Source organism: Protomyctophum parallelum (genome assembly GCF_964188405.1).
Source record: "Protomyctophum parallelum genome assembly, chromosome: 6".
In the NCBI taxonomy this organism is placed as follows: Eukaryota; Metazoa; Chordata; class Actinopteri; order Myctophiformes; family Myctophidae; genus Protomyctophum; species Protomyctophum parallelum.
In genome coordinates this window covers 39768660-39893832 of record NC_139701.1, presented here as the reverse complement: position 1 = coordinate 39893832, position 125173 = coordinate 39768660, and the positions used below count along the sequence as shown (strand labels likewise).

The window sequence follows — 125173 nt, the reverse complement described above, 5'->3', positions numbered from 1 at the left end:
TACACAATGTTCTAAGATTCTGGGGATTTCACTTTCCAATACTGTCACACCTTTTCATTCACATACATTATAAGCAGGAGCACCTATCAGCAACCAATCAGACACTTTCAATCTGTTCTACAAATATCACTGCCTCTGTGAATCTCTCTTTGAACTTTATATCTGGTCTAGTGGCTGTGAGATGTTTGTCCTGAATTTGAGAGACAGTCCCGAGCCTTGGGTGTTCAGGGTCACTGGCCCGCCCCAAAAGGTCACATGGAATATCTCTCAACACTGTGCACACATCAGAATAAATTCAACAGCCTGCTGCCAATGTCAGGGACACTCGGGGGCACATACTGCAAACACTCGGGCAGCGATAGCAGAGAAAGGGAAGGAAGGAATTGGGAGAACAGACGAAAGATTAATGGAAGAGAAAGCTGGGGTTGAATCCTGATATGAAAAATGTATAAAGTCGCTGTCGATGGAAAACTTGTATGTCCAAAACTGTTACTTTTCAGGAAATGGAAAAAAGAACCTACAATGGATCCAATGTAGCTTTTACTTAGTCACAATCTCATTAATACTTTTCATTGGTGAAATATAATTTGTATAAAACCCACAGCAAGACTTTCGACCTGGTGTCCATATTGTCATATGCCATATGTCTGAAAAATCTGAAATATGGACATACAAGTTGTCTGGCCGACAGCGATGACGTCCTTTCCCTGTATACGTGCATTAGTTTACAACAGAACTGTGCGCTGACGTGGACAGGTCCAGAGCTGTGTACTGAGAGAAGATTAATGCCACCAAAACAAGCAAGGAGCTCAAATGAAACGTTAAATTATAAATGATTGAATATAGAGGGTATGTACGTGACATCATCATACCCAGAAGTTATGCGGGAACGCCTACTGAGAGTGGCCATACATCCAAACAGAAAAGTCCTATTTGATTGCATTAAACTATGTTAAAACAACGTTAAACTCACGTTGCCACTCGATTTGACACTCACTTTATGCATGGGTATACCCTCTATTGTCAGGGGATGTCACTTTGTGCTGCGCCTGCAAGCTTTTACATCTGCTTTTTAATGCAAATAATCTTTTTAAAGCGAACATTAACTCAAATCTTTGCTTCTGTTGGAACAAAATATTTTAGATGGGGGTCTGCGGGAATCCTTGACATGAAAAAGTTTGAGAACCACTGATATAGATAGGGTCTTCAGAAAACTGCAGGATTTAGAATGGGATAATATACAATATTCCGGTTACCCAGAAGTAGGACATATTGTCCTACTTCTGTCCTGCAGGCCAGGGATGGGAGAGACCTCCCTGTGGTGCGCTCAGCCAACCTCACCACCTTCTGCAAGAGCTCTGCATGTCCATACTAAACAGAATGGCCTCTGACTGGGTGCTCTGAGTAGAAAGCTTCCAGGACCTCCTCTGAGACCTTGAATTGACCTTGAACCAGCTGCCTGAGGCACTACAGACCGTGCCTCTCCTTCTTTGCCAGTTTGCCACTGTCTGTGTCTCTGAATATGTCCTCCCTCTCCACTGGTTCCCCGCTGAGCGGGAGGGGCGTGTATTATGTCACAGAAATTATTTTAAAACCATACTTGGTTTAGTGTGTCTGAGCATAATGTGAGCATAATGTGATAGTGTTTGTGTATAAAGTAAGAAAATGGGGGGGGGGGGGGGGGGGGGACCACAATCGAAAGTCTCCAGGACTATTTTTGTGCTGTTTTCATTTTTGACTAATGAAGTATTTAATCAATCAGAGACAGAGAGAGAGAGAGAGAGAGAGAGAGAGAGAGAGAGAGAGAGAGCAGAGGAAGGGGGAGATGTGAGATTGTATTGAATATTCACTTTCATCATATATTGGAGAACAAAAAGAATCATGTGAGCCTCAGCCAAGACATTGTCTGGCTCTCTAAGACAGGAACATAGGTAAAACGAAACAACACATTATGACATGACTGCAGCTGAGGTAATCCATCAAATGAAAGCTTGTAGCTGTGAACTAGCTGAGGCAGCAAATTAAGATGCGGCTGAAAATCAGTCATGGACATGCGCGCCAATAAGGCTGAGGTTGGCAGAAAGGAGAAAAGAGCCGGGGTGGGGGGGTTGTAGGGCATGTGAGATGAAACAAATGAAGACACGGAAAGGTTAAGACCGTGGATGCTCAACTACAAACAGCCTCTCTGCTGCTCTGTGCCAAATCACTGTGTAGCCTGGGTTGGCTTGATTATGCAGTGCAATAACAGATCGTTCAACACAGATTCAGACTAGCCTCTTTAGTGAGTTGTCATCGCCATCATCGCCCCTCTGCTGCTGTCATCCTTTCATCTCAAGGCTTAACCACACATGAACTTGGCTAGACCAGCCAACCAGTAAAGCCCCTATTAATAGGGACAGAACCCAAGAGGGATTCTCCACTCTGTCTGTTCCTCAAATTCCCATTTCCCATAACGAACGCACGCGTGCGTGAGCGCGCACGCACACACACACACACACACACACACACACACACACACACACACACACACACACACACACACACACACACACACACACACACACACACACACACACACACACACACACACACGTAGTGACTGTCTGAGAGGACAGTGATGGCTGTCTGCATAACATCTGCACAGTGCTATGTAAACTTCAGCTTGTAGATCTGCGATAGAGAAAGAGATTTTAAATTAAAAAACTGATTTTGAATATGACGCCAGGTTGCAAGTGGTTAAATACTTAAAATGCACAGTAGACAGATTTTTGCCAGCCGTGAATAAAGGTGCACTGGGAACAATTTGAAATGAACAACACATTCAATGAAAGAGACAGAACATTTGAATCCCTGTAATCTAATGGGAACACAAAGGTATGTGGCTGCTTGGTACAAAACAAAGTATGACACATATAGGATTGTGTGCAGCAGAAATAATTCAAAATGCAGATTAGATTAAAATGAGCAACAGTCTCCAGAAATCACCTATAATTACTTGTTTCTCCATTTGATATGCAAATTAGGCAACAAATGTATGACAGAATGATTATTTGGCCCGCAGCAGTACAAAGGATGTTATTAAAGCAAACAAGCTTGACATTCAAGGCAATGAGACTGGCTGCAATTCAGCCTCAGTCTCTCACCACCCACAGTTCCACAACAATAGTTCATTAACACTTCTATGGAGGCCTGATAGGAATGTGTCCACATATTGTTTGTGTGTGTGTGTGTGTGTGTGTGTGTGTGTGTGTGTGTGTGTGTGTGTGTGTGTGTGTGTGTGTGTGTGTGTGTGTGTGTGTGTGTGTGTGTGTGTGTGCGTGCGTGCGTGCGTGCGTGCGTGCACCTACAGTAGCTGGTAGCGGAAGCAGGCATGCCAATCGACACAAATTATTCCATTAAAAAGTTGGCAAGTGCTGCGAGTGTATGAGAGCTGTGTTTCAAACCCACAACCCACCATGACACGATTTAATTAAGGACTGCAGATTTATTGTCACCTACTTAGCGGCGTTGCCTTTTCACCAAGACACCAACATATAAATCCGACTTGATATGTTCCACCCATAACGATTGAGAAACTTGGCCAATCCTTTCATGTCTGTGCAACGTTTGAGAATCTCGAGCCGTGTCGTTTCCTCCATCTGCTCTGCATCCAACCAAACAGCGTGAACGGTCCAGTCACAGAGCTTTAACAATGACGCTGGAACACCTGCGCCCTCTGACACAGTATCGAGACAAATTCATTCTGTGTAGTCGCATGTGGATCTACACGCTTGTTCGCTTGTTACATCTGTTTGTTTTTGGGACGCAAAATGTAATTAAAAAAATCACACCTGTGTGAACCGAGTGGTGCAACTCCCCTCTCTCCCCCCCCTTCTCTCTCTCTCTCTCTATTATGGATATCAATCCGCGTCGCTGACAACAATTTTTTCATTATTATTTTGGGTCGGCCTTTCCTTCTTTAACATACCTCCTAGACCGGATCGCGCATGCGAGCTGCCATCCACGGGGGTCGGCCTTTCCTTCTTTAGCATACCTCCTAGACCGGACCGCGCATGCGAGCTGCCGTCCACCTCCCATTATACAGGCAGACTAAAAGCTTCAATAACTCCTAATCTACGGAGCTCTCCGTGGTTTGGTCAATTAGCGCGATGTTCGGAGGTCTTTGCTGATTATCCGGTGGTCTAGATGGAAACATTGGTGCTTTCTAGAGCAAGGATGGCTATATTTTAGCTCGCTAGCATTGACGCTATTTATTTAGCACAAGATGTGAGGCGCGCATTGTACACACACGCACGGATATTGCTGGCCATTGCTGGTTTCACGCATGCGCACACCACTCGTGCTCATGATGACTGATACATGATACAAGATACAAGATACAATATACATGATACATGATACATGTGGACATTCCTGGTTATAGGAGTGGTTGCACCACTCAAAAATGAAATAGAGAATGCTTTAAGCCCAACTCTCCATTCCTACCACAGACAGATGCTGCTGAGCTTCTCGCCTCGACGAGGGCAGGGAAAAGGAGACAACCCTCCGGGTGGCTGAGTTTTCCTTCTTGCCACACTAATGAGGAGTGTGAAGCCTTTCCAAGGGCTCTGCTGCACACAACATCATGGAACAGGCCTGGATGTCCCAGTGCCCATGTACAGACTAGTGCATGGAACAGTGTGTGTGTGTGTGTGTGTGTGTGTGTGTGTGTGTGTGTGTGTGTGTGTGTGTGTGTGTGTGTGTGTGTGTGTGTGTGTGCGTGCGTGCGTGTGCATGTGTGATGCAGGGAGGAGAGGAGCAGGAATGTGTCTAAATGTGCAATGGGTCGCAAAAAGATCATTTGCAAAACGTCCATGCATCACCTCATGTACTTAAATCAGCAGCACATTCCTTCCTCAGTCTCCTACTGCAGAATATCTACACCTTTATTCACTGCAAACACTTATTCAAACCTGAACAAAGAGAGGAGACAGAAAAAGAGAGAGAGAGAGAGAGAGAGAGGTGTCCAAACAAACAGCACATATTCAATCACCAGGCAGACGGTAGTGGCTGCCCCCTCTCCTTATCTGTCTGTAATGACAGAAGTGCCTGTAGCCGTCACCCAGAGAAATACACTGGAGGTGATTAATCCACCTCCGCTCCACTGTGTTCATCTAATCCAATCTCAAATCCACCAACTCTGTAGTCTTCAATCTTAACAAATGGACTGCTCCATACACACACACACACACACAGAGAGAGAGAGAGAGAGAGAGAGCGAGAGCGAGAGAGAAATTTCTCAAAAAAACAAGGAGCTATCAGGGTCAACTATTGATAAAGCCCTCAAGGCAGCTGGCAAGGCTTGGTGAGAGAGGAAGAGAGAGAAAGATAAATTTAAACCTTTGTGTGTGTGTGTGTGTGTGTGTGTGTGTGTGTGTGTGTGTGTGTGTGTGTGTGTGTGTGCGTGCGCGCATGTGTGTGTGTGCGTGCGTGCGTTTGAGGCAGGGGGGCAGTCAGCCAGATATTTCGTGAAGCCTCTTTTGAAATCGGGACTTCCTGAAAGTTCATATAATGGCCTGTTGTGGCGCTGGACTGGGCCCAAAAAGCCCCATAGCTCCATAGAGGCCCATGTATTTCGGCCCAACTTCACCTAGACTGTATTACCTTAATAAACATGGTCATGAATACTTTCTGCTTCCAGTCACTAGTTTAAAGTCTCATTTCATTTCTTTTTGGAAAATTATGGTCCCATTTATTTAAAAAATGACCATAAAGTCAAGTATGTTCTGAGGGGCGTGGCTACCTTGGGATGATTTTGATTGACGTGCGAGCTTCACTGGAGGTAGGCGTGTCTCGACTCGGAGTGTCACTTTCTCACTCGTAACCAGATTTCAGGGCAGGTGGACTGTACACTACATTTGTCTCAGAAACTTTTATTTCTCACTTAAATTCGACGAGGACCAAGCCAACATGCCGTCGTGTTCTGCCTTTGGATGTACAAACCGCTCTGGCAGCCGGGGCATCCAACTGTTCCGGTAAGTTTCATGTATTTTTTTATAACATTCCATTTGTTATCGATCACAATATGCAATACGTAATTTACTCGCTCTCCGTTTCCACAACGGGTTCATAGCGTGTAAGCGTGGCATGGTGGTGTAAGTTTGTCGCACTCGCACTGTTGCGATAAAACATATTCGATGCTATTACACTTTTCACGTGAATATGAGCAGCACGGACATTTAGAGCCTTTTATTTAGGTGCTGAGTATACAAAACGACTAACGTTTCGACCTGTGTGTATATATATCTGTTGCAATGATCAGACGGTCGTGGACGTCATGCATTGACAGCTTTTTTACAGTCTATGATTGAGAGCTTGTATAGATAGCCTTTTTTATAGCATAATGGTCCCCCCCTTTTCCCCTCACTGTATATGTATCTTTTCCCTTTTTGCTTCCTTTATGATGAATTCCTCTTCTGTTCATTAACTATATAGAAGTGTCTAATTGTATGTCTCTAAATGTTTTGATGAATTGAACAATGTGGACCCTGTTGTAAACAAGTGTAATGCTTAATTGGGTCGTCCACTCACAGTTAACAGTCTCTGTATTGAGTTTGTGATTGAAATGTAGGCTACTGTAATTCTACAAACTGTTAATAAATATTTCAATCAATCAATCAATCAAAACCATAGACTGTAGGTCAAACCAGTATCTCGGTCGGATATGACATTACAGCAAAGGTTAGCCCCAGTCTCTGATTGTGTGTGTGTGTGTGTGTGTGTCTCTCTCTCTCTCTCTCTCTCTCTCTCTCTCACTCAGTTTTGGAACCGACAAAGACAGGCAGAAGTTATGGGTGTCAAAGATGAGGAGAGCGAATTGGGAGCCTACAAACTGTGCCCGTCTTTGCAGTGAGCATTTCGAGGATGATCAGTTCTTCACAGACAGTAAGGTACAATCTCCCTGAATTGATTAATGGTAAAACACCATTAGGTCCAGTACCACTACCATCTGACATTGAGGAGGGTGTCTGTCTGTGGCTCAGACACCATATTCCCTATTCAACTGTGTTAAGAATAATGAAATTGTTTAATATTGATCTGGCCAGTAATGTGGTAAAGTCAAGTGATGTTTCAGATGCTATTTTCTTGATAATAACAGCATGTGGTTTGGATCATATTACCGCAGAGCATTAATGTATACAAGGCTGTTTTAAGATGGTTATTGAGGATATGTTCACATGGCAAATAACATGACATTATATAATGCCAAAATATATAACATCATTGTTGGATGTAGAGAGTACAGGAATTCATTTCCCACATTTCATCATGCTTTAAGTAGCATGTGACAATTGTGACATGTCAAACTAGGGTGTTTTCATGATTCTGAATCCAGTCCAAGCATTAGTTTTGCACGAAAAACACTCCTTGGCCTAAATTAGGCCATAGCCACAATGTGCTGCTGACCTCATCACATTTGTGATGACGGCTATGGCCATTTTTAGGCCAAGGAGTGTTTTTCGTGCAAAACAAATGCTTTGAATGGATTAAGAATCATGAAAACCCCTGCTGCTTAAAGCATGATTACATTTGTGAAGTTTTGTCATATATTGGTTGTCTATGGTGTGGTATAGCAAAAATGGCCATAACTTATTTTCGCAATGTTTCTGGCAGAGCTGGTCTCTCATTCTGTGGACCTTAATGACCAAGTGAATAGAGAAAAAACAAATAAAAAGTACGGCATGACATCACAGGTTAATCCTTAACCGTTGAGGTTTTGGGCCTGTGGCTCCCCGGCTATTAAACACCTGAACACATCCGATCGCTGTCTTCTGGTCTGTGGAATGTAAAATAAGAGCACTGTTAAAGTGCACTGTTGCTGCACTTTACGCTATACGTTTATGTTCCAGGAAGAAGAAAAAAGATACACACCCTTAACAAGTCTATTTAAATCAATACTACCAACACCCTATATGGTGAGGGTAGGTAAATTAAATCACATGATATGCACCTACTCTTTTGGTCGTGTTTTCTATTTAGGGCCAGAGGAAGCTGAAGGCTGATGCTGTACCTACCATTTTCCAGTTGCCGGCACATTTGACAAAGGAGAAGGCGATCAGGCCCAAACGGACCCGGGCGGTAAGTATGGCTGTGGAGGTAAGTGACATTCCGTCTGCCAGTGCACCTCTGTGCTTCGATAGTGAAGCTTGTTATCGACAAAGACAATGGAGATAGTGGTATTATACAGTCTGTTGATCATAACAATGCCGTTGTGATGCAACACACCGCGAGTGAGACCATGGATGTTGACTGTGTGTATCATGAGGACATTAGTATGATTGACGACGATCCTTTTGTTGAAGAGTGTAGAGCCAATCCAAAAACAATTGCGTGTGATCATGGGTATTTCAAGGATAGTTCAGAGTTACCACCACCACCCATCCCTGTGGTTCCTGAACATCGCTACATTATTGCTGAGTCTCCTAGAAAACTGAAACGTAATAATGCTAAATTACAGGTTAAGCTTGGTATAGTTCGGCAAAAGCTTAGGTTGAGGAATCAGCAGACAAGGAGATTGAAATCAAAAGTAAATTCATTGAAATCAATTACAAAGATTCTTCAGCAAAAATTGATGATCTCAAGTGAATGTGCAGCTCTGCTGGATTCTGTTAGTGATGTTCCTAAACTTATTATTTAGATTGCAACAGAAGAAGAAGTCAGCTTATTGTGAGGAACTCAAACAGTTTGCGACTACATTGCACTTTTACTCTGCAAGGGCATATGATTATGTTAGAAAGGAGTTCCTAAAAGCTTTGCCACACCCTCAAACAATTCGTGATTGGTACAGCAGTGTTGAGGCAGATCCAGGATTTACCCAGGCATCGTTCACAGCTCTGAAAAGTCATGTAGCTAAGAAAAGGGAAGAGGGGAAGGACACCATCTGCTCACTGATGCTTGATGAAATGTACATTCACAAGCAAATTGAGTTTGGTGGAGATGAAATTCATGGCTATGTTGACCTTGGTACCGGTGAAATGGAAAACACAGTAGCCACGCAAGCACTGGTTCTCATGGTTGTATCGGTCAACGATTCATGGAAAATCCCCATTGCATACTTCCTCATTAGCAGCTTGACTGAGCAGACAGGGCCAATATTGTCCGTGAGAGCCTAATTCGCCTTCACAAAATTGGTGTCCAGGTTGTGTCACTGACATGTGATGGACCATCTTGCAACTTTTCTATGCTCCAACATCTTGGTGCCAAAATTAACATCGCAAACATGACACCACATTTTGATTTTCCTGATGAAGGAGCTCTCCAACATGTAGATGAAGGTCCCCCTGCTTCCCCCAAAAAGGTACACGTGCTGTTGGATCCATGTCACATGTTAAAATTACTGCGAAATGCATTTTCTACAGCTGAAGTGATGCAAACCGAAGATGGGCAGGAGATCAAATGGGAGTACATTAAGCAATTAAACACACTTCAAGAAAATGAAGGTCTGCGGCTTGGAAACAATCTGAAAATGCAACACATTGAGTGGCGACAACAAAAGATGAAGGTCAACCTTGCAGCCCAGGTGTTCAGCGACAGTGTTGCAAATGCTCTAGAGTACTGTGACAAAAGCCTGAAAAAAAACCCAGTTCAGTGGATGCGCGGCTACAGTAGAGTTTATAAAAACCATTGATGCCGCTTTTGATGTCCTTAATAGCCGTAATCCATTGGGTAAACTAAAGGATCTAAGGCACCTATCAAGCCAACAACAGTTGTTCGTGCCAGGGCTATTCTACAGAAAGCAGAGACATGTCTCCGTGGGCTCAAGATCAAAGACAAAAAGAACAACTGGGTCTACATGCATGCCACTCAGAAAAATACTCCAATTTTGGGCTTCATTGCATGTGGTCAAAGTGTGCTCAACATTTATGAAGACCTTGTGGTGAAACCAAGTGCACCATGCAGATACCTTCTGACATACAAGTTGAGCCAGGATCATCTGGAGTTGTTCTTCTCTGCGGTAAGAGCACGTGGGGGGTTTAACAACAACAGTTCCGTGCGGCCTACAAACTCCTTTTAAGGCACCAGGTGAAGACGGGCACAGGCAACTGTCTTCTTCTTGACAACACAGACATGACCCGTGACGACCCAGACATCCTGGATTCAACACCAGCAAATGTCAACATTTCACGCCGGATGGATGTGGAGCCTGTGGAAATGGTTTTACCTGAAGATGATGACATTCCTGACAGCCTCTCAGAATTCAAGGAATAAGCCATCAAGTACATTGCAGGCTTCATCTAAAAAAAGCTCAAGGAGAAGCTCACCTGTATGGCTTGTACAGAGGCACTGACACAGGATTTTAAACCCACAGAAGATTCTTTTGTGAAATTAAAGAGCAGAGGTGGCCTACAGAATCCATCAGATGGCATTCTTGCAGTTAGCCGGACCACCGAGCTTCTGTTTCAGAGGATGCTGAAGCGTTCCAAAGGGGAGGTTCCAAAAGGACGAGGAACAACGTCAATAATCGCAAACGAAGTAATGAAAGATTGTTTAGGAAAAAACCTTTTCCCCAAATTACATGACCACATGTTTGATACGTGTGTTGAATCAAACCATGTACATGTTCTGATTAAGATGGCATCTTCCTTGTTCTGCAAAATCAGACTGAAACATTTGGCAAGAAGGAAGACTGAACAAATTAAGCAAGGCAAACTTGTACGCAGGAAATTCACCAAATTAGTTCATTTTTATGGTGATTAATGAGAGTGCTATGTGCTTCATGTTCTGTTTTGTAGCGTGTTCTGTTTTGTAAATTTAAATGTTGCATGTTCTGTTTTGTCATGTTATATGTATGTACATGTTCTGTTCTGTTTTGTCACGTTCATTTATATGTTGCATGTTCTGTGGTTGTTATTTCTGTGCATTTGTGACCATGTCAAGTGCCATATTGTTGTTGCGCATTTATAAATGTAGCATGTCCTGTTTGATGTCTTTGCACCCTCATTTAACATTTGCCATAAATCAGAATATTCATGAACACACGCATCGAACTCTGGTTTCCCATGTTGAATATTTCTTAGAGCCAGCAAAAAAGTGGCCTGAGCAGTCATAATTTCAACATGAAAGCCAAACACTGGCCACCCATCTGAAGTTGACATTAATTTAACACTGCTGTTGAATTTGTTTATTGGACACAAATCAAACCCAGGTTTCCTATGTTGAAATATCTCTTAGAGCCAGCAAAAAAGTGGCCTGAGTAGTCATTATTTCAACATGAAAGCGAAACACTGCCTGCCCATCTGAATTTTCCATTCATTTTATAATCAGCTGTTGAATTTTTTTTAGTCCAATCTGGCGAAAATGCTAACCTCAATATTTTATTTACTTTCTCTCAACAAAATGGTTCAATATCTTTTGGAGTCTGCAACAAAGAAGCACAAGTAGATATTGGAACAATATGTATCATTTGAATTAGTGCCACCTCCATATGTCAAAAGTTACGAATGTTCTATAGTTCCCATGTGTTTCCCATGTGTTTCTAAATGTACCAAATTAATGTCTGTATATAGTTACCGAAATGCAATAAAAGTTATTTTCTTTTCTCTCAAACTTAAGTTTGAATATTGCTGCATTTGTGTACTAGTGGTTTGTTGTATTGTTTTTACTTCCATGATGCACTATATATATTTTTTTTATATATTCTATGTGGTGTTTTTCCCCCCCAGTGAAGCTTGAATCTACCCCTACTGTATATCTCAAAGACACTCCTGTGTTATACCTTTCCTGAGACATTCAACCACACAGGGTCTTGTCATTTAGTTAGTCTGTTCTGTATGTAGTGTATTATTATTTTTGTCAAGTTCATTTATACTTGTATATGTCGCATGTTCTGTGGTCTGTGTGTTGTGCATTTGTCAAGTTCAACCTTTTCGTCAAGTATGTTCATTTGTATTTGTGTATATATATATATATATATGTCGCATGTTATGTTGTATTGTGTATATAAATGTTGCATGTCCTGTTGTGTCTTTTGCACATTTGCACCTACTTGATATGCATGTTTATGTGTGATTAGGGGTAGATTCAAGCAGGTTAATTTAAACTGTCTGCTATATCTTGTGCCAACCCTAAATCCCTAAATGTATTTTCCATTGCTTTAAATATTTTTTAAATAGTTCAAATAGCTGATCTACAAGCTCACGTGTAGATGTAGATTGGCTAGTTTTATAACCATCTTATGTTGCAAATTGCAAATAAGTTTAGGGATAAGGCGTGGTGCAAGATAGAGCCCTGTGTCTCCCAGACAATCAATATGCCAATATACCTGCCACTAAAAACATTTTCTCTCTAGTTTCTCTCTCTTTTCTTCCTCTACATTTCTCTCTAGTAATTCACAGGACAGTAGTAAGGAGACAGTCAACCAGAGACTGAGGCGACATTCCACCATCGCTGTTGCAGGGTTAGTCAAATTTGCTCATTCCATTCCTGTGTGAAATCTTCCCAAGATGATATTGTTAAATGATGCATAGTGCTGTTCTCTGTATTATTTCTAATTGGGTGTTTGTGCTTGTTGCAGTTGAGAATCAACGTGAGATCCTTCCATCAGCGCAGAAGAGGCTTAAGATAAGTCATGCACACATATAATAATCTCCTATGCTATAAATGTTAATTTAAAATATATTTTTTTAAATTATGAATAATACACAATGTGTAATTGTCATCAAACATTGTCATGTTTACTGAACCTCTTGTCTTCTATTTCTATCTTCTATCTATTTCTTCTATTCTTTTCTCTCTCACTTTCTCTGTCTTTCACAGCCTGTCTTATTAAGGGAGACGCAAGAGGTGGCCGGACCGGAGACTGGACCACGATCGGTCGGTGCCATACTTGGAGACGCATGCGGAGACTAGACCGGACACTGGACCTCAATCATCTCTTGAAGGAAAACTGGAGGACAATCAACTTCATATAATAACGAGAAACGCTGCTATATTATTATATATTATATTGCTATATAATACTGTATGTACAATTTCCAGCTACATATAGTGCACACTTACATAAGTTACATATAGTGCACAGTTAGTTTAATGCACACCACTATTTGAGTTAATTGTAGCATTTGTTTTAGCCTAAAGTCAGTGTGTTCCAATTACATGAAGGTGGCTGTAAGTAACATTATTTTGTAAGTTACTTTAGGCCTATATATTTTCAGAATAAGGTCAGATCATACACTGACCTTGTAGCTCCCATTAGCACTATTACATTATCAAGGTTTGCAACGTTTTGACCCAGTGTGGGTATTTGTCAGGTACCCGTCACCTGTCCTATCATACCTGACAGAGCCTCACACTGGATTAAAACTTGATATTTATTAAAGCGCTTCTAAGATCTACAAGATCAGTGTGCGAACTGCCTTCCTCCGATGTACATTGGCCACCTGTACTATGTTTGAGATATGTGTGTGTGTGTGTGTGTGTGTGTGTGTGTGTGTGTGTGTGTGTGTGTGTGTGTGTGTGTGTGTGTGTGTGTGTGTGTGTGTGCACTTCCCATTTGGACTCCATTTATAGTTCAAATCATATCACTTGCACAATGTACATCGTTGCTCTCGGGTAGAAACCTTGTATGTTCAATGGATCCATTGTACTGTAGTTATTCAGTCACTCACAAGCTATTAATAGTTTTCAAAGTGTAATATTATATTAACACCAGCCATTCTTTTTAATTAGTTTTGACAGTAAATGCTGTTAAAGCTTGTAGGTCTGTTTGTTTTTACTATACATTTGCATGACTAAGTTGGGCATTCATTTACAATACAAGGTTTCTGCCAGAAAGCAAGGATTAGGCTCTTTAACATCATTGTGTTTTATTAAACCATTAATATCCCCCCCATCTCAGAATGTTCATTGGACCAGAAGAAGCCAATATTTGAGTTATAAATGTTCTCAATATTGAAATCTGGTGGGAAAAGTGCTCAGATGTTTCTGAGCTCAGATGTGCTCATCATGTGCTCGGATGATTCACCCTTTTGGTGTTTAGCTATTGAAAAATAGCAGATCTAAAAGCTCATAGCGTGGCACTCAGTGCCTCGCTATGAGCTTTTAGATCTGCTATTTTTGGAAAATCTTTGAATATATGTATTCTTTCAGATATTTTAACTCAAATCTTTGCATCTGGAGTGTCCCAGGAACAACGTATTTGTCTGCAATGTAGAACTACCGTACTCTGTTAAAAGGAAGTCTGTTTACTTTACTTGAGACTAAAAAAGTAGTGCAGAATGTCCCACTTCAAGTTGTCAAATGTTTTGAAAATGGCTGATCTACAAGCTCACAATGCGAGCTTTTACTATTTTATGGCTGAAATGTATATAGGGCTGAAGTGGTTAATGTATGTTTTGTAAAATAATAATCACTTAACAAAAAGTTACTTTCCAACACTTAAATAAATGCATTTCGGTTTCAAACTTAAAAACGCCAGTTACCATTATTCATGAGTCCTTGTGTGTGTGTGTGTGTGTGTGTGTGTGTGTGTGTGTGTGTGTGTGTGTGTGTGACACTTTACTCAGCTTGGGGGTAATGTATTCATGTTAAGAGTTTGTTTTACTTGTGTCTCACTAAGTGCAGGTACAAATGTACATTTGTTATGGTTAAAACCACTGAAGAAGTGATGCTTTTGGTAAAATCTGAATAATATTTATTTACAGGAAAAATACACGGTAGGCCTACCTACAATGAAATTAAAACAAAAATTATTCCCAGGAGGCAGGCATTGATCACCCCATGTGCACAGTGCACACGCCCCCCATCACCTCGTACAATTCATCAGTCTCTCAGTATCTCTGCCAGAGACCATGGGGTGGTGAGACTGGGGTGGCATACAGGGAATGAGGGAGGGCAGAATCCTGGGAGTGAGGGACAAGGAAGAGCAGCTTGGAAGAGTGAACAGTGTTATGGACACAAGTGCTGACAAATAAATAGATATGTATTAACAAAAACAACACATCACATACACTGTGAACTATGTTCAGTGCTTCAAATAATACACCATTAAAACTCACCTTCATCAGCAGAAAATTATCAGACTTGAACAATTTACTGTTGATGAATTTGGGCTTTAATGGACTCGGCAAAACTGTTTAAAAAGATGTCATTTCCCCTATTGGTCAAATGAACTCGATCATGCAGAAATAGCCCAGGAGTGTCAAACTTTATGTGAGGGTGATCAACAAAGCTGCCACTTAAACAATGAACATATGTAGCCATAACACTGTTCACAAATCGACGACCCTTGTCGATCTTCCCCGGATTGGCACCAGTCTTCCACCTGCATCTCTGAGTGATGGCAGAGAACATTATCTTCATCTGTGGAAGATGCAGATGGAGCTGGTGCAGGTCCTCCTTCATCACTGCGACAAGTTTGGCACTTGAGATGTAACCACCAAGGTCATTACCACCGCAGTGAATCAGGAGAACATCCGGTACTGCTCTCCCTTGTAGGGCCTGGTAAAAGAAGGGGAGGAGGCTTTTCCACCGTAGACCACCCCAGCCAAACCAATGGATGTAGCTGGTGGAATCCACACCAAGATTGTTCCCCATGGTCTCCAGAGCTCGTTCCTCCCCACGCCGGACATAGCTGTCCCCAATTATCCAATTATTATTTATTGAGAACCATAAACAATAGTTGGTTACTACACATTTTAAAATGAAAGTCAAGGTCAAGGAAATGTATTTATCTATTTGTACTTAAAATTAAATTAAACCCAGACTGGACAACAATAACATTAACAATAACAAAAATAATGAATGAATCAAAACCAATGCAAAACTACATTCTAGAAACATAGTTTAAACCTTAGCATGTAACATTATTGTAGTAGCATGCTTTTACTAGAAGATCATGTAGGTGGGCCTACTGTTAGCAGACCTTCATGATTCATGTACTAAATTATAGCTTTAATGTAACCTAATATTAATGATATGCCATTCATGAAAGAGATAAGTCCTATATAATTGTATAAACTAATATCCAATCCAACTATAAGAAATCAAGACTGCACAGAGATTATTTACAGAAAGTTGCTCAAACCCCGGTGGAAGTCTTGACAGAGAGAAAGCTGTGCAAAATTAGTGATGATGACTATAGCTGCATGTCTAATACAATCAGAGTATATCACGCTGCTTTTATTATTACGGCTAGTCTTTTTAATCATGGTTGAGACTAGTCCTAGAACGGCTCTTGTTGTTATACAGTATGTAACAACAAGAGCCGTTCTAGGGCTAGGTTGAGACTATCTGACGTGACGATAAAAAAGAAGGCAAATAAAATGCATTACGTGAAAACAGTGAAGAGATTCAAAGTTAAAGTTAACGTTACACTACTAGGATTTGAAGAAGAAAGCAAAAGCAAGCACTGCTGGGGGGAACAAAATAAAACAATAATCCAACGTGAGTGCTGGTATTCATTTTTACACACTACTAGGATTAACACGTAGGCCAATTCTAAATATACAATTTACCTTGTATGAAGACAGCAAAAATATCGTCTTGACGGAGCTGAAGTTATTCAGACGGAGCTGAAGTTATTTCTTTGTAGTGTGTTTGTTTGTTTACGCTGCAGACGTGACTAGCTTGTGGGCTTGGGGGCGTGATTTTGGTACTGAGTGACTGCCCCCCTGGTTCCACCCCCGATCCACCCCCCGCTCGAGTCAAAATAAAAACCAACGAAGAAGAAGGGGGGAAGTCCCGCCTCGTTGTCTGGGCCAGCCAATGGCCAGCTGGGCCAAAACGGAGCCAGCCAATGGCCAACTGGGCCCAAACGGATCTAGAAAGATGGCGACTTCCATTGCATTAGACTGCAAGGAATTTCAGGCTTCATTTTACGTTCATGTTAGACCCGGGGAACGCTTTGTCCATATTTTTTACAGTCTATGGTTTGAGGAGGGGTAGGTGGAAAATGTGATCACAGTTTCAATTTTAAGCTGTCAGAAGTAAATAAGCAGTATGTTGGCTGGAGCCTGGAGGGAGATAGAGGGCTGGATTAGTGAACCCCACTTTCTACCACCAGGCAGGCAGCTCGTTGCCACCATCAAAGAGGTACAGAAAAAGAGATAGAATGAGAGCAAAACAGGCTTTAGACTGCTAAAAGGGTTAGAGAGCAGGAAGATGAGCTCCGCAAGAAGCAAACGTGTGGGGAAAAAATACATTTTTCAAGGCAAACATGCAGAGTGATTAAAAACTCATGATCTGTGACTGGATTAAGATCGAGAACACAGTGTCTAGTGAGGGCCGTGAACTTCCTCTTCCTCTACCTCGGCTCTCACAACTACAGAGGAGCTCGCTGATTAATAAAGCATCGCATATAGCACCCAGCTTCTGAGTAGTCACTCCCTAGAGCCTCTCGGCTAAGAAGTCCTAAAAAATATGTGTCACAGAGGATTATATGCGAACTCGGTTACAGTGATTAGGAAGCACTGCAGGAAGGTAAGAAATCATACCAGAGCTTAGTGATGAGTGGAGGTTACAGAGAAAGTATGGAGTGCAGAAGGGAACAGGATTTCTTGGTGAAGACTGGATAACATTTCCTTCCCATTTCTATTTAATTTGTTTGTTTCTTCCTTTTCAAAATGTCACTGCAGGTCAAGCGTAAGTTACCCGTCACACAAATGCACATACTGTACACACGCAGCTGGAGGGAAAGAGAGAGACCATTGCTCATACAGTCCCCTTGCATGCTCTTTAGTCTTTAGCCTTACGGAGATAAGCAATAAACATGCAGAACAACCCCCGCCCACTCTAAAGAAAGAAAGAATTACATCAAACTACTCTACGTTTTAAATCAGCTTCGACCCCTCAGCAAGGTTTTTCTTCACAAAGCAGAACACAAGCATTTTGTATCCATGTGTTATTCAACTCAATTCACACTGGAATACTGTAGACTGCAGGCGATGCCTGCAGGGAGGAGGCAGGATGGCAGCAAACCATTCATTCATTTTAGTAAGACAATCCACACTAGTCACATCACATCCCATACTGTCTCATGTTTGTGAATATTTTAGCCCTCGTCTGTGAACTATCATTGTTGATGAGTGTTCCTAGTGAAATTAAACCCTTATGGGGGTCTGCGGGCTAATTAGTGTCAATTTGGGGGTCCTTGACATGAAAAGGTTTGGGAACCACTGCTTTATGCATTGCAAACTATTTGTTTCTAGGCTATAATAGCTGCTGCTGTGTAGCTCGGAGCTGCGTTGCCCATCAAATCTCTCTCTTTTTCTTTTCTTCATTTTTTTCCCTGTTTTTTTAATCACATGGAGCTCCATACGACAAAAGTCAAAGAACATCACTCCATTCTCGACTCCATACACTGCATAAAAACTAAACAGTAGGCTATGAACAAAGAACAGAGCCTGACTTCCACTTCCAAAATTGCACTACGCAATGATCAGCGTTCAACACACAACACACAACCGGCCCCGGGGGTGACAGACACACAATCCTCCTCGCTTGGATCATGTCACGTCAATAAAACAGTAACAGTTTGCGATACCATAGTAATGTACTAATGTTCTGTATTTTATTCTGACTTTCGTCAAGCAGCAGACAGAAAAGAAAAGTCATGATGACATGTCATCATCATCACACGTAGCCTACTGGCCGACCGTCGCGAATCAGGAGCAGTCTGCAGTGCTGCACGGCGTAAAAGTTTTTCTTTCGCTAACTCTCATTCCATTAAAAATATATAAAACATATATATAGGCTATAGTCTACCTGTCCTGAGTGACAAAGTTGTCACTCATGCTGTGTACTTTCAGATTCTAAAAATGTCTTCTACATTTCTACAATGTACTACTAGACAACTAAAAATAGCAAAAACCAACATGTGGATGTGGAACCTCAATGCCACTCCAATGTTGTCAAAATAACAAACAAACTGCTCCCAGAATGTATTAAATAATGTATGTTTTAGGTTGGTGTCAACCAAACCCATTCATGTTAAAACGTGTTGCAACTTATTTTTTCATGGGCATACAGTATTACAAGACTGATGCTTCAGTGGAGGCAGTCCAGGGCCTGGCATGTCTTCAGTCTTCAGACTGATGCTTCAGTGGAGGCAGTCCAGGGCCTGGCATGTCTTCAGTCTTCAGACTGATGCTTCAGTGGAGGCAGTCCAGGGCCTGGCATGTCTTCAGTCTTCAGACTGATGCTTCAGTGGAGGCAGTCCAGGGCCTGGCATGTCTTCAGTCTTCAGACTGATGCTTCAGTGGAGGCAGTCCAGGGCCTGGCATGTCTTCAGTCTTCAGACTGATGCTTCAGTGGAGGCAGTCCAGGGCCTGGCATGTCTTCAGTCTTCAGACTGATGCTTCAGTGGAGGCAGTCCAGGGCCTGGCATGTCTTCAGTCTTCAGACTGATGCTTCAGTGGAGGCAGTCCAGGGCCTGGCATGTCTTCAGTCTTCAGACTGATGCTTCAGTGGAGGCAGTCCAGGGCCTGGCATGTCTTCAGTCTTCAGACTGATGCTTCAGTGGAGGCAGTCCAGGGCCTGGCATGTCTTCAGACTGATGCTTCAGTGGAGGCAGTCCAGGGCCTGGCATGTCTTCAGACTGATGCTTCAGTGGAGGCAGTCCAGGGCCTGGCATGTCTTCAGACTGATGCTTCAGTGGAGGCAGTCCAGGGCCTGGCATGCCTTCAGACTGATGCTTCAGTGGAGGCAGTCCAGGGCCTGGCATGTCTTCAGACTGATGCTTCAGTGGAGGCAGTCCAGGGCCTGGCATGTCTTCAGACTGATGCTTCAGTGGAGGCAGTCCAGGGCCTGGCATGTCTTCCCTAAAACTAAATAGAAATAAGTGTCCAAAAATAATAATAATAATAATAATAAAATAATATTTAACATGGCTATTCACATTGACAAGATCAGATCAGTGAGTCCACTCCAGTCCACACAATTGCCACCTACGCCATATGCAGATGGAGGCAGAGGAGAGGGCAGTGGGCGGATTAGACGATGCTGGAGTTATCTTTATCTTTTCTCTTCACTGTGGTTTCCACCAGGATTTAACATGGCTAAATCTAAATCATTGTGCATGATACTGCCAGCAGAACCAGAGGGAGACACAATGCAAACCAATTAGATGGACACAAAAGACAACATTCCCCATGATATGCCTTTACTGAATGAAGATTGTTATCATTGGGTGTATATTTCAGCAATTGGATTTTTAAAATTGCTTTAAGGCAAAGTTATGTAGATGAGACTGCCAGTGCGGAGAAGCGATCATGTCATCTCATTGGTCTCCGCCGCTTTGCTGATAACAACCCAGACATCCCATGTGTGTGGTTTTACAGTAGATGAGATGTGTCCTATACAGTAACTGGAGGGCATCCTGGATACATCTTTATATTATGGTAGAGTAGACAGTTTATTTTTATTGCATGTGTTTAACAGGCAGGTTATGTTAAACCCACCGTGCACGGTCGGAGTTGAGGTGCCCTCAGGATCTTTGTATTATTATTATTTTGTCTCTACCACTCATTAACACTATACTTTTGCATGTGTTACGGTGCAACATAATGGACATACCTGCATAGTGACATAGTCACAGGTTTGCGGGGCTTACACTGCGGTTACACACCATTAATGCTGTACATTCAAATGAATTCAAATCATTTGAGATGTCATTGCAAAATCAACAGAAGACACACTGTACCACACAGGGCATTTAGGTCATGGACACACACTATTTAGACCATTGTAATTTTTGTATTTATCAGTGTTGTTGAATGTTGACTAACTAATAACTGTGCAACACGTCTGCAGTCTGCCAGTATAGGCTACAAAGCACAAATTGTTCACAACCGCAACAGTGTCAGTGCCCAATTGGCACACAGACATGTCATCTTGCAATCTGCTTCAAATGAGCAATATCTATTGTCAATAGTTATAGCTGATTTAGCATGATTAGAAAACTTGGCACAGCAGTTTGGTAGTTCGGTACTAAATAAGCTACTCTACTAGCTACTATTTGGCAATTGACGACCCTTATACGCTCTGCCAAGTCATCGACCAACTTCTTCATTATATCATCATTTTACCAAGGCCAATAGATCTATCCATATAATCTAATAATCTATTCATTATTGTCCCATGAGTTTTTAATTAGTTTCAATTTGGAGAATGAGTGCTCGCTCTTGCAATGATGGGATGTAAAATAATATATAGAAACACTGTCCAAACTTTTAAGTAAACAACAAAATATGTCACACTGGCACGTGCATGCAGTGGTGGAAGAAGGAGTACTCTATACTCTATTGGTACTAGTAACCAATAGTCTATTTTTTTCTTTTTTACAGTACTAGTAAATGTACTTAGTTACTTTCCACTACTGCTTGCATTGCAACAAAGCCCATACCCAAAGCCATGGTCAATACACTGTACCGCAATTTGGAAATGCAGCATATCCAAAATAACCCTGACTGGCTGGTTTTGTCTCATTTGGGTGAGTGTGCCACTGCTTCCTTTTGCTTTAAGCTTGTTAAAGCTTTATCCCAAGCAGGAGAGCCGATTAGGATGGCTAGAGGTAAGCTGAGGACTGCCAATTCTCGTAGTTTACTCAAAATCTCTACAAATATCAGAGAGAGTGAGGGCAGGTGAAAGAGATTATAGTGGGGGCAAAGAAATGAAAAATCTAAAGTTGAGTGGTTATGCAATCACCAAAGGTATTAAAGAGGTTAGGTTTCTTTATTGATTATGATTTACCCAATTGAACTTGGTTATTTGAGTTAAAATTGTGCGGGAAGTGCATGCCAATTGTTTCATTTTTGCCGAAAAACTATACATGATTTGGTGGTGTCAGGTAGATGGATTAAGTGGTTACATTTCCGGTGATTTGTTTGACAGCGTGGCGCGGGACCCAAGGTGTGTGTTTGTTAGTTGTATCATTGAATATCTTGAGACAAAGAACTAATTTCCTTTGGTTCGAACGCTGCAGCCAGTGAGGTGTGCTTCATGTATTATTATACAATGTTTAAGGTAAGGAAAACGAGATGCTGCATCTCAAGGGGCTTAAGCCTCTCCAGCTGATCCAAAATGCCGCAGCTCGCTTGGTCTTCAACCAGCCAAAATTCTCACATGTCTCCCCCCTGCTCCGCTCCCTCCACTGGCTCCCGGTCGCTGCCCGCACAGAATACAAAACTCTGATGCTGGCATTCAAGGCAACCAAAGGTATGGCTCCCCCATATCTTGCAAGTATGATTGAACCCTACAAACCCTCCCGCGCACTCAGATCAGCCAACGCAGGGAAGCTGGAAGTACCCTCACTAAAAACGCCGGGACAACGCTCCACACGTCCCAAACTCTTCTCCCTTCTGGCTCCAAAACTGTGGAATGCACTTCCCATTGCAGTCAGAACTGCAGCATCACTCCCAATCTTCCGCCGTAGTCTGAAAACCCACCTTTTTAGACTCCATCATGGCCTATAGCACTTACCCTACCCCCTTAGATAGCATTTCTGTAGACTTAGATAGCATCTGATACAGACTTATAGCATGTTATGTACAGTAGACGGCACTATAATTGCATTGTATATAGTCATAGCACGCCATAGTACATATGTATAGCATAGTAGTATATATATAGTTTATATGTATAGTATGTATAGTCAGTTTATTGCGAACGCAGTGAGCCACTTAGTATGACAGCAAGGGCTGAATGTCTGTGTGTCACGCTGTTACACCAGCCGCCCGCCACCAGAGGGCGCAGCTAGACAGCAAGGGCTGACGCAGCTAGACAGCAAGGGCTGAATGTCTGTGTGTCCCGCTGTTACACCACCCGCCGCTGCTTAACAACGACACTGTCTGTAACTTGCTCGCTGTTACACCACCCGCCGCTGCTTAACAACGACACTGTCTGTAACTTGCTGTACTAGGCCCAACATAAAAATAATACTGTCACAACGACACTGTCTGTAACTAGGCTATGTGTACTAGTGTGTGCATATGGGCTAACGTTAGCTAAGCAGTCACAGTCCTGTTTACTGCTGCTCAACAACGACACACCAGAGGGCGCAGCTAGACAGCAAGGGCTGAATGTCTGTGTGTCCCGCTGTTACACCACCCGCCGCTGCTTAACAACGACACTGAATGTCTGTGTGTCCCGCTGTTACACCACCCGCCGCTGCTTAACAACGACACTGTTTTCACTAATTTCACAGTACCACACACTTCTCACTAATTCGTAATTTATTCTAATTGTTATTGCAATTTACGATCTGCGTTCGCTTCCCGCGTTCTCGCGTCTTACTTGTATGTATAGTTTATATACAGTATATAGTATGTATAGTCTCATAATATAGATATTCCACTGTTACTTTCTTAGCTTACGCATGTTTTATGATAAATGCTTTTTATGTGATGTATTCCCATGCTTTTGTTCTTGATTATTGTAAGTCGCTCTGGATTAAGAGCGTCTGCTAAATGCCTAAATTGTAAATTGTTATCATCTAGTAGTGAATAAAATAAAATAAAAGTGAATAATGTTTGTTTATTTATGCTTATTTATGTTTTTTAACAGTTCACCGTTGGATAGTTTGTGCCAGTAAGTGTGCAAAATAAATCCACCAGTGAGAAGGAACTTTGACAGAAGGGAGTGATATGTACAAAATGACTTTGGTTTAATTGGGTGTAAACTATTTTAGGCGACTACAGCACAACATAAAGGATGACGCTTGGTCTCATAATATATCTCCGAGAGGGAAGAGGGAACAATTGACAGACGCAAAAATAGGTATTCCCATTGTACCCTCACACCCCCTTACAGCAGTGTCATTGTTCCCAGATCTCTTATTTTTAGAGCTATCAAATGGCCTCGGCACATCAAGGTGCCAGAGGACTGTTTGATACCCAACAGTTCATGTGTCTGTCTGTGCTTACATTCTAATGCTGCAAAGCCAGTCTGACGCTAGTGCTCTCCCGCACGCGCGCACGCACACACACACACACAATGTGGACGCACAGGAGAACGCAGGCTAATACTCTTCATAGAATCTCACAGCTTAAATCAATCACATCAATCACTGTGTCGACCGAAAGGCCATAAATTCTGCTTTGAACGACTGGAGGCATAAAGGCTGCGTGTCCAATAAACAGGAGCTGGCCAGACGAGGTGAGAAGAAATGAAAACCTATTGAACGCTGACGTCTCTAGACAGTAAATTAACTAAAGAAATATGTCATCAAGATGCCAAAGCTGTGAGAAAATATGATTTTCTTTGACCGTAAAGCCATTTTAGTTTTCTTCTGCTGGGAGTCATTGGTGTGAAGCGTCATGTTATACTTTCGTCTCAGAGACCCTGGTTTAATTTCCTGTTGGCACACCAATCACAAATTCCATCGACAGGCGGGATCGGCCTGAATGAGTGTTGGAGGAGAAGGTTATTGAAACATTAATATAGCACTCCAGTCGATAACGCACACATGCACGCGCACGCACCCACCAACCACATATACAACAAGACACATACCACCCTATGAAACACACAAACACACACACACACACACACCAACTTGCACACATACCATGTGCTCATTCTTCTCAAAATCATTGCCATTCTTCTCTTCTAAAAAAAATTCATTGTGTAGTCTGGAGCCATGGTGGAAATTCAGATTTCTAATGTACTGAAACATTCATGGGATGGCTTCAAGAGAACAATAGTAGCCAGGGAGCATCCACATTTAAGCTGCAGTGATTCTCTCTGAAAAGATGACAAATATCAATATTGCCAGTGGGTACATCCAAAAGGTATGTGTACCGTATGTGTACTGTATACCGAAGTGTTGTCATATTTGTGACACAAAGGAATGTAAAAAATGTATTTGAATATAACCTGGCACATGCTAAGAAAGTGCTGGCCAACGTGGAAATGCAGGGAGAACATAATGATGTATACAACTGCAGCAGACAAAGAGAACTACAGATCTCTCAAATCATGCTAAGATCCAGGAGATGTTGAGCACAAATCTGTCACATTTTAGTACAGTATACACCCAGCTATCACACAACACAAGTTACACAACAGCCTCTATTCACATAAATAGACAGAAATGCTAGAGCTCCGGTAAAAAAGGAAGCGGCAGTATGTGGCACAGTCTCATTCTACTGAAGCCAGCATCTTAACACACCAAATCCCTCATCCTCTGTGCCCTATATTCTTCCAACCAGCACCATCCAAAACTCCCCCAAAGAAAGATATTTAAGCAATGAGATAAACGGTTGTGTTTATGCTAGTTGTTTTCCTTCTGGTCCCAGTCAGAGATTATCAAACAAAGACTAGTCACACTAGTAGGCCGCGACCGTTCGCGCAAATTCTCGTCTTTGCATTGACTTTGTATGTAATCACGCCGCTCTAACCATCCAAGTCTGAACGCACCTTAACACCTCTTTTGTCCTGGCCAGGGGGCAAGGGGGTGGTGGGGGGTGGACTGCGTTGCCTGTCCACTTGTACACATGCAGATCAGGCATTCAAATGCTAATCTGGTGGCTTGTTTTCACCTGCCAGGTAGGGTATGCATAGTACTGTACTCTGCAATATGCTACTTTTTCACAATGAGGAGTAGCCAAATGACTCAGTGCAATCATGGCATTTAAACATGCTCTTCTGTTTATACAAAAAGTTTTTTTCGCCCCCATGACGATTATAAAAACATTTAGTCTCTGCGTGAAAGACACCTATGATGGAAACAATGGAAATGCAACCCCCGTTATGCATGATGGTATAAGGTGTCTGTAGTACTCTCTCTGAGTTTTAACTTGACTTCAATCCTATAAGCTGTAGAACTATTCACTCTAATTAACCAATACATCATTATTTTGCTATGATTCCATGCTTTCATAGAAAAAAAAAAAAAAACCACAATGACAGTCATTCTAATAAAAGTATAGTCACATTTTGCCTTTCAATAATTGAAAGGCAACACAACAGACTACACTAGAGTGACATACATTAGGGATTAGGATATTTGCTATTGTGATATGGCATAAGTGTTATTTTAAAAATATAAAGATCGGATCGGGAAATATCGGTAGTCACACTCAGAGGCGTGAAAGTGTGACTACCGAATTACCGATGTCTCAAAATCAAAAGAAAGGAGCAAAAAAACGTGATCGGGACATCCCTGGCTACTTTAGTTAACCATAAACACTGAAGGGTTAATAACCCTGCAAGATTATTATAGTCAACTAAAACAAAAATAGTAAAAACCAGAGTTAAAAAACATTTTAATAACATGAAATAAAACAAGGTTTAAAATAAAATAAATTTAATTCAAGCCTAATATTATAATATAGCCTAACATTTTCAAAAATCTTTTTGAATCTGGCCTGTGTTAAACTAAACTAAAACTAGGACTTTTTACAAAATAAAACTTTAACAAAACTAGCAAGCTCACTTTAAAAACGATTTAAAACTTGAAAACAAAAAGTCAAAAATAAATAAATAAAATTAAAAATGCTAAACTATAATAACCTTGTTGCTGCTACAGACACATTCTCTACTATGAAAAAGCAAGTAAAACTACAAGCTAATTGGACAGTTGGCAAATGGAGTGTAATATTCTCTTTGATGCCATTAGGAACAAGAGAGTGAGGGGTTTTGTTGTCTTCTAAAGCTAATGAGGAGTAAAATGAAGCAGAATGCATGGGAAGTGGAATGGAAATAATGAGGTGGGAGTTCATGTCAAATTTTCTGCTTTAATAATGGGAGAATCACAAACAATCAAGAGTAATTTTGATAATGAATCTAGAAGCCATTAAACAAGAAAAAGGTAATTGTCTGCACTGAACTGACTCCAGCATGATTAAGTATGTTCTTTCCAGGTAATCCAAAGGTACCACACTGAACTGACATTTATTAATTACAACGGGTCATGCTTGCAACTATCAATGGTAAAGCTGACAAATCTAATTATAAATTCTCAACTTTTAAATGTGCCCTAGTAGTTCACTTTTCCCCACTCGCAGTGCACATTTTGTGTTACTCATCTGCAGGAGTTCCCGGTGTAAAGGATATTACAGTTTCCCCTCGTATATTTTATCCCAACAAGAAAACATGACAGAACCCCTACACATGTGCAATAAAGTAAGAATGTTAAGAATTATTTAATTTGGCACTTTTGAGAAAGACAAACTCATTATTTTGATGCCATTGGGTTGAAGTTCCAGATGGCATAATTACAGTATATTCAAGATTCAAAGGGGTTTATTTGTCACTCACACATACAGGTAGGTACACACTTTGACATGTAGGCGTGACATGCTCCGCAGATTGTGCCAACATCAACAATAAAAGGTATAACGAGATATAATACTGGGCATAAAATATTAAACATTTTAAGAAAATACATATTTTAGCTGCAATGGAGAGGTTACAGAACATGGAGTAAGAATACATTAGCAGCTGGGATATAGGCCTACACTACAGCAGAGGTTCCCAACCACTGGTATTAGACTAATACCACTGGTGGTACTTAAGCCCCCCCTCTGGTGGTACACAGAGGAGTCGCCAAAAAAGGAGAAAAAAGACAAAAGTGGAATGAAAAATGTACAGGTAGCTGAGGTAGTTCAGGTAGTTCTTCTGACCAAGCAATTGGTTGAAATCGGCTATCCAGGCCCAGGCCGTAGCGTAACGGTCTGGGCACCGGACTGGTGATCCAGTCGCGGTGTGCCGCGGGTTCGACTCCCGGACCCGACACGGCCTTTACCGCATGTCATCCCCCCATCTCTCTCCCGTTTCCTGTCAGCCTACTGTCTGTCCCTTAAAAAATCAATAAAGGCGTAAGCCGCAAAAAAATATCTTAAAAAAAAAAAAAAAATAGGCTATCCAGCTATGCAGAAATGAGCATAACAGAACACCTAGCCGTTAATATAAGATTTGAGAACGGATCAATCACATTCGAAATATCAGTTGTGCTGATTAGTGATTAGACTAGTTTTGTCAGAGCAGCAGCATTATTGGCTTAGGAATGAAACAAAAATGGCAGGTATACGCTTCTGTACTTTAACATCAGTGATTATCGTGGTACTTGGAGAGAGGTGGTACTTCAGTATAAAAAAAGGTTGGGAACGAATGGCCTCGCACCTCAGCCTAAATCCCTCAAACACCTCCCCACGGTTACATTATGCATGCAGGTGTGGTTTGAGGGCGTCAAAATAAAGAAACCAATCACCGTGCCACATTTTCAGAGAAGACTGCGCAATCCATTACTCATTATCCTCAATGATATCTCACCTTACACTATATGGCCCATGGAAGAGCAACACTGCCTTGGAATACATTTATATTTGATACAGAGGGTTGATTTGTGTGTCCAGTAGCTCCTCTATCTATCAATTCTATCATCCACTCATTCCACTCCGCGACCAACACAGTCTCACTCGCAATAAAGCAGGGACTTTGTCCTAACCTGTGTGGGCAAGATTACAATTGTAAGGAAAGCGCATCAACACGCCCACGGGCACACCTCCAGCCGCAAATAAAGGAGTTGGCCGCAATGTTTACGGATAGTGGAAGATTCTAAAGCCAAAAAGAGAATGCTTCTGGTTGCGAACGCAGTGAGCCACTTACTATGACAGCAAGGGCTGAATGTCTGTGTGTGTGTGTGTCACGCTGTTACACCACCCGCCCGCCACCAGAGGGCGCAGCTGTAGCACACACACACACACAGGGCGCAGCTGTAGCACACACACACACACACACACACACAACCACACACACACGAGCTGCGTTCGCTTCCCGCGTTTGCGCGTCTTACTTGTGATAAACCTGCCCTGATTGGTCCTTAACTACTTCAGGGGGAGTGAAATCCAATCACAGCTTAGCGGTGCTACGGCCGCCCCATGATAGCTTGAGAGAAAAAAACTCATCACTATCTCGTATTTGTCTTTCAAATCCTTTTATGTCTGATTAAACAAGGTGCAAGGTTCAAGTTTATTTAATGTCCCAAAGTGCTAATTGGGTTGCAGCATAGACAGTACATCAAACAACAATACAAATAAAAACATAAACAGTACACATAGCAGATACCAAAAGTACAGTAGCCTAAAGTGCACGTCGGCCATAGAAAGTGCGTGTGCAACTGACAACTGTGCATAGATACGAGACCAATAAAGTGCTCATAAGGTTATCTCCTTGACCTACCCACAGCAGCATTCAATGTGCAAAGAGAGACGGGGAGTCGGGAGAAAGGAATATTTGTGCCTGTTTTTTGTGGCACAGGGGGCTCACAAGCAAAGGCCTGCTGGGAGGAGTTTGTACTCTCCATTTAATGGGTGAGCAGCATCAGAGCAAATCAATACACAGAGCTTTGTTGAGCACCTGTTTCTTAAAGATATGTTCTAGGCTATTATAAATCCTATGGGCACTGCAGTGCGCTCGGGCAGCCCACATCACCTTCCACAAGGCTCGCCATTTCTGGGAGAAGCTATTCCCATACCAGGCTACTGTCAGGATGCTCTGAGTGGTAGCAGAGTATAAGGATTTTAAGGGACACTGATGTTTGGGAGTTGATGTTTTTAGACATTTTAGTATTCGTGTCCATGATGTCATGGACACTGGGCTCACTTACTTCCTGGACTACATGTTGTCTCAGTAAGACAGCCCTCCACCTATCCACAAGGAGGAGCAGTGCACCAAAGCATTACAGTGAGACCAGTGTCCATAACATCATTGACACTTTTAAATACTAAAATATTTAAAAACACATATTAGTTATTACCCACATACATCTGTGTAGAGCTAATCTCAGGCACCATTGGCCCAGTCGATGCCACACACACCCCCTGGATGCCCCACATTTTCCAGAACGGCCTGTTATAGCGCCACCATGAGGCAGAGTTTTGCCAAACACATTTCTTTAAATTACTCGTACACATTTTGTCCATACATCACGTAAATTGGTACACACTATCTCTATAGTCATGTGATCAACACGGATCTGTCTGATTTCTCATATTCCATCCCAATTGGCTAATACTGCTTTCAAAGTTTGCAGCATGCTCTGCGTTCAAATCATGAACGCAGAGTGCGATTTCTGTGAAATTTTGCATGTACATTGCTACTATAGGCCGAGGAATAAATCGCACCCTTTTCACATTGGCCTCTTATAGCGCCACCAGCCGGTGGACTTTTGCAAAACACATTTTTGGAACAAAATGCCTCAAATCATGACTTTGAATGTCGAATTGTCATCAAAGGCATAAGAATAAATGGCACCCTTTTCACATAGGCCACACATTTTAGCGCCACCAGGACGCCACGATAATTTAGCGCACACACTACCCTCAGACAGATTTTACATGGCTGTAATGCAGCTTGATTTATCGGTCAGCACATGACTGTGTTGCTCAACAACAAAAATGTAATATAATTTCAACTGAAAAATATTTCAATACATTATCCTTAACTCTATAGGCTCTCTCTGTGTACTTCATATTCCTCCTGCCTGCTATTCCTTCCAAGATGATGGATGGTGTTGAATATCCACTAGGACAGCTGGTCATTAGCCTAGAGGGTGTGTTTATGTGTACTGTATGTGTACAACATGTGTACGAGTCAGTCTGTCTGCCTGCCTTTCTGTCTTTGTAAAGCCATATTTAAACATTGTCGTATGATGGTGTTGCATGCAAAACAACAACCAATTTAAAAGCTCCGTATGACAGAATGTATGATAGAATGTATTTGAGGCATATGCCATATGTTTACCTCACAGACGAGAGGGCAGAACAAAAGACATGCAGAGATCAGTGAGCTTGTTGTGAGGACCTTTGTAGGTTGACATTACAGTGACATTGTAATGCATCAGATAATAGGCCTAGGGAGCAGGCAACACCTGCTGTCATTCACTCAAGATCATTAAACAATATGGCCATGTCCAAATGGCAGTGACAGTATTTGTGAACAATAATTATGAATCTGTCTTAAACTGTGGAAGTACTCGTTTGTACATTGTAGTAGGCACATTATAAAACTCATGGGGCGTAGGGGCCCTTTTTCCTTCATTTGGGGATTTAGTATTGTGTGGGAGGTGTGGCCCCGTAAAACTTGCTATATTGTGCCACAGCCTAAGGGCTCAATTTTCGTCGCCACAGTTAGTTACCCGCAACGAAGGCCATGAAGCAATATAGCACTGGGCATAACGGGCAACGGATAAGGGATCTCTTAAAGGCAATGGTAATTTCAGGGATTTAGACAGGTAACCAAAATACCAACTTTAGTGGGGGAACAAGCCTTCCCCACTGCTAAATCCTCAAATAGTGAATTTAGAATGCCGAAAATGGAGCCCTGTGTCCCTAAAAAAAACCTCCATTACCCCTTACATTATGCATAGGTGTGGTTTGGGCGTTACAATGATTAAAGCAATCACTGTGCCACCTGCCATTGCCTTTAAGAGATCCATTATCCATTTAACATTATGTCCAGATATTTACACTATGGCCATGGAAGAGCTGCCTTGAAATATAGCCTATTTATATTTGATACAGAGGCCGGGTTGTTTTGTGTCCAGTAGCTCCAACACAGCCTCACTCGTGCTGCCGCATGTTTATTACTTGCGGATAAAGCATGGCATAAGATGGAGCCCATGATATCCTAAACCCACTGCTGTCACATAATCACACCGAATGTAAGTTGATTACCTCAACTAATCGCTCTGCATGCCCACCCCCTTACAGAACAATAAGCCCACAACAAAAGCAAAGGATTTACTGCATGAGTCAGGTAGTCTTTGTTCCATTGCACAGCAAGAGCTTTATACGCATGTTATGCCCCTTGCCCCCTTCCTGTTTTCACTTCACAGTTTAAAGGCAAAGGAAAGCTGCCTACAAAGACTGGGCTCTTTATTGTTCCCTAAACCAAGTATACCCTTCAAACGCCAAGGCACAGCCCATGGAACCCCAGGAGTGCATCAATCTCTTTAATATGGAGCTCTCACTCTCTCCCTGCAGACACACACACACATACAGGTACATACAAAATATAGCCAGCTTTTAATTCCTTCCAGTGTGCTCTGAGTCTGCTCCAATACGGTGACACCTGCCTCTGTAACTAGAAGGTGAAATGCACCTGAAAAATGGAAGTAAAAAAAGTCATCACCTTGAATCTTGTTTTTGAGTGGTGCAACCACTCCAAGTAACAGCAATGTCCGTGTTAACCTATGTGACTATGTGGCTATGTGTTAGCCTATGTGACTATGTATGTGTTAACCTATGTGACTATGAGTACCAGTAGGGGTGCTGTTGTGCCAGAAACGGAGAGAGAGAGATAGTGCTGCGCTGTTGCCTGCTAATGAGAGAGAGAGAGAGAGGGGGGAGAGAGAGGAGTTGCACCACTCAGTTCACACGGGTGTGATTATTCTTCTATAAATGGTGCATTTATATAGCGCCTTTATCAAGGCGCTTTACAGAGATTGTGCATTACATTCACCCATTTACACACACATTCATACACCGATGGCGGCACAAACCAGCACATCAGGAGCAATTAGGGGTTCAGTGTCTTGCTCAAGGACACATCGACAGTAACTCTGAGGGAGCCCGGGTTCGAGCCGGCAACCTTGTGGTTACCATCCAGCCACTCTACCCCTGAGCCACCGCCGCCCCCTCTATCTTTGTGCAAATTGTCCTTTTACAGTTGCAGTGCCAGGGGTCACATAAAGAACTTTGTGAACATATAGTCATAGTCCATTTAAATTTGTCCAGCCGGTCACAGGTTCGAGTCCCGATCCCAACAGCCTTTGCTGAGTGTCAGTCCCTATCTCCCTCTCCCCGTCTAACTTCACTTCACTATCAGTAAAGGCATAAAAATACCAAAAATAAATATTTTAAAAATGATGTTGTCTTATTGGGTTCTATATTCATTTCATTTGTCCCATTTGTCAATGAATAGTCTCTTGTAATCTCAAAGCATTGAGTTAGGGCCGATTCACACTCCTATTTTAGAGCCGAATAAAAGTCGGTTCGGCGCTGTAGAGCCTACAATGTGACGTCATTTGAGGTTCGGGGGGGGGGGGGGGGTACCGTCCTAAAGTCGGCTCTTCGGTGCTACTGACGAGCCAAAATCATTTCGGCACTACAGCGCCGAAACAGCGGTAAAATAGGAGCATGAATCGGCCCTTAGTTTCTCCATTACAAATATCTCTTCCACATTGCCCAGCCACTGCTCATGTCTCAGAGGATCCAAGCCAATCTACATCGACATGTTGTGAGCTTGTAGATTGGCTATTTGAACTATTCAAAAAAGTTGTTCAAAAAAGTAAAAATAAATTAAAACAATTTGATGACATAGTCCTAATTACCAGCTGCTGCCTTATACATTTGTCAATTTATGTTATCTTTTAAACATGATACGTTTAAAAAAAACGAATCTTTTCACCATGATCATGTAAGATGACAACTGAATTCATATATACAGTGTATATTAGTGGTGGGCATAAATTCATTATTTTATTAGATTAATCTCACTGCAATCCTGGAGTAAATCTCGATTAATCTCGATTAAAATGGCTCATTTGAACTCTGCCGACGGCATTCAAAATACGTGCGCTACCTAAATAATGGACTTTGGACTAAGATATTGGTGGTCCTTGACATGAAAATGCTTGAGAACCGCTACTCTAAAACAATATTGGACAATGATGTTTGACAGTCCGCACTATAGTTGCTTATTTTAGACTTATTTTATGACTCTTTCGGATTTTCTGACTTGATCTGGCCTATTAACATTTTCATAGACCTGGATGCTTGTTTCTCTCTCAGTCATGAAATGTGGCAACCCTGGTCAAAGCCGTGTATGTTGTGATCATATTGTGATGCAACAGGCTGCTGCCTGGATATGGAATATGGCTCCATCGTTGCCTCTTTCTTTTCTAGTAAGTATACATTTTTGTTGGCGTTGCCTATTAGTTTGCATTGCACATTGGGCTCAGTGGGCTATTTCCGAACGCGCCCAGTCACACACACGCACACACATGTGTGCGCGCACACACACACAGCCCGCCTCCTGGCCGCTGCAGGCCCAGCTCCCAGACCCAATTTTGAGAATAGATTATAATTATTTTATCGCGCAATAAGAGTCTCGCATTAACGCAGCACGTTAACGCCAATAACGGCGCAGCAGTAATATATATATATATATATATAAGCCCCGGGCTGAATTAAAACAGTTGCACTGTGTTTAGAAAAGCCGATTTGCTCGTCTACATATGACGTAAATCCTTCATTCATTGTCAATGGCATTTAATGTTTGTTTCCACAAAAAGCCGATTTATTCAGACACATATGACGTAAATTCTCCTTTCATTGTCAATGGCAAATGTGACAAGAGTTCAGGACAAAAAAGCGCCCCTCAAAAACAGGTGAGAGTAAAGAAAAATCACACTTGAGTAAAGTGAGGGGCACCCACTGTGGCTGCCACATAACATCACTGCTTAACGCAAACAATAAAAGTCCATAGACTTGGCTGCCACATGATATCAGGAGTGAGTCTTGTTTTTTCGTGGGACATTAATAGTCCATAGACTTGTCATTTCTGAAAGCCAGACGTTGGAGGGGCTAGTACTACTCAAAAATGGCTATTTTATTTTGGTTAGAGCAACAGCTCGTCTCTCTGTGTTCTGAAACAAGGCTCGGATCAGGCTCTTCATCTCTGAACTGGAGAACTCCAAAGCTAAAGGCCCTTTGCCTTCTGCCCACCTGTTGACAATCTCCTGGAGGCTGGCCCTCAGCACGATAACCAGCTCCTTGAAGGTAATCCATTTATTGACATAAATGAGCACTTCCTCCTGGTATTTCTTGTTCCTGATCTCCTCAGCCAGGGGTATGAAGACCAGGGGACCTTTCTCAATGATGGTTTGACACAGTGTATGGAGGTGCTTTCCATCTTCGGATGAAATATCCTCTAGCATCGTAATTTTAGCGATGACTTCTGAGATGGCAGTGTTGAGGAGACTACCTATAGCTTTACAGTAGATATTGGGAGGTAGGACATCTTGCCACACTTTGCCCAGTTGTTTCAATTGATGAATAACCTGTCTGAATGCCTTGCTGGCTGCTGTGTAATTGCCCTCGTCATCCACATTGGAGAAGTTACGAGCAGTAGATAGTCTCTCTAGGATCTCGGCCTTTTGGACATTGATCTGGGCTAGGAAGCAGTGAGCACCCAGTTTCCGGAAACTGGGTACCATGTCGACAAAGGTGACAACCCCTTCACTGAGTGGATGCAGATGGGGCCTGAACTGATGGCCCAGTGTGAGCAAGTGGTGGGCTAGGTACATGCAGTTGTTGTACTGGATGGCTGCCAGGTAGGGGAACTTGAGGAAGTTTTCTTTATGATATGTTGGAACAATGTCGTAGAACAGCTGGAATATGTTTCTCACTGTGATAAAGAGTTGTGTGGCACAAGGTGGAGAGCTTTCCACAGCTTCACACAGAGTGGTCAGGGCCAACTCCATTATTTGCTGGACAGATTCGCTGATGTAACAGGCAGGCAGACACATGGTTTGGGCTGCCAGTTGCGTATCATTGTCCAGGCTCATCTCATCATTGGGAGGGATCTTCTCCTTGTTTCTGGTGCCTGAACCTGGATTTGGTAGGTTGGGAAGGGCCAGCTTTGAATCTGGTGTGATTCTGATAGTGTTGTGCATGTTGGAGATCATGAGTTTACGTGCAGCCACAATGACGTCCTTGCACTTCTTGCTGGCATAGTGACAGTTGACATCTCTTGCATAATTAAGCAGTTCTGTGGATTCACCATGCAGGTACTGCATCTCTCTAAGAGACTTCTCAAACTCCTCCGTCTCCTTGATCACCGTATTGTATTTTTCCAACTGGCTGCTGTTGGTAGGGATGGAGTAAAGGAGACACTCGTGGATGATACAGTGGGACACTTCCTCCCAGATCAGATCACCCAAGATTCCTGACAGCTTCTTCTCACTAACTGATACATTTAGCAGGTGTGAGTGCAGTGTTCTGAGCACTATCAGGAGCTTAGTGTAGACTTGCGAAGGACTTGGGTGCTCCATATAGCTTTCCTCTAAACTTTGTACTGCCAAGATAGTGCCTTCACCCTGTTGCTCCATTGCATTCACCAACAGGGTGGGGTACATTATCAGTGGCTTCAGCATGTTCTTCAACAGAATTTGAGTGAAACGTTTCATCTTGTGATGAAGTACTCCCTGGATTGCAAGAGCTTGAACAAGAGAGCAGAGCAGAGCGGGAGGACTCTGCTCTTCATCCTTACTGCATCCCAGAGTCAGATGTAGCTCTGTCCTCACAAAAGACTTAATTTCCATCGACTCCTGTGAGGATGGAAGTTTCCACATGGCTAATCTCTTCCACTCCTCCCCCATCTGGTAGATGAAATTCTCTCTCTGGACATTTAACTCTGAGATAAGTGATCGCAGCAGGGGAAGTTCCGAACTCTTCTCTTCCAGAGAATCCACATTGCCACTTGCCCTTTCTAACTGTTTGGCTGCTTTCACATAGTTCTTCTCCAATAGGGCTTTGGCAAAATCTTCCATTGCATGGTGAAACTCTTTTAGGTGTCCCAGCATTGTGATAATGACAGTGTTTCTCTGCAACTGTTGCTTGAGCTTCTCATACTCAGCCATGTTCACATGGATGTTCTGCAGCACCTCAGTCTCGATGCAATCTTTAAGAACATCAATTTCTTGGGAAACATGATTGACTTGCCCCAAGAGCTCCTCAGCCCCTTGTAGACTAGGAAGGAATTCAGTATATCTCTTGTTTATCATGTCACATATGTCTTCCTTTGTATCCACCACCTTACGAGACAGTTTGGTTATTTTAGTGGATAGGTCTTCTTTCTCTAGTTTCCCAGAGCTAGTCAGAACTTCTGTAATGAATGATGCCATGTCCTGTCCAAACTATTAGAGAACACAGAAGCCCCAAACTGATAGTGTGTCCCCTAACATCTCATTTGTGAAGGTCAATTTATGCTATGCGCGACAAGTGTTGAACGTGTTGCCCGACGATAGTGACGTAAAAATGACGAAATGGGTCTTGGAGGACCTTCGCAAAGGGGGTCACATGCCTCTGGAAACGGCAATAGTCACAACTCCCGCTACAGCTTAGACGGGCACCCCCTGTCGACATCTTTAAAGCACAGCTCAAGACCCACCTCTTCACTCTTGTTTTTAGTTGATCTTTTTTAAAACCTCTGTGTTCTTATGCTGCGTTCACAGGGGAAGATGAAACGATGCAGACTACCAACAACATGACGTTGCAAAGAGAAAGACGGAATGATGTATGTACTCACTGACATCCTTGTCCTTGCACTTCCTTACACTTCTTGCTGGTATAGTGACAGTTGACATCTCTTGCATACTTAAGCAGTTCTGTGGAATCAACTTGCAAAGACAGAATGATCCATGTACAGTAGCTGCTCCAAATCAACTCACAACGCGCCTATGCAGCGTTTCATCTGCCCGTGTGAACGCACCATTATTCATGTACTCACTGTTCTGCCTGATTTCCTGCGGTTTTTATGTTCTTTGCTATTGTTTTATTGTGTTAATGTTACTCTGTTTCTGCTTGTTTTAACGCTGTTTTACATTTTTGTTTCTCTTTTCTGCCCTGTAAAGCATTTTGAGTTGCATTTTTATGTTATGAAAGATGCTATGCTATATAAATAAAGATTATTATGGACATAAAATGTCACATACTCCCAAAAGTATACAACCAACAATATGATAGAAATAGACACTGGATGATGTTACAGTAAAAGCAAACCATACTGCATCTGGCCGTTGACCCCGACTCCTCCCCACCACGGTTGCTAGCCCCATCCTTCCTGCAATCGCTGAGTGTTACAAGTACTTTAGTTTTAAGCTAACAAATTCAGTGGACGTCACAGTGAGCTCAAACATTGGCCTAAATATGGAGATGACCGACATCATAGTGGTAATCATCTATAATAGTCCAACATCCACTTTTAGATTAGATTCCATTATTGCGCCCGCCGATCGCAGTTAACTATGTTAACTGCGATCTAGTTAACGTGCATTTCCTGTCAGTCAGTCATGCCATATATGGTCATGCCTCATGACATCACGTGATGTCATCAATATTAAGCACATATATGGATATCCCTGATGTCATCAATATTGGCCAGCAACTCTACATCTCACCTCAAACCCTTAGATCTCCATATATGGAGATCTGACATTCCATATGTTGATCCTTCCCCATCCAGCCTTCCTCTTCGATGTCTCTCTTTTGACTGACCTCGTCACCTGTCCATTTAAACTCTAGACGGACCTGCCCCAAAGTTATTAGTGCAGCCACGCCCGGCAGCCGGCGAAAACCAGTTCTCAACAGTCCTGAAAATTAAGGCCCGGCCCTACGTGGGCCCTCATCAAACCCTATACAATCAAGACACTGCCCCCACTGCCACCCTTAGATTTCCATACTGTATATGGAGCTGACCTGTTCTGACATTCCATATGTTGATCTGACCTCATCATACTCTGTACGCTCAAGACATGGCCAGTACATAATTAATTCCATTGGCATGGACATTTTTATATGTCCATGCCAAAGCGCCAGCACTCGCCCAGCAGTCTGCTGTCACCCACACAGATACGTGCATGCGACCTCGCCTGGTCACGTTAGAGGGTAATAAAGCAGGTGTGCTTTACTGTAATTAATGCCACGCCTGCGTTGATGCAGGAACGAGCCGATAGGCGGGTTCCGTAGGTAGCGCAGAAGTGTGTAAACAATCGAAATTATCTCGGCCATCATCAATGGCTATCGTTATCAATAACATCATCCATTGACACAAACCTATTGTCCATTGTAGAACATCAGAGGTAGACAAAGCAGAACATATAACAGAGGTAGAGGCAGAGCTACAGTAGACCTCTGTACAGTAGGTAGTACTGTAGGCAGAGATACATGCCTGTATGTACATGAAATGCAGAGAGGATTGCCTGGTTTATATGTAGCTGCGCATAGGTCGCACACCGGAAATAGCAGACCTACAAGTGCTCTTGTTAGGCCGATAGTACAGAGGCTGATGTGGGCAGGGAGCACCAGAGGTAGAATTAGGATCAGGAAATATACCTGTAGTATTTTGCCATTTTTACGTTTTCCCTTTAACTCAAGATTTATATGATTCCAACCTGTTTAATTGTATTTCATCTAAACTGTCATAGTGCTGCCAGATATTATTATACCTTATTTATAGCTTGTATGTGTTTAAACTGCCACAAAATGAAAATTTCAGGATTCAAGTGAAACAAAATATTTTAAAGCAACCAGTAGGTGGCAATGGTGTGCAGTATGCACGTTCTCTCCCTTTCCACAGACGCCATGCCTAGCCACAGTCTTCTCTGGCACTGTCCAGGGTGCTGAACCTCCTCTCCCCACCATTCCACAAAATGTATGCAATTGTATGCAATTTTGCAACAGCAGACAACAGCACTGGGTATCAGCTTCTTTCCCCAGCATTTGCTTAGCTGGAATGTCCCACAGTCCCACCTATATGTCTGTTAACATAGCAATAACCAATGCAACTCATAATGGCCTGTCAGAGACAGAATGTATTTCTGTGCTCACTGCTGAATTCAAAGCAGAATCTTTATTTTATTTCCTGCAGCTTTCTGAGTCAAGGTATGCCTTGGCTCTCTAATCACCCGTCTGGAGATGTGGGTACTGTATATAGCTTTCTATATTTTGCCAAAGTATTTCAAGGTGGACAATGGCCGTAAAGGAACAGCTGCCAATACATATTTCTATTGTATCTCATATTGCCAGACCAATAAGACCTGAGGTCGATTCTACAAATGCTTTCTAAATCAGTAGTTCTCAACTTTTTCGTGTCAAGAACTCCCAAATTGATATATTTGGCCACGGATGAAAATGTTTTGTGCCAGGGACCCCCAGAAGATGAGACTTGTGTTCAAGATTTTGAACGTCACTTTGTGCCGCGCTGCAAGCTTGTACATCTGCTGTTTTTGAGAACCACTGTTCTAATTCCTAGTGTATAACCTACAGTATGTTGCTACTGTATATATAGCTAAAATATTAAATGACACAGATGCTTTCCCGGTTTTTAATGAGTTAAGGTGATACTTTACTGAACAAATGATGGACCAGAACTGTCCAGTGTCCACAGACCTCTGTTGCAGTCACAGTAATCTTGCTTCATAATGGTATAACTGGAGGGACAGAGCGATTTTCTTTCTTTTATTTTTACCCTATAATTCTGAATAACCAACCAAGCAGAAGTAGTTTGGCCACTGTTGACATAATCATAATTATTTTATTGGGCGTTTTTTTATAATGGAACATTAGGCATTCAGGCACATAACCTACGCCACATTATACAGTATATGTGCTCTGCCTTGTGAAATCTACAAAATAAATGTCTAAATTAAATTAAATATTCAATACAATGTTGAATGATACCACTGAGAAAAGCAACATAAATTGGGGGCATAAGAAAATTGGATTTGTGAGGGGCTCCTATGTCCAGCTTTGAGGGTCTGTGTAAACACAAACATTGAAGACAAAAGTGTGTAAACGCAAATATTGATTAAATACAAAAGTGAGGACGCAAATTGTGATTGGCCAGAATGAGATGATTTATGATGACGTATGATAAGAGCGCCCCTCACTTCACACAGGTGTGGCGTAAATTTGTGGCAACAAACATTAAATTCCATTGACAATGAAGGGACATTTTACGTCATACGTAACAGCTAACCAATCACATGAATTCAGTTGCTCATGAGATGATGTATAATGGTAAGAGCGCCCCTCACTTCACACGGGTGTGATTTTTAATACAAATATTAATTTAATTAATTTAATTTAATTTAATAATTACTTACTATGTTTAATATAATCTCTCATGAAAACTGTATATTATAGCTGTCTTGAGGTACAGTATGGTGATTAGGATTAAACTTAAAGCAAAATAAAATCTCACAACAAGGTTTTGCATGACCAAGTCCTAATGTGTTTCAAACACTTTGTTTGAAATAGACACTCATGCTTTCCAAGGTGTGATTCGGGCTGGGAGGAGGAGTAGGACTAAGGCCCTAGGGGGGGGGGGGGGGGGGGGGTACTACCTGTGAGTGGGGAGTGTTGGCTGATGAATGAATATCAACATCCTAATACATCCTGATACTGGGGGGTCAAAATATGACAGGCAATTCCTCCTGTCAAAATATGACCCCCCAGTCAAAAAACACTTTGTTTGAAATAGACACTCATGCTTTCCAAGGTGTGATTTGGGCTGGGAGGAGGAGTAGGACTAAGGCCCTATACGTCCTCTCTCATTTGTGAAACAGTGTGAAAGGAGGCCCATCACAATAGCGCCATTTCCTAAACAATTACACAATGTGTAAAATGACGTTTTAGTTATATTTATATTGTTCCTGCTGTTCTACATATGCCAACCAGGTAAAAAAAGAACAGATTGAGCCTTAATCTTTGCTTTTATGTGAAATATCCAAGACCATTAAGCAAGATGCTTCTGAACATGTTGCTAGTTTGACCACTTCAAAGGTTCAAATACTCGGATATTGAAATAAGAACCGAAAATAGCCTCTGAGAGGCTCTCTGGGAGTTTGTACTGTAGATAGGCTATTTCCGCTGCGCAACATGCTTCCATAGAATACATCAGTCAGGCTTCTATGACTGATGTGATTATCTACTTTGATTCCCAATGGGGTATTCACATCAGCACATCCAAACAGGGTTATAAAAAGAATAGATTAAATAGGCTTCCCTGTTGTTTAATAATGTACAACAATAACACAGCAACAAATGTGCTACATGTTGTTAGAAGCACTAACATATATTGCTACTTGCTAGTGCTCTGTACTAGTATTGCTTTCATACTGTATATGGACTTGTCGGTATCTCCTGCCTTTTTGTGTTCCTTCGCCTAGAATACGACACATTTCCAAATTTTCCACACAGCAGTTCCAAGTGGGCAACACGTGTGTGCGTGTGTGCGTGTGTGTGTATGTGTGTGTGTGTGTGTGCCGTGTGCTGCTGTCGGAATGAGGAAAATGCAGATTGTTTTCTTGACTTTTCCACCAGGCAAAGACAAGATGAGTTATCTGAGAATGTGTAGCTTGTATTGATTGTTTTTCAGTCAGAGGGATTACCAGCACTCACGGAAATGTCCTTCAGACACTTATGTAGTTGGCATGGGCACAGGGATTACAGAACAATTTCATTTCAGAACAAAGCCTTCTTCAGTGTTATACCATTATGTTACAACGTTAAAACCATGTGCTGGGCTGCTGGCAATCCTTCTGGATAAAAGAAGACCTTGCAGCTGTAATTCACCTTCACTTAAATGTTGCTTTTGTTGAGATTGCATCAGTTATGAATCTCTCTGAACATATGCAGTGTTGCTGCCTGTCCCTCTGTCTATCTGTGTTGCAGCCAGGTCACTCGCATGCATGTCATAACATAGGCAATCCTTCATATTGTACTGTGGTAGGTATGTGATAATGCATTCACATAAATAGTAAACAGTCATTGACAGATTGGAAAGATATTCAGGGAGTGTCTTCATTGGCTTAACAGCAGTGTGCACGAAATGGTTGCACCAACCTTCATGGATCCAAGACAATGACCTGTAGTACTGATATTGTTCAGCCAGTGGCATTTCCTCTAGCACCGCCATTAGGTCAAAGCTTCTACTTGCACACATGACTCTAAGGGCTGTATTTTCACAGCTTCACAGTGTAAATAAAGTTAGTTTCTCACAAGAGCGTGTAACAGTACCTCCAGTGACTGCTTCTCCTTGCCATCGACGCCCTCCTGTTGGTCCTTGTTTTTAACCGTCAGGACAGAGTAGCATAGTTAAACGCCTTCTTCAGCTCATTGTGTCCAAAGCTGTGAACACTTCCAACACACCACCTGGAAGAGCAGTGTGAAACAGACAGCTATTAAAGGAATATTTCAATTAATCAATTACTCATCCACGTTTTGTTTTTCTCACGTGCCACACAACATATGGTCATAACATAAACTACTTCTCAGGATTCACATCCATGGTAATGACACTGCTGAAAAATGACGACAGCTTGAAATGTGACGTTTAGCAGTGACTGTGATTGCTTAATTTTAGAAATGCCATAGATGGGTTTTCATTTCTGGAGCAAGAAACTGTTGGATGGCTGATTACAACTGTAATATATACCCTCAAATGTACAGTAGTTACTGCTAAAAAGGCTAAATCTTTTAATAAAAATGTGATCTTGACTTGGAGAATGATTAATTTGCTGACACATCCCTATTGTATCCTATAGTAAAGGAAAAAGCGTTCCTTAGCATTTTGTGACGGCTAGTATCATAGCTGTTAGCTGCTTAGATGTTTGCAGGTCATTTCACTGACTTATGAACCTGCTGTGACACTTATTCTGCAACAAATTTTGGTTCAGATACACTGATAGTAACAAGCATGTGTTGTGGCAATTTCTCCACTAGTTGACTGCAGTAGAGTATGCACTTGCACTTTTCCACTGGGACGCCACCCTCATCTAGACAGTGGCAAAACATTGAGCAGCATGGAAGCACTCATAGGAAATACCAATCGGAAGGTCATAACATGAATATTTTTGTAGTTCGGTGGTCACCCCACCATCGAAAAGCCAGACGATGTATGAGCCTTTGGTCTATAGCCTGTAAGCTACCATAATTTGGTATTTACTTGCAAACATTTAATTCACATCAGTAAACTCAAGAGTAAAGCATAACACCTCAGCTCAGTCTGCACTATTCCACTGTTAACAGTGGTTGTCATCCACATCTAGTGCTGCCAATGGCTAGGGAACAGTTGGTCGAGCTTTTTTCCCTGACAGATGGCAGGTTCACTACATCTAGGAAGTTGCCACTAGTACTGTGAAGTAGGCCATTCTGTGGGTGCATGCCCCCTTTTGAGGTAGTGCCTGGCAAAAGCTGATGAATTTACAGCTGGAATTGAACACGTGATGTACCATGTCATTTCAGCATCAATGTCTAGCCCAGTCATATGCTAGAGTGACTGAGACCAGGTTCACCTGGAAGGCCAAGTAAAGTCTCCACATCATTTCTAGTCTTGTGTAATGGAAACAACCTAGAAATGAGTAGCAAACATGCTTGGGCCATCAGCTTGATTGAATAGCATCATGACCACAACACATTAAAATTGTAGATGGATAAATCTTATGTCTAATCATGGGTCATTAATATCATTGCTGACAGTGTAGCACTGAACTAGCCGTTACAGCCATCTAGTGGCAAGGAAGTACATAGCAAGGCAAAAGAAAGGTAGAAAACTTTATTCTTTATTATTGAAAAATACTAAGTTACATCAATATAAGACATGGCAGAAGCACAACTGTAACAAGACATCAGTTTCATTGGATGGGCCTGACCTCCTGTAAAATACAAAGAAATCCATGTCATTTGAAGTAAATGCATTTGTAAGCCCAAATCGTTCCACCATGCCATGGCTTACCGTTTTGAGGTCTTCAAGCAAGTCGTTTACTTGACTAGTCTCAATGTCACTGTCACTGGTGTTGCCAGTGGTGTTTTTTGTGTCGTACTCCTCGGACTCTGTCTCTGTCTCCTGGGTGGATGGCTAGGAAGTAGACGGTAGAGAAGAAATGCATAGTTTTATAGGCAAGAAAAATAAACTCAACCCTTCAAACCAGGAAAGCATCAAAGTCATTTTAGAATTTTGCGTTGGCCAGTCAACACATTCTTTTTTTAATTCAAAAAGTATTCAAACTACTGATTTAGAAGGCATTTGTAGAATTGGCCTCTGTCTGAAGAGGTTAACCCATTTTGGGCGGGCACCCCTTTTGGCGTTAGCATTACGTTACGCTTTAGCTATTGAAAAATAGCAGATCAGATTTTTCAAAAATATCAGACCTACAAGCTCTGAGCTTGTAGATCTGATATTTTTGAAAAATCGAAGAACTACTGACATAGCTTTTTCAGAAAAATGTCATTTTCAAACAGACATTTTTAGAATCTGATCTCAGGTCAGAATGGGTTAAGCACCAACCTCATAGTTGGGGTCTTCCTCCGTCCCTACATCATCAGCCAGAGGCTTCTGAGAGAGGAACTCTACCCATGTATGGTGCTCATGGTCCTCCTCTTCATCATCCTCCAAGTCATCCTGCTTCCTCTTATTGCCCTTTCCATAAGGTTTGGTAGGAGACACTCCAATTTCTGAAAACAGTTAATTCATTTTCAGCCCATTGGTCCACTTCAGAATATACAAGTTAAAGCTGTTATAAGCAATAATATGTCCACATTTTAAAACACTCCCACAATATATTTAGTCTGTGACACATCTAGGGGCCACAATCTGCATTCAAAGATTTTCCTAGAAGTCATTGGTCGATTTGCCTGTCTTCTTCCTGAAGAGTTAGTAATTTCGACTGGGTTTTTGCGACCAATGACAATGCTTCTAGGAACATCTTTGAATGTAGATTGTGGACCCTAGATGTGAGAGACTAAATTATTTTTGTGTGAGTTTCTCATTGCTGGCTGTCTGAATACCAAAAAATAAATGACATATTGCTAGCAGCTGCTCATGGAACCTCTGCACAGAAAGTTATTCAACTTGGTATGGATGTGCATGACAGGCTCACTCAAAACTCCTATAGGACAAAAGGCAGTTAGGGTTTATTGCTACCTAGTCTAGAACAAGTTTTCCTGGAGTTTTGAAACTTAACTCAATAAATGCATAAGCTGCCCCACAATGTAGGGGCTTTTAGTTTTAGACATGCTTCACTATACAACCAAGAGTGATGTCAGTTCTCACAAGAGTTTAGACAATTTGGGAGAAATCACAGGACCTCAGAGGCATAGACGAAGATTCTTTGGAATTTTGCTAATTATTGCTCAAGCCAAATAAAGGCCTGACATCAATCAATTAAGTTTGCATAAGCTCAAGCTGATAACTACACAGCAGGCCCAATATTTCGATTTAAAAGCTGACGGAACAGCTTGAGACAACATCATCCAGTGACCCATACCTGGAGAAAGGGAGCAGCCGATGCTGCTGGACACCGGGTATCCCAGGGCGCTCTGCATACGGCGGGGCAGAATGGACAGCAGCACGCGGGTGAAGGGGTTCAGACGCTTGCGGCCGGGGAGGCTGTGGCGTCCTGGAGTGCGAGTGTGTTTAGGAGAGAATCCGAACAACCGCCACACGCCGCGAATACCACGCACCTGTTGTGTAATATAATAAATGTTAACTTTTTTTGTTTTTCTTGCGGGGGGGTGGGGCAATTCAAGATGAATAAACTTCTCAATTGTCAATAAACTTACCATTAAACTGTCAATAAACTTACCATTAAACTGAAAGGCCAGTACTGTGAGAGGCGATAAAAAACACCGTAGTTAACTTCGACAGCAACATCTTCCTCCTGCAGAAGAAATAGAGGCCGGTTAAACAGAGGAAAGAAAAGAACCACATGCGTGGTTGTGAAGCAGCCATAAACAAACCAAAATGTTCGGAATGTAGTCCTTAAACAGGGTAAAAACAAAGTGGCAGATCAACGCTCAAATGTAAATTCACCATTTGCCAACAGGCTTTAGCGAGCAAACGTTGTGCATGGCTACTGGCTAGCGGCTAGCCTGCCAGTTTAGCCAAGTTTAGAAGTTTTAGTTTAGTCAGTTTAGTCCTGCTGACTGAGCTAGGCTAGCTTGGAGTTGGAGGAGCAAGCGCCAAGCAACCGCTATTGAAGGTAAACTTAATATGTACATGCCTAGTACGAAAAACAAACAAAACCTCAGCATGTTCAACTTCAACCGTTACCTGGTCCTCGACCTCCTGCACGATGGTGTGACTGCTGCTCTCAGATGAGGCCATGCTGCTGCAGTGAGGGAGCTGGTACTGGTAGGAATGGATGAGACGCAAACAGCTGATGACGACGCAGTGAGTGATGTGTAGCCTACAGGTGGCCGTGGAGCTAATAAGAACACTTTGGAAGCAAACACGTGATCGGTGCTGGCCAATAAACGAGCTCTGCCAATTAACAATACAGGCTGCAGTAAACTAGTAAAAGTTTATTTAGGCCTCAATTTCAAGCATTCAAAGGTAGTATTAGTAGTATTATTATTATTACATTTTCAGAATTCTTCAGAAATAGCAGATGTACAATCGAGAGCTTGTATATATCCACTATTTTCACAAAATAAATGTTAGGGGGTTTTAACATTTTGGTCCCAAGAATCCCTTCCTAGAAATGTAGTGGGGTCTGAGTCAAGTTATATCCTAATAAGTAAAGTTAAGTAATCAGCCAAAACCAAATTTACTTAAGTACAGTAACAGTACTCAAGTAAAGGCTATTCATAGTCTGGATTTTCGGTGGTGAGGTGACCACCGCTCCGGTGGTGAGCTGACCATAGGAGCTGAAATAACGTTGAGCGGTGGTGAGTAAAAACAGAGCCCCTCAAAAATAGCCACAAAGTGACACAATATGAGGTTGTATATCTGCTATTTCTTTAATAGCCAACTAATGTCCTACACCAGGGGTTTTCAACATCTGGTCCGTGGACCACTGGTGGTCCATGGAGGTATTGCATGTGGTCCCTGACTATGCTTTTTGAGTGGTGCAACCATATAATAGGGTGCAGCCACTCCAATGCCCAGCTTTGTCCGTCCCTGTGTCCCTATGTATGTTGAGGGTACCAACAGGGAGCTGTTGCACCACTCACTTCAGACAAGTCTGATTTTCAAGGGGAGCTAGCCCCTTCTATATACAGCTTTTGTTCCCACACGTCTCAAGATTTGCCATTGACCACAGTAAGAGAATTCCGGTCAAATATCCACAAAAGTTTGTCCCCGCCCGTCTCAAGTTTTGCCATTGACGATGAACGGACACATTTACAGCTGATTTATACTTGTAGTTGTGCACCGATGTCTTGCTGACGCCTAGTGAGCTTGTACAGAAGATCGACAATGTTTTGGTGAGAGACACGATGCAAAACAAAGTATAAATCAGACTTTATAAAAGGGCTTGTCCCCCACACACTGTTTTTCAGAGTCATAAATAAAGTGTTTTCTACACAATAAACTGAGTGTTTATTTAACTCTGAGGGTATACACTCTGACTTCAACTAACAAATCAGGATGTGCTATACCAGAGAAGGAGCCATTACATTTTATTTAGGAGAGTTTTTTCATTATTGAGAGGGAAATTCAAGAGGGAGACAGAAGCACAGGAGAGACAGTTGAAGCAGAGGGTTATAAATGCTACACTATCTTTGGGCATGTTAGTACATTTTCTATATTGTCCTGGAGGTTTAAACAAAGCAGAAAAGCCCAGCTAAATCAAAAGAGTGACGCAACTACCAGGGTAACTGAGAGGCGCAGGGACCCAGCACATCTCTCTGCTCCTTAGCATATGAACAGGCTCAAGAGAGAAGCCATAATTATACTTAGGCCTACATACTTCACAGGAGCCCAAATTAGTAAGCACTTCCGCCACATTTACGCATATCTCTGTGTACTGTGGGGCAGAAAAGGAGGGGTTAGGGACACTAAAGAGATATAAAAAGGCCTGTGTTTTTCAAGTCTAATCTAACCCAGATGTACAGAGAGAGGAAAACAGAATGGACATCAACAGTGCAGTCACACGAACATTCAGCGCTGGATTAATTTGTAACAGCACCAAAACCATCCGTTCAGATGATTTCTCAACAGCACGCAGGCACAGTTGCACAGGGATCCGTGCACTGTTATGGGCAGCTAATAGCGCAAGGTCTTTTGGGAGTTCTCTCGGATCAGAGTCTCAAAGAGGTCGGGACATCATTTTCCCAAATATTCTGACACCGGACAGCATTCCACAGTTCACTATACCAAATCTGTCAGTTCAGACTGGCTTGAAATCCTCTGACATTATCAGAAACAGACAGAGAGTAGAGGATAATGCAGAGAATGAACAGCTAGGGAGTTCAGGGATTAATTCGACTACTTCTGCATTATCTTGCCCTGGGCTATCATCATCATCGTCATCACCTGCCAGCTCAGCTTTGAACTCATCTCTCCTAGATTGCAGAGCTCAGCGGAGCATCTCTGACCCCTCAACGCAGCGGTCTCGCCTTTACAGAGACCATTCCTTCCCATGCCCCTACACAGAGGCCCAGCACTGCTTGGATCCGGACAGCAGAGCTGCCCTCTCCCTGCCACACATGGCCAAAGTCACCACCCCATATGGCTTTGTCACATTGAGCCAGAGCCCTCAAATGGCCAGTGAGGAAACACTGCTCTGCCATGCAGAGCGGCTACGGCGCTCAAACAAGAACAAGGACAATCATTGCTTTTACAACAAAACCCCAGTGACAAGAAAAGCAGCCATCAACATCAAAGATAACCTGTCCCAAGCAAGACCGGGGCTGTCTAAAGAAGATGATGCTGAATCCAAAACTGGAATAAGAGCATCCGAGGATGACATACAGACACTCAAAGGCACCACTGTATGGTCTTCTTCTTCAACCAAAGCAGCCACTGATGGCAAGGTTAAACAGCGGCTTCATGGGATTATAAGAAAACACTTCATTAGGAGTGGTTGTGGTTCCCCAGCCCTGTGACTGATCTAATCAATCAGGAAGTTTGTGTGAAAGTGATACAGACAGCAATGCTGAGATCAGCCACTCACTACTACAGTTTGCCATTGTTTTGATTATGCACTCCTAATTATAAGAGGCCTAATTGTCAAAGGATACAATATATGTATACAGTAGAATCAGAATCAGAATCAATCTTTATTGTCACATCAGTAGGGTGGTTGAAACAGTGGTTGTGCAGGCTCATCATTGCCGTTAAAAAGGATAGAGAGAAGAGCATAAAGTGCATAATATACCTAATCTGCATGATACATTGTGGGTGCATATAGGTCATGAATGTACATGTATAAATATAAAAAGGAGTCCCAATTAACAGTAGGCCTACCATTACAGTGTCTTGTGATGTATTTATGCAATGTCTAAACAAATAAAATGGCTTAAAAAGAAAAGTGTTTTACAGAACAGTGTTCATTACTTTTTCTGTCATGTACTGTACCACATTAATTTAATGTAATTTACTTGTATGTCAATATAAATATCAAAAAAAAAAAAATTCAAGACAAGTAAGCAGTAAGCACCTTCAAACACAATGAATAATAACCCCTGTCAAATCATTCATATAATATCTTCAAATCGTTTGTGGGTGTTTGTTTAAGCTCTGATGCAAATGTATCCATTGTCGAGTTATCTATCATATCTACCACACTAACACTTGAATTCAATGGCTGAAAAAGAACCCACTTGTCACAGCAGCAGGCATTCCCAATAATATGCTGAATCCTATTCTCTTGGGTACATGTAAAAGGTTACTCAATTCTGTTGTTTACACCATCTCAACATTTCTCGGTATGGATTCAATAGCAGGGAGACTTAGCATCTTTCCTGGGTCCTTACCATAATGAAGTGGCACACTTGAATGATGTTCGCCCACTGCCACCCTGCATCCTTCATCTCCCTTTGCTCCTGTGTAGATTACCATCATTATTGTGCTTATGTGAAGTGTAATAAAAACAACAAACATCATCCCTGAGTCTAAAATAGATCACACAATTTAGCATGTTCTGCTAGAGGCCAAGGCTGCACGTCAGCACAGTTTTCAAAGTATTTGGAAAACTGTGCTGATGTACTGTATGCCTACATGTGAGGACAGGGAGTGAATTTCAATGATTAATAATAATAATTGCTCAATTTTAAATGAAAGATTATATGCTACAATGGATAGCTTGATTTGTAAGCCTAAGATTTTATTGCACAGCACAACAATAAACATCCCTCAGTAATGCCAAATTGCAGCCTTTTGTGATATGGATAATTGGATAGATATTAGCCATATTGTAATTTTGACATATTCACTTTATGCACTATACTATGGAAATGGGATACCAAGTTCAAAGCAGAAAAGACTCTAATATCTATTATGATAACAAACAGTACAAAAAAAGTAATGTTGTGCTGTTGGACAACTTCGACTGCAACCTCCTGAGAATGATGTGTCATTGTCTCCACCAGGCCGAAGGCATGTGGGGAGAGTATGTTTTGCACTCCGTCCGTCCGTTTGTGTGTCCGTCCGTGTGTCCGTCCGTGTGTCCGTCCGTGTGTCCGTGACCAGCTAATCTCAGCCACCGTTAACCCGGTCGATGCCAAATTTTGCACACACACTCCCTGGATGCCAACCATGAACCTCTGCCCCAAACTTTCCACAACGGCCTGTTATAGCGCCACCAGGAGGCCGCTTTGTGCAAAACAACCCGGTCGATGCCAAATTTTGCACACACACTCCCTGGATGCCAACGATGAACCTCTGCCCCAAACTTTCCAGAACGGCCTGTTATAGCGCCACCAGGAGGCCGCTTTGTGCAAAACAAGTTTTTGCACAGTACACCTACAGATTTTGTCCAAACATCACGCAAATTGGTACACAGTCTCTCTAGAGCCATTCAACCAAACCGGTCTTTCAGATTTCTCAGACTCCATCCTGATTGGTTAAGATTGGCTTCCAAAGTTCACAGGAGTGCTCAGTTTCAAACAAAATGCTGCAAATCATGAACACATCGCGTGATTTCCATGAAATTGTGCACCCACATTCCCACTAGGCCCAGGACAAAATGCCACATGAACAATTTCAACTCAGCCTCAAGGTGGCGCTATAACTGGCCGAAAAGTGTTTTTACCTCTAACTGCACGGATCTGTGGATAACCTGGTGGAGACCTGTGCCCAGAAGGGCACTTTTTCTAGTTTTCACCATGTATTTCAATGAGATAGTGACACCTATGATAAAGAACCACCCATGTGAAGTGAGTACAGTAAGTGAGTACAGTAAGTGAGTTCCGGTCATTTTGTGGGGGGCACTGGGGCCATGCTTTAAAAGTAAATGTATCCACAAAACCAGCGTAATTTGTATTATTGACCTACGGTATTTAAAAAATATTAGCGCAACTTACGTTCAACTTTGACCTCTCTATCACATGGAACTATTTTTTTTAAACGAAAGGTGCACTATATGGTTCTGAAATTAAAATTCAAAAATTACCGATTTCCTCAGACATATACAGTATGATGTAAATTCTCCATTCATTGTCAATGGGAAGTTAACATAGGCCTAAATACTGATTTGCTCGTCTACATCTAACTTTTAATGTAACTATAAATGCATCAAGTCTCTGTTTCAATTCCAATATGATTGTCACTTTGAATTTAATTGAATTATATTGAAAGTGTGTTTACTACGTTTTGCATGCAAAATGTTGAAATGTATCTTTGCTTTCTTTAAAAATGGGTACAACAAAAACACATCACATTTGGACAAACATAATAGAAGCAGGTAGTCGATGATGAGGAATGAATCATGGTCAAATAGATAAATATAACAATAGCAGGCTGGCTGTCCTTATGCATGCGTGCGTGCGTGCGTGCGTGCGTCCGTCCGTCTGTTTGTCTGTATTCCATGTAACTCGAGAACGTGTTACACCCCACGACAGGGGGTGCAGTGCCTGGTGTCGAGTCAGTCGGACCCACGGTTGTCCAGAACCGCCCCAAACCTCTGCCCGGTTTCTGGAGTCTGGACAGGGCCCCTGCCCGGGGTCCATGTAGCTGCACTGTTCTGACATCATTCTGACGTCTGCATAGACTCCATATTTGGGCACGACTGACAAAGAACTCCATATATGGGCTTAAAAGGGCCACAGACATAATATCTGGGTGGGGCATTCATCGTTCCATGTAGGCCAGTGCCCAACAGGCACCGCTGTAGAGGCTCCAACGGGCACCGCTCTAGTATGATGTCAATTCTCCATTCATTGTCAATGGCATTAAATGTTTGTGTCAGGACAAAAATAGATTTGCTCGGACACATATGACGTAAATTCTCCATTCATTGTCAATGGCATTTAATGTTTGTGTCAGAACAAGAATCTATACACTATAGCTGAATATAGGAGGGGCTAGCGCCCCTCAAGAATCACACCCGTGTGAAGTGAGGGGCGCTCATACAATTTTTGTATTTACGCAATGTTTGTGTTTACACAAACACTCAAAACTTGCCATTCATTGTCAATGGCATTTCATGTTTGTGTTAGGACACGCACATTAAACATTACACGCACATTAACATAGGAGTGGCTAGCACCCCTCAAAAATATAACTGGACTGATAGGCCTACTGAAAAGCAGAGAGACAATAGCCCTTTGCTTAGGGGCTGTGACTCATTCTGAGATGGCACTTGCAGTATAAGGGGCACTTACACAGAAATATGCTCTCTAGGCAACACGTCAGCATTCAGAGTGTACATAGAAACAGACAGACCTGCGTAGGAGCCCAATGAGGTTCACTGAAGGTAAAACTCATACATTTTCATTATGCCCATTACAGTCCAAAATTGGTCAAAGATGGAAATTACTCACCCTCAAACCGCATATAAACAATGGTACTGTTACTGCAAAGGATATAGATTGTTGTATGAACTATTGATACATTTGTGATATCTAAACCATATTTAAACAGGAAAATAAGAGATAAAAATAGAAGCTCATTAAGATTATGAAGCAGCTACTTTATATACCTGTATATGAATTAACTTGTACATTTTCCTGCATGATAAGCCCCCAACAACTATCATGCTTCTGAGTGCATGTCACATATATGAAGAGGGGGAGAGGGGGAGACAGTTTGAGGGTCCAATGGAGTTAAGAGGTTTTGTCAGAAGCGCTTTTTAATATGATTCATTGGTTGTTGTTTTTTTAACCAACATACAGATGTAAAGGGTGTTTACTGTTTACTGATTTATGAAAAGAAAATAAAAAACCTAAAAAAAATAAAAAATAGGTAGTTTCAACTACTTCACCCAAGCAAATAGAGCAACAAATTGGGTGTAGTGCTATGGTGGCATATGGAGAATATACTGTAGGTCTACTGTAACCAAAGGAAAAAAGGGAAGAAAAAGAAAAACATAACCATAATGGTAACAGTTTTTACGCAAAACTGCATTTCCTCATTTCGTCAAGTTGAGGTTAGAGCAGAGAGAACATATCTGCCCTCAGATAACCAGACACTACTTTTCCGGTACATGCTTTCAAACTCTGCATTTCAAACCTTGACAGAACAAGACACAGAAGGACAGGGAAGGCACAAAGAAACACAGACAGAGTTGAGAAATTGAGAAAAAGGGAAACAGGGCTGTTTCTTTGGTGGTATCTAGTAAAGACACCAGGTTACCTACCAGCTTGACTGATGCAGAGGGACAGTGTGAGTGGACTAGACTTGTTTGATGGAGCCAGGTGCTACAAGCAGAGCGGATGCATCGACTGGCCCACCGGCACTGCCTGTCAAACAGCGCAGGTAAGATCACACTCTGCATGTGCATGTGCGTGTGCGTGTGTGAACTGAAGCTAATGTATGTAAATAGTACTCTTATTACACTATTTAGATTACTTCGTTTAATATTGATAACATCATTTCAATGGACAAACTTACATGATAAAAAAACACAGGCCATAGAAAAATACCTGCTTTGTTTACAGTTAAAATAAAGCACATGATCACTGTACTATGAGAACTTGTTTTTCAGTTTCAGTTTCACAATGGATGTTTATCGCCCTTCATACTACAATGGGGATTTGAAAGATAAACGGAAAGTCTATACTTGAGATGGTTATGCATTGATGAATACTAGTGTATGTGGCCGTGCCGAATATGAGTATTTGTCTACACAGGAGTCAACACTCCAGGAGCTCCCGGAGCTCAAGTGTAGACCTGGGGTGTGATCGTGGTGTGTTGAGCCCTCTTGGTCCCCATCACCAAAACAATACGTGCAGTGGGGATGTGTTTATTGGGACCACTGACTGCCATGAGGCCCAGTGCCCCATACACTATGGTAAGTTACACTTGTTTTCAACACTGGGGTGATCGAACAAAATGAAGTAAATTAAACCATATTCTGGCCATGGCTTACACATGCAATCTACTTAATGCTTGGTAACCTAGTTCTAAAAAGTACATAAACTGATATTTAATGTTAAGTGTTATGTAACTGTCATTGGTTGTCCATTCAATATATTCACATTTCTCATGAGAACTGAAAGTGAGGAAGTAACACCTACTGAAACCAACTGTTTACTACCTCAGCCGACACAAATTGTGTTTCACATTGGCTATGCTATTTTGTGACAAGAGGACTTTGACCTGTGACGTTCCAATGCAGTGATCATGTGGAAGTGTGAATGTAGATGCATTCTCTCTTCCATTATTCTAAACATTTTGTCCCCAACACATTAGGCATATTGTATATTGTTTATGTTCAGTGTTTTGTGAGTTAATGGTGTGAATCTTGTCTGACACTGAAATGTCCCTGCTGTATTATCCAGACCCTCCTCACCAGGAGAGATATTTCTCTGATGACACCCCACCACCTGTCCCTAGGAAGAGGATGGCTCGCACCCTTTCCCTCCCCTGTGGCAGCATAACCCCACCATCTCCTCTGCTTCCTATGTCTCCCCTGTCCCCCGTATTCTATGGTCACCCTCACAGCTTTGACAATCCCATCTACATGCTTGCAGCCATCCCTGGCCCTCATGTCCATGACAAGAGAGACCAATTAAAACCAGTCATAAACAGTCTGGTACCGGCACCGTTACTGTCCCTTTCCCAACTGTCCTTTGACACACCTGATGAACATTTTCCATACCTCTTCAGCGGTTTCGGTGATCCAGGGGTGGTCGCTCAGGGAATTCAGCATCGCCACCTACTCTTTCTTAGGAGTATGGCACAGAGATTGGAGGCAGGGATTCTCTTGCGGCGAGAGGCAAATTATATGGATGATGGCACATATCAACCCCAGGACTTCCTACTGTGTGAAGGTTACAAGCCCAAGCAGTTAGGAGATTCACTTTACTATAGCCTGTTTAGTCCCAAGTTTCCAAAGAGGGCGCTTAGTGGAAGAGTAAGCTCATCTTCATATTATTATCCATAATTCTTCTACATAGAAGTATTGTACACAGTCAAATATGAACAGTCAAATCAGTCTATGTGCACACATAGAAGCCAACCAGCTTGTGCAACATACAGTACATTGCTTTAACTGTGTGTGTACACTTTTGATTCAGTTTTTTCATTTTGCATGTGTAGTTAATCTAGTTATGTGGTGGGGGTAAACTACTGTAGGCCACCTGCCATCAAGTCTGTGTGCAGTGCACAGCCCTGGCCTGAATATAGCATCATATACAGTGTGCATTCATAATGTAGGATAATGTATTCTGTTGTCATATAAAGCCTGCAGCTACTAGCAAGCAGAAGCAGCTGCTCGTGTACTGATGCACACATAGGCAACAGAATCTGACAAGAGACTATCTTAACTTAACATCTCTTAGAAGCTCTCAGATTACCTCAAACCACCCAAACCAACTTCCCCCAAACTGCCATCAGGTGTTGCAATGACACTGCAACAGCAAGGCAGAAAAATCTGATTAACTGATATACTGTCAATTACAATTTTGTTTTGGAAATCATTGAATATGGCAGAGTAACAATGTTTACTGGATCATAAATGTATTATTTTTGTTTCATGAAGCACCAATTTAATCTCTCTTTCCAGGTGCACCGATGGACTAAATTGGATCTCATGGCACACAGCAGTCTACTGTCACATGTCAATCTCCAGGAGGTCATTGTTCAATTCCCACCTGATGATAGTACCCTGAAGAACAAATCGAACACAATACAAAGTCATGTTCCAGTGGCGACCTTCCCTTCTCAGTCAGACTGCATTGGTGCAAATCCACCATCTGGGGGCAGCATTAAGTGTAGCAAAAACCACCAGTGTGATTTGTCCACAGTTATGTCTTCACTCCAGCAGGGATACTCAGTGAGTATTGAAAGAGACTTGCCACAAGTCACCCTGGAAGACTTTATTCTGGAGAGCTGGATGCTGCAAAGATCTGAACCTTTGCTCTATGAAAGACAGCTGTGTCTTTTGTTGTTACAGCTCGTGATGGCGCTGCAGCATCTGTGCAGCCATGCAGTCACTTATATTGAGCTCAGGCCCCAAGATATTTTTCTGGTGTGGCCAAAAAGAGAGATCAGGGAACAAACTGATAAAGAAGAAAAGGGTGCGAACGTAGAAAATTTCAGCATGACTCAAGCAGAAAAGAGCAGAGTACAAGAAGAAATAGAATGGGAGAAAAGAAAATGGGAAAAACTAAGCGTTCAGATGTTGTGGAGAACATGGGGTTGCCCTCGTGTAGTCTTTGACCATAAGCCTTCTGATCATTTTCAATCTCACCTGCCATATTCCATAAACACCCAGATTGGAGCTTTGCTTCAGCACTGTCTACAGCCCCAAGACAGCTTTACTTCTCTCACACAGGGCTCAGCTGTAACCTTTCCCAACTCTCCGTATAAAGCAGGATTGCTTGATCTAGTCTCTCGGCTCAAGGATGAGACCAGTGAGCTCCATATAGCAGATACTGTAGTTATCCTTCAGGCCCTTCTCTGGGGCCCCCGCACCGAGCTCTTCAAGTTAAACAGCTCCACAATCACCACTGTGCACAACTGGCTGTTGATTAAACGGGCCTTACTGGTGATGAAACTGGCAGAGAGGGGTCTGATCCAGGATCAGCCACCTCTGCATTGGGAGGACAGCCTCTGCCTGCAATACCTAGCATTTTCTGACTCTGAAACACTGATGAAGGCAATTGGATGGATGGGGTTCAATATCAAGATGGAATGAGTCTATTCCCAATCCAAGTAGGCTACTCCTATTATGAGTACCCCCCCCCCCCATACATACATACACAGCAAAAATCTAGTGAAATTAAGTTCAATCAAGCAGGAACATGACAGGGAGCAAATTTTATTACCATTTGTCTATCTCAGTTGTTTGAAAACGTGTCCCTTTTCAGGCTACCCTGTGAATGAACCTAAAGATTTCTCCTTTCATCAGAGGTATTTGATAGGAAAGGTCACCTATAGTATATATATATACACATCTTTATTTATGGCTAAGTCGGGTGTCAACTGTCAAACACCCATTTGCTGGCATTCCACCCATATAATATATAATAAGCATATTATGCTAGGGTGAGATGGTTCCAATTGGTTCCTAGATTTGACTTGATTGTCAGTTAGTCAAGTCCATGATCACATCAAAGTAATGTTACATGTCTGTTTTTGTATGTTTGTAGCGTTATTGTAAGTTATTAAGCATACCTTGTAAATACTCCATTATGCTCGTTTATAATGCCTCTAGCCCGGTGTATTGTCAGCACTGCCCAAACCAAATAAAAAACAAATAAGCCTACCTTAAGATTTCCTTATGTTTTGTACTTTTCAGTAAGCCATCCAATACATCATTTGTCCACGTCTCTACAATAACACACTGCTAAACTTTTTTTTTTAAGGTGAGCACTTTTATTTAGCACAGTTACAACATGCAGATTTCTGTCAAGTGAATCAAAGCAACAAATCAAACTCCATGCACACATCAAAAAAGAAAAGAAAAAAATCAATGAACATGAATCAACTGAAAATGATGATGGAAACACATCTAATTACATGAATAAGATGAATGTACATTTCTTTGAATCATAAATATTACATAGAGATGATCATTGGGGTTTAAGGGAAGGGTGAATAGGAAATCAGCACTATGCATGGAAAGGAATACATTGGTGAGGATGCATTTGCCCAGATTTGATGTGGGTGCTTACATAACATACCTGGCCTATAAAATCTGACACCAGTGCAAATATTGAAACACATAAAATGGTATGCAAAATGAAGCACAAGTAAAAGCAACAATGCTTGTGTAATTGCTCAGGGTAATTTAATCATCATCAGAGGAGTCTCGCTCGATGCTGTAAGCCATGAAGAAAGCATCGGGGCGGGTAGGGACAAGGGGATGTCCCGGTCTCACAATCTCAAAGCCCAGGAAACTGAACGTACGCAGTAGGGATGCTGAGGATGGAAGATATATGGATACATAAATATTAAATATTAACTGCCTACACATACACCTTCATCTGTGTTCAATTTGATTCATGCTGACCCATGTGGCTGTCTATTAGCTTTAGGATCATCCTGTATTGCCAGTTTGACACCCCTACACTAGTGCATTGTGGCAGATGTTCCAGGAGGCACCCCACCGTGTACAGCTGTCAAACTATGATTCAGTTCCATATTTGCATGTTAATTGAGCCGTAAAGGATAAATCACATTAAATTGTGAACATTTACATTTGGCACTTCCAATGTTGAAAACAGGTTGCTACATGAATATATTTTACTTTGTTGACACTGCCATCTATAATTCACAGCGGATTGAAAATAAAATAAATAGAAGGGCAGGCCTATTCTTTCATGTTGCAATAACGCAGAGATCAGAACCCAGCTCGACCACAGAGATTAAAACTAAGGAAATGAAAAAGCCCCATGAAGCTTGCCATCTTCAGGGAGAGGCTTGCACGAAGCGAAGGTGCCGTCTACAGCCCAAGTAGGTAACATTCGGACAATAATTAAACATTTAAATGCGATGTTGACAGACAGAGTGATTTGAGTTGCATGCTGAAGAAACATAACCTGACGCTGCCAGATCCAAGAAGCTTGCTACACAAATTTGTTTCACAGCTTATTGGGATCTGGGATCTCGGGAGCAAATTCGATGAAAGGGCTGTTCCTTTTTTTCAAGATACTTGGTAGATGATGTCTATCACCGTGTGGGCGTGCAAACACAACCAATCATATTGACGTGTCTATATAGCGTCACATCCGGTTTCGCACATATCCCGCCCTTAGCTCACGCTGATTGGTTCGAACCGGAGCTGTTCGGTGTTAGCTCAATCCCCCGAGCGATCTCAGATGGATGCTGTGTTGGTGAACATGGTTACCCAATACCGCCCCCATCTGGCAGAGTCAGGTTAGAAGAAACATAGACCAGGAGAGGGACAGAGCTGGGTTGTTTTGAAACAATAGATCCGATATTGTGATTCCCCTCGTTTATTGGTAGGGGTGACAGAGGGCTTAAATGCAGGACTAGGCTACTTTGAAAAAAGATTGCTGGTAAAAAAAATCATATCATTCTGATATTAACAGGAATGTTCTACTGAAAACATTATCTTCTCTATTCAAAGCAGCTCGATTCTGTATGCATGACATCATGTACTGGATCATTGCATTACATCAAAAAGTGTTGATAACGAGGTCAAAACTGGTTGCAGCTTTGATTTTGTGTCTGTAATGGTTTTGATTGAAGAACAAAAAAAAGAGAAAACCTCACCTCTATCGTCACGGCTCTTGTGGAAACAGATGAACACATGATCCACTTGCAGCTGCTCTTCGGCAAACTCCAATAGGAGAGCAAAACTGAAGACAAAGAAATAATAGAAGACCAGTAAGCATTAAACGTTGACAGAGGACAGATTTGCAAATTATCCACAGCCCTCAATGTTTGTTAGCCTGGGTTCCAGCCTGATTAGCTGCGTTCCACGGGTTTGAAAATGTCACTGCGCTACTCAGTCTGGAAAGTCTCCTATTCTCCACAGGTAGGTGGGACATATGAAGGCTGAGAGCTGAGGCTTCCGATTGGTCTGTGGTGCAGGTTGAGGAAAAACACCAGTTTAACGTATCAATGCGCACTGACTGCCCTTGTCCTTCACTAAACTCACTCCACAGCTGTAATTTTTTTTGTACTACTGAATCTGACAGTGTACTACTGAATCGTTTACTTTTTACAGTAGGTTTTTACTCTCAAGTCTTGAACGGCACTATTTTTGTCAACAGTGAGAAGCATGGACAGAGTGCCGCTGGCTGTTGATGTATCAGCAACAACGCAGCTAAGTAAATGGTGACGTTATGACTGAGTAGCGAAGTGACATTTTCAGATCCGTGGAACACAGTGAATCAGGCTGGAACCCAGGCTAGATTGTTTGTAGTCCTGGGACAAATCAGAGGTTCAAGAAATGCATGCTCGTTTACAAAACAGACAAAAGAAAAGTAGTTTGTTATCACTACCAACCAACCTGTCTTTGCTGCCCTCAGGCAAAGCCCCGGGAGGGATTTCAACATAAAGATTCCCACCCTTCAGAGCTGCCCTCCAGACACAATGCTTGCCCTCCAATCGACGAGGCTCAAAGAGCAGGAAACGCACTCGGCCATTGGGAGGCGGAGGCTCTTCTAGAACCAGTAAATGAGCATCCTACAGGACGGGAGAGTAAACGAACAGAAAAGGTGGTCAGTTTGGTGGTCAGTTTGCAAGAAATTAAGAATAGCTTTGAATATTTGAATGGCTGAACTTACAGAGTAGAATAGCTTAGCTGAAAGATTGCGATCCCGCTGATCATTCCCTCGCCCACCTGGGATCTTCAGGGGTGGGAGAGGGGCATCAGGAGCACCACAGAGGCCCCGAACCCGGGTTACTGCAGCGAAGAGAGGACCTCATGGGACTTGAGGTACTGGAGGGTGAAACAAACACACACACAAATGGAGCCATTGTTACAGAATGATTCAACTCAAACCTAGAGCACTGGAAAGGGTAAATTACAACCTTTCACGTCACACTTAAGATGTTGATTGACTTGCATCTGAAATTAGTAAAATATTGGCCAATGCTGAGTGAGAATATTCTCTAAAGCCAAACAAACTCAAGGTTGAAGTCCAATAATTTAGTAATCGGATTTGCTCATAAAACTACGCAACACCTTGATTAATGATCAAAAGGAATGCTTGGCTTGGGCACAATGAGTAACTGTAACAGACGAGGCTGGGTGCTTTTTTGTTACACAACAAGAGAACACTAACAGACCATGGCTATTGGCTTGTCAGCACTCTCACTAGAAGAAGAAAAAAAAGATGACCTTCATAACTCAGCACACCGTTTACACTTTTTAAATAACCTATTCATCCCTCTGGAGTAGGTAACAAGAATGTGTATATCCAGTGTATAACCACAGGCACAAACACCATCTTACATTACACAACACAACACAATTCACCAAGCTTGCCCAGCCATTTTGATTCAGAGGCCACTGTGTGTTCTAGAGAATTTGCCTGGCTTTCGCGTGTTACTGCACAAGTGCACAAGAACAGGCCTATTCTCAGAGCTCCTATTGGGAACAAATCCCATTAAAACACAGCACCGGAACACACTCTCACAGATGCAGACTTAGGCAAATCCACTGCTGTGCTATATGTGGAGCCAACATGTGAAAACTAGAGGACGGCCATTGTCAAATGTCAATGTCAACCTTATAGTAAAACCCCATCAAGTCTGTATGCAATATCCAAGCTATGGCCCGAGGGTGTCAAGTCAACATAGGTGTGACTGTCATACTCATATTCCATTACATAATTATTGGAATTTAACACTAGCACTACTGTGGGCATGTTCTTCTGAAATCCCATTATCAGATCATTTAACTTGGACTGCCACCCCAATAGCAGCTTTTCAGTGCATTCTGCCAATTCTATTCATGATTTGAATTCATGATTTGAATGCCAATAGAAAAATCTGTGATATATACACAATACATCTCATTTTAACGGGGCAAGTATATAGTATTAGACACCCAGTCCTGATGGTGGCGGTAAATTCCACATTATGCCGATTTTTACTGAATTGACCGAATCTGGCCGTCGTCATTTCCGGTAAAACGGGTGTCAACATCAGCTATCATTCTGCACTGTGTATCACAGTGATCTGTCCCCGGTCCCATGCGATCGTTGTTTATTTTCATATCTAAGTCAAATTAAGCTCCAATCAAGCCCCAAATATCGCATTTTGAGCAGCTATGCACATAAATACCGCGTGCGCGAGCGAGCACGCAAGGATTTCGGCCGGTTTTAGGTGGACGACATCGGCCGTTAGCAAAAAATGCTTAAAACAAAGCCCCCGATTATAGGGAATAAAACGATTACGTCAATCCCGTCAACGGGAGGTCTGGATTAATTAATTCACTACGTCAAAACAGTCAACGGTAGTTCAAGCGTTAAAGCTGCCACGCTTAAAAGAAATCCTGCTCTTTTTCTTCCCATTTCACCTGCAAGGCATTCCAACTAACACACCGCAAGCTTTCAATACACTTCTCTATGCTGATCAGAGCATTCTTCAAATCCCCCATACGCACAGTAGGCAGTGATGCACATTCATGAGTGAGAGTGATCTTGGCTGAGACAGCTGCTCTTGTCACATGGGGCATGAGTCTAAAGCTCCTGCTTGCATAACAGCAGATTTTCCATGTGATTTTCCATAACATATAATGTGAAAATGATAAAAAATTCAACAGATATCAAAGACTAGGCTATATGCTAAGCCAAATGGAACATTAGTGGAGTGCTTGGGGTGGACTATGGGTCATAATATTATCCTATTCTGCTCTCAATGTAGTTGACAAGTTCAGTTCAGTACAAATACAGACAGTAATTGTATATAACCAGTTTTATGGAGGTGAAAAGGAGTGCTTTGGCTTAGTTGAGATTCAACAAACAACTGCAGCAGCCAATGATCCATAACATTAGCCAATTTTACACACACCATGCATGGGCTGCCAGTGCCAGCCTGTCTTTACAGATACAACAATACCATCTCACATCTGCTGTCAATTAATTTATAATAACAAGCAAAGTGGGCACCTGGCTGAGAGACGTCTGTCTACCAAATAGGAAGACCTCAGGTGCCCACTCTGTTTATTTTAATGCAAAGCTTCATTCAGTGTGTTCACTTCACGGCCAATAAATATCAAAAGCAACAACTCAATGAAAAAGATCCTGTCGATTACAGGAACGGGAACCTGTTCAAAATGGCTGTGCTGCAATAGAAATGTTCACACCACTACCTCTTTTGCAATAAGAATGGAAAATTTCCAAAAACATATGCGCATGGTTGTGAAACTACACAATCTCGATCAATACAGTATTGTCTACAGACATAATAATCAGGTCAAATGATTACAATAATGACAGACAAGGGCATGAAGGGGTTTGTCATTCGACCTACATTTGATTTCCTAGGCTGAAACGTTGCTGTTCTCATTAGAGGCTGAACAGCACGTACACAGTGGGCCCTGGGCCAACAAGCTAACTGCCTAGTCATATTTTAACCAAGTAAAGTCCACTGGCTTACAAATGGACTCAGAATAGTTAATATAACACTAAGTCAGATCATGGATCAGCACAATCCGTAGATTATTTTTGTCATCCCACAGATCTCAGCGCTTCATTACCAATGTTACAAACCCAGTATGCAACTTTATCTATTTCACAAGGGTACACCAGAGTTAGCTGGTGCAATAAAATAAATCAAAACCATCAAGAGAACTATATTATCAAGAGAACTAGATTATAAATAGTGTACCACTAGACCAGTCTAGCTTACCAAAATAAATGACAAACCCCAAGTTTGTCCTGTAAATATAATTTTAAGGCTCCTAGTCTTGATGATGTCTTGTATAGTATGTGACTGTCTTTATAATTCTTCATGGTTTATTTTTCTCTTTTTGCATTATTATAAGTGTACAATGTACATCTGTACTTTCTGCAAACTGTAGTAATCAATCAATAAGGCAGTTTAAGATCACAGCAAAAAAAAATAGTTTTGATGCTATGGTTTTCGGCTAATACATCCATAGAGTTATAAGAATCCATCATACATTACGAAATCCAAGGTTTAGGATAAATAAGATCAGGATACACTACTGATGTCACCGTTAATGCGGAAAAGCTGCAATGGAGACCTTGAACTGCAAAACAAGCGCCACATGACTGACAGGACAGTACATGACGTAATTGACTATCCTCGGAATCTTTGTCCTATATATTAGGTACATTGAAAAACAAGGGCTTAAAGGGCCTTGCTTTCAATTGCACACACAAAGCACAACGTCTAGATGGCTGGCACTGCTGGCAGCACCATGATCCAACATCACAGAACCACAACGTCTAGATGGCTGCCTGGCAGCACCATGATCCAACATCACAGAACTAGGTTATGGCGTTGGGGCTAATTTACAGTTATTCATTCTTACGACCAAAATCTAAAATACGGAAAAAGAAGAAGAAAAATCAACGCGACCATTTTCAGTTGAAAATGTGTACCGTATTTTTTTGTGTTTCGTGCAACGACGTATAAAATTAAATATGAATCTATTCTGTAGTCGGTCCACCTTGGCTAGGCGAGATTAGTGTTGTGCTAACGCTATAGCATTAGCTATAATGTGGCTACGCTACATCCTTCACAACAGCAGTTGACTCAAGAAGAGAAGCGCTGCCGTCTAATTGCTGGACACTTAAAGCTCAATGGGGGAAATATAAAACATTATTTATGGCAATTAATTAGGATGGTCAAAGATGTAATCTCGACACTTTATGGCAAACGTAGTCATAAAAACACTCGGGATTGTGTGCAGGTAAATGCTATTATGTAAGCCAGACACTGTAAACAATGTAATATGGAAATTCTTGTACCAATCCAGGAAATATTCCGCATCGCGTATTTAGAGCTAACAAAAACAACTAGGCCGCTGCTTCGAAGAGATGGTCGCTTACGGCAATTTTACATGACGACATACCTCTCACTTGCGGGGATATTACTGGTTTGGTCAATTACTGGCATCTTGGATATTAAGTGTCTCTCTTTTTCTCTTACAAAACAATGGCTATTCAATATTGTTTGAAGGTTGGATTTAACCATCCGGCCAACGTCCACGCCCGCAGACCTCTCTTGCCTCTCCGTCAAGTGATGGCTTGTGGAGCAGAGCGCAGACTACTGCTTTGACAGAGGGGTGTGTCCTAATGGCGGTGACGTAGATATGACGAACATGGTGGTGTCGTCATCAATCAATTAATCAATTTACTATCGTTGCTATTATTTATATCCAGAAGTAGCCTACTACTCACATGTTGTAGTATCAATATTGCAATGTAGAAATATACTCTGTTCACTTACTTACACAACTTCGAGACCTGGGCCCTCATCAAACCCTGTACACTCATGGCACTGCCCTTGCTGCCACCCTTTGGGTGCGTTCACACGGGCAGATGAAACGCCTTTGCATGTCGCTGTCTTTCATTGACAATGAATGGTAGACTGCATCGTTTAATCTGCCCCATGCCATGTGAACACAACATTAGATCTCCATATATGGAGCTGACCTGACATTCCATATGTTGATCTGACCCCCCAAGCCAATTAAAGTGCCAGCCCAGCAGTCTGCCATCACCCAGGCGGGTGCGTGTACGCGACCTCGCCCTTTGGTGCTGAATGTGAATGTCGTAAGACGCCAGAAGCTGGGGCGAGGTCGCGTGCACCCATCCGCCTGGGTGACAGCAGACTGCTGGGCGAGTGCTGGCGCTTTGTCGCTCAGATCGACATATAGAAGGAATTCTGGAGTATATGGAGTGTGTCTTGAGTGTACAGGGTTTGATGAGGTCAGATCAACATATGGAATGTCAGAACAGGTCAGCTCCATATATAGAGATTTAAGGGTGGCAGTGGGGGCAGTGTCTTGAGTGTACAGGGTTTAATGAGGGCCCAGGTAGGGCCGAGCCTTCATTTTCAGGCCTGTTGAAAACTCTAGTTTTCGCCAGCTGCCGGGAGGGGCTGCACTAATAACTTTGGGGCAGGCCCGTCTAGAGTTTAAATGGACAGGTCAGTCTAAAGGGAGACATCGAAGAGGAAGGGTGGATGGGGAAGGATCAACATATAGAATGTATGAACAGGTCAGCTCCATATATGGAGATCTAAGGGTTTGACATCAGATGTAGAGTTGCTGGCCAATATTGATGACATCAGGATCTCCATATATGGGCTTAATATTGATGACATCAGGGATCTCCATACATCAGGGATCTCCCTGATGATGGCACGTGATGGCACGAGGCCTGGGGTGACCAACCAACCAACCAACCAGGCATTCAATTGAGGCATTCAATTTAGTTTGACTCGGTTCCACAGATAACAGATATTTTGAAAATAGCAGATCTACAAGCTCACAACGCTTGTTGGCTATTTTTTGGTTGACCATCTTTTATACTATTGTTTGTAAAACATGTCACAGGTTGAGAACCACTGTATTAAAAAGTGATATGAATCGTTTTCTTTCTTGTTCCTTCCCCATCTGTCCCTGTCAGTCACGTCAGTCAGCAATGTGTGTGTGAGACTCCCCCGTTCCCCAGAACAGAGACCACCGCTAGCACAGCCACAGCGGCACCCACCCTCAGCTCTACCGGAAAACACAACTGTGGACATTCAGTGCAGAAGAGAAATACAGAGATAAGCGTCTTGACTTCACACAGAGGAGTATGTATACTACTTTAGAATTTATTGAGAGAGCATTGATGTGTTTTCTAGCTCTGGGGGGGGGGTGCAGATTCCTATTTTAGGCTACGTTATATTGGTCTATGAGTGTCTGACACACATTTTGAAAGAACGATCATGGAAGCTTCACTGGCTTGTTGTGCAGTACTTGTTTACATACTTCAAAGCAAAGCAAGCAACTGTGTTCATAAATGAAATAACGTAAAATATGCTTTGTCTTAGTGTACAGTATGACCTGATTTTGGATTATTTTTTTGTAGGGCTACATCCTAACCTATAGGAGTTAAAAAAGGAAAGTCTAGGCCTACACAACCTTCTGAAAGCAACACAAGTACGTTTTTATATCCTGCATTGAATATTTGATTCAATTTGATTTATTTAGCACAATATAAAAACAATACAAAAGAAAACAACACAAAATATCAAAGAAAAGTGCCAGGAGGCAAAAACCCCAAAGGGCTTATACGAGGCATCTATGTATAACACAAACATTTAGATTCAATGTAATTACAATGTTGTGTCATTCGCCATGCAGCTAAGGATTCTCTGTCCCATTCTCAGTGTCTTATGAGCGGATTTTGTCCATTGAAAGTTTGAGTGAAGTCCCAAACCCATGGAAGGCGTTTACATTGAACCGTTGCATAGTACTGGCCATGGTCATAGTGCTTGTGAGCACTGGAGTCAATGACTTTAACAGTGAGTATTGAAACCATCAACCGGACAGAGAAAACGACCTTTATTTTATTACAAGCATCCCTTCACTCATTTTCAATTTGTTTGTCAGCTGCCCTGGATTCTTTTGTAGACGAGACAGAAGTGGGTGTAAGGTCCTTCTTTGGAAGTATACAAGATGGTTCTACAACACAGGTATCAGTTTTAATTTAATTTAACTTTGTTTTTGGCCTGGGCCGTGGCTCAGCGGTCCAGGCACCTTGACTGGTAATACAATCTGGCAGTGTGCCGCGGGTTCGACTCCCGATCCCGACGGCCTTTACTGCATGTCACCCCCCCCATCTCTCTCCTCATTTCCTGTCAGCCTACTGTCTATCCCTCCATAAGAAAATATAAAATAAATGGCAAAGCCACAAAAATAAATAAATACTACTAATAATTAAGTTTTAGTCATATTTTAGTTATTCCATACTTTTACTTCTAATAACAGAGTACTTCCACATTGCAGTATTGATACTTGTGTAAAAAAAAAGGGAGTAATTCCAGCACCACTGCAAATGTTTTTGTAAACCTGGCCTGTGTGTTTTGTTCTTATCTGCCAACAGGGCTCAGCCTCAGTGTGGGATAGTGTTCTGGGTTGGTGGGGATCCGAAGAAGTTGGAGCCATAAGAAGAAGAAAAAGACCTATCGGAGGAGCTAAAGGAATCATGAGACCCAAAAGCAAAGCTTGATTGATTTTAATAGTGCTTGTAAGACAAAAGTGAACATTCAGCAGATGGAATTAATCATTCATAACCGACATCAATAACAACAGTGATCGTGTACAGTACAAAGAATTGGCTTTCCATTGTGCTTTTGTGTCTAATTGTATCAATGAAATCATAGATTTGAGAAATGATGTGTAGAGAATGAAGAATGTCTGTTTATTTTTACTTCACTGATCCTAAAGGAAATGTCTAATACAGAAGAATGAGAAGATAGAAGTAATATAGGCTCATATTTAAACACACTGACATTGTATCAAAAATATATATTTCTCTGAATGAATACTTTGTATCCCAACATTCACATATGTCTAGATGTACAGTATATTTATTAGAGCACAATTCTTTTATGGCAATTTCCAAAGAAGAGTTAGGACAAACCTCTTAACACAAAGGGGAATTATTTCTAAAAGCTCAATATTGTGCTCAGCACATGAATTGTTTAGCATTGTTTACGTATTTGCAAGAAAATAAATCAGCCTCTCTGAGTTAAAACGTGCATTTCTATCATCAGTGCCTGTGTTTCATGCCATCATCATACAGTAGAGACTTGTCTGCCACTAAACATGTCATAAATTAAAACATTTCAATTAACCACATGGGCATGTCAAAATAGGCAAACATTTGGCATAAATAGGCAAATATTCTGCAAAAATCTATAGCTTCACTACAAGCTGTTAAGCTCACACCTACAAGCACCCTGTGAGATTGTCTATTTTCCTTTGATGTATGTGTAAGTTGTTATGTGGTTAAAATGTATTTGTTGCTGAGAAGCACACGGCAAGGTGAAGAACAAAGAAATTACAATAATCAAAAATATAACCCCAGTACTTGAGTGAAAGTATAGCTAGTCCTCCAAATATTACTCAATTATAGCTGAAAGCTGAAACAAAGGGGGGAAAATGGCACTCTTCTGGTGAAAAAAGTTAAAAAGCATTGATGTGGCTAGTTCAAAATAGAATTAGTTAAAAATGGGGATAACCCATGTGTAGGGGCCCGCATGGCCTTCTTCAGGGTATATGAAAGTTGTTTTGTACTAAAATACTTAAGAATTGAAAAGTACATAGTTTTAATAATACTTACTTATTACTTAATACTATAAAAAGTGCATTTTCTCCAAATATAGCCGATCTACAAGCTCACAAGGACAACTTGTGAGCTTGGATCTGCTATTGTCACATAATGTACTTTTTCCCTTCCTAGAAAAGTCAAAAGCACAGTATGTTTTCTTTTGAATGTTAGTGGAATGTAAGGCATAAGTCTATCCAAAAAATACTCAAGTAAAGCACAGATACTCAAAAAGAAAAAACAATCTACCTAAGTACAGTAGCTACTCAAGTAGCCTACATGCTTTTTGTTAATGTCCACCACTACCCATTAGCGACATCCACACTCCTTCGCCACCATGTGAGGCTGAATGCGGATTTCAGAAACCCCGCCCTGGAGCGGGTCCAGGTCAAGAACAGAGAGTTCCTCGTACGCCACAGGGACACAGCACAGCGAGCGCCCCACATCTATTCCAGCGCGGATCTGGGAGTTGAGGAGGGCAGCGTGGTTGTTGGTGTTCGGCAGGGGGATGGCACAGACTCCGTGGCAGTTCTTTATGTCGTAGTTGTAAGGGGCAACGACAAACTTCTCGAGGACCACGGTCAGGCTGTGCAGCCTGCACAGGTTGGATCTCCCCAGGTCACCCTGGCTCGACCTTGCAGCCCGCAGCACTCTCTTTGCCTGACATAAGCGGACGGCTGTCTGCACGGCCTTCAGCAGAAGAAAAGCACGGTACTGGCTCTCTCCTGGAAGAGTTATCACAGTTAATTGTTAATTACAATCATGAGGGGTGAGAAAAAAGTACAATATTTGCCTCTGAAAGTTTTGAAAAATGGAAATACCGGTACTCAATTACGGTAAAAGTAAGCCGAAATTGTACAGTAAAGGTCCACTTCACCCATTTTGTTTTAATTGTACACAGACCTCCTCTGAGACGCAGAGCTAGTAGACAGAAATATACCATCTTATAATGAGCATTAGTGAGGACCAATTCATTGAAAATGGGTGAAGTGCTGCTTTAAAGGAGTAATTCACCCAAAAAACGACTTATTTTCTTTTGTTTTTGTCACATTCCAAAGCCAATAATTCAATGACTCATTAGACATTTCGGTCATCAAATGATTTGCTTAGTAATGCGACAAAAACAAACTCCATGGATTCAAGGCTTCATGGGGTGTGTAAGTGATAGAACTAGTGACAGAAACCCTGTAGCTCACCTGTTGCTGGTCCTTCTGCAGGAAAGCCACTCAGTGCCTTGAGCGTGTGCAGTTTCTGCATGACAATGGGACCCACGTCCTCCTCCTTCATCAACTGTGGCAGAGAGACCAGGGAAGCATCTGTGTCATTTTAGCTGCTATTAATACAATACAAACTCATAGCACGACACAGCACTATGAGCTTGTAGAACTGCTATTCTTTTTTTAATCGTGAAAATGTGTTCGAATCTTTGAATACCCTGGTATATATCTTTTTTTTCTTCTTTTTGTTTTTAAGCGATTTTTCTTAACTAAATTATTTGCTTCTGGGGGGTCCCTGGAAGTTTAACCACTTTCAAAGATAAACATGGGTTTTTCAGGACACTGTTTGATTTAGATGACAATAAGGAGAATCGGCCTCCCGTATTTTTGGATACACTGCACTACATTTTTTCAGAAGACAAATAGTGTATACTTATGACTGACTCCATTACATTTCTAGGAAGAGAAAAAGTACATTATGAATTAACCTATTAATTAACCCTATTTTAAAATATAGTGAAAATGGCCATTACTTTAACTTGAGCAACTTTCAGTGTTCGTCACCTGCGTTATTTGGTCCATGGCCTCTTTGAGTCGCTGCCTGAGCACCTCGACCAAGGCAGCAGACAGGGCCAGCTCCACACGCTGCACCGCCGTGAGGTCAGAGCCCAGGGTGAAGGAGAAGAGCATGGGGGCTGAGGAGTTGAGAAGCCCTGCGAGGAGTGTCACAATTGCATAATCGTCTAAATTGCCATTGTTTTTGCAGAATCATCATAATCGTTTTAATACTTTGTTGTAAAATGTTCATATACATTTTCAAACATTTTCCAAAAATAGCCAATCTACAAGGTCACAGATCGGCTATTGTTATTTATTTATTTTAATTTAGAAAGTACAATGTAATTTAATTTGTCTTATTTCCCCTGTGCAATTTTGGTTTACAAAGCCTAAAAGGCAGACAGATACCGTATGTAATCTTTACACATATGTAATGTATGTAAACACATATGTAATGTTCCTACAGTATGTTCAATAACCAAAATACAATCAAATTGTTAATCGCAATTCTTTGCTCACAAATTAATGGTCAAGTGAAAACATGCCATGATGGCGACAGGCCCTACCTATGAGGAGGGTCTCGCTGGAGGATAGCCCCAGTCTGAGGGGGGGCAGGGACTGTAAGGTGTCCAGCTTCACGGTGCTGACGTGTGGGGGGGTTCTAGCAGGCAGGGCGTCTGTCAGGAACCTATGCAGCTCACATAGGAAGGAGAACGTGTCTGACGAAGCAGGGGTGGACCCTGGAAGGTGGGAAAACCTGCAATAGACAATTAGAAAGCTTTAACCACTTGAACCCCAACATCCATATTCTGGCGAGGAACACATAAGATAGCCGCTCTATAAACTCATACGTTGTGACACTGACAAGTTGTGAGCTTGTAGGATGGCTACTTTTGGTGTATAGAGAAAAAAAGCGGTACAGAGCCAACTCGGGTCCAGTGTAGAGGGTTTAAGTTAGCTGGCATGGGCAGACTATAATATCACTGCGAGACCATTCCAGACTATTAGTCTGGAACTTTGGTTTGGTTTGTGGAAGATTCATTTCCAAGGGGTGTTTACAAACAGATTCAAACGTCACAGCAAAAAATGTCCCACTTTGAATAGTGCAGGGCTCTGATTTGTCACCCACCAACTCTGCATGGGGTGAGCAAAGTGTAATTCAAACCGAGATGTGCCAGACCAATCTGCCCAGGGAATTTTATTTTTAGCTGTGGCAAATTCGTCTTTCCAGGCTATGTTTTAAGTGAATAAGTCTAATTTATAGGCTACTTTGCGCACAGAAAATAGCAGATCTGGCCTGGGCCATGGGTCAGCGGTCCAGGCACCTTGGCCGGTAGACCAAGTCTGGCAGTGTGTCGCTGGTTCGACTCCCGATCCCGACAGCCCTTACTGCATGTCACTTCCCCATCTCTCTCCCCCATTTCCTGTCAGCCTACTGTTGGTATTTTAAAATATAAAATAAAGGCGATATCACACTGAGATACATTGTGAGCCTGTATGTCAGCTATTTTTGGCACGCAACTAAGTATTACAGACCTTCCAAAACATGGCGTGTTGTCAGGGAGTTGAGGAGACACTAAGGAGGATGAGGAGGAGATATCTGCAGTCATTCCCAAACCGTCTCGAATCTCTGGAAATAATCACATAAGACTTTCTCTTCATTATCTCATGATCATGATTGCATTTTGAAAAAGAATACAAATGAAGTGAATATAATTAGAAGCAATATTCTGTGCACATATTAAGCCTGAAATTTGAATATAATCAGCTATCATATACTAAGTCTTGAAACAATCAACAAAACAAATAAATACAAACTATAAAAACGGCACAAAAATAGAAATGCTATTTTAAGTCTGACCTGTCGTTGGCTGTTCTTGGACGAGCGTCAGTTCATGGTTGCTGTCCCTGTCTGCAGCCCACTGGGGAACACCCACCACACTCCTATACAGAAACGATGCCCCCAAGTAGAAAACACACACAAGCAGCATTCTAACTGTTCTCTGTATTTCTGTTCAGTCTGCCTGTCTGGTTAGTTGTATTGGGTCAAGCAAGAGAGGATGGGATTTATAAGTACACTCGCTGCACATCAGTTAAATATCGTGTCCTTGAAGTGCCAGAGCATGGCGCTACTGTGGAACAAGCATAATTATGCTCTCTGGTGTGTAACTGTCTGCTAGACTGAGATAGGGAAAAGGAGGGAAAACCCGGCAAACAATACCTGTTTGTTAGTTTGGACACCCACCTTGCCTCTATCAGTAGGCTCAGACAATTATGGTGCTAAAGGGAGGATTCTTGGAGATGAGCAATTCTGGAAGATGACAGACTGGACATGTTTTTGGGTTCTCATAAACCTCCCACTGTCTCCTGTAAAATTAAGCCATTATTCTCCGTTGAGGGCCAGGCTTCAGACGTGTCTACTGTTAACAAGTAGCCTATTTCCAGTGTAACCACATGAACACATACTGGCATGGGGTGGGGTGGGGGGGGGCTCTAATCTACAAACTGCTTGCAGATTGACTATTTTAGAGGAAGAGATTTACTTGTAGATGGGGGGGGATTAAAAACCTTCAGTGCACTGTGCCTACACGGTCGCAACATGTGTAGGCACAATGCAAGGAATAAATGCATTCGCCATGTATCCGAAGGAAGTCTGATCCAATCATTTTTAGATTTCTCCAGTTTAATCCTGAGTTTAAGTTTTGTTGTGTTCAAGATCTGATTTTAGGCATGTTTAAGCCTCCAGGAAAATCCGTGTTGAGGTTCTTAATCCACTGTTTTTCATTAAAACGTCTTTGTCCTACTGTCCAGTTGGGATTGTCCAGCTCATTTTAGAGCTTCAATGCCGTGAGCCATGAAATGTTGCACAAACCTTGTGGTTGTCTTTTTTCCATTGTTAATATTGTATCTGTGTTGTCCCAGCCTTGTACCTATATTGTTTTACCCGTTTCTCCGACATATTGTAAACCACATTTTTCACATGTGATTAAGTAAATGCAGTTGCTGGTTCCGGCTGTTATTTGTTGTTTAATCTCTAACACGCGTTTTGTAGTTATATTTTTGACTAATTGTTTGGGTTTGAAGTATTCTGGTCCCTGGCGTGCTGGTGTGTTGATTTCTTTTAGCTTGCTGTGTACCTACTAGATAATCTTTAAGGTTTTTGTTTTTGTCCACATGTGTGTGGAACAGTGGATGGACAGATTATGGACCAGGCCAAAGTGGCCAGTTCCCAGGGCAGGGGCCCTTGTCTGGGCTAAAAGGCTGATCATCAATTTACTCAAATGTATACACTGTAGGACCTACAGTGTAGGTTAACGACCAGATATGAGCTTGATCAGCATAGAGAATACAAGTCTCCTCATAGCCGTCTGAAGTATTTTTATTTTTTACATGCAAATATCATGTACTGTACATAATATATTGTAGGTTATATAGGTAAATCCTGTATGATGAAATGTCTACAAGTGCTTCCTTGACCCACACATGCCTTAGGACTCGAGTAAATTGGGAAATCTCACAGCTGCAGTCTTGTTTTGCAGACAAACCAAGGTCTCTGTTACTCAATGGCAGTGGGTGCCAAGAGATAACGTCAAGGTCCTCCCTTACACAGAATCCGAAATCCCTGAAGAATTACAAGAAGTCAGTTTTCTAATCAACAAGTTTAAATGACATCCTGATGATAGTCTGATACATCACAACAGTGTCTTTTGTAGTATTATGTGAATTCTGTTAATGAGCAAATATAGGAGCCTATATTCACAAGATGTGTGAACTATGTTTGGACTAGCCCTGGAGTGGACATTAGATCATTGTCTGACTCCAGTAATAATCAGAGAGCACATCAGAGCCATTTTTGTTTTAGACTAGAGCATAACGATGCTCCAATATGGACAAAATGTGCTACTTGCTTGGATTGCATCCACATTTTTCTCAGGTCAACATTCATAATGTTCAGACAGAAAAGACGGATCACAAATGTTATATGAAAGTGTTTTTTAATTAAATAAAAAGCAGAACAAAACCCATCTCAATTCATTTATCACTAGAACATCTTAAGATAAAAGCACCAACACCAAACAGCAAGAATTTTTCCATGAAAATCCAGGGCCTTTTGGAAAGTAGGTTTGCTGTTATTGCACCTCAAACCTGCCCAGGCTTTAACGATCAGAGATCACTTTACTGTACATAGATCACATTAGTCTTTCCATTGACAGTCGCCCCCACTGAAGGGGATCACAACAAAGGACATAGAACTTCCTTTTCATTGGGACCAAGCCTGGATGCTGAATGTTGTAACCACTCCACAGATTCTCCAGCAGGCTGACATACAGTATAAAGCTTTATAAAGCAAGATTTAGATGTCTGGAGAGGCCGCATGTACTGTATATGACAGTGAGAAATGGTGGAAGGAGACAGATACATCACTAAGGCAATTAGTCAACTCAAAAAGCATAAAGGAACAATTTTGAGGCTAGCGTAAAAAAGATTGTGTGGCTGACCTGGTCCTGAGCTGTAAGGGAAAAAATGACTTTTACCATGCCACTTGATGATAGATACGTTTGTGACATGCAGTAGTTAAAAATATTGTTAAATAATTTTAAGTGATGTTAAGAAGTTCCTGAGTAAGACCTTTGGCAGGATTAATTTCAGAGTAAACCACCTTGACTGCAAAACTCACACCTCACAAACCATGATGGTGAATTTTGCAGCAAATGCAATTAAGGGCTTTTCATACAATTCATGCTTTATGCCAAAGAGTTTGAATATCAGTACCTCATCACTCTGACTAACTCCAAGTGGCTTCAATGAAACAATCAAGTTCTAACATTTAACACTGGTATCAATATTCAGTTCCAAACCCCAATTCTCACAGATACATAACATCATGCTGCCTCTCCAGTTATAGGAAGTTGTATCGATTTGACAGGCCATCAGAAAACCACGAGCCAGCTTGTGTTTTAGATTATGAAACCATGCCTCTCTATAGCAGATGAGAGGAAGCATTATTTTATCAATACATGTAGCTGCATTTATCCTTGTTTTAAGTGAAGGAGAGCACTGTACTGTCTGACTAGTAGTAGTAAAACTTTATCGGAATCTTAAGTGTCCATTTAAAGCATACTGTAATATATAACAACTGCAATTGTATCAAACAGCAAGAGTAAGAAAATCAAAACGGTGTTAACAATAACAATTACAAAAGACCCCTCAGTGCTGGTAACAAAAAGGACTATTGCCTCTCTGGTTAATTTCTAAAATGAGAAAATTGTTCTTTCTTCACTTAAGAGAAAACAAAGCCGTAGATGAAGAACACATAGTGTTTGCAGAGCTATTCGAGTGTACACGACAGCAATGTGACTATAAAGCTTTAATTAGTCTCATGTGAGACACAGTCACACGAAACAAACGCAGACAAAACAAGCTTAAGTGGAATCCGGCTACTTATGTTCTGTGATGACAAACTCAAAAGTGACAACGGGATACAAGCTTAGCCGAGGTGATCGACCCCAATCAATGCTCACTACACAGTACATTTCCGAGTGTTAATTTAGTGTGTAAACTTCAATTAACACTCAGTAGTTTACCATGTAGTATTCAAACTAAACTACTGGTTAAACATGATCAAAACATTTGCCGTTATGTTTATACAATATGCTCATAGAAGGTGGAGCGATTCGATAGAACATATCCAATGAAAGGCAGTGTATACGACATGTTGAATTGTGTTACTGCATGCACCGAACACAAATTAGTCTGTAAAACAAAACTCGTGTTATTTTGGGGAGGGGGAAGCACCATTTCTTTCTGCTGTTTGAGGTGGTAGAGAAATCTAAACACCAAATACATCTGATGTTTTTTGTCCTTGTTGTAAATGCATACAGTATATGTTCCGAGTTCATTTCACCATGAAGTGTGTTTTCACAAGTATATAGGCTTATTTGTATGGATAGACCAAACAATCTCCCCGCCCTCTTCTCCACGGCTTCAAGCCCATCCTGTCTAACAGGTTGGGTGCAAGGGGCACAATGTGAGCACCAAAACATGACCCCTGCAGTCCCAAAAAGAAAGAAATAACACAATCTAGATGTTTCAAATTCACATATACTGTATAGCATATATATATAAATATATATACTGTATAGCATATATATATACACACACACACACACACACACACACACACACACACACACACACACACACACACACACACACACACACACACACACACACACACACACACACACACACACACACACACACACACACACACACCCTTTTCTTATTTTAAAAACATAAGTCATACAATGGAGGAAATCAAACAAAAACAACTATGTACAATAACAGTGTGTCGTGTTCTTAAAAACAAATCCTGTACTAGTAGCATGGTTTTCAGAGCTGAAGGTTTAAACAACTGATAGAGAAATGCACACACATCCGAGAGGAGAGCATTGCACCGACTGCGCCAGTTGTTGCAGGACGCGGCTCTGTTCGAACATGTGGTGTCTACAGTTGTACACAAACTGGCAAGAGTATCTTAAATATGAGTAATTGCCAAAAAACTAAATGGCATTAAAACTTGTCCCTGTGTACAAGAAGCACCATATATTCCATTTGGGTTTCATGATTATTCTTTTTTGTAATCAATATAGAATAAATAAGAACAGGCACAGTTCTGAGTCAGACGGATTGTAGCACCATTGTTTTTCAGACTGTGAGTCAAGTACACACACTATTGCATTCTACACTGTCAACACATTTAAGGATTAAAAAATAAAATAAAGGAAAGAATTACCAAAGACAAAAAGGAGACCGCTTAAATATAATAATCTAAAATTATACACAATTATACACTCAGACAATTCACAGTACAAACATTGTATACAAAAATTAATTACAAAATAAAAAAGCAAACTATAAAAAGGTATGACAACGGTCCAGTAGTTTGCTGTGGTTCTTGAGATTTTTGTATTCCCAGTGTGATGTGTGTGTATGTGTGTGCACGTGTTCAAGTGTGAGCATGTGTTGCACAGCTGCTGCATATAATATTTAGTCCAATATTTTAATTAACTTAATTTTCCAAACTAATGGAAAAAAACAAATGAGCTCAGCTTAAGAATGGTTTAAACTTTCTGCAAGTTTAAGAATGTTAGGAAACTCTGCTGCAGTCCCATGTCGTAGTGAGAACTATGACTCAGTTGACACTAGGCAGCCAATCGTCTACACCTGTAGTCTGCTCAACAAAAGCTTTGTTATGGAGCCTCATAGACAACCATACTCACAGGCAGCACAGCCCTGCTATCGTTCACTATCACACTCGGATAGCAATATCTATGTACTGTGGGTGGTGTTTGTTCATGCAAACAGTATGCCACATAGAACATTATCTTATCTAATGAATTTCATTGGGTCTTTGTATTGGGTTATCTGAAAGGACACACATTCTGCTTGCCACTTGCCCTAAAAATCCTTAGCTGTCACAGCAGGGCATGCAGCTCTGCTCATAAATTCACCATATTATATTTTATTGAAAATAAATTAACAGCTACTCTCTGAGAGGAAACGTGAAAAGACAAATTGTATTCAAGTTCATGAAAACAATTCATTTAGCTTTGCTTAGAGGGCAATTATATTTAATTTGGCCTTCAGTTGAATTAGTAATTAAGTACTTTAAACGGCGGTCAATAAACCAGCCAGGATCTTTAGCTACATATTTAACTCTGTCCAACAACAGACTATCCAGTGCGAAGTTACGCTGCGACTTTACGTTCCTGATCTTGTTTGGTATCCAAATTATTTTAATCACACTGAATGATGACAAACAAGTGGGAACATGAGCATGCAGAGGGGCATGTCTGCATGACATCCAAACAGAGTTCAGTGGACTGATCTTTGCGCATGTGCAGGTATGTATGAGCATGTGTGATGACATCTTAAATAAACAGCACTTGGTACACCCGTGCAGCTCAAATAGGTGGCCTGTCTGTGCTTATACATTACATTACAACACACATTTATTTTCTTTTTTTAAGCACTAGATGCTATAATGGCCACTGGTATGTTCAGTGACTCGTATAGCTTTATGCCTTCACATAATCACACGTAAGCACGGCCAACACCTATGAATTCTGCTCAGGGGTACCATAGTGGTATGGTGTGTGTGTGTGTGTGTGTGTGTGTGTTACAGAGTGATCCCAGTACAGAAACCAGTCTTGGACACGGTTGAGTTGTGCAGACGTTTTGAAGCACCAGTCAGTGAGTAGAGCGACTTGGTCCACACCTGGCCATTTGCATAGGTTATATTACATTGAGGTAGATCTCATCAGTTACCTGTGAACAGATGGCAGAGGGAAAAAAACAACATCAGCACCACAGGAGTCAGAAAAAGAGTCATTCGAGTGGGATTTAGCATTTCTTTCTGATAGGATAGTCAAGTCTAAAATAAAAAAAAAAAAAAAAAAATCTGCCTAAATGAAACATTTCTTTTTAAATATTTTATGAACACATGTCTGAGACTGTGTGTGTTTGTCATACAGTGAGACAGAGTAATGGAGGGAGAAAGATTAAGGGTGATAGAATATACATTTTCAGTGAAATCTGAATAAAATGTTATTAAATGTACTGAATTTACATTGGGAATGGATGTTTAATAACACTCACCACTCTCAGTTGTCTTATCCCATTATTATACATTACATGTTTGACTCGGTTCCACAGATAAATATTTTGACAATAGCAGATCTTCAAGCTGACAGGTATTTTCACACTATTTTCTTAATCTGACCTGATAAACATTGCATCTATAAAAGATTTTGAAAGTGAAGGCAGTGTGCGGCACTCCCCCGTTCTTCTACTATTGGTAGAGAAACTTAAAATGTTGTCCGAATGTTGATGTACCTAAATTAAATTAAATAAATACATTTTAATTTCACATACATTGCAATTCATGGTTTGTTTTCGTTCTTTATTTGTACTTTAGAAACATGAAAAAGGAACAAACACCTGCACACTGTCTTCAAATGCAGTGACCAACTTTTATTCAGGAAAACTACAACGTTTCAGCCTATGCACTGTATGCAGCCTTCATCAGGCTATCTTTATGATTCATCAGGCTGTTTCCCTGAATAAAGGTTGGTCACTGCATTTGAAGACAGTGTGCGGGTGTTTGTTCCTTTTTCATTTTTGGGCACCATACCCTCTCCTACGCACCTGTCGCCTGTAGGTGTGCAAAAGCCTTCCTTTTTTGTACTTTAGAAACATAGATTGGGTCCTGAGGAGACAGTGACACTAGATTTCTCTTTTGGGTTCTGAACTGAAAAAGGTTTGGAACAAACAGTGCAAGTATTCACATACCTTGTTCAAACAGGAACAGCAGCTTTGGAAGCACAGGGGGAAAAACAGGTATCCTGTCTCTCTCACTCCCTACCCGTCTCTTTTATACTCTCTCTCCTCCCATCCCCCTTCTCCATCTCCAACAGCCCCCACCACCCTCCCCACCCCCACCCCCCTCCATGAGTCCTATCTCGGTCGGGGGCCAGGGAGCTGGGTGGTGGTGCAAGCATGCAAGCCCTGAGTCCTCCACAGGCTCGCCCCGCCGCTACCGGAGCTACTAGCCGGCGGCAGCGGGGGAGGGCGGGGAAGGCGAGGGGAGTAGTGCACTGCAAGGGGACGAGAGGAGGAGCCGGACAAAGAGGAGGACGAGGACGACAGTGAGGCAGTAGCAATGGCAGCAGACAACGAAGCAGAGGAGACAGACGAAGAGGAGGAGGAGATGGAAAGAGCACGGGAGGACTGCACCCTCTGGTGGTGGAGGGAGGCATGGGACAGACGAGAGGAGACGAGGGAGTCTGGACGCAAGGAGGGTAAAGGCGAGGCCTCGGAGTGTGTGGCGGGCTGCGCTAGGGAGGAGGGGTTGCTGTGTAAAGGAGGCGGGGTGGGCAGGGAGAGCGTGGGAGGAGAAGGGCTGTGCAGGACCGTCAGGGTACGGCCGTGCTGGGCCTGGGAGTGGGACATGGAGAGCGCGAGGAGGGGGGATGAGGAAGATACGGAGACCAAGCGCATGGTGGCTGACTGGGAGGTGGCGTGCTGCTGGGTTGGGGAGGAAGTGGAGGGAGAGGAGGAGAGGCTGAGCAGCGTGCCGAGACCTCCGGAGGCGGGCAGCCCCACCCCAAACTGATGGGTGGACACTGAGGGAACCACGTGGTGAAATATACCTGAAAGAAATCACACAGCAGAGATGGAAGCATGTGGGGGTGGATAGAGGGGTGTAGAGAGAGAGAGAGAGACACAGAGAGAGAGAGAGAGAGAGAGAAGAAATGGCAGACGGAGTAAGAGGGAAGGGGAGAAAGACAGAGGCAGGAACTGAGCCAGGTTGTGCATAGCGCCAAGCCAAGTCTCAAGACAAGCACACCGAAAGCAGGCAAAGCCATTTCACTGTGATGCTAGCATGGTCTGTTTAGTAGAGCTTTACATATAGACCAAGGCATTTCTTACGCCGTTTTTGGACTGGACCATTAATTTAGCATTCTTGACCAGGACATCACAGTGAAATGTCTCTGTGACATATATAACCTCCAACTGATACACCCACAGAAAATGATCAATTCAAGTGCCTTCTGCATAAATACTATTAGAATAATGTGTTTTTTTGTAAATCAATTAGGCAATTATAATGAACAAGACAACTACTGCACTCTGCAACTACAAGACATTCTACGTGACATTTTCCAGGGGTGTTTCCAACTTTAGCTCTCAGGCAGCCAGTCAAGGTCCAAGCAAAGCAGCGAGAGGTCAAGGTCAGTCAGTCAAGCCAAGACATCGGTCAGGTAGACAAGCAGCAGCAGCATTGGACTTCCACTTACCCGAGTTGAACGAATAGCAAGCCAGTTCCCAACGCCTCACTCACTAACCACTCTAACTATTGAAACCTCTAACTCTACCGTTAACGTTTGAGAGACAACCATCAACTGACTCTTACCTCCAGCTGCTCCCCCTGCCAGTCCAGCACTGGAGAAGCTCCCCAGGGCAGAGTGACCGTTGACCATCCGCGAGGCCCCGCTCACCGACGGTGTACCCGGCTGTGCCCCAAACAGGGACTGTAAGACGGAGGCCCCTCCAAGAGGAAACTGAGCCCCCAGGTACTGTCCTACAGTGGCCCCTGTGGCCGAGGACACAGCCACAGGACTACCCCCAACCTTCCCACTTAGGATGCCCCCTCCGCTGCTGACAGCGGCGGAGATGAAGAGGTTCTGGCTGGACAGGCTCTCCCGACTGCCTTTCTGTTTCTGTTGAGGCTGCCGCTGGTCTGGCCCGCTGGTTCCCAGGCCCACCCCGCCTGCCCGTACCCCCATCTCCTGGCTGAGGAAGGGGTTGGTGGTGGTGACATAGACTGTGTTGTCTGCTTCGGTGCCTCTCTTGGACTGCTGATGATGCTGCTGCTGCTTGTGGTCAGAGTCTGACCCAGACCCCCCCATGCCGAAGGGAGAGCCCCCCTGTCTCAGGTCGGAGTTGGGCTGCTTTGGGTGGTCAGAGATGGGTGAAAAGGTTGACTTCCACTTGCTGTTTGACGATAAAGAGGACGAAGAGGAGGCCTCGCTGCCGGTGCTGTTACCGCTGCTGGTACCTGATTTGCGGCCTGGTAACAGGAGGTGGGGACAGAGGGAGAGCAAGGGTTGTGAGAGAATGTCGTCACATACTGTAGCAGACACTGCGATCGAATTGCACAATATTAATCAATTCATTTTAAATAAATGGCCAGGCATCACTTCAGTTTCTCACCATCTCCTATTCTCCCAGGACCATCTCTGCTCTCCAAGGATATAGTGGCAATTTTTCTTTCAATTCTAAGGGAAAACCCACGATTATTAACAATAAACAATCGTACAACTAATAAACTGTGAAATAAGTATATGGCAGAACCACAGGGGCGAAATACGAATTGTCAAACGTCCTATCTGGGCCGTGCATGTATTTACCGTGAGCTGGAGCTGTCCGCAGGATACCCCGAGTCCTCATCGTCTGAGCTAGGGGCCGAGGAGTAGCGGCCACCGCCATTGAGCTCCAGGGGGCGCTCTCTCTTCAGGACCGGAGGCTGATCCATGTCGGGCCCAAAGGGGCTGCGGCTCGACTGCTCCGGGGAGGAGATGGCCGAGATCTCCAGAGGCTGGTTGATGTTGTTCACCTGGCAGGATGAAACACACACCACCTTATGTCTTACCTCAGGCACTTACCGCACTGGATAGATATACAAAACTCTGTGACTAAATATGTAGATACGTTTTGACATTTTGGAAAAAAATTGATAAACTTATGGAAATAATAATGATGGAGCTTTAACAAAAACAAATTTCATCCACAGTTTTATACCTGTAAAACTGTGATGTTCTAAAAAAGGACAAAAATAGCAGATCTACAAGCTCAAAACGCGGAGGAAAGCGGCATGTTGTATGGAACTGCTTTTGTGTGACATTGGCAAATTTTCCAGAATCAGAAGGCAAAGCTCTCAATCTACCGAGCAATCTTCGGTCCTACTCTCACCTATGGTCAGACTCATGAAGAGAGACTCTTGTGTGACTGAATAGAGTAGAGCCGCTGCTTCTTCGCCTTGGATTTAATGCGAAGTAGCTCTCCACTTCATTGATACGCTTCGATATGTGTTACTCTTTTAGTTTGACTACCACAAAGCTATCATTGCAGAAATGATCATTTTCTCATTCCATCTAGTGTTCTTCTGGATGTAGACTACTCTCTTGCGCCTCCCTGAGTATGTTTAGAATAATGACATCTCCCCATAACCAAATAACCTCAGGAAAATGCAGAACATACATTTATCATTATGCCAATTATTTTTTATGAGCGGCTAAGCGGCTATCCGGTTGACATGAGCCAGTAGCAGGGCATTCATTTACGGAAAACAAAAGAAGTTATAATGGAGATAAGAGGTTTCTGCCCGACAGCAACAAAATTATATCAAATCAAACTTTATTTATATATTCCATTTACATCGACCGAGGTCGAACCAAAGTGCTTCACATTACAGAGCATAATAACATACAGTCATACACAGAGGCAAACAGAAAGAAGGGGATGGGATATGGGATTATTTCAATGTGTAAGAGAGGAAAATGTAAAATACAATAAGCAGTACATGGGAACATCGTACATGGGTAGACTTAAATTAAATTAAATTGAATTTAAAACGATAGAGTAAAAATTAGTCTTTAATAGGGATTTGAAAGTCGTCAACGAACGAGCAGAGCGAACATGGAGCGGCAGGGCGTTCCATAGGTTGGGACCGGCCACGGCGAACGAGCGATCTCCTCTGGTCCTGAAGTGTGTGTCAGGCACAATCAGGAGAGACTGATTAGCCGATCTCAGGGCTCTTGTTGGGACGTATGGAGTGATCAATTCAGCTAAATATGGAGGGGACAGGTCATTTTGGGCTTTAAAAACAAACACTAAAATCTTAAAATCAATTCTAGCCTTGACCACAGAGCTAATGTGCTTGTCGAATTTGAGGTTATTGTCAAAGGTGACACCAAGGCTCTTAACTGAAGAATGGATGTTATCACTGAGGGGACCGAGTGGGGTGATGGGTGAGCTAGGGTTATGATTGAAAATGATGACTTCGGTCTTGCTTTCGTTCAGAGTGAGAAAGTTTGTATTCATCCAAGATTTAATATCAGAGAGGCACTTCAACAGGGGCTGAGCGGGGTCGGTGCTGGTCGTATTTAGCGGTAAGTAGAGCTGAATATCATCTGCATAGAAATGAAATGATAAATTGTGTTGTTTAATGAGTGAGCCGAGTGGGAGCATGTAGAGCAGAAAGAGGATGGGACCAAGGATGGAACCCTGAGGGACGCCACAGGTTAGAGGGGCCACACTGGAGTTAAAGTCGCCTAGTCTAACTTTAAAACAACGGTCGGTAAGATAAGACCTGAACCATGTTAAGGTGGTGCCAGAAATGCCAATCATCAATATATATATATATATATATATATATATATATCATTCACCATTAAAATGAGTAAAAATAATGTATCTACTGCAGGTGCAAAATGCTATAAATGAGCAACTTACCATGGAGTTGATGTTGAGTGGTGACCCTGAGGAGTGGCCGTTGGAGCTCAGCCCAGAGAAAGATCTCCTTTTGGGGGATCCAGTGGTCGTGAGGTTCCCTGCCGACCCACGCTTCCTCCTCCCTCGCTTACGTCCCTCCTGGGAGCCGAGGTTGTGAGAGGAGTGCTGCGCTGGGGCCATGTGCGTGGGAGTGTGCTGCGAGACGGGCGAATGATGGTGGTGGTGGGGGGGGTGGCTTGCGTAGTTGCTATGGTGTCCCTGTTTAGCACTGCCGGTGTGATGGTGGAGCCTCGATGCTCCGGTCGCAACGCCCGACGACGAGGAAGATGAGGACGACGACGAGGAAGAGGAGAAGAAGATGCGCCGCCGGGACTCGCTGTCCTGTGGCTCGGCATCCGATTCGCATCCTTGCCGATCCTGCCCATCTTCTGGAAGAATCCTTGGGGGTCCGTCCGCGTACTGGAGCACGCCCCCGGTGCCGAGTGGCGGGCTGTGGATGGGCCCTCCGCGACCCATTGGTCCGGTAAGAGGGCCGTTGGTGTGGGGGGGAGGGGAGGAAGAAGCACCATCGTGGTCATCGGGGTGGGAGCCTCCATTCATCAGTCCAGAGTAGCCTAGAGCCCACAAAAAGGTCGGCTATTACGCAAGGCAGTTTATTTGCATAACACATTTCAACAAGACAATTCAATGTGCTTTCCATGAAACATTAAAACATTAAGACACAGAGAAAAATTAATCTAAAACTAAAATAAGGGTAAAATTACATAATGCTACTTGGGCTGCGGAAAATCTCTGAGCATATCCTTGTATGTGAGGTTGTTCTGGGGAAATGCTTACCATTGGTCTGACCTGTCTGAGACACAGGACTTGGTGTATTCCTCTGTAATAACAATAAACATTTTTTTTTTTTAACTCATTGTCAAAATAATTTGAATTGTGAATATAGCAGATCTACAATCGGCGCGTTCACCAGTTTGGTTCACCCCTCTTTTGGGTCTTGAGCTAAAATGTCTGCAAACCCCTGTGTTAGAATACAAACTTAGAGAAATGTAGACACCACTGAGGTGATGTATACGCACCAGTCTCTCAACGCGGCTGGGCAGCACCACGCTGGCCAGAGGGATGCTGACCGGTAGTTTACTGGGGTGGACAGTACTCAGGGGTATGCTGATGGGTAGGCTGGTAATGGTGTCACCCTGGGCAGATGGACTCTTCTCCTTACCACCCTGTGCAACCAGAGATGAGATAATGAATGATGATCAATCCCTATTTTGTAGCGCTTATCCAAACAAAGTGCTTTATAGAGAAACTGTAAAATGATGGTGTCAAAAGAGCATAGAGAGAGAAATAATGTGTTGTCATTTATTATAATTCATGTAAAAAAAAAGATGTACAAGAGTGCACAGGTAAGTGTGGAGACAATCAATATGTACCCGGTCAGAATTCCTAAGAGTGTTGTGGACATCGGAGGAGTTTGGAGAGGGGCAGTTCTGTTTGGCTCCTAGGGGAGAGGACACAAATCCCACATCCCCCCTAACACACACACACACACACACACACACACACACACACACACACACACACACACACACACACACACACACACACACACACACACACACACACACACACACACAATCGGCATGTCAGTTTTGTTAATTTAAAATATTTAATTATAAGTCTAGGTTAGGGCGTTGTATCAGTGTTTCAAGTTTCAATTGACTTGACATTTTGTACTTTCCTGCTTCATTATGCAAAATAAACCTAGACTGAATTTATTGTGGAGCAAAAACAGAACTGACTTGGGTCAAGGGTACAGGGTTGAAGTGGTTAAATGAAGACATTTGACCTGTAGCATCCTGCTGGACCCATAGCGCCAACTGACCTGTGCGTGGTGAGGCCCAGACCTCTGAAGGGAACACAGCTAGCAGGGTCCTGGTTAAGGTGCCGCCGCAAAGCGATCTTGGCTGGCGAGAACCGGGTATAGTCAGGGAGGGCGTGGGCGAAGCCGAGCTGCCTCTGCCGGGCATCGGGGGCGGAAGCCACAATCTCGTGGTCTGGGGAGATGGGCAGGTACCGTGAAAGGAGTTCTCCCTTGCCGCCGGCCCGGTCAAAACACGCTAAACCGGTGCCGTTGACAGACAGGTCGGGGCTGAGGCCGTTGAGCGACGGTGCAGAGGGCAGGCCGAGCTTGGAGGGGTCAGAGTCTAGGGAAGGGCGTGGCTCCAGGTTCTTCCTGTAGGGGGAGCCGTCACATGGGCTATATGACTTGAGCTGAAGCAGCTCCTGCTGCCTCTGACTCTTCTCCAGCTCAACGATGCTGATCTATGAGATGGAAACCAGGGGGCATCGTTACACAACAGAACCAGAGTGGAAATGTCCCTGAAACATGTCGTTTGTAAATAGTTTACATTAGAATTGATCTAAACTTGACCTTGTCTGATGTATTACCATGTCTTTTGTTCCTGCTTAGTCGCTCTGAATTAAGAGAGCGTCTGCTAAATGCCTAAATTGTCTTTAGATCAGTGGTTAATTTTCTGCAAGTTCTTCTTACTGTGAGGATGGCTTGGCTTGATTGCTATAAATGGCTGTACTATACATGTTATAGCCACATACAAAGAATACAGCAAAGACAGATGGAAACTCTTAATAAAGGACATGCAATGGAGTGGGTTTTGTGTTTGTGTGGTGTACCATGTACCTGTAGCTCCAGGCAGTGTCTTTGTTTCTCAGAGATCTGTCTACGCAGGGCCTGTTTCTCCTTCAGTAAACTGTCCAGACACAGAGAGCCCCAGTCTAGCTTCAGTTCCTCACATCTAGACTTCAACTGAAAGCACGCACACGCACGCACGCACACACACACACACACACACACACACACCTTTGTTATCTAATTGGCCTCATAGCATGTATATCTACTATCACTGGAAATAGCTAATCACTGCACCTTTATCACATTCAGGGGATTTATCTATAGAAAGGACTGGCTTTATTGACTGCACTGTTCATGGATATGATAGCACTGCTGTAGTGCCCCATGTATGTGCAATTTAGTTTTTTTTTGTGTGACTATTGTCACGACAGACTCCTGAACAGATTGGATTAATGGTGTGCCTGAGGGTGCCTGGGGGCCCTGGTGTGACTATTTGCACAGTCGACCCCTAAACAGTGTTTGTGGCATGTTTGGTTAGGATTGAAGAAACCGTGTGCTTGTGGCCACCTAATGTGGCCCTTGTGTGACTTACTGTCCTGGCAGAACACTGAAGAGTGTGTGTCATGTTTGGTGAGGATTGGAGCGACGGTGTGCCCGTGATATCCAGGGGACCTTGGGGCCTCGCTATTCTGATGGCAGACGCCTGACCAGTGTTTGGTGTGGATCAAGTTTGCATGTTACGTTTGTGACTTTCTCCAATCCACTGTGTTCAAATACATTGTCATGTAAGAATGTCACGAACCCATAGACCATAGTCCAATCGGGGCTCTGAAGGCACATGGAATGCAGAGACATGCTTAAAAAGCCTAACCATGTGATTATTAAGTCTCTTGGACATGAGGCATTCGGCTACTGTGAATCTGACCACAGCAGAACGGCAAGTGCATTTTGTAGCATTACAGGCGGTCAGGAGAATCAGCCGTGGCTCTTTGATTGTTTATTTTGTACACAAAATGCAATGTAACGCCATCGTAAGAATTCATCCATGAGTTACAGAGCAGAAGTCGGACTAGGATTTGCCATTATCTCTCCCCCATTTCCCCATTTAATAAAGGCAGCGGGGAAAAAAAAGATATATATTTATATATATATATATATCTTTGAAAATCAAATGACTCTTCGTTTTAGTGAACTTAAGATATGCATGACTCGGGACAATCTCCACACTGCTGGCACATTTGACACAGGAATGAAACACCTTCGTATCATTGGGATAAATTCTCAAAATAAAAGCTAAACAGGCTGTTTGAAATCTTAATCTTCCATAGCCCCGGAGAGCTGTCATTGGAATATATTATTGAATCCTGAATCAATGACGTTTTCCGTCTTTTGTCAGAAATAAAGGGGACAATTGCTGGCCTAGTGTGACTCGTTACAGAGCAGCATGCTTACATGTTAAATGACAAGCATGAACACGTTGAGACCCACAGTGCAGCTGTGTGGTCATTCAGCATTATGGCAGTGTTTTGGCATGGTATGGTATAGGTTTGACCTCCTATAGTAGTTTCCTAAAAGTAATATTTGTTACAGGTTTCAAAAGCAGGATGGTAAAAGCAGAGACACCCACAAAAATATGCATGTTGCAAAATAAAAACAGTACTTTTGATTGCTTGTTGCAAATAAATCTAGGTCTCTCAAGTTTTGACATTTTCATTTATTAGCAGCTTAGTTTTATTAGTCATGACAGCTTCCAGCATAATGTAACGTTACGTATGATTATTACGAACACCAACAATATGCTTTGCGTTAATAGACACCAGCCTATTTTGGGATTGGGAGGGGTGTCCGGGTAGAGACTTGGGGTTCAATTCCTCCACGGTGCCTCCGGCTTGGCCGGGCGTTCCAACGAACACAATTGGCCGTGTTTGCGGGTGGGATGCCGGGGTGGGGCGGACACATACAGGCGCCTGCTCAGCGGGGAGTGGAACTGGGAAGAATAGCGTGTTCCTCGGCACGTCCTCCCGGTGAAACTCCCCACTAGCGGCAGAAAAGTGACTGCCGTCGACGTCATGTGGGAGGAGACAGGTGTCTCCCCCCCCAGGGGGTGTAGACAACCAAGGGACTACACAGGGGAATTGGGAATTCGCATAATGACTGGATTGGGAGAAAAATGGAAAAAGTATAATGAACAAAAGAACTACCAAAACCACATTATAACATGGGTACATGAAGGCCTATATTCAAATAAAAATGCTAATAATAATAAAGATTGAGAGAACAATCTGCAGCACTTTGATTGTTTATTTTGCTGCTGTTGACAGCGATGAGGTATTATGGTGTTCACTAGACCACAGTGGACAGTCAGACACTGGAGCTAATTTCCCTGAAGATTGCCTTAAATTCCACACAATATTACATTCGCAGGACATGAGTAATCATTTAAGTTGTTAAATCTGTGTGCTCTTTTAGGCTCAATAATACATTTAGAACAGACTACCGAGGTAAAGGCACATTTTGGACAACGTGTTCTCTCACTGTGTATACATAGACTACAGCTTGGCAACCTGCCTTCGATTTGCACTCACTGAGGCCATCTTTATTATAGCATCGTACATGATCATTTGGATCACTTTCAGAGCCATTTTATGGACAATAGTGACATTGACAGGTAAAAAAAAACCTGTCAGAAGGACATCTGGAGATATACGAGACGTTTATGAATGGCTAACGTTAGCTGCAGGCTCTTAAGTGGTTTATAATCAGTCAGATTATCCATAAACCTTTTGCATGTGTCAAGATTCAGCACAAGCACAGGCTGGAAGGCTCCATCCGCACCTGCACCGTCCCTCTGGGATGCCTCGATGGGTCTATTATTGGTCACTTACGAGCGACTGTCATACAGGCTGCTTAATAGGACGGACGACTAGGACTTAAAATGGGTCTTTTACCATATGCACATATCAGGACTCTGATTATTTTCTGGCTCCGAGTGACCTCTGAACGCCAACGGGCTGCAACTTTGGAAAAATACACTGAAGGAATATGTCTGGAATTGGGGCTGGGGTGGACTGCGGGATATTTCTGTGCAACTCTTTCTTTTTAACAAGACATTTGGCCAGTTGGACTGTTGGATGCCCGGTGTGCTTTAAAACCTTTTAGAAGTATACCACAAAATGCTTGAATTGTCCACCACTGAGATCTGTTTTCCTCTCTCCATCTCCTGCTCTGTCTCCCTCATGTTACAAAACCAAACATCTTTACATATGCCCAGTGTTTGATCGCCTGGTAGAGATATTTAATCTCCTGGTATTACAAGATATGATCAATTTAACTTAACTATTTACTTTACAATTTAGCAGACGCTGTTACTCCAGAGCGACTTGTAAGCGAGAACAACTGGTTTATATAGAACAAGTAGTGAATTCCAAGTACAGTTTTGAGACCGGCAGGTATCGACGCCATTATCATTTGGCTTTGTGCACTATTTAATATCATGCAGGATTTACACACTGCTTTAGCTCTGTATTCATTGCCACGTTTAGGATATAGGCTTTGTCTTGTGTTGTGTGTAAATCCCTGCATGATAATAGCACACTTCCAAACTGTAATGACGTTGATAAACTCATGTATGCTGCATTTGGAATTAACTAAAACGTGTTCTATAAAAATCATTGATGAATTAATGGATTTAGTTTGTTTTATATTATGATAAGTTTAATTGATCATATGTATAGAAAATGTAATAGTGTCTCTTACCAGGCGATTAATGGGGTCTAGGGGGTTCCAGGTGGTCCCAAGCTAAAAGTAGTTAATATTAGCATCACAATCATTTTAACTATCCAGTCGTCACCTTCCCAAAAGAATGGCCTACGTCATTTTGTGAGGAAAATTATATTTTTACTTAAATCAGCTGTTCATGACACTGAACACCTCTGGTAAAATCGCATATATATCCTTGTTGAAAAGGATCATGCATGAGAAAGACACATCTGCGCAGTGTGTGCTCAGTTAAGAGTCCACATTTTGGAAGGGTTCCCTAGTTGAAACACACTGCAGAGGTGCACAAAATGGCGATAAGGAGCCGAGAAGCACAGAGCTGTAATAGCAGGGTGTGGAACCATAATCACAGAGTTAAGAGGGTTGTGAGGTCTCACCAGCAGCAGGCTGTGGTCTCGCAGCTCAGCCATGTCTCTCTCCAGTTGTTTGGTCTGCTCTTTGAGCTGACGGTTGTGGGCAGAGATCTCCGTCTGAGCCTGTAGCAGGTCCTCCATGGTCAGGGCCTTCACTCCCAGCTGACCGCCACACGGAAAACAAACACAAAACACTTGATTTAGGTTTTTTCTTTGAGTTTTGTCAGGGCTACTTTGGTTCAAATGAAATGCATGTTAATACCATACATTTTATTTCAATAATCAAGTATTTATTATGTTTGGTGGGAAGACAGGAAGAGCAGCAAAGAAAATCAACCCTCCCAGGAATCAGCTGCTCATAGGTAAGCTTGACTATGGTATCCTGACAGAACTAACACTATGCTCCATGATTGTGACTGGTGATAGGTAGGTACATCTTTACAGTTGTGATATGCAGGGGACAGTAAAAGTCATGGTGCTCACCTCGTCCAGTTTGGTCTGGAAGAGACCTTTGATCTTGTCCTTGTGATTCTGACACACAGAGTGGAGCTGCTCGGCCTGCCCCGATAACTCCCTGTGTTTCAGCTGGAGAGGTCCAGGGAAACAGGAACAGAGGAAACGGGAAGGAGAGTGAAGTTGGGGTGGGATGAACAATTTGAGAACCATGAGAATACACTTGAGCCAAAGCTGTCAAATAATGTTGTGCCTGCACCTTTATGATTGTATGTCAACTTCAACTATGTGGAAACGTGTGGGTGTGGATTCCCCTAGTGTGGACGATGACACACCCACACTTTGCACACAAGGACTGTGTGGCCAGACATAGCCCCAGCACCTCCATCACGTTGACCAATGACACAGTGGTGGTTGGCAGTGGAAAGAAGGTAGCATGCAAAGTAGCATCCCAACTGTGGAAGTTTGACTGCGCTGCCCAACAGTCACCATAGAAGCTTTCTGAGCTCTGACCTAACCATCAGGTCAAGTGTCTGTAAGCTGTAAATACCCGCTCACCAACACAGCACAAAGGTATTTTTGGATTAGCTGCCTAGCTCAGGATCATTCTAGTTCACCCCATACAAATGATGGCTATTTGCACTGTAGAGTGCAAATACTGTATATACTTTGGTTGCTACCCTATTCAGCTTGACAACACAGCTACATATGCTGTTGTGTTATGTTTGTGATGTTTAGCCTCCATTGTGACCAATTCATTCTCAATGGTGCACACTGTGCAACAGACCAAGCAGCGAAATATCAATGATGCCTTGTGGTGAGAATGCGCTGAACATGGGAGTGATCTCTTCCAGGATGACAATGCCCCATGTACAGGTCAGTGGCTCCCCTGTATGCATTCAACAGCACAGCTGCGCCGTGTGCCATGCTACGCATCCACCAATGCATTCTTACTCCCAAAAAGTCTGCTTTCAGTTCAGAGACATGAAGTTACACAACCTCATTGAAATCCTATTTCATTGTCAATGAAAGGTTCAATTCGGGGCACCCGCTGGCCTAGTGGTCCAGGCGCATGCCACATATAGGCTCTGGCCTTAGAGGGCCTTAGCGGGCCATCCAGCGCGTGGAAGGAATAGGCACTGTGGGTTGACTCCTGGCCGGGCACCTCCTGCTCTCACCAGGTGCGTCCAGGACCTGTGCGTTGCACCAGACACTTCATTCGGGAGTGGTGGATTCCGCAGGCTCCACCGGCAAGGTAACGGTGATGCCGCAGGCTCCATTTGCGGCTTGAATGGCCCTCCTAAAAGGCCTCATGTGGGTTTTTTGGGTGTCCTCCTCACGGCGAACACAGGTTGGGGCGCCAACCCAAAGTGCTTACCCGGGTGCCGTCTACATTCTGGCTGCCAACCATCTCTCGGGTGGTCACCAGACTATTCCCGGTTTACTTGATACATAGTCACACATTCATTGTGCTTGCATCACTGATGCTTTTTTATCGGTCAGGGCCTTTATTTTGAGGGCATAATGTTTTGCACATGGGTTTAAATATTTACAGCTGCAGCTACAACTTCATAAAATCTAGGGGAGACACATGATGTACTGAATACTTAGATGAGTATGAAAATGATTAAATCATATGCTATTCCAATTTCCAATACGGCTACTCTACCTCCTCCTGAGCCACTGCCACCACACTGCAGGGAAGGTGCAACTCTAAATTCAACATGCTAGTCTATGATTATCTACATCAGTCTGTATGTTTTTCCACACTTATTTAGGTTTACCAACACTTAATTATGTAATATTACTACTTCCTTATATTATACCTTATATTAGCTGCCCATTACATGTTAGCACAGTCCAACCGAGTCTACAACATCATCTCACTGCACATACATGTAAAAGCATGTGACAAATAACTTTGAATCTTGAATATAATACATCTGATTTACCTTCTCCTGCTCAAGGAGCTGTTGGAGGCCGGAGCGGTACTGAGGAGTCTTCATGTAGGTCATGAATTGGAGGTACTGAACCTTGATGTTATCTGTGGCCAGAAAACACAAGGACAGAGATGGGAAACACACAGAGGGAAGAGAGTCAGGAGAGAATAGATTTTTTATTTTATTTCTACCACAGCAGTTCTTCCACTTCATGACAGCTCATCCAGATAGAATGACTGAAGTAAGACTCTAGACAGACAGACACACTGGCATACTTGCTGATATGACACACTGGCACAAAAGTATGGTCCAACTTACCCAGCAGTTGTTGCAGGCCAGGGGGTGTAGGGCTCAGCAGTATCTGACCAGAAGAATAGTGCGGGACCTTGGGAGGCACTTGGTAGAAGGGACTCTGAGGTGAACGGTATGCATCTATTTTAAGAAACAAACATATTCCTATTTGGGTCAAATACACAAACCGCTGAATGAAAACGACAACAAATAAGCAACATGGCTGTTTCTGTAGCCTGAGAAAGAACAGCTTTGTGTATGCGTGTATATTTTAGTTTGCCTCTGACCCTGAGGGGGCGCTGCAGATAGTGTCTTTGCATGCAGCAGCTCCAAAGCGCTCTGGTTCTTCTTGTTCTTTCTCTCGGTGGCGGCCACGACAGCCTTCTTCGGCCGACCACGCTTCTTGTTGTTAAGCTTGCGGCCCTTGGACAGGAGCCTGGCCCTCCGAGGTTTAGGAGAGGCCTTCACCGCGGTCAACAAGCTCGGACGCTCCTCCTCAACACAGGACTCCTGCTGCTAAGACATTCACACACGCACACAGAAACCAAGAGTCAATTGGACAAAATTACATTTTAAATTAATACAATGTAATTTTGTCCAATCTGTATGGTAGAGTATGTTACAATAGGGCTGGTTGTATTTTGTGTCCCTGCTCTGCAAAGGTCACGTCTCACCTAGACACAGGATCGGACACAAATCTTTACCCGATGGTCAAATTGGTCATGATTCAATTTATCCCCCAAGCAATCAGGTAGGCTCCATTAGTTCAATGGTAAAAATGTCAGCACTCGCACAGTAACCAGGTTCATATCCGGGGTAGCCTCGATAACCAGGCTTTCATTTCGTCTGCGCGAAAGATGAAAGCCTGGAAAAAGCTGTGGGCTGAACCAGTCTAAAAGTGGGAGTCAACCCTTCCGCGTAGGCGTCGCTCTGCCTCTAAATGATGTGACGTAGCGCTGCACTAGGGGGGAGAGGAGGGGCCGGGGGTGACGGACAGATCGATGAGATCCAATCAGGGTACGCGCTTTTCTGAGACGCGACCCTCCCATCTAGGCCAGAAATGTCTCTGCTTAGGTCAGGCTATATCCGGGGTAGAAGATGAGAGTTCAACTTTAACAGCAAGTAGTGTATAGTAAAAACAAGTACCAGGAACACTATGTCCAATCCCGGTTCCATCGTTTCATTATCTGCATTATTAGTAGTAATAGCATAACCGAAATAACAGATAAAATAGCTGTAAAAATGCATGCTGAGAAGCAGCAGATCTTGATGAACCTCCCACTGTCATGGTAAAGGGTATGGGTGTGTGGTTTTTATTGGTTGGTTAAATAACAAGTGACACTGATAAGTGGTGCTCCTCTCCTTAATGTTGAACGATGTCCTACTTACTATTTCAGATAGTAAGTAGCATAGGAAAATCCAATCAGTGCTCATCCCTTCAATCGGTTATATGTGATACTGTACGATCAAATATGGGCACAAGCGTAATGCAGCGCACCTTGGTTTGCTCCTTCGGCTTGGTGGGGGTGGTGCTGTTGCTTTTATTGTCCTTCCGTCTAGCTGCCTCCTGCTCCTCCTGAAACACCATACATATATGGATCAAAGTCATGTCATAACAGAATAAGGACAGCAGTTAATTACATTTTATTCGTTTATTTTTCAGTGAAAAAAACATGGCTTACCCTGAGTTTAGGATTTCTGAGAGTAGAAAAATAGTTTTCAAGCTGAAAAAGGACAGAACAATGTTACAACATTTTGCTTATTAGACGCTGTCACGCTCTGATAGCAAGAGCAATATGTGCAAGTGTGATAACAGAGCAATACCGAGCCTCCTTTTATATTTTCAATGTTTAGTGAGTCATTATTACAGAGTGGTAGTTAGTTACTAACACAGAATAAGGAATAATTTGATGATTATAATGGCTATTTTTTCCCCCTCGAATATGAGTGAGGAGCTACTTGAAGTAACAGTAATATTGGTTTTTTGCTCTGTGCATTTTGGATTCATTGAATATTTATGGATTTAGGCCGATTTGATATAAATATCAAACAAATACAACACATTATGGTTATACTGGTGTTTTTACATGAAGGCCTATCGGCAGCAATATTGTCATATTGCAGTGTCAAGATTATTTACTGTAACATCACTACGCTTATATTTACTATTTCACTTATACTAATGGTTGGGTAGGGCTATTCAGTAGCCGCACTTATATGGAATAGCTTTTGTTCATCCTCGACTTGCCTTCTCTCATGCATTTAATAACATAACTGCAGGAGTATTATATTCTGATAAACCTTTTGCATCAGTGCATGTCAGAAACTGTCCTAGATCTGTGCCTGGTGGAATCCAGAGCTAAGCCATCTTGTTACATAAGTAGTTACAGACAGCTGCCTGGTCTTTCCATTTCCAAATCTACACTGTAAAATACAGCTGTTTTGTAAGGCTGTCCCTGAACCTTTGAACAATCGCTCATCATGGTTGGCACTCAAATCTTAATTAATGGGCTTGAATCATTTTTTTACGCGAAAATATATCTAGGCGAGAATGCGATATGCATAATAAGAGTACCATGTTCATGTTGCATTTACAATCATTTGAAAGTCCTGCATGACATGACAGCAGGAGATCGAAAAAAATTACATTTACCCAAACAGTTGCTGAGATTGAGCAGGCGGGCACGAGAGAGGGGTAGTTTATTTGTGTGTGGAGTTGCTCACAGTCACAGATAGATGGGAAGCGACGGGACATTATAGGCAGGCCTATTATGCTATATATATTATATTATAAATATTGTGTCACGGAGGCAGCACAGCGCACATGAAGGGTGGGTAGAGAGAGAGAGAGAGAGAGAGAGAGAGAGAGAGAGAGAGAGAGAGCGAGAGAGAGCGAGAGAGCGAGAGCGAGAGCGAGCGAGAGAGCGAGCGAGCGAGCGAGAGAGAGAGAGAGAGAGAGAGAGAGAGAGAGAGAGAGAGAGAGAGAGAGAGAGACTCCAGCGCAGTAGGGAACGTTCTCTTCAGACATTCATATCTTCCTAAAGTGTATATAAGCTCTGTATCTATTTAATTGCGGGAGGATGTAGGATTCGTGGGGCCCGCTGATTTTATCTTGACCGCCCGTACCCGCCTGACCGCCCATTGCAGCCCTCTATCGGCGGTTCGGAGCTCGTAGGTTATTTTTTAATTGAATTAGAAACGAATGGTTTGGACGTCCGCTCGAAAGTCCCTGCTGAGGTTCGAATCCTAAAAACAGTTCTAGGGTACAGCCTTACTGCTTTGTAGAACATTCTCTTTGATTTCACATTTGTCTGACACCAACAAAATAATAATGCAAAAGAAACACCACTTCGAGTGGAGCATCAAAGTCTTCAACGGAAGTCAAGAGAACTAAGAACAGACAGTTGAAAACAATGGAGGAGGGAGGAGGGGCGGAGCCAGCAATGGAGTAAGACGCGTGTTGAAGAGCTCCTGCCAGACCCCTTTTAAAAGTATTATTTTACGGTATATTATTTTCACTGCCGGTGTTGAAACAGTTTTAACTAGTTTTAAAACTACTCGAGAGCAAGTTTGAGTGCTTCCAGTGCCTACTACAACTCAGGGGGCATGGTCCGACGGAATCTCCGCAAATATCGATACACAGGCCCCGAGCCAGAGGACTCCTCGGAGCAGAGTGCTACTGAGACCGGAGAACACCCACCCAGCCCGGGGGAGGAGCCGAAGATGGACTCCGCTATGTTGAAAGCCGACATTCTTGCTGAGCTGAGAGCGGACATTTCCTCTATACTTAAATCTGAGCTAAAGAGTGTGTTTTCTGAAGAATTCAAGTCGCTAAGGGATGAGTTACAACGCGAGCTACAGGAGCTTAAAAACAACACGGCATTCATCCGCTCTGACGTGGACTCTATGAAGACTGCTGTTAAAGATGTGGAGGACGGCCTGTCAACATGGACGGATATTGTAGTTCCGATGGAAGCTACGGTGGCTAAACTCGCAGCGGAGCTGGAAGAATTAAAAGAGAAATGCAATGACACTGAATCGAGGATGCGTAGGTCAAATATTCGTGTTTTGGGGCTGGGTGAGAGACCTGGCTCGTGTAGCCCTACTGCCATTTCCAAACTCCTGAAAGATCTCATAAACGACCAAAAAGAGTTCCTGGTAGACCGCTCACACAGAGGCCTAGCTCCAATGAGAGACGGGAAGCCGCGGGTCATTGTCGCAAAGCTCCACTACGACCAGGACTGTGTTGAGATCCTACGCAAGGCGCGACAACATGGGCCGTATGACTATAAAGGGCAAAAAATCAGCATCTTCCCGGACCGAACAGCGAGGGACGCCAAGACCTTCGCCTCCTACAAAGATGTCCGACTTCGTCTTCAGAACCAAGACAATGTACGATACGGGTTCGTTCATCCGAGCCGTTTCCTCATCACACTCAACGGAACCGCCACCAGGGAATTCAAAGACCCAGTGAAGGCAATGGAATATATCAATGACAACATCCCCACAACAACAGAGCCTGCTGCTGCTGGTTCTCATGACTCGACTTGATGTGGCTCACTCCATTCTTTTTGCCCTCATAACATATGCGGTAGGCCTACTGACTAGCTATATTTTCTATTTCAGGTAAAGGACACTTTAATGACACTTTATGCATATTTTATTTTTTAAACTCTTAGATTTTTTATAACAGATTAGATTGTATTGACCTCTTATTGTTTTTTTTTATTTTTTTTTCTTTACTGATGAGAAGGTCTAGAGTCTCTAGACGTGCCTATAGCCCTATAATATTTTCACTCTAGGAAAGGACAGCATTGACTGACAGTTTTCTATTTAATTCTTTATCTTTATTTTTGTATATATATATTTTTTTTTTCTTGATCATTCAACCTCCTGCCACCATTCTATTTTGCACTATTTCTATACAAGATACACAATATTATTTTGTTTTATTATTTTATTTATTTAATGAATGTGTATGTATGTACAAGTGTATGTGTGTACTATGTATGCTATTTTTTGGGATGGGAGGTTAGTTAGTATATTTAATGCAGTAGGCTATGTGACTGGGCTACTAATATTTGTAGAGGGCAGAGGAGTGGTGCTGTGCTGATGTTCATGTTGAATGTATACATTCTTAGGAATGGTTCTTTGGATAGACATCACTGTTTTAGTGATAATTTTGTTTTGTTTCATTTCATTTTTTTATCTAGTGGTATAGGGCTCATTTGAACCTAGCATTTTTTGTTCTGTCAATGAGTCTATTTATATTGGCCCTCCAATACTTTTAGTTCAGATAGAGACCCCAAGAGGGCAGCATTTGCCAAGCTTGTTATGTTTGAAGCATTTTTTTTTTTGAAGCATCTACAGGTTGGGTTTGAAGCACAGACAAGAGTAGCATTGATTTACCTCTTTGTGTGTGTGTGTGTGTGTGTGTGTGTGTGTGTGTGTGTGTGTGTGTGTGTGTGTGTGTGTGTGTGTGTGTGTGTGTGTGTGTGTGTGTTGACCTGACTGAAATATAATACTGTGATACAAGTATGCCTTATTGATATCACTGATTGTAACGAGACCTTGATGTGCCTGTCTGACATTATTATTTCATTTGTTATTTGTAATATTAATACTTTTGTTTATTTACAAATCAAAGACATTTCATGCTAGGATTCATATACCAGCCTTCTGGTTCAGTTTGGTTGGGTTTTGGTTGCACTTGGACAGCTCTAATCTGCTGCACCGGCAGCATTGATCGTTAACAAGGATCAAATCACCTATTCTAATTCATTATTTTTATACAAGCCGTTTTTATTTTTGTTCTTTCAATTGAAGGGGGGTCGGGTCGGGTTCGCTGGACACTTCATCGATCCCCGTTACCAACGCACCACCATAGGTTGGCTTTTGTAAGGGTTATAGCAGTCATTTTGCGCGTGTCTCTTTAATGGGGATGCTTCAGCGTGGGGAGGGAGGGGGGTGGGGGGTAGGGAGGGTTATTTGTTTTGTTGTTTGTTTGTCCTCTTGGCTTGGTCGCCCTGTCTTGTTATGTTGTATTTTATGTGCTTTGCATCCAGCATGTGTTCTCAGGCATTTTTCATCCCTATGTTTGCTGTATGACCCAACCTAGTGCTGTGCCGCAGTCGGGAGGTATGCTCAAGTTCTGTAGCTGGAACTGCAGAGGTCTAAATCAACCACTGAAATGCTCCAAGGTGATTCATCACCTTCAACATCTGAATGTAGGTATTGCTTTCTTGCAGGAGACCCATTTGAAAGGTACCAGTCATGTGAAATTACGGCGGCGATGGGTTGGCCAGGTTTATCATTCATCATTCCAATCAAAATCTAGAGGGGTGGCCATTTTGATTCATAAATCTATTGGTTTCATTTCTTCCGATGTTGTTTCAGATCCGGGTGGACGATTTGTGTTTGTTACAGGAACATTATACAACACCCCAGTCATCCTGGCTAACGTATATGGTCCAAATTGGGATAATGAGAACTTTTTTCAAACATTGTTTGCTAAATTACCCGATATGTCGACACACTACCTCCTATTGGGGGGGGATTTTAACTCCTGGATTAACCCAGAGTTGGATAGATCATCTTCCAGAACTAGTGTGCCCTCGAGGTCTGCCAAAGTCATTCAGGCTTTTATGAATGAGTTCAATGTCTTAGATCCCTGGCGCTTTTTGAACCCACTTGGTAAACGTTACAGCTTCTTTTCCCCTGTTCATCAATCGTACTCCCGTATTGATTATTTTCTGATGGATAACCGATTGGCTCCAATGTTACACTCTTGCAACTATGAAGCAATAGTACTATCGGACCACGCTCCAGTGGTTCTTGAACTGCATTTTCGAGAATATGATAATACACCTCCCCCCTGGCGCCTAAATAGTCGTTTATTGTCCAGTGAAACTTTTGTAAATTTTGTTAATAGCCAAATTGATTTATTTATTTCGATCAATCAGACGCCTGGGATTTCAGCATCCCTACTGTGGGAGACTTTAAAGGCATATTTAAGAGGTGAAATAATTTCGTATAGCGCATTTGAGAGTAAATTTAGGAAGCAGCAAATGTGTAGTTTGGCTAAACAAATAAGTCAATTGGATAGTATACATTCCACTCAACCCTCACCTGATCTTTATAAAGAACGTATTTCTCTCCAAGCTAAATTTGACATACTCTCCTCTGCTCACGTAGAGGACTTACTACTTAAATCTAGATCTAATTATTATGAACATGGGGATAAGGCTAGCAAGCTACTGGCTCATCAGTTACGACAGGCCTCTGCCTCCCATCAGATCCCACAAGTTCGAACTCCTGCTGGTGTAACAACAGATCCTAAGCAGATCAACGAACAATTTAAACAATTTTATACTTCCCTGTATACATCTGAGCAAACCACTGATCCCTCTGCTTATGATAATTTTTTCAATTTATTGGACATACCCAAATTGAGTCCAGAGGTAGCTCGGAAGCTGGATGGGCCGGTCAGTATTGATGAGCTTAGAAGGGCTGCTAGTGGTATGCAAACAGGAAAATGCCCAGGTTTAGATGGTTATCCAGTTGAATTTTATAAGAAGTTTTTTGAGAAATTAGCACCTATTCTAATTGATATGTATACGGAATCATTTAATTCACATAGTTTACCACCATCCCTCACCCAGGCTTCAATTTCATTATTATTGAAGAAAGACAAGGACCCCTTATCTTGTTCTAGCTATCGTCCTATTAGCTTGCTATCTGTGGATCTAAAGCTTTTGTCCAAGCTCTTAGCTATGCGCCTTGAATCTGTCCTTCCAACCATAATTTCGCCGGATCAGACAGGATTTGTTCAGAATCGATATTCATTTTTTAATATCAGGCGTCTCTTTAATGTTCTATATAGCCCCGCCCCCTCAGCTAGCCCGGAGGTTGTTATCTCGCTCGACGCAGCCAAAGCGTTTGACCGTGTGGAATGGGGGTACCTCTTTAGTACATTGGAGAAGTTTGGATTTGGGGTCAACTTTGTGTCTTGGGTGAAACTGCTTTATACATCTCCTACTGCATCAGTAAGGACCAATAATACCCGTTCAGCACAATTCCCCCTATATCGCTCGACCAGGCAGGGCTGTAATTTGAGTCCGCTTCTGTTCGATATCGCCATCGAACCGTTGGCTATTGCACTTCGATCAAGCCCTCGCATAACGGGTATAGTTAGAAATGGCACTGAGCAGCGGACATCCCTTTATGCAGATGATTTACTTTTGTATATTTCTGACATATCTACGTCCATTCCGGCGATACTTGATATTTTCTCCTCATTTGGCCTCATCTCTGGTTATAAGCTGAATCTCGATAAAAGTGAGTTACTCCCATTAAACGCAGCCGCACGTAATTACCCGCTGAGCAATTTTCCATTTAAAATAGCTCTGAAAGGTTTTAAATACCTTGGTATTCAGATTAGAGACAAGTTTGAAGATTTATTCAAATATAATTTTGGTACTTTACTGACTCGTTTCCAGGAAGATTTTGAACGGTGGTCTCTATTGCCTTTATCTCTTGCTGCACGGGTTAATTGTGTCAAGATGAATTCTCTCCCAAAGTTCTCTTATCTTGTCCAGTGCCTGCCCATTTTTCTCCCCCTCTCTTTTTTTGATAAAATTGATCGCATGATCTCAGAATTTATTTGGAATAAAAAAGTTCCCAGGATCAGTAAAACATTATTACAAAGACCCAAACCTCAGGGTGGGTTAGCCCTACCTAACTTTAGGTTTTATTACTGGGCAGCCAATCTTAGAATTTTGCAACATTGGCTGATGTTGGAGAAATCACCTTTACGTCCAACATGGATTGAGATGGAATCTTCCTCAGTAAGGCCTGCCTCGTTGGCTGCTCTTATTCATACCCCTATTCGTTTTTCTCTTACCCCTTATTCTAAGAATATTATTGTCAAATCCACACTTAAAATTTGGAATCAATTCAGGCGCCACTTTGGTCTACAGGCCCAGTCCTTCCTTGCCCCAATAACAGCAAACCCTTTATTCCATCCATCTTTGAGTGATAATGCCTTCTCTTTATGGTCATCACTTGGTATTACAAAGCTCAGTGATCTGTATATTGACAAGGTATTTGCCTCCTTTCAACAGCTGTCTGGGAAATATTCCCTTTCAAATCAACACTTCTTTCGATATCTTCAGATTCGCAGTTTTGTGCGTAGCCTTAACCCTGTATTTCCAAACCTTCCAGAGGCCACTGTGGTTGATTCCTTCTTAACCCCATTGTCGAGCACGAAGGGCCTAATATCGGTTATGTACAATTGTATTTTCTCTTTGCGGCCTACTTCAATAGAAAATATTAAGAACAGATGGGAAGAGGATTTAGGAGAAGAAATCTCAGATGGTGATTGGGAAGATATTTTACGTCTTGTCCACTCTTCTTCCATTTGTGCGAGGCATGGGCTAATCCAATGCAAAATCATCCATCGTGTGCATTTCACTAAAGTCAGGTTATCCAAAATATATGGTGATATTGATCCCCTGTGTGATAGGTGTCGTTCGGCCCCTGCCACGTATATACATATGTTTTGGTCATGCCCTTCTTTACGTAGGTATTGGACTAAGATCTTTGACACTATGTCGAGTAGTGTTAGGGTACCATTTGAACCAAATGTAATGACAGCTATTTTCGGAATCTCTTCCCCTGATCTGTTCCTGTCAAAATACGAAGCTCACTTGGTGGCCTTTACCACTCTCTTAGCTAGGCGTCTAATTTTGATGAAATGGAAGTCCTCTGCTCCCCCAACCCATCTCCACTGGATTAGAGACGTACTCCACTTTATTAAATTAGAAAAGATTAGATGTACCCTGAGAGGCTCGGTATCCAAATTTGAGGACACATGGGGCCCTTTCCTCGCACTAGTAAATAACTTGCAGTTTCAAGATATTCCAGATTGAATGAGTTTAATCCTGGATTTGAGCATGCTAGATTCCCGACGTAGCTGGGTTGTTCAGTATATTTATTATTAGGAGCCATGTGTGGATGCACTGCCACGTCCATTGTGTTTTGAAAGGGTGACCAATGACCATGCCGTGTTGTCTTGTCTTGTCTTGTCTTGTGTTTGTCTTGTTTTTGTTTTAAAACTTGGTTCAGGTTATGTGGTTATCAATATCGCTTCCATGTTAGCATAGGACTATGCAACTTTTTATTTTATTTGATGCTGCCACAATATTTTGTGTATGGTGTTCACAACATTTATATATGTACATGTTATTTCTTTGATATGTTCTGTATGGGTGTGTCACATATACTGTCATTTTGTTTGATTTACTGTATACCCTGAGTCTTGAATAAACAAAACAGTGAAAAAAAGAAAAAAAAAGAAAACAATGGAGGAGGAAGACTCACTATGGTGCGGTCTATGGTATGCAGGTAGTAGGAGACTGGCTTTCCTGTCCAGGACACAGAGCCCCTCAGTGGAGACAGCTCCACCACACGCATTATTGTGCCGATGTCTAAAAGGCAGAGAGAAAGAGAAAGGTATTGTTTTACAACGCTGAAATGAAAACCGATTTGAGGATTGGTTTAAAAAAAACACTCCCAGGATACATACCGCTCAAGTTTCTTATATTTATTCTAAAATTTTGCGGTGCAAATGGTTTCGAGGACACAATTTTTCCACCTGAAAAAGAAACGGGAAAAAAAACAGTAGTCAATTTTTAACATTGTATACTGGATATGAAGATATGTATTTACTTGGCACTCTACCTGATGCAAACAATGATCAATAACAAGCTCCTATAAATACAATAATCAATAGACCCATTAATCATTCTGTCATGTTTGGTTTGCAACTGGGGGTGGGCAGCAAGAGAGGTTACTTGAGTTGGTCACAAGGCTGCTACGGTCAAAGATCAAGTGCCCCATGTTGACACAGCTGGCATAAGCTATCATCAGCCACTCTCTCCGTTTTAATCTCTAATAAGAACAGCTGAAAAAATAAGCCTTTTAAATAAGTCCAGGTGTCACTCCCAACACCAGCAATACAATACATTTGGGTGTCTCCCACACAGAGCAAATGGTCTGGCTGGTGTTAAAAAGGCCATTAGTTACAACCAGTTAATACTCTTGTCTTCCACACTTTGATCAGTGCGTCACTAAAGTAGAGTTAAATGGCCCACAAATTGGGGTTTCTTCAGTGTAAATCAAGAGATGGAAGTGTAGAGTCTAATTTACCGTCTCTGCAGACAACATTAACAGAAAGCTAAGCTAATCAACAGCATAGCACTCTGGGGGAGATCAGTAATGGATTCCAGTCGTTGCCAAATAGCAATGTGTCGGTTGGTGTCAAGTTACCAACCTTCCTTCATGTTAGCAAAACGCTCCTTCAGCTGGTGATCCACCTCTGGACCGAAGGCAAAGTTATTTACAAAAATAACACTGGAGGACAGAGAAGGGAGAAGAGGGGGGGGGGGGGAAATTAGGTTGGATTGGGATGGGGACATTTAAACAGAATGATGTGGGTAAAATGTCTTGCTCTGTGAAAAGTAGGGACTTAGCTTTCTGAGATCACATTCTTTTTTTTAAGATATTTTTATTTAGACAAACATGCCATACATGTCTTTTTTCACAGCAAAATAAAATACAATGACAGGATCTTAAAGGAAGGGTAAGTGATTTTCTTTTGTTAAAATAAGTGTTAAAAAGCTCTATATTGTGATAGTACTCATTACTATAGACTAGTGTTTATTCAGTAACAGGAGTCTCCATGTCTTTCCAGCTTTTTATTAAAAAATAAAAGCATTTTCAGGTCGGGATACCAATTTTATCCAATCAGGACAGAGAATGCAGTCAGGATACAGATTAAACAAGTGGAATTGATGACACAAATAAACGGACAGACAAAATTGGAACTGGAACACTATAAAAAGAAAGCTCACGAATGGCTACTCTCTCCAGATGGCTGAAATGTTGTCACCTACCTGAAATTGTATTTGTTTATTAAAGAGCTGGAGAGACAGGAAGACCCCGGTTACGGAACAAACACTATAGCAAATGTTTACGATCAGAATATAGTGTTTAACCTTTTGTTAAGCAAAGACTATCACTTATCCTGCCTCTAAATAACCTCAGATCACTGATCAAACTTTGTATGGCATAGTAGACTTTTTTAGAAGAAATAATAATAAGTATGACAAAAGATCATTCTTTTAACTTTTATGCCTATGGATTTTATTAAGAGACATCATTAGCACTGTGGTGTCCAGAGGGAAGGATATACTACATTTCAATGTTTCTAAATAGTTTCTGGTGACTAGAAAGTCACAGAGACCGCAGCGATTTGACATCCCATGTTTCCCACAATGCTGTATCCCTTTTTTTTGTTTCTCAGATGCTTTCCACCACTGCATAGCCACTGGTTTTCCAGTCCAAGAAGCAACTGTGTCTTTCAGTGTGTATTTGCGACTTGCTGTGCTACTCCACCTTGTGTTGGCTATCCGTTCTTTCCATTCTTCTGACAAAAAGTCACCCCGCTCCAGCTGAAACAATATTAGGAGCAAGTGAGCTACACTGGTACACAAACACCTGCGTGCTGAGAGAGCACAGCTACTATATTGAACACATGACGCGTGTCCCTATTCTGAGGGAGAACGTTCAGAGGAAATAGCCAATCTACAAGCTTGTAATGTGTCGCAAAGAGATTTAGTGTCGAGAGAAATGCTAGAAAACCTAGTAGGCATATAGAGCTCTGGGGGACCGTCCATGGTGCCTCCGGCCTGGCCGGGCAATCTCTGTCGCTGCACTATAGCCTATTCAGCAGGGAGCAGAACTGATCTGAGAGCAGATCTGTCGCTGCACTAGCCTATTCAGCAGGGAGCAGAACTGAAGGAATAGCATCTTCTACCAGCCCGGTGAATCTTTACATTGTCAGCTGAAATTAAGTAGCTGGGACCATATACATGGAAGGAATTGACTAAATTCTTGGGAACAAAAAAATAAAAATTAAATTAAAAAGCAAACCATATTTCAATTTGTGTAGCAATGTCTTTATTTTAGCCCACATCTCTAGAGGGGCTCATGAATGGTCATTAATCAAGAACGAAAATGGTTGCTCTGGGGGCCTGTAGTCAGCAATATGTTCTTACTTTCCTTTTGAAAGTCTTTTATCCACATGAATCCTAGTATCCCTATTTAGGGGAGAAAATAGCAGACCTACAAGCTTGCAGATTGGTGAATTGTGGTCTTGGAAGGAAAAAAGGAGAAGAGCTATAAGACAGCAACGGGGGACATCGGTCAACTAAGGGCCGATTCATACTCCTATTTTACCGCTGTAGTGCCGAAATGATTTCGGGTCGTCAGAAATTTTCTGTAGCACCGAAGAGCCGACTTTAGGACGGTACCCGCCCCCCCGAACCTCAAATGACGTCAAATTGTAGGCTCTACAGAGCCGAACCGACTTTTATTCGGCTCTAAAATAGGAGTATGAATCGGCCCTAAGAGTTGACACTGTCAGGGAACACTGTTAGATCAAACGTACCGTGTACTCTCCGTGCTTCTTCCCATACCATTTCATCCACTTCTTAAACTCTTTATCCATGGACTGAAAGAGAGACAATACTCAACATCAGTCATTTACGAAGAAGGAGAATTTTAGAGTTCACTGAACACAATCTCAAGTCCTTTTGTGTCAGGGATGTTTATTTACCTCTGCATAGGTAGCTGGAATGTCTGCTTTCTCCACACCATAGTAGTGTCTACAGTTGGTTGCTGCAGCGACCTGCAGCACTACCTGCCCCACTCCTATGAGTATGAAAAAAAGAGGGGAAAAAACGATTTGTAGGACAAACCTCCTTGGGACAAGACACAGAGACAGACGGCAGGCGGGCTGACAGACAGACATCAAGGCACTGAATTAAAGACTTCAAGGCACTGAATTCATTCAAGTTATTCACTTCCTGAGTCTGGGCATTGAAGGCCAGTGCACATTTACAAGTAATGGTTCCACATTTCAAAAAGCACTGTGCTGCTCACTCATAGCTGCCGATCAAAAAAACTAACCACTGCCAAGGTCCACAAAGGTGTCGTCATCTTTCATCTCCATCTCGTCAATGATCTGAGCCACCAAGTCGAAGGAGGTCTCTCCGTACACTTCCGGGGAGAAGGGTTCATAGTTGTTGAGTTTCTCAGGGTCAGTCACCGAGTGGTTGTACACCTGCTGCAGGATGTGCCTCAGCAGCCCATTGGATGGACGTTTGTTTAGCTTCATTGGCTGCGTGGTCCCCTTCCACTGGAACATGGACAGACATACACATTTGGACATATGCAGATTATAACTCTTCCAACAGTACAGTAAATCTGTTCACCTTAGACACACACACACACACACACACACACACACACACTTAGGAGTGTCACAGAAATGGACTCACCAATTGGTGGATACTGTCAATGGCTCTGTTGTATTTGTCACAAAGTCTCTGCATACTCTCAAAACTGTGAGAACACACCAAAGTAGGAATATAATTTAACCTTGTGGCAATGTATTGTACAGTACATCTATCAATACTAATTGCAAAGTGACTATTTAATACTTCAAAAAACAAATATATAGAGAAGGGCCAGAACTGCAAACAGTTCAACACATACCACAATGGTATTCATAGCTCAATGTGGTATTCATAGCTCAATAAGTATCTCATGTGAACATTTGTATTCCTTTGCATGCTTTTACTTTGAGCTCAAACATCCACAGTTGCAGTAGAAAATAGAAATTCCCACTGCTGAAGGTACAGTACTTGCACATATGACCCTTGTCTCACCTCTTGGTGTCATAGTCAATGAGTACGTAGTTTTCCATGGCCAGCTTGAGGTCTGGGATCTCCTCACACACCCACCTACAACATACACATAAAAGCTGTTAAAAAGGCCCAGGCCGTAGCGTAACGGTCTGGGCACCGGACTGGTGATCCAGTCGCGGTGTGCCGCGGGTTCGACTCCCGGACCCGACACGGCCTTTACCGCATGTCATCCCCCCATCTCTCTCCCGTTTCCTGTCAGCCTACTTTCTATCCCTTAAAAAATCAATAAAGGCGTAAGCCGCAAAAAAAATATCTTAAAAAAAAAAAAAAAAGCTGTTAAAAAAAACATCCAGATGCATACCTACCCCCCCCCCCCCCCCCACACACACACACACCTAGAGTGTACAGTAAATTCATGGATTAGAGAAGGAAAGCCACATACCGGATGGTCTCGATGATTTCATGAGCAGCATCATGGTGTTTATCCTAGAAACAGAGAGCGACAAACAAACTTTATTTTAATTAGCCAAAATGGGCACCTCAGCTTTGTCATGTCCTTTATGTGTACAATCCCATTTGACGTTTAGAACTACATCATTGGCAAAGAACATCATTGATTGTGAATGACAATTTATGTGTAATTTACATACAAATGTGAGGGACAATTTCTTTTAATAGTTTATTTTAAAGGAGCATTCAGTGATTTGGAAAAAAAACCGGTAACCAGATGTGCACATGCACACGCTCTACAGTTGGGGGACACGCAACAGGCCAACAGCACACACACCGAGGCCCGCCCCCTCTTGATCATGATTGGTGGAAGGCCCCTCTCTATCCTGATTGGATGAAGGCTGGACCACCTAGCCAAAAACGAAACCTATGGTTTTTTGACCCCCAGGGGTTAACTGGGGACAGGGACTCCAGGGAGGAACTCCTTATATGGTCAGCACACTCTATAGTAGGGAGGATTATCACAACAAAACAAAAAAAAGTGAATATACCTTTAAAGCAAAATATATCTCTCACACTTGTGCCAGTGATCACCCTCCTTTGTGCCAATTTTGGCACCAGTGCCAAAGGTTGCCTAACCTAGCTCTGCTGTAGAGCAAAGTCTTAAACAACATCTGACATACTGTATGCAGCAAACAGAAAACAACACTCTATGAAGTGCTGTATAATTATTTTTCACATTCTCCGGGTAGCACAAAGAGGCAGCCAGACAATGTTTCTAGAAAAATACAAATCTCCTGCCAGTGACAACAGGCCAGGTCAACATTCTAGACAGGCTGTATAATACGATCAGATGAGGTCAGTAATGCCCAGCAGTCACCATTACATTATTTTGTTCAGAACAGCAAGCTGACAAGGCTTGTGTAACACAGGCAACAACAAAAACAGCACTGAGCATTATGTTTGATTCAACTTCTCACTGCTAAACACACAACCCTTCAGTCACTATCAATGACATGTTTAATGCAATGTTTAGGCCATCGAGGAACAGCAAGAGACTCTGGATTAGGCATTCTCAATGGGCTCATTATGTAAACTGCCATGGGCTATTTCCAAAGAGCTGTCATTATCTGCAATAATAACAATAAGTATAGACCAGGGGTGCCCACACATTTTTGACTTGAGAGCTACTTTCAAAATGACAAGATCTACCTACCGAAAAAAGAATATTATACCAATGCTGAAAATAGTTTAAATATGGAACACCAGCGGCGCTGGTGTTACATACAAGTCAAATGCACTTGGAACAGAGAAATGGAATAGTTAGGTAGTATTTTGTATTTAATCTGTAATGCTACTGATGCTTGTGCACAGCAACACTCTTGAAAACAAAGTATTGCTTTGTGGGTTTGAGCTGACCTTTTTGATCAATGAATCAAGTCACCTTAATTCAAGTGGCAGATGCCAAAAAAAAAAAATTCTTTAGGGGCATGTCATGTAATCTACCTGCACAGCCCTTGTGATCTACTGGTATCACGATCTACCTTTTGGGCACCCCTGGTATAGACAGACATAGCATCTACCTGACCAGATTCATACAACAATTCAACTAGAGAGGGGGGATCCTTGGAACACGGTCAGGCTGGGTGGACAACCCAGGGCTGTGTCAGTCACAGGTTGCAGCGGGAAGGATGCTGACAGAAGTCCCTATGTGAAAGTGCTTTTGGAGGTAGGTCTACATACTATCTGCTCTACAGAGAACTGTCAACATGTGATTCAACATTGGGAATCATTGGATGTGTTGCGTTCATGATGAGTAATTCAACAAAACATTGAAACTGATTAAATCTTGCTCATGTCAATGAATGATTGATTTCCCGATGCATTCAAGAACGTTGCCCTAAAGTGTGACATTGTGTGACAAGAGTTAGGTCATTTTAATCAGACCATGGGCACAGACATCGATTGTCTAATAAAGCTGTGGAATTCAGTTGAATCCATGTATCCAACACAATGATGCAACCCGACTCCGCAGTGGACTAGTAATCTAACTCATTCACTGCTATAATAAATGGGTACAGGCTTTATTTTAGACATAGTATTGGTCCGACTGTCATTAGACCGACCTCAAATCCTAACCTAACCCTAAGTAACCAAAAGCAAGGGAGCAGCGCATATCTGACCGTTGTTTCCACACCGTTGGCGTGTCTAAATCTGCGTGTGCATCCCAGAATAAATACCTACATTTACCACCCACCAGTGCCAGCTTTTTTTTCGTATTTCCTTACCTTGTAAGTAGTCAGAGATTTAACTCCAGTACTATCGCAGTAGATATTAATCACTCACAGAGCCGTGCAATATGCGTTCACACAACAGTGTTTTCAGTGTTTACGCTAAATGGCGCATTGCTAACCTGTGGGTCGCCATTTCTCGTGATCACAAAAAAAAAAACAGATTGTGACATGTTGAAGTCACGCAAATTTTTAGATCTACTTTGAAAGAATTGAAACAACTATTATTTTCCTCTATGACACAAAACAAAACTTATAAAGTAACCGGAACGAGTCAAAAGTAAATGTTTTGAATGAAATGAAACCTCGTAGCTAGCCGACCCGGGGTAGCTGCATAGCACCTAGCTTTGGTAGTGTATCCTGCCGCAGCGCGCCAGCACTATGGTGTTCTATGCGGCGCAGTGATACTGAACACAAAGAAAATAGTACCATGTGACAGAGCGGTCAAAGTTGAACGAAAGTTGGTCTATAATGGTAGATATAGGTCAACAATACGAATTACGCTAGTTTTGTAGATTGGTTTATTTTTAATGCGTGGCCCCCAGTGACCCTGGAAACTACTTGATATTCCCCCAAACAGGAGCAGCACTCCTCGGCCAGTCATTTAATACCTTTGCAACCGTGATATTTATGGTAAAGCATTTCATACAGCTTCATGTCCAAAAATCCGAACAAACCCTTTAAGCATAAATGGGCTCTGGGGCGGATGCTCGCAAGTGAGGGCAAGCTTCCACATTGGTGGCAAGGAACGTAATATTAAAAAGGAAGGGACACGAGTCATGTGACTGGACGCCGCTATAACACTCCATATAACTCTATGGGCTCCAATGGCCTTTGTCAGCCTTCTGATTAGTCCCTGACTAACCAGCAGGCTCTTTCTGCCTTGTGCCTTTCTGCCTTGTTCCACCTTGTTTAGAACACCTTGTCTGTGCTAGAACATTTTTGGAAAAAACTAAAAACAAACATGATATGCCCAGTCACCATGCTGCACCTGTGACGTTCCTTTTTACTGACACCATAACAATTGAGTGCACAGAATATCAATACGAAGCAACTGAGAAACACCTTATTTCAATGGTAGTGGATGGAGAGAAAGGATTTTTGTCCAACCACAAAACGTCAACCAATGGGTGCGAAGAGGGGCACAACCACAGGAAGGACTTGACAAAGGGTGAATTGCAGCTGCAAATGAGGCATCTACCTTTCTATGTCTATGGTTGTGTCATTATCTTGAAGTGGTCTTTTATAGCACCACCATGAAGCCAATAAAACAAAATGTGAGGTGGAGGGTTCTTTCTTGACTTACTGGGAGTAAGTGCACAACTTGCATCACGTTTCATGCAAGTTGTGACCAAGATTAGCTATACACAGACACGACGTACAGGGGCAAACATTTAATCTCTTCCTAGTTGTCTGCCCTTAATAATATGACATTCTGTCACTGCAACTGCTTACAAAAGGACCAGCACTATCCTAGAACAGCTAGACAGTTTCATAGATCCCTCAGTTTCTCTTTATCTGTCAGGCTCATTGCCATTTACATGCGAGACAGCTATCTATAGTTGCTCATGGTAGCTGGAGATGCTAAACCGTGGCCACTCCCTGGGAGAAACAGCAGGATTCTGGTCACACCCAGAGCAGAGCCTGTTGCCCGACATGACCCACTGACACACTTTCAGAACACTGCCAAGGACAGCCTTTCTCAATGGGGGAAAGAAAAGCAGGAGATACGATGAATAAGAAAGGGATATGGGTATTGGGTAGAAGGGTTTTTGAAGCGGAGGGAGAAATTGAAACGGAGAGGTTTGAAGCCCTGCACCACAACGCCCACAGCTAAGAGCTCACTCACATCTTCCCGCTCAATATCGCGCGCCACTACAGTACGCTCCACCATGGCACGGCATGCGCATAACTCAAAGCCACACATTTTCTTCAGTTTGGTTATGCCTCCGAACAAAATACTATTATACATTATAAAAAAATCACACTGAATGTGAACTGAGTGGTGCAACTCCCCCCCCCCCTCTCTCTCTCTCATTAGCAGGCAACAGTGCAGCACTAGCTCTCTCTCTGGCACAACAGCGCCCCTACTGGTACTAATAGTCATACTGGTGCTCATAGTCACAGGCGCACGGACACAGACATTGCTGTTCCTTGGAGTGGTTGCACCACTCAAAAACACAATAACCTCAAATGCTGTAGAGAAAGGAGTCGGCCAGGTAATACCTTGTGAACAAGCCAATGTAGTTTGACTCTTGGCAAAGTGAGTGAGTTACTACTGTACTGTGAAGGGTAAATGCTGTACAGGTAGGTGTGTGTACTGTACAGTAGCTAGTTGGTGGCAACAAATGCTGTTTTTCTGAGTAGAGGGTGCGGTACAGTCTACCGGTGTGCGTGGGAGTGTGTGCACGAGTGTGAGTGAGAATGTTTCAGTTCATGGTGAGACTACGGGATGTTGAGGGGGCGGGGAGACTCGTTCGTGCCTCTCACACAAAGACACCACACAGCAACACCGAAGACGTGCTGCTGCTAAAAATAAACACAGTCCGAGTGTGCGAGTGTGAGAGAGGGACGTAAACAGAAAGCGTAGACTCTCTCCACTCCCCTGAACTGTGGGCAGGACTGATGTGTTCATGCCGTCATCTCCGTGGCGTGACAGACGAGTGAGTGTAGGAGAATGACTTAAACCTCTCTACTACGCAATCCTCCACACATCAGCCCACAAGAACATAATGACTAAAGCCCCCCCACCCCCCTGCACTGCACATGGAGACGGGGCAGGTTAACTAACTTGCATCATAAGTTGCATCATCAGACAGTGTATAAAAACGCATTCCTCGAAAGTCATGATACGTTTCTTTTGCACTGCTTTTGCTGTCAAAAAGGGATGTAATGGTATGACAGTTCACAGTACAGTATCTTTTATAGCAAAAGGCCGATGCACACCTCAGAAGGCTGGTGACGGGTGCGTAAGGGCAATAGTATAGAGCATAATATTAAAAAGGGTATCTTTGAAAAACAAAGAAAAGGTCCCGCAAACTGTCAGACACTTGCCAAAATGTTGCTCTTTATTAGGTCGACGTTTGGGTCGATTAGACCTTCATCAGGACTGTACTGTCCTGATGAAGGTCTAATCGACCCAAACGTCGGACACTTTTGGCAAGTGTCTGACAGTGTGCGGGACCTTTTTTGTTTTTCAAAGATACCCTTTTTAACAGTACTGAAATACCGCAGCATATACTATTTGACAGTATTCACCCCCCCTTTCAATTGAATGTGAAAAGGTAGAAAGATATTGCTTTATTTAACTGGCATGTGTGTGCATACCTGTGTGTGTCTGTATTTAACTTAAGGCTGGGCAATTTGGGGCAATATATTATATTTGATGTCATAATATGAGACTAGATATTGTCTGGGACGGGTACGACAATCGAATTATTGATATACTAGAATTTCGCGGCCGCTCATCCCAGAGTTACGTTGCCGCGCACTATGGGAAGAAGGAAATTGCGGGAGTTGACTCCACATGTAGTAACAGATGGGTTATTAGTTATTATTATGTGTCCTTATTAGTGTAGTGTAGTGTAGTCAACACGTTATGGCTCATACACACTGCCCGTTATTTGCTCCGATTATGCTGTCGGGGAGCATTTTTGGCGCTGGCCGACAAAACCCCTGATCTGACGTTAAGCGGTGCCCAAAAGTTATAGATCACAAAGGCTTTGCAGGCAGAGCACATGGCCCTAAAAATATATATAATTTTAATATAAAAAACTATTTTTGCATCTGCCGCTTGAGATGACCTGAGATGACTTGATTGATTGACATAAAAAAGGGCCTGTCAGCTCAAACACACAATGCAATAGTTGTTGTTGCGTACTATCATCAGTAGCAAAGTCAAATACCAAAAATAAAAACCCTACCATTTCCCCCGCTCTATTTCCCATTCCATGTGCGTTTGTCTTATAGTTTCTCTGGCCTCTGTACTACTGCCACCTACCGTCCAATCATTGTATTACACAGTGGGTGAAAAACAACACACCCCTTAAGACTAAACCCGACCCATCAGAGGTGTGGCTTCCAGAGGTACCTTTGACATGACATTTTGTGTGTGTGTGTGTGTGTGTGTGTGTGTTTCGATGTGCAGGGCGTTGCTGAAAATGAGCACCTGTGCTCAGCTACTTCCCTGGGTAAATAAAGAAAAAAACATAAAGGTACCTTTCAAAACCTATAGAAGTCAGCCTGGTACAGACGAAGGGGACACCACTGTATGTAGCCTCAATTACATTTTGTAACTATTTTCTGCAATGGGATGATAGTTTTATTTGGTGGGTATATGAGCTGGTTGTTTTGAAAGTAGCTCTGAAGTAAAATAAAGTGTGGGCAGCCCTGGTATAGATGAATATATATATATATTCATTCCGTGGGTAAATCCATGTAGGCTACCCACATATTGGTAGCCTATATTAGCCCAATATAGAGCGTCGCAGTCCCTCCCCCTTTCAGAACGGCGAGTGGCCCAGGAAATGAAATGCAATGCATTCTGACCATAGGATTTTCTTTAAGTATTTATTTAAAGACGGTTACGCCGCGGACAAAGCCAACTCGGATCGTGACAAATCATGACAATGAACACAATATTTTAGGCCGAACAAATCATTAGAAGAAAATAAAGGCAGGAGACAACACTATTTGTTTTGTTTTTCTTCTTATAAATTATTTGATCGGCCCAAAACATAGTGTTCATTGTCATGATTTGTCACGATCCGAGTTGGCTTTGTCCGCGGCGTAACCGTCTTTAAATAAATACTTAAAGAAAATCCTATGGTCAGAATGCATTGCATTTCATTTCCTGGGCCACTCGCCGTTCTGAAAGGGGGAGGGACTGCGACGCTCTATTGGCGTTATGCATTTCACTTGAATAATGTTGTGTGCGCACGTGCGCGTGCAGAGAAAGACAGTTATTTAATGAAAGTGAAGATTATAACGTCCTGTATTGGTAGCCTATATTAGCCCAATATTGCCGTTACGCATTTGACTTGAATAATGTTGTGTGCGCACGTGCGGAGAAAGACAGTTATTTAATGAAACTCAAAATTATAACGTCCTTGTCTTGCTGGCGCCGCGTATAGCCTGCACGGCTATTCCTGTGTGTGTGTGTGTGTGTGTGTGCGTGTGTGTGTGTGCAAGCCAGGCGTGCGTGTGTGTGTGTGTGTGTGCGCAATCAAAAGTACTCTGCAGTATGGCTTGCAGGCGAAATAGCCCAATGCGATCTGTGTAATCGTGAATACTTAGCACAAACCAACTTCTGACAAAGAACAATGTTGATGTAACTAAGAGATTCGCTGAGTGATTTAAATTTTATATACAGAGATTTAGAAGGAATAAGCAAAATCGTGAGGCTACAATTCCTCTCCCCTTCCTTGTTTCTCTTCTCCTGCGGGAGATCAGAATCAGATTCTGAGAGCTAGTGTGGGCCTATTAGAAGACAGGGCAGTGTTGCCAGGTTTGCGAATTGTAAGCGAGTCGTAGTGTGTGTTGAATGGCAGTTGAATGGCATTTGTGGGCTTGTGAATGAAATTTCTCACATGTAATTTGTGCTCACTTGCATAGACCTGGCGAATTTAGCGTGGTGAACAGGGCAACAGTGTTCTGGGGGTGTGGGTGCTTCGGGCGATAATGTTTGTAGTAAACAAATGCATTGGCGGCGTGAGTGTGGAAGGGAGGCATTTTTGGTGGCAGTGCCAGTGCCAGTGTTTGGCGGGTGGTGTCGAGTTTTGGCGTTCGGCGCGATAGGAGGAGATAGGTCCCGAACACTGCGAAGGTAAGTGTGTGACGTCACTGTCGTGTGAGTATGTGTGGGTGTAGTGTGTAAGATGGTGTTGTGGGTGTTGCAATAGCGACGTAGCTGTTGTTGCTTTGGGTTTCTTGCCATGTGTTGGGTACAACTTCTCCAATATTGAATAGATGGCATACGTCTTGTTTTTCATCGTTTTAATCACTTAAGCCTTATTCTATACTATCAAACGTGGCATATCTTAACATATACCTTTAATATCCCTACATCAGATCAGAGTCGAAGATGCTGTTGAGACAAGAGAACTGTTCGATAAATGTACTGCCCAGCTGTTTGCTAGTTGAGATTTGGGGCAAGTTGCCGGTCAGAACTTGAAGGCAGTGAGGTGTTGAGAGGTGCTGTGCCTGTGCATGCACACATTGCACAGTGCACACAGTGCCACAGACATTACGTAGAAATGCCTTGGCGTCATGCCCATCCGTTTCACCATGAGATAAATATTCACCAAGATAAGACATGGGATGGGTATTTGCCAATTGTTTTGTAAAGATGGGTGTGTTTCCGCCACAGTTATCCGTGATTAATTAACCATAGCACAGTGTCATATTTAGCACTCGCCTTTCGACCGCAAGGTCATGAGTTTGAACCCGGGCACCGACAACTGGGCACTGAGCTAGGGCTGACCTTCGATTACGTTTTTGATGATCGACGCTTCGATATAAATTTGTTTCGATCTTCGACGCTTCGAAACCCAACGGGGGGGGGGGTTATATTATATATATATTATATTACTATATTAAACAATAGCGGAGAGAAAGGCATGCTTGGATTGGTCTCATTTATTTAAAACGATAAGCATTGAAGCAACAACTGTTGCAGCCTTCATGAAAGCAGTGACGCACAAATAATTTGGCTTAATAAAACATCCGACCGTAACAAGTCAACTGCCTGACACAGGCATTACCTCTCACCAAAAAAAGCACCAATCCTGGAGCTCCAGGCGCGCAAATTTGCGCCGCGGTCTACGCCGCTCTCAGACCCTTCCGACGAGGCTCTTTCTTGGGGTAGAAAAGTGTGGATGACCGCGGCTCAAATTAGCGCGCCTGGAAGTCCCTCGGAGCCTAGGAGGTAAGGGGCTTTTTCCCCTGTCCCATGCGTGAAGTTTCGACGCAGATTTTTCGCCTCACTTGGGCCATCCCGTATGTGATACGCCAATTTCTTGTCACATAGTTGACACTGTACACCACTTGTTCTTTGTTCTCCTTGCATATTCTAAAATGCAACCACACTTTAGATTTCTTTTGTGGCGGCATGACTGCAGGCTGCTGTGTTGACTTCCTTGTTGTTACCACGAGTGAGGGGGAGAGGGGAGGAGGCGTTGCGGTGCTGCGAGGCGGACCAAATGGGGCCGTCTCGCGGACCAAAAGCGGCCGCTTTTTTTTTAATGACTATTCGATTCAAAATTTAAAAATCGATTCCTGTGCGTATCGATTGAACATTTTTGGGGTCAGCCCTACACTGAGCACAGCTTGATGTGGTGCAGTAGGTACTGGGAGCTGATGGTAGATGTTGCGCTCCACCTCAGCAATCCATCTCTAGCACATTGAAACGGAGATAGACTCCTGCACCCTGGCTGATATAGACCATAAGCCTCTCTGACTTACTTACAATTCAGTTAAATCTAGTCTGAGAAATGCAGATGATCACTTTGGTAAAGACAATCATGCATGCTACACTGTTATAAATGAACTGACATAATTTATAACCAACCACTTCTATAGACAGCTGTGTGTGTGTGTGTGTGTGTGTGTGTGTGTGTGTGTTTCCGAGCACGGAAGTAGCATATTGTTGTCACCACCAAGTTAGTGTCACTGTTGCAGCCTAACACACAGACAGAGGCCAGGGAGGAGAGCTAAACACTAAAGGTGTAGTGAAATTCACACTTCTAGACCATATCTGTGGTCATCATATGGGCATACCTAACAATGGATGCAAATAAATTGTTTAATTACTTCCTGAAAAGTGAAAACGAAAGTGTGCTGTGTGATGACGTGTCGAGGCCCACATCAATAAAAGCCAATAAAAATGAAGCTCACCAGTTTGATTCCCATTGCTTCATTGTCCTCCAACACAGCTGGTTTAAAGAACTACTCCGTTTTTAATCTCATTCAAGATGACATCCAGACAGTGTATTAATCACCATGGTATAATATGTATATAGGTTGTGTATAGGTTTGAAATAATTCCCTGGCTTTGCCCCACGTCTCTGTCACTTTGTTTACAAACGACTGCACTTGAGAGAAAGTCACATACTAAAAACCATAGCCTGGAGGGATACGACGCTCTGCTTGGTTCAGAAACTTCAGAGCCAGCGTTTCAAGCTGAAACTTCTAAATAAAATGCCCTCCATTTCCGTTTCACTACACCTTTAAGAATTTCATGCAAACTATTCTAAACGGTGAACCCTCTTTCATCACAAATAAACAGGTTGTATAAGGCTTGCTGTTGCTGTTAATAGACAATATACTACATATAATACATACATTAAAAACACTTGACTATACTAAACCGGTCCTCCTGTGCAACAATTGTTTTCACACCATTGCTTAACACTGACACTTCAAAAGACATTGAGATTGAGACAAGAGATTGATACTAAATGTTTTACTACAGTGATGGTGTGGAATATGAATGACAGACCAGAGTCACACACCATACTTAATCAAGCGGTCTTTAAAAGGCATAGCATGGAGTCGTAGATAGTACCCCACACCCAGAACCAGATGAACAAAGAACAGCACAGCAGAAGAGCTAGTCTTCATATGGAAGCATTTACAGATGATTTAGATTTGCAGCTGCGCAGAAGTGTGTGTGGGGTGTGTGTGTGTGCGTGTGTGTGTGTGTGTGTGTGTATTCTTTGTTTTAGTGGTTCTTGGTCCTGGACATTGACTTGAAGTAGGACTCGGAGCAGGCATACAATCTGCACACAAACAATCATGGTGTTGTGTTCTCCACATACAGACAACAGTGTGTTTACTCAGTGGGTGCGATAAGAAATCTGCCCGCTCCGTAGGACTGGAAAATACTAGAATGTACATGGTGGGATCTGTAGCAGTGGTTTGCAGTTCAACAAAGAAACACAGAATGCAAAACCACCATCATATTATTTGTTAAACACGCAGCAACAGAGAGATTTAAACCCTATATACTTAGTTGACCGGGATCCCCCGGGGCACTATACTTGGTCCGCTTATATATTAATTTTCATTTTCCCTCTACACCAAAACTATTTGCTGAAAATAGCTGATCTACGTACAAGCTCACAACATGCAATCACAATGCAGGTCACAATGGGCAGGGAGCATGTAGATTTAGCTGAATGTTGTTCGCCCACAGATTCAGAATATTAGGGACACTAGAGTTCATGTGGTAGCTGGCTGCGTCTCACATCCTCTGTGGCTTCAATCCCTGCAGAGCCAGCCATATGGACAGGAGATGAGAGAGAAGCGCGAGGAGGAGCGTTTGCCTGGGCAGCCTTTCCCTTTGAACCCCGGAGGAGCAAGCACTCCACATGAACAGGTTCCATATTGCAGAGCTCTGAATGCATGCCTTTCCCAAAATAAGGTCCAGCTGGTTCTAATTCAGCACAAGTCTAGTCCCTGTATAGCTATAGGATGTAGGCCAGTGGTATATTAAATTCCAAACTTGGCTCTCCCTACAGTCCAAACATTAGGAAGTGGTTCTGGTCTCTAGATTGCATGGGTAATGGGCTTCTCTTCCTGGAGGGAGGGGCCTCAGAATGCAAGTCTTCTTATCTGTCTCCAGCCTACTAGTGTAAAGGGAGGGTCACTCAGTCAGTCAGTCAGTCAGCCAAGGACAAGCGAGAGGCTGATTGCATCAACTGCGGTAATGCTGCTGACTGTTAGCTGAGAAAATGGTTTCGTTTTCCATTGGGAGCAAACAGCAGTCTAGTGCTAGAGTAGGCACAGAGTTATGTTATGACTGAGGCAACAGACGGAAGACCCCACTTTAAGAAAAACTGCATTTTCTCACCACTAGCTGGAAGCTGTCTTGCCCACAATCACAGACAAATACGAGTCTGCGCTGAAACTCACTAAATAGTCAATACCACCAAAGGAACCGCAGAGCCTTTTTGTTACTTTCAGATGGTATTACTACTACAAAGAATCACCCGCTGGCATGCGTTGACAGCATGTAACAAACTGTCTATCAACTCTGGTATAGTATGCCATACATTAGTATGCCATACATAATGAGAGCAATCTGCCTCAGAACATACAGTACATGATTGCAATAGCTAGGCATTTCTATCCCACATCAAAGCAGGGGTTCGCTGGATGCATACAGTTCAGTCTACCCACTCACAACTGGCCTGCTGTGATCAAAAAGATACTAGGGAATGGGGATGAAAAAGGAAGCATTCATGGAATGCTCTAAAAAGACTCAACACAGTTTTCATTCAGTGAAGCTGACATGCATGCAATGAAGCAACTTCAAGGGCCACAAGAACAGTTCAACCAACTTCCCTTTTTAAACGTTCTCAACCAGTTAAAATACTCATTGTGTTTAATCCTCCCGTAGTAGTTTAGCTAGCTGGTCTTTTACTCTTTTCCAAACATATTTGTGGGTACCATGTGATGGTTCAGACTTAAATGACATGGTTATATTTTTATTTGTGCAAAACATTGCATGCAACGACTCTAATACATTTTTACATTCATAATATATCACCAGAACAAAATGTCTAACGGTCTCCACATTTAGACATTGGCCAGCAGCAACTACCGTCCGTAACTAAGCAGAATCTTGTTGCGAAAATGAGTCAAACAAAAAACACCATGGCGTGTGTCACTCACAGGACATCCCCGAGCTCCTCTTCCAGTAGTGACAAAATTCGGTATAATGTCATCGTTAATACATTCGGTGATATTTCATCATTGTACAGAGCCTTCAGACTGCATGACAGTGAGCATCTGTGCACGAGTGTGTGCAGATTGTAAACAATAGCTACAAAGTCCAGACAACCACACAAGGCAACAACAACAGCTAAGGGTATGTGGCGATTCTGGTGAAGCTTTAAATGTCCGGTCAGTCATCGTGACCAACAGACATAGATAGACATCTTGCAGACCCACACTGTCTGTGTCACCACATCCCGACCCGTATGACCTGCCCGACGACCATGCAGACGTGCTGCTGCCATGGGTCTTAGGCTAGCTACTGTTAGCAGCAATGAGCTAACACAAAAGGTAAAACACAGCCCAAACTCTGAAGTCGTTCACGCTCTTAACTTGCTGTGCAAATACTTACGTATATTGGCAGCGGCCACGGGTAGCCTGCGGGTTCGGCTCCAACCGGCGATTTTAGCTTGAGCTCAAGCTTTTCTCCCATTCTACTACACTTTGCTGGAGGCTCGCTTAGCTCCGCTAGCTAAGTCTCCGTTAGCCAACTAGGTTAGCGACCGACCGAGCTGCTACCTTGACATTTTGTAAGAAAGAGGGGAAAAAACCTTTGAAACGTCAAAAAAAACCCAGACCGACGTCGATACTCGTCATCCGGTAAATATGTACACTATATAGTCAAGTATATATGTCTGACTTAATTTTATATACGGATAAAAATGCCTGATCATGTCGACTGGTAATAACAACTCGGCCATATCACCGCCATCTTGCCCGGCGTGAATAAATATGACAAGGGTGGCCACTAGCAAAGAGTAGAGTCTAGAGCCCATAGGCCCAAAGGACGTTTTCGTCGCACTGCAATTGGCTAGCTGGTTGTCTAGCAACCGCAGACAGTAAAACTTTGCTGCCTGAGCCTTATGGTATTCTATTGCAATTTGCACCACCTCTATATGTGTTTCAACTTTCCACAGTCCACACACCATAGCTGCTAGATAATATTCGCTTAAAAATATATATTAAAAAATAATAAAAAATAAACAAAAGTATAAACATTAAAAGCAGACCAACCCTCCATCCTTCCCGGCTATGGGGTGTGATCACTGCGCGCACCACACTGGTGCAGACCTTAGGTGCAGACAGCCTGCTAGAATTGGGTTAACTAACTGGTCATAATTTCATAATGACCCATATAATTTTGTCGTTAACATTATGGTCTTTTTTTACACACACACACACACACACACACACACACACACACACACACACACACACACACACACACACACACACACACACACACACACACACACACACACACACACACACACACACACACACAGCATATACATGTACATGCAGTAATATAATCAACTTTGTCTGCTTCTGCAACTTCCCTGTACAGGATCTCCTCACTGGTCAACAAAAACACCTTGAAGACCCTAACATGAGCCCTTGTACAAGGTTTCTTCGAATATGCATGCAACTCTTGCCCGTGGTACCACAGCACCTCAAAGGCCCTTAAAGGGTGGGAAGCAGGGAAATTTACTTTTAAAAATAATGATGCGTAGGATCTATCAAGACCATTGATAGCTTTATAAACAAGTAAAATACATTTAAAATCAATCCTAAAAACAACCAGGAGCCAATGTACTGAGGCTAAAACTGGAGTAATATGTTCTCTCAACTAGTTTTAGTTAAAATTCTGGGTGCTGCATTTTGCCAGTCAATTGTTTTCTTTGGCAGGCCAGAAAA

General features: G+C 42.5%; 7 protein-coding genes and 2 long non-coding RNA genes across 13 annotated transcripts; 2 read left to right on the top strand and 7 right to left on the bottom strand.

Moving 5' to 3' along the window:
- Window positions 1–34585: 34585 nt before the first annotated feature.
- Window positions 34586–36886, bottom strand: LOC310860395 (centromere/kinetochore protein zw10 homolog; the record flags this gene model as incomplete). Its single annotated transcript, XM_083767277.1, has 1 exon — window positions 34586–36886. One exon carries the CDS (start codon window positions 36884–36886, stop codon window positions 34586–34588), a length of 2301 nt encoding a protein of 766 aa, XP_083623403.1.
- Window positions 36887–44366: 7480 nt separating this feature from the next.
- Window positions 44367–46927, bottom strand: org (oogenesis-related gene). Of its 2 annotated transcripts, none has more exons than XM_083766405.1 (6): window positions 46816–46927; window positions 46349–46423; window positions 46031–46226; window positions 45052–45218; window positions 44500–44622; window positions 44367–44419 (listed from the first exon to the last, which is right to left on the bottom strand). In XM_083766405.1, exons 1-6 carry the CDS (start codon window positions 46867–46869, stop codon window positions 44399–44401), a joined length of 636 nt encoding a protein of 211 aa, XP_083622531.1. In that variant the 5' UTR covers window positions 46870–46927; the 3' UTR covers window positions 44367–44398. The 2 variants fall into 2 exon arrangements, with proteins under 2 accessions (XP_083622531.1, XP_083622530.1); XM_083766404.1 differs by having other exon boundaries at window positions 46789–46883.
- A 7253-nt stretch (window positions 46928–54180) lies between these two features.
- LOC310860720 (inactive tyrosine-protein kinase PEAK1) lies at window positions 54181–57904 on the top strand. The gene is made up of 4 exons (XM_083767832.1): window positions 54181–54402; window positions 54777–54937; window positions 55428–56002; window positions 56654–57904. Exons 1-4 carry the CDS (start codon window positions 54332–54334, stop codon window positions 57785–57787), a joined length of 1941 nt encoding a protein of 646 aa, XP_083623958.1. The 5' UTR covers window positions 54181–54331; the 3' UTR covers window positions 57788–57904.
- Window positions 57905–58444: 540 nt separating this feature from the next.
- On the bottom strand, window positions 58445–65803 carry oaz1a (ornithine decarboxylase antizyme 1a). The gene is given in 6 exon segments (XM_083767183.1): window positions 58445–59013; window positions 60331–60416; window positions 61073–61248; window positions 61350–61436; window positions 61438–61504; window positions 65615–65803. Coding segments are annotated over 6 exon segments (669 nt in total). The 5' UTR covers window positions 65737–65803; the 3' UTR covers window positions 58445–58882.
- Window positions 65804–67192: 1389 nt separating this feature from the next.
- On the top strand, window positions 67193–69286 carry LOC310860372. Of its 2 annotated transcripts, XR_014569372.1 has the most exons (5): window positions 67193–67344; window positions 67623–67693; window positions 67924–68058; window positions 68147–68229; window positions 68640–69286. It is a non-coding gene; the product is annotated as an uncharacterized lncRNA (long non-coding RNA). The 2 variants fall into 2 exon arrangements; XR_014569371.1 differs by lacking the exon at window positions 67623–67693.
- On the bottom strand, window positions 68757–70088 carry LOC310860373. The gene is made up of 2 exons (XR_014569373.1): window positions 69896–70088; window positions 68757–69480 (listed from the first exon to the last, which is right to left on the bottom strand). It is a non-coding gene; the product is annotated as an uncharacterized lncRNA (long non-coding RNA).
- Window positions 70089–70103: 15 nt separating this feature from the next.
- On the bottom strand, window positions 70104–73692 carry amh (anti-Mullerian hormone). The gene is made up of 6 exons (XM_083767241.1): window positions 73503–73692; window positions 73178–73271; window positions 72208–72398; window positions 71648–71796; window positions 71063–71156; window positions 70104–70591 (listed from the first exon to the last, which is right to left on the bottom strand). Exons 1-6 carry the CDS (start codon window positions 73630–73632, stop codon window positions 70176–70178), a joined length of 1074 nt encoding a protein of 357 aa, XP_083623367.1. The 5' UTR covers window positions 73633–73692; the 3' UTR covers window positions 70104–70175.
- A 5967-nt stretch (window positions 73693–79659) lies between these two features.
- On the bottom strand, window positions 79660–124186 carry dot1l (DOT1-like histone H3K79 methyltransferase). 3 transcript variants are annotated; one of them, XM_083766493.1, is made up of 28 exons: window positions 123828–124186; window positions 110401–110444; window positions 109980–110054; window positions 109590–109653; window positions 109219–109447; window positions 108866–108960; window positions 108698–108760; window positions 107644–107699; window positions 106520–106599; window positions 105773–105841; window positions 105568–105674; window positions 96870–96911; window positions 96686–96763; window positions 95475–95703; window positions 95215–95328; window positions 94909–95000; window positions 92987–93088; window positions 92528–92665; window positions 88422–88547; window positions 87606–88045; window positions 87154–87253; window positions 86800–86946; window positions 86558–86600; window positions 85721–86334; window positions 83617–83822; window positions 83420–83484; window positions 82620–83276; window positions 79660–79972 (listed from the first exon to the last, which is right to left on the bottom strand). In XM_083766493.1, the coding sequence occupies exons 1-28, from the start codon at window positions 123906–123908 to the stop codon at window positions 79965–79967; spliced, it is 4164 nt and encodes a 1387-aa protein (XP_083622619.1). In that variant the 5' UTR covers window positions 123909–124186; the 3' UTR covers window positions 79660–79964. The 3 variants fall into 3 exon arrangements, with proteins under 3 accessions (XP_083622619.1, XP_083622620.1, XP_083622621.1); XM_083766494.1 differs by having other exon boundaries at window positions 95475–95700; XM_083766495.1 differs by lacking the exons at window positions 79660–79972; window positions 83420–83484 and having other exon boundaries at window positions 83102–83276.
- Window positions 81161–82071, bottom strand: LOC310860820 (uncharacterized protein; the record flags this gene model as incomplete). The annotated part of the gene is made up of 2 exons (XM_083768010.1): window positions 81161–81855; window positions 82053–82071. The coding sequence occupies 2 exons, from the start codon at window positions 82069–82071 to the stop codon at window positions 81161–81163; spliced, it is 714 nt and encodes a 237-aa protein (XP_083624136.1).
- Window positions 124187–125173: the final 987 nt, after the last annotated feature.

Bases quoted from the DNA above. Each gene is read 5' to 3' on its own strand.
- org (XM_083766404.1), bottom strand. From the start codon at position 46,869: ATGGCCTCATCTGAGAGCAGCAGTCACACCATCGTGCAGGAGGTCGAG. The intron at 46,227-46,348 runs GTAAGTTTATTG...ATTACACAACAG, and splicing joins ACTGGCCTTTCAGTTTAATG to GTGCGTGGTATTCGCGGCGT. The intron at 44,420-44,499 runs GTAAGCCATGGC...TGTATTTTACAG, and splicing joins TGCTTGAAGACCTCAAAACG to GAGGTCAGGCCCATCCAATG.
- LOC310860720 (XM_083767832.1), top strand. From the start codon at position 54,332: ATGGAGCCAGGTGCTACAAGCAGAGCGGATGCATCGACTGGCCCACCG. The intron at 54,403-54,776 runs GTAAGATCACAC...TTGTCTACACAG, and splicing joins CTGCCTGTCAAACAGCGCAG to GAGTCAACACTCCAGGAGCT. The intron at 56,003-56,653 runs GTAAGCTCATCT...CTCTCTTTCCAG, and splicing joins AGAGGGCGCTTAGTGGAAGA to GTGCACCGATGGACTAAATT.
- amh (XM_083767241.1), bottom strand. From the start codon at position 73,632: ATGCTGCTTGTGTGTGTTTTCTACTTGGGGGCATCGTTTCTGTATAGG. The intron at 71,797-72,207 runs GTAGGGCCTGTC...CACTCCTCGCAG, and splicing joins CAGCGAGACCCTCCTCATAG to GGCTTCTCAACTCCTCAGCC. The intron at 70,592-71,062 runs GTGAGCTACAGG...TAACTCTTCCAG, and splicing joins TGCAGAAGGACCAGCAACAG to GAGAGAGCCAGTACCGTGCT.
- dot1l (XM_083766493.1), bottom strand. From the start codon at position 123,908: ATGGGAGAAAAGCTTGAGCTCAAGCTAAAATCGCCGGTTGGAGCCGAA. The intron at 109,448-109,589 runs GTGAGTCCATTT...TCCATGTTCCAG, and splicing joins TTGACAGTATCCACCAATTG to TGGAAGGGGACCACGCAGCC. The intron at 83,823-85,720 runs GTAAGTTGCTCA...TCATCCTGCCAG, and splicing joins CACTCAACATCAACTCCATG to GTGAACAACATCAACCAGCC.